Source organism: Telopea speciosissima, chromosome 3 (assembly GCF_018873765.1).
Source record: "Telopea speciosissima isolate NSW1024214 ecotype Mountain lineage chromosome 3, Tspe_v1, whole genome shotgun sequence".
Taxonomy (NCBI): Eukaryota; Viridiplantae; Streptophyta; class Magnoliopsida; order Proteales; family Proteaceae; genus Telopea; species Telopea speciosissima.
The window spans coordinates 69,240,546-69,355,922 of NC_057918.1; the positions used below are offsets into that span (position 1 = coordinate 69,240,546).

Sequence of the window (115,377 nt, forward strand, 5' to 3'; positions counted from 1 at the left end):
GATTCCATCTGGGTCAATTGGGTCTACTCCCATCTTCTCAAGTCAGACTCCATCTGAACTGTCTCTATTCCCTCCGACTCCTCCTGGATTTGGGGCAAGATCCCTCTCCTCCGCCCCCTTGCCCTCCGAGGTATCTCAACCTCTATTGTTGATGGTTCCCCCACCTCCCTTTGGCTTGATCCTTGGCTTCCTCTTGGGATTCTCTATAATGTCTTTGGGCCCAGGTCGATATACTCTTTTGGTCTTCCCAAAGCTACCCCTCTCTCCTCCCTCATTTCCTTAGGCTCTTGGACCCCGCCCCCTCTTTTAACCCCTCTATCGCCTCCCAGATTTGGCCGTCCCTCCCCCCCCCCCCTTTCACCCCTCCCCCCCTCCTCATGCGGACAAGGTTTTGTGGCTCCCTTTCCCTAATGGCCTTTTTAGCACTAGCTCAGCCTGGAATTTTGTTCTAGACCCTTGTCCCATCGTCCCCTGGCACAAATTTATCTAGTTCAAAGGTCATATCCCTCACCACAGCTTCATAGCCTGGAGAACCCTTAGACTTTGCCTCCCAACCCAAGCCTTCCTGCTAGGCTGCTCCACTACAACATCCCTGTCTCCCTAGCATGCGCCCTTTGTTGGAATGCCCTTGAGGACACAGCCCACCTTTTCTTTGCTTGCCCATTTACCTCCATCATTTAGAAAAAAGCCCTATCTTCGATATGGCCCCGCTGTAGGAGACCTCTGGCCTTTGAGCGGGAATGGCTATGGTTGGACATGACTTTTCAGGGACCTCTATCTGTAACACTATTGGAAAGCTGGTCTTTGACGCTGCTATCTATCATATTTGGATGGAGCGGAACCTTAGGAGATGGACTTCCAACTCTCGATCTTTTGATCTGATTTGGAAAGCCATCTTCTTCGACGTCTCTTCTAAGCTCAGTTTTACTCACTATCGTCGCCTTTTGGATTCCACAAGGAACAGGCATATTGTTGTATCCTGGGGTCTTGATTTCTCTTTTACTGCCTTCCACCTCTGCGTAGGTTGGGTTGCTTGTTCTAGTTCCCCCCCCCCTTTTTCTTTCACCCTTTCCTTGTATATCCCCCCCCCCTTTTTTCTCTCCCTGCCCCCTCCTGGGGTTTGGTAATATACTTATTCACCAAAAAAAAAAGACTAACTACTATCAATAGAACTCCATGAGGGTCGCACACGGTTGCTTCTTCCATCCAGAAAACATTTCCACAAATTTAGGCTCTCCTAGTTCAGGCTGGCTAACTTTTGGTTGGGCTTCTAAAATGGGCCTTAATTCTGGATTTGGGCTTGCAATAAGCACTCTTATGGGCCTCTTGTGTACTCTGCCTGCATGAAAAAGTTTATATCCAGGTTTTGAACAATTAGCCACTTCATGAAGCTTCAGGAAAAGACTGCAGTAATAAGAAAATGTGTTCCAGTGGCAAAGCTACAAGGTCTTAGTTCTCATGCCAACCACACAGCCTAAGGCTATATCCAGTACATAGCTGTATACAATAACCCAATTAAACATTTTCAACATCATAATTGAAAGTATATAAGGCCCTGTTTGTTCAAAGGGGAAGGGGCGGTGGGATTGTTGGGAAAATGGGACCCACATGTTGGTGGGGTTTTGTTGGGGTGGAAATGTTGAGGTAAAGTTACTTTTCCCATGAACAGTAACCAAAGTCCCACCAATTTGGTGCGACTTTGGATAGGAGAGGGGTGGGATTTTGAAGTGCCACATCAGCAGACAAAGCATTTGATGATGCTCCCTAAGCTTTTGTAAGTTCACCACCCCATGATAACAAAACAAGGTTGGGGTGGGATTTTGAAGTGCCACACCAGCATTTTCCCACCCCACTGAAGTCCCCTCTAAACAAAACGGGGCCCAAGTATACAGCCATAATCATGTAGATTCATCCTCAGTATCCCCAAGAGATGAGATTAAATAATTAAAAGCATAGAAAATTCAGGTGAGACTATCCATAATGGTATTTCTATGTTCATTGCTAAAATATATATTCAATTCCAAGTTAAAATTTCTGAAATTAATAAAAAAAAAAAGGCGTACCCATTGCACAAGGCTCCCACCACTGCGGGGTCTGGGGAGGGTCATAATTTATGCAGCCTTACCCTATGCTTTCGTAGAGATGTTGTGTCCAGACTCGAACCTGTGGCCTCTGAAATTAATATATAATGCAAAAGTTTGTTACTCCTAGCAACATTTTTCGTATTTTGTGATGGTACATATTCAGTCTAGGTCTTGTTCCAAGTATGACCTCGGATAGAGCCTAATGGAGGGCAAGGATCCATGTAGCAGACCCCATTTAGTGAGATTCTCCTAACTTGCTGGGCTGTGCCTTTTTCCTCTAATAGAGTGAATGATATTCCTTAGATTAATGAATCATCCCAAAGGGATATATATACAAGATACATAATGTGAGATCCTAGATCTCCAAGAATAGGAAACTCAATATTGGGTAATACAAAATATTCAGCCATAACCGATTGATATTGAGTTGCCATAGTTAGATGGATCCATATCACATGTATATCACATGTGATAATAAACCGAAATAGGAAGGTAATATCGTCAATGATCTTTCTCTCAATACACCCCCTCAAGGTGGAGAATCGGGCAACCGAATCTTCAGCTAGTCACGTAGTTTCTGAAAACGGGTATGGGCAAGCAGTTTTGTGAGAGTATCCGCAATTTGGTCTTGAGAGGAAATGAACTGGACTTGTAAATGCTTCTTGGCGACCCGATCACGGACGAAGTGAAAATCATCTTCAACATGCTTTGTACGAGCATGAAATACTGGATTTGCCGACAAGTATGTAGCACCAAGATTGTCACAGCACAGAATTGGAGGACCAGAAAGAGGATATCCAAGTTCGGCAAGTAGTGATTCTAGCCAAATTAATTCAGCCAATACATCTGCTAGAGCTTTGTACTCAGCCTCTGTAGAAAAACGAGCCACTGTACGTTGCTTGCGAGATACCCAAGAAACAAGATTGGGGCCAAGATCACTGTACGCTGCTTGAGAGAAAGATCACTGACGATATTACCTTCCTTTCTCGGTTTATTATCACATGTTATATACATGTGATATGGATCCATCTAACAATGGCAACTCAATATCAATCGGTTATGGCCATGTTCAAAGACATCAATCGGCGCTCCGAAGGAGAGGAGAAAGCTGTAGATAAGGTTTGCCAAATGTCTCGACTAGTTCGCTTGCCAACAATGAGGAGAAACACCTCGTCAAAGAGAGACGAGACAAGCATACAGCGGATTGAGGAGTCCTGGCGGCGCCAAGCAGCGGCGGCAACGGGGTCCTATGGGCATGGGATGGAGCCATCAACATGTCCAAACAAATTTTGACCATCTAGAAATGGTTCGACTTGAGTTTGCCAGAAAATAAAATTCTTTGAAGTGAGTTTTAGAGAAATATAGTGATGGGCACGACTTAAAGAAGGGGTAGAGGACGAAGAAGATGCTTGGTAGGTGGAGCTGAATGACTTCTTCGTCCCTGCTCCTCTCTCCCTGCCGGAGCTTCCGACAGGCCTGAAACCCTTTTCTCCTGCTTGTCTCTCTCCCCTTCCGTTGTGGTATGCTAGCTCCCTCTTCTGCTTCTCCTTCCACCCCTCTTCCCCCCTCTTCAGTCCCTCCATCATCTCCTTCTCTGTCAGCTTCTCGAGCTGCCCCCTGGACCTCTCTGTTTCCCTTAAATCCCACGGCTGGTTGCGATGGACTTCCCCTGCACTTTGTGGCCCCCTCTACCGTGGGTTCCTCGAAGGTGGCTATATGCCCTGCTGACCTTCTTGCTGATGAAGCTCTTCTCTGGGAGAATTGCCTGGTTGGGAATTATTGGGCTCTCGCCCTCCTTTCCTAGTTGTCAAGACCTCCCTCTCCATACAGTGGCGTCCACAGGGGTCTTTGGACACCTTCTTCATTTTCAGATTTTCCTCTCCTCTGGACAAGACTCGAGCCCTTGAAGGAGGTCCCTAGCTGGTGGGGAAGAAGACCATATTCCTGCACCAATGGCATCGTTGGTTGCAGCTCAGGAGCTTGGATCTCTCGACTACCCCTCTGTGGATCTCTATACCTGGCCTGCCCCTCCATTTCTGGTGCACTGATGGTCTCAATCATGTCGGCTTTGTTCTTGGCAAACCGTTGTTTTCTGATATGAGAACTAGGCGCAAGGATAGATTGGCCTATGCGAGAATCTGTGTAGAAGTCTCAGCGCACGAGTCCCTCCCTGCCTTCATCACTGTGCACGAAGGAGGCGACTATTCTTTCGAGCAAGAAATCCACTATGAGTGGAAACCCCCTCAATGCTTGGTCTGCAAGGTTTTTGGCCATGATTCTATTCACTGCTCCCCGGCAAGCAAGGATTCCACTGAAGCCGAGCCCTCTGCCACTGAAGTCCTAGGTCCTGGTTTGGAAGCCGTTGAGAACATTGCTAGGAAAAGCTCTTCAACTATCCCAAGTACTCTTGACGGTGCTGCTGTTGCCTCTGCGGAGCCTTCTCATCACCTTCCTGTGCATAGATCCTCTTCCAGAGGTAGGGCGAGAACCAGGCACCGGCGCCGGAACCTTCGTCCAGCAAAAAACACCCTCAATCTGAGCTCTATTGACACGTCGCTGTCGAAGCCCCTCTCTGTTCGAGACAGTCAGAATCGCTTCAGCCTTCTGGAGAGCTCTGACGACCAGGAGATCATCGTTTGTCCCGAAAAGCCCCTCTTTGGTGTTATTCCTCGAAGTAGGTCGAGGATGTCTGATCCTGCTTGGTCTGCACCCCTCTCTTTTAGCTCTGGAGAAGTCGTCGCTCCTTGCCCCCGTCAGAGTTCACTGCTCTTGGCTCTCTCGCTTTGGCTTCTAGCGCAACAGCTTTACCTTCTGCTGCTTTTGACGCTATTTTAACTGGCTCATCCCCTTTGTCTGCTGACGTTGCTTCGGTGGGACCATCCTCTTTGCTAGCTGGCTCTCCTACTTTGTCTGTTGACGTTGCTTCTGTGGGGCCCGCTTCTTTTCAAGCTGTCCCCCCTCTCAGTTCTACCAACCTGCCTGTGGGCCCCTCTCCCTTTTTGACGGGTACTCTAAACTCCACCCGTTTCACTCCCTCATCCTTAGTTGGGTCAAGGTCGGGTATTTCACCAAACCCGCATGCTTCCTCTTCTCCTTTACCCGACTGCCCCTGCACCTCGCCTTTCACAGCATCCAAAAAAAATTCAGCACCACCCCTACACCTCAGTTTCCCCTCTTGGCCGGTCCTATCGGCATCGTCACCACAGTGAAACAAGGTCACGCGCTGTCCTTTCTCGACTCCTTGAGTCTTCGATGCCCCTGCTCCCTCTTCCCTCATGATCCTTGGCACCATTTGGAATTCTTGAGGCCTGAATTCTGCCTCGAAACAAGCTGTTGTGCATTCCCGTATTCGTACCTCCAAATCTTGCTTCTGTTGTCTTCTGGAAACCCATATCAAGGAACCTAACTCCAAAAAAATTCTCTCATCCATTGCCCCTGGTTGGTCCTTGCTTACCAACTATTCCTCCCACCCCAACGGTAGAATTAGGCTCATTTGGGATCCTTCAAAAATTTCCATCTCACTTTCTTCCTCCTCTGACCAGGTTCTCCACACTTCCTTCTCGGACTGCCAAGGAAATTTCACTTTCTTCTTCACAGTGATCTATGCTCATAACTGTCCTGTTCTTAGATCCTCTCTTTGGACTGATCTCCATTCTATTGCTCTCCTTTCTGTGACCCATCCTTGGGGTTTGGGAGGTGACTTCAATGTCATCCGCTACTGCATTGAAAAGCAAGGTGGTGATCATGTTGATTCTGATGCTATGGACTCCTTCAATGAGTGTATTGAGGATATAGGAGCAAATGGTCTCAGCTGGACTGGTTTTCCTCTTACCTGGTCCAACAAAAGGGCAGGTTCCAATCGCATTGCTTGTAAATTGGATAGAGTCTTAGTCAATGAAGAGTGGCTGACCTCTTTTCCGTCTTCCCATGCTCACTTTGACAATCCGGGTATCTCTGATCATTCTCCTATCTCCCTAACCATCAAACCCTTCTCTTCTTTCGGCCCTAAACCTTTCAAGTACTTCGACATGTTGTCCTCTCACTCTACCTTTATGCCGCTGGTTCTTAAAGCTTGGAACATTCCTGTTTTTTCCTTCCCCAACCCCTTGCTTGCTTTCTCAAAAAGACTCAAGAATGTCAAGGCTGCTCTCAAGACTCGGAACCTCAACACCTTTGGGAACATTAATTTGCAGGTGGCAGATTGCAAAGACAGGTTGGCCTCCATTCAACTTCGGTTACAAACTGATTTACACAATGGTTCCCTAGCAGTAGAAGAGAAAGAGATCACCTTTGAGCTTACTTCTTTGCTTGCTAGGGAAGAGAGTTTTATGAAGCAAAAGTCTAGAATCAAGTGGCTGGATCTAGGTAACTCGAACACTGCTTACTTTCATCGCTCTGTGAAAGCTAGAGCCAATGCAAACTCTATCTCTCAGCTCTCCCACCTGGATGGCTCTCTTGTCACTTCAGTAAATGGCATCAAAGACCTGGCTGTCCAGCATTTTAAAGACCTGTTCTCTAGTCAGCAGGTGGATCACTCTCCCATCCCTGATAACTTACTCAACAAGTTTGTTGCCCCTGACCTGCATGCTTCCTTGTGCACTATTCCTAAAGAAGAGGAAATTGTTGTTGCTATCCACTCCCTCAAGGTGAATGGTGCCCCAAGCCCTGATGGTTTTAGCATGGGCTTCTTTATTGCTTGCTAGGATATCATCAAAGCGGACCTCATTGCCGCCATTGAGAGCTTCTTCTTCAATCCCAGTCAGATCAAGAGCATCAACCACACTTTCCTTTGTCTCATCCAAAAAAAGGAAGGTGCTACTGTCATGAATGACTTCAGGCCCATTGCTCTTTGCAACCGGCTCTACAAGTTTATAGCCAAGATCCTTGCCAGAAGACTAAGAGGGATTGTGGACCCGCTAGTTAGTGACAACCAATCTGCTTTTATCCCTGGGAGAAATATTGCGGACAACATTCTTCTGTGCAATGACATTGTCAAAGGCTTTGACAGGAAAAACCATGCTCCTTCCATCCTTATGAAGATTAATATCCACAAGGCCTTTGACTCTCTCAGGTGGGATTACATTGCTCAAGTTATGTACAAGATGGGATTTCCTATGGTCTTTGTCAATTGGATCACCTCTTGCATCTCGACTCCAATGTTCTTGGTCTTGGTGAATGGCAGCCCAGCAGGCTATTTTGGTGCTTCGGTGGGCATTCGTCAAGGCTGCCCCCTCTCCCCCTACTTATTTACTTTGGCTTTGGAAGTCCTCTCCAGAGAAATCCAAATTAGTACTGATCAGTTGCATATCTCTCCGATGGCCAAGTGCAAAACTCTCAAGCTTACCCATTTGGCTTTCGCCGATGACTTGATGTTCTTCTCAAAGGCATCCATTGCCTCTCTTGAGTCTATCTTGCTATGTCTTCAGCACTTCCATGAGCTATCTGGCCTGCGCATCAATCCGGCCAAGTCTTTGTTATTCTTTGCGGGGGTTTCTGATCTGGACAAATCAGCCTACCTGGAGAAATCAGGTTTTCTTGAAGGCCATTTGCCTATCAAATACTTGGGCCTCCCTTTGATCCCGGCTAGACTTTCCGCCCATCATTGCACCCCTATGCTAGACCTTATTAGGAAGAGGCTCCAGCTTTGGAAGGGCAAGCTCCTCTCCTACGCCGGCAGATTGGTTCTTATTAAATCAGTTCTGGAATCTTCTTACATTTACTAGTCAGGCATCTTTGGGCTTCCTCAAGCTGTTATTAAATCCATGGAGTCCCTCATGGCCTTTTTTCTTTGGAAGGGTAATGATGCAGCTAGATTTCTGCATCCTATCAGCTGGGCAGTAGTTTGCCTCCCCAAAAAAGAAGGCGGTCTAGGCATTCGTAGAATAAAAGAGGTAAACTTGGCGGGTACCATCAAGCTTATTTGGAGGATTGCCTCAAAGCAGAAAAGTATCTGGGGAGACTGGTTATATTCAGGCCTTCTTCGCCAGGACTCAATTTGGACTGCTTCAGCCTCCTCCGATGCCTCTTGGGTCTTGCGTAAGATTCTTGCTAGCAGGCCCTTGGCCATCCAAGCTATTCACTCTACTATTGGCGATGGGCTCTCCTCCTTCCTGAGGTTGGACAACTGGCATCCCAAAGGAATTCTCCTCCATTTGGTCTCTCCAAGAACCATCTATGCTTCTGGCTTCAACAGGCTTTCTTTAGTGGCTGATATCATTGATCAAGCTGGCTGGTCTCCTCCTCCTTCCCCCGCCCTTGATCTCTTCTGGAATGAGCTTCACACCATCTCCGGAAGGCCTGCTTCTAGGGGTGACTGTGTCACTTGGAAGACCAGCAACTCTTGTTCCTTTTCTTCCAAGGCTGCCTGGAACCTCATCTGTTTGAACAGGCCCTTTGGCGCCTTGGCGCAAGCTGCTTTGGTTTAAGTTCCACATACCCCGCCACTGCTTCACTGCTTAGAGAATCTTCACCAAATGCCTTCCAACTCAGGCTTTCTTCGCTCCAGACAGATCTCAGTCTCTCCTGCTTGCTGCCTTTGCTGGAACAATACTGAAGACTTGGATCACCTCTTCTTTGACTGCCCTACTGCTTCTGCCATCTGAAAAGGTATCTTGTCCAAGTGCTGGCCTTCTCGCAGAAGAATTCTCCCTTTCTCAAGGGAATGGATCTGGATTGACATGACCTTTGTGGGCCGTTCTATTTGTGACACAGAGGCAAATTAGCTTTTTGTGCAACTCTCAACCACATTTGGATGGAGCGCAATATCAGGAAATGGACCTCCAACTCTCACTCCTACCAGCAGATTTGGGATTCCATTTCCTTCGAAATCAAAGGAAAATTATTGCTAGCCCCTCCCTCTTGTTGTTTGGACACCCCAAGGAACAGGCCCATTGTTGATTCCTGGGGTTCATCTAATGTTTCTTTAGTTGCTACAACTGACCTTAGCTAAGCTTGGGCTGTGTTTTTATTTTTTCTTCTTCCCCTCGGGGCCCCTTGTGTTTTCTTCCTTTTGGTAATGAAATTTTTATTCACCCAAAAAAAAATAAAAAAGAAGGGGTAGAAGAGAAAGTGGGGATGGTAGTCTCGCCTATACCAATGGGGTTGGTGGGGGAAAGGCTGCCAAGGGCATCAACATTATCAGCTGTACTAGTCTCACCCGCCATGAAGGAGAATAGAAGAGAAAAAAAAAAAATTGGAAGTGCTCGGTGGAGCTATTTTGCCTCTGATACCATAATAGAGTGAATGATATTCCTTAGATTAATGAATGATCCCAAAGGGATATATATACAAGATACATAATGTGAGATTCTAGATCTCCAAGAATAGGAAACTCAATATTGGGTAATACAAAATATTCAGCCATAACCGATTGATATTGAGTTGCCGTAGTTAGATGGATCCATATCACATGTATATCACATGTGATAATAAACCGAGAAAGGAAGATACAATCATCAGTGATCTTTCTCTCAATATCCTCTTACTTTCATCTGTCATGTGGCATCTTTCTTTTGACATTTTCTTTTTTCATTTTTTACCTCTTTTCCCAATTCATCATCCCCCTTTTTGTTTAGACTCATGTTTTCCCGACCTTGTTTTGTTTGGATCCATGTAGCCGACCCCATTAAGTTGGGATAAGGCTGAGTTTGTTGTTTGTTGTTTGTTGTTTGTTGTTGTTGTGATGGTAAATGTTCAGCCAAAATTCCACCATGGTACAGCAAATATGAAGTCACCCTCTCCATTTTTTTAATTTCCTTTCACATTCTTTTTTTCCCTGGTGATTGACAACAGCAAAGTTGCATTCGGGGGAAAATCCATAAAGGAAAGAAGAGAGAGGGAAAAAAGGTATGTTTTGGTGGGCAAATGACCACAGTTGGTTCCATAACTTTAAGGGAAGCTTGTTTTAGGTTAATAAACATATTTATATCTTCAAATTGTAAAAGAAGCACACAATTTGGTGTTTTGGATTTGCACCATTGGTTGACAGTAAACATCGAACCCTTAATGTAATATTGCCTATTCTACACACTGTTTGAGTGCTATGAGACATAATTGGCAGTAAACGCCGACCTTTAATTTCGATACCGTGAGGTCGTAGATTGGCCTCCGGTGTCTAACATATAAAAACTGTACCCCATACAACAAGCATTGGTCATATTTTTTCAAAAAATAGTTATTGGGAATAGTAACTTTACCTGAAATAGTTGAAGGTAGCCAAATCTTCCACAGAAAGCAGCAATCGATCTCTTCGTAGTGATGTGGCAACCCCCAGTAGTATTGAGTGATGATGTGGTAAAAAAAATCAAGATCCAAGCTTTTTCCCCCTTATCTAGGACCAAAACCACGAAACTGATGTGTTTTCTTCAAAATTTCAAAGAATGGGTCGAGTTCCTGCCTATTTATAAGGTGGCTTGTACCATTTCAGCAAGATTTCGGAACTTTACCAAAATCTCACCGAAATTTCTGTTGAGTTTCTCGAAACAATGTCGATTTGAGATTTCGTAAGAGATCTCGTCTCGAGCAGCTCGAGATTCTCGAGTTATCTGAGAATCTCGGTGAGTTTTAGAACTATGACGCACAACTTGGATTTAGTATCATAAATGCAATATTTTAAGAATATAGAAAGAAGATATGGAGCGTTTATGTTACATCCCCAAGATAAACTACCAGTTGCCACTGGTTAGTGACCACAGATTCTCTTATTAATAAATTATTTTCATGCGCAGGCTACATTCAGCGGGCAAGATCCAACGTTTGCAAAAATACAGCCATTGCCTCTTACCATCAAACAGTTTCTATTTCTCTCTTTCCAAATATGATATACCCCAAGTGACTGTAAAAGGGACTTTCGACAAAGATTCTCTTGGATTCTTATATTGTTGACATTTGACAAGGAATATTATATCCCCCAAGTGACTGTAAAAATGATCACTTTCGACAGAGAATCTCTTGGATTCTTAAATTGTTGACAAAGATTCAGATATCCTTTTTAGCTATGGTGGTTACTATTCCATACCAAAAAAGTCCCAAGAAGCAATTCAACATAATATAGGACAGTTCAATCCACGAAATTAAAGTGATGAAGTTTCTTCTTCAGTTTGGCGTAAATAGATTGCTGACTGGCTTAAGCCCATCTTCCCTTTTTTTTTTTTCAAAAAATAATCAAACAGACCTCAAACGAAAACCCTTTTTTAAGGGCATTTCTTGCTCAATGTTAAAGCGAATGCTTTCCAACGCAACAGTACCTCTTATCACCTAAGGCATGAGGCACGTGCGAGGCAACATCTCATTATCTCATCACAAACCATAAAATGCCCACCTTGTGAAAAGATAATGGGGGATATCGTACAATTCCATTTCTCCTAGTTGACGAGGACAGAGCAGCTCTAGTTGGTTGCTCAATTTTTGCATGACAAGAACAGCTTCTGTTGGCTGATCTCAATTCAAAGTTGAAAAAAGAAAAAGAAACGGGGAAGTAGAAAAAGGAAGACCAATATCAGGAACAATGAGCTTGAATGAATCCATGTCTCCATGCAGTAGGTCCCTGTACTGGGTGCTTCCTTCCGGCTAAAAACTCTATATGATCAGACTTCATCGAGATAGAAGGCAATAGAGGAGCTACTTTAGTCTGACATCTTGGAAATCAAGGTTCAAAATTTCGGACAAAAAATCAAAATACCAAAATTTCGACGAAATGTTTCGGTTTCGAGCTGGCTCTAAACGAAACTACATACAAGTATACAACTCATAAATATTACCAAGTTGTGACCAAAATTTCAGTAGAAGTGACACAAATGTTTCGGCAAAAAGTTACAATCCTATGTATAAAAGTCACAAATTTGATCGAAATGGTCGAAAATTCAGACCAGATGAGGATAGCATGGATAAAAAAGTACATGCACCGCTAGAGAACTTGGTGTACATGCACCACAACATGAGATTGAAGATGCAACAAATATGCATGGCCATGGAAAATGAAAAAGACCCAATGAGCTCAGCAGCATCTTTTAGATAGAGTCAGATGAGGAAGATCCCCTATTCGAGTGGCTGAAGGATCGAGGTACTCCGGAATCGGATGAGCCTGGGAGTAGGCCCAACACCGAGATTGCTAGTCATATGGGTGCTAATGTCGACAAATTTATGGCTTCTCGAGAGGATCAAGTTCACTCACAGACACCTCAACCTTTTGAATTCCAACCTGGCGGGGGAGATGAAGAGGAAGACATTGACTGGTCACATTCCAGCGGCCACACTTGCACACAATCCCCATCTGCTAAGATGATGGTGATCCACCAAATAGAAGGTTAGAGGAACAGTATGAGCCCATCCAATTCACATGGGAGAGTCAGTTTAATCATGCCACCAAAGATCTTGACCACAGTGCATATGTCCCTCATAGAGGCTACATGAGAGGTCCACGCCATCAGTTCAGACCAGAAGAGGATAGCATGTATGTAGACATTATGAGCTTGCCTAGCACACTTGGAGGCCTGGGTCTAGAGGAGAGTAGTGGATATGGTGGGTGTTAGATGTCGTTATATGTGAGGGGGAGGGAATCGTGAATTTGACATTACCGCTAATTCACGATTTCCCCTTTAAGGGTGTTTTTATCCTTTCAGCTTGTACACTGTTTACCCTATTGGGTAACCTTATTGATATTAATGGAATTGGGGGCAGTCGACCAAAACGACTGCGACTCCGACTGTTGCAGCAATTCCATCTCTCTCCTCTCTTCTCTTCTCTTCTCTTCTCTTCTCTTCTTTCTCTTTATTAATATTACATGGCATCAGAGCAGGATCGTTAGGGACTGGTTCACGCTTCCAAGGATCGATTGTTCTCTTGTTTGAAGGTTTACATTGGCTGAGTTCTTCTTCTACAAACAGATTACGTTGTAGACTCTCCGACCTTTCGTTTGAAGGGGTGCAGCACCCTAATGCTGTGTTTGATCTTTGTTTAGACCAGTTCATGATTACATGAAGAACTAGGTCTGTTGTTGGTGATATTGATGAATTATTTTGGGGGAGAAGATGGATGAATTGAGATCAGTTTTATTATTTTATTTATTTTTTAATCAGAAGTCAGCTCTATTAAGAGTGTTTGGTGATTCACGATTTTTTTTTAATCGTGATTGTTTGGTGGAGAATTTCTGGGGCTGCTTCTGATTTTTGAGGATTATTTGACGGTTGAGCATGGTTGAGACAAAGGCTATGGTGACTGAAATTTCATCATCTTCTCATCGCATTACTGAAAGGAAGCTAGAAGGAATTTCTAACTTTCAGCAATGGAAGAAGGTAGTCAGGTTGGCTTTGACTGGTTGTGATCAACAGGATCACTTGACGAAGACGAAACCTGAAGATGATACGACATGGGACACTGTGGCTGCAAGGATATTGAGTCAGATGTTGAATTCGATGGATAATCAGATTGCAGAGTTGGTGACTCATTTTGACACGGTTAAGGACTTATGGGAATATTTGAATGTCTTGTACTCTGGGAAGGACAACTTGTCTTGCATTTATGATCTATCCCAGGCTTTTTATAAAGCAGATCAGAAGACCTTTAATGTTACCCAATATTTTTGAGAGTTCAAGAGGTTCTATGAGGAGCTGAATTCCATCCTTCCTGTTACTTCTGATGTACAAGACATGCAAAAACAGCGAGAACAGCTTGCTGTTATGGTATTTTTGGGTGGACTTCATAAGGAATTTGAGTTAATGCGATCTCAGATTCTTGGTGGTGATAAGGTCACCATACTTTCTGAAGCCTTTTCTCGGGTTTTACAAGTTTCTTGTGAGAGCAGTCAAGATTCCACCCCCTATTGAAAATTCGGCACTTGCATCTTTTACACCAAACTGTGGGCCCAATGGTGGGACAGGTAATGGTAGTGGTAGTGGTCGTGGTCGTGGTCGTGGGACTGGTACTGGTAAAGCTCCCACGTCTGGTTTTTCAGATACTTCTAGACAAGTGAGGACTTGTCACCATTGTGGTAAACCTGGTCACATTCAACGTTTTTGCTAGCAGCTTCATGGTAAACCATCTCAGTTTGCAAATTCAGCTAGTAGTGATCCGGTGGTTCTTTCTTCTTCCAAGTCTGAGGGTAAACAGTAACAATGTCTGATGAAGATTATGAGCGCCTTACTCAGTTTCAAAATTCCCAGTCATCTCAGTTCTCCACTGCTACCCTTGTTCAGCCAGGTAATGCAATTGCGTGTCTTTCATCTGCTTCTCGTCCCAGGATCATTGATTTAGGTGCTTCGGATCATATGACTGGGGTTTCAGGTATTTTTTTCTTTGTTTCGTGAGTCTTCTTCGAATGTTGTGTTAGCCGATGGGTCTTTAGCTAAAGTTCCAGGGTATAGGCATTGTGCATGCTACCCCTTCTTTGTCATTATCTTTTGTTTCCTATTTGCCCAAATTTTTGTCTGTTCGGAAATTCACCAAAACTTATAATTGTTCTGTCACTTTTTTCCCTGACCATTATGTGTTTCAAGATCTCAAGTTGAAGAAGACGATTGGTAGGGAGGCTGTGAATCTGGGGGATTGTATGTACTTGAAGACGCATCAGTTGTGGCATGTTCGAGTGTGGCGCTTCCCCCATCAAATTCATTAACGTTTGGGTCATCCTTCGCTGGAGAGTTTGAAGATTTTGGATAGTCAGTTTAGGTCATTGTCTAGTTTGAATTGTGAGTCTTGTCAGTTTGGGAAACTACACCGTGTCAATTACCCCCCTCGTGTCAATAAACGGGCTGCCCACCCTTTTTCTTTAGTTCATTCAGATGTGTGGGGTCCTTGTCCAATTATTTCTAAGTTGGGTTTTCGTTGCTTTGTTACCTTTGTAGATGACTATTCCAGAGTTACCTGGATTTATTTAATGAAAAATCGTTCTGCATTATTCTCCATTTTTTGTGCCTTTGTCCTTGAAATTCATAATCAATTTAATACTTCATAGAAAATTCTTCGTAGTGATAATGCTATAGAGTATTTTTCTGCTCCTTTCAATGACTTTATGATTCAGCATGGTATAATTCATCAGTCCTCTTGTGCGGATACACCTCAACAAAATGGTGTAGCCGAAAGAAAAACAGACATTTGATGGAAGTAACTCGATCTCTTTTGTTTGAGATGAAGGTGGCTAAAATTTTTTGGGCTGATGCCGTTCTGACTGCGTGTTATCTTATTAACCGTATGCCTTCTTCAGTTTTAAATGGTGGTATTCCATATTCTTTATTGTTTCCTTCTCACCCTTTGTTTGTGTTACCACCACGTGTTTTTCGGAGTGTTTGCATTATTCGGGATCATCGTCCTCATCGCTCTAAGTTGGATCCTAGAGCTCTTAAATGTCTTTTTGTTGGGTATTCTAAAACTCAAAAGAGATATCGTTGTTATTCTTTTGATCTAAATAAATACTTTGTTACAGCTGATGTTTCTTTCTTTCAGTCTACTCCTTTTGTTGAGTCTTCGTTGCCCGATTCAGCCTTAGATGATGATCTGCCCGTTTATGTTGTCGAGCATTCTTCTCCTTTGCAGGTTACATTGCCATCCGTGCCACCTCCTACAGAGCCACTTGTTGTGTTTAAACGCCGCTCACCACACGAGACGGCAACGCCCCGCATTACACCTTTTGAGATATATAGCACCTAGTTACCTGCTTCTACCTCGTCTTCTTTTCCTTCGGATCAACCAATAGGTACTTCCTCTTCTTCCAATACTCCTGTTATTTCTGATTTAGATGTACCTATTACGCATTGTAAGGGTGTTCGGCGTTGTACTGAGCATCCTATCTCTAACTTTGTGTCCTATTCTGGTTTGTCCTCTACTTTTGTTGCTTGCTTGTCTACTGTTGACCGTCATCCTATTCTTAAGTCTGTTACAAAGGCTTTGTCTAATCCCGGGTGGAGAGCTGCTATGACTGAGGAATTATCTGCGCTGGAGGAAAATCAGACATGGGACCTTGTTTCGTTACCCCCGGGTAAGTCTGCTATGGCTGTCGGTGGATATTTGTGGTGAAAGTCCACCCTGATGGTTCTGTGGCTCGTTTGAAGGCCTGTCATGTTGCTAAGGGATATGCCCAGGTATATGGGGTCGATTATCTGGATACTTTTTCTCCTGTTCGAAGCTTACATCTGTTCGCATTTTGATTTCTTTGGCTGCTACACATCATTGGCCTTTGTTTCAGTTAGATGTGAAAAATACATTTTTACATGGTGATCTCCATGAGGAGGTGTATATGGAGCAACCTCCTGGGTTTGTTGCTCAGGGGGGAGTCTAGGAAGGTATGTAGACTAAAGAAATCATTGTATGGATTGAAACAGTCGCCACGGGCATGGTTTGGTCGTTTTACTGATGTTGTATTGGAGTTTGGGCTGAAACGGTCTGAGAGTGATCATTCAATGTTTTTCCGGCATTCTGATGCAGGGAGGATGTTTTTGGTAGTTTATGTACATGATATTGTTATCACAATTGATGATTCTTCAGGTATTGAGAGTTCAAAGATACATTTGGGACAGCAGTTTCAGACTAAAGACTTGGGACAACTAAAATATTTTTTGGGTATTGAGGTAGCTCAATCACGGAAAGGGATGATTTCGCTCTCTCCGCGAAAGTATGTTCTTGACTTGTTGTCAGAGACAGGATTGCTGGGCTCTAAACCTCTGGACACTCCTATGGATCCTAATGTGAAACTTATGTCAGATGATGGTGATGTTCTTGATGATCTTGAGAAGTATTGGAAACTTGTGGGGAAACTCAACTATTTGACTGTAACTAGACCCGACATTCCTTTCCTGTCAGTGTGCTGAGTCAGTTTATGTCCGCTCCTCAGACATCTCATTGGGATGCAGTTATAAGGGTTTTACGTTTTATTAAGAAGGAACCGGGACGTGGTCTCCTATATTCTGATCCATGGTCATGGGAGGATTGATGGCTTTTCTGATGCTGACTGGGCAGGGTCTCCGATTGATCGAAGGTCTAATTCAGGTTATTGTGTGTTTGTTGAAGGAAACCTTGTGTCGTGGAAGAGCAAGAAACAGACCGTTGTAGCCCGGTCCAATGCAGAGTCAAAGTATCGGGCTATGGCACATGGCACTTGTGAGCTGATGTGGATTAAACAGTTGATGACGGAACTTGGGTTTGGAGATGATTCTCCAATGTTATTGTGGTGTGATAGTCAGGCTGCTATTCATATTTCTGAGAATCCTATGTTTCATGAGAGAACGAAACATATTGAGATCGACTGTCATTTTGTTCGTGAGAAGCTGCAACAAGGGGTTATTTCTCCTCGTCATGTTCGAACAGGGAAGCAACTTGCTGATTTGTTTACAAAATCTTTGGGAAGTGCGAGAATAAATTATATTTGTAGCAAGCTGGGCATGACTAACATCTATGCTCCAGCTTGAGGGGGAGTGTTAGATGTCGTTATATGTGAGGGGGAGGGAATCGTGAATTAGCAACTAGCGCTAATTCACGATTTCCCCTTTAAGGGTGTTTTTGTCCTTTCAGCTTGTACACTGTTTACCCTATTGAGTAAACTTATTAATATTAATGGAATTGGGGGAAGTCGACCAAAACGACTGCAACTCCAACTGTTGCAGCAATTTCGTCTCTCCTTCCTCTCTTCTCTTCTCTTCTTCCTTCTTTCTCTTTATTAATATTACAGTGGGTATGGACAGACAAGACAATGGCATGTACCCTCATTTGCCGCTGAGCCCCAATTTTGAATATGGTGGGTATGACCAGTATACCTCTTCATTCCCCACTGCATATGATGGTGGGTCATCTTTTGTAGAGAGCATCTTCTCATACCCCCTACCAAATCAACCCGGTCCACCAAGCAGCTATGGTGGGTCACATTTGCATCATCTTCCCAACCCAATGATCTATATCCTAGGTTGGGTTACCTAGAGTATGTTGACGCCTAAAGGGCTGATGGGTTGGACTTCGAGCGTTTCTTCAGGCATATCATGACCTGGCCAACATTTGTGATACAGTCAGGGGAACAGTTCCATTGGCGGCATCAATCTTCTAATGGTTTTGAGCCTCCCCAGAAGTATATGTGGTACCAACATAGGCGTAGGGTGTCAAAAGTTGTACTTATTAGATGTTCATGCTGATACTTTTTCACATTGGTATATTATTAAATGATTTTTCTTCATTCTTAATACACATTTCAATATCTTTTATTGAATGTTGTGTTTTCTAATACTAAATCATGTGTAAAATAGGTCATATAAGAGAAAGGATATAGTAGGCCACAGCGTATTGTAACAACCTAGAAGCCAAACTACCATTTTGTGTTTGTGTGTGCGTGTTTCCACTTTAATGGTTTAAAAATGCAAAATCATGCTTAAATAGGCTTGTCTTGAAGTTTCAGGGCAAAATTCAACTGTTTGACCACAAAAATGGGCATTTCATCTTTTTTTGCCAAAATGTGCAAAATTTTAACAGATTTCGAAATTCTGTGAAATATTTCAGTTTCAACCCTGGTCGAAACCGAAATTTTGAACCTTGTTGGAAATCTTCCAGAACTTGGAATCCCAACTCCTAAAGAAGCCTCATCATACATCAAGCTATTCAAATCCCCATGTCAGTGGGGCCACAGGAATGTAAAGTACTCTTCAACCCTTTTTAAGTTAAAATAGAGAGAATTTTATGCACTATTTATACATCATGGTGAGGACAATAGATGGTTTATCACCCAAACAAACCTAGTGAACCCATAAATGGCATGGTAACATTTTGGATCGCCACAGAAATTCCATCACAAGGGCAACCTCATAGTAAAGCATAATTTCGTTAAAAAATTATGTACGTTCCATTCACCTAACTCAAACAACAACTCAGCCTTATCCCAACTAAATAGGGCCGGCTACATGGATCCTTGCAAAGACAGAATAAAAATAATAATAAAAAAGAAAAGGGCACAACAACATCGATAACAACTTAGAAATATCCTATCTAAATGGGGTCTGCTACATGGATCCTTGTCATCCAATCAGCTCTATTCAATGTCATACTTGAGACAAGGCCTAAACTATGCACGTCTTTCCTCACTATTTCTCCTAGGGTCATTTTAGGCCTGCTCCTAGACTAAATCAAATCACACCTCCGTACTGGTGCATCCCAAGGCCTCCGTTGAACATGGCCATGCCACCTCAAATGACTTTCACGAAGCTTATCCTGTATTGGGGCAACTCCCAAATCATCTCTAATATGGTCACTCCTTACCATCTCAACATCCTCATCTCTGCGACACTTTTATCTATTTGATGCTTCTTAACTGCCCAACATTCTGCCCCATATATTACAGTCAGTCGTACGACTGTCCTATAGAATTTTCCTTTAAGCTTTAAAGGAATATGTCGATTACATAACACTCCGTACGCACCTCTCCACTTCATCCATCCCACTCTAATTCTCTGTGAAACATCATCCTCTGTGTCACCTTCTTTGTTTATGATTGACCCCAGATATCTAAAATAATCACTTAGAGGAATCTCCCTATCCTCAATATTGCCACCTCATTACCCGTTCCCGTGTGACTATAATTACACACCATAAACTCTGTCTTTGTTCTACTTATCTTAAAACCTTTTGATTCCAAGGTTGATCTCCACAGCTCCAATTTGGCGCTAATCCCTGCTTTTGTCTAATTACTTAACACTTTATTTATCCTTTTCATGTATGATAAAGCTTGACCATTTCATGAAATATACAATCCAAAAGAAGACACAACAAAATAAACTAAACCATAAGCTCATAAAAAGGAAAATACGTCCACACAACCTGCAAGTGTTTACCAATGGCAACAAATGGCTGCACGTCACCCCGCGTGCCAACAATAAGCATTACTATTTGAAGTGGTGGAACACACTGAAGGTCTGTTGGATCCAGAGATTCTTCGTCAACAGCTTCGTGATGAAAACTTTCAAGTACATCAGCATTCAGAGTTTCTACATCCACAGAAACTTCAAATTCTACAGTCCCATCATGGTTCACAGTAGCTACTCGGTTCAACAACTTGCGCTGCAAATTGTGACGGCATAGTAAGGAGCCAAATACATGGGAATCACAAGATAGTTTTAATGTTGAAGGACAGTGAGGTATCTAGATAACTGACAGAAAAATTTGAACAGAATGTAGAATCACCTAAGAAGAAATAACAACCACAAATAACAGAATCCTCAATTAATTAAACATTGACAAGAAACATAAGAAATAACTAATTAATAGATATGGAACATCATGAGCAATTCTGGTCAGCAAGTCTCTATAAGGGATTTGTCAAACAGAAAATACTGTTATAAGTTATAACAAGGAAATTAAATAGTCACATGCTGGATGGAGAATAGGCCCATTATAATTTATTTACATGGGTTAAAGCTAAACCAAACCAAAAGTTGTTATCTACCACCCAGCCGCCCACTAAGACATTCAGTAAGACAATCAAGGGGAAGGGGAGAAGATATAATAGAAAATAACCAACCCAAACCAACACAATTAAATAGGGAGAGAAAAGGAAAATGCAGACAGAAGAAAAGAAATAATACAAGAAAATTGGTAAATTGCTTGATAACCTAACTAACCAAACATGGAGCAAGTCAGGAACAACGGAACCTCAAATTTAAAAGCACCAAATGCTTGTGCCTCAGTGTGTGAATAAAAAAATAATACCATTTTTAAAGGGTATATAATCCTAGTTCATATTCTTCAGTTACTGTATTCGAATTTTCCCCAACAGATTAACAATCTGATCACGCCAGAACTGATTCGTTGCTGCCTGCAATTTCTGAGAAAAACTAACAGGTATGATAGACATAAATACCCAAACTGGGGTTTCCTAATGTAAAACTGTAATTGACTAATCAAAACAGTACCAAAATAGGACCTTTTCTCGGAGAATAAAATCCAGATTAGGAGAATAACTAGTAGCAACAAATCAGATGGTCAAATTAGAATAAAACTCAGGTGGAGTTCTGTTCTATGGGGGAAGAACCTTCGTTGAAAATCTCAGATCAATCTGATGGACAGATCTGAGATTACGAACCAGTCATTTCAGTCAAATCTCAAATAGGCTTATCAATCGGAAAACAGAATAGTGATCACCAATTGAATCTTATATATGATAGAATTATGCAGCAATAATCACCCAACAGAATAATCAAATTGAATCAGTACTAAGAATTGCAAAAATCCAGAATCTGCTACTAAAGGGCAGAATTGGAATAATAAAATTATCTCCAGATCAGTAGGTCTGATCGGCGAGAAAATTGAATCGAGTTCTTCCTTTAGGGTTTGGAATACCCAGTCAAAAGTTGGAAGGTAATCTAATGGTTGGATTGCTTAATCTCAAAAAACGTGTAGCATACGATCATCTAGTAGCAAGGATTTCTAATTGCAGGAAAATAGAAGAATACTTACTTGATAATTGATGAAGAAGATGATGGAATAATAAGAACAGCAGAAAATAATATCCAGGCTTCACACTACAAGGTGGTTCGATTGGATCAAACACCAACCTACCTTGATTGCACACAAGGGTTCCTTGATCAAACACAAGAGATCTTGATCAAACATGAAGAGGCAAGCAAAAGCTGCAATTTCTTTTCAAAATTCGTGTACAATGCTGACCTCCCCTACAAAATTATATAGAAGACTCAAAAACATACTCAAACACTAAAAAGGAAAGGCCTAACCCAACCCTTAACTAATAAGGGAACCTAAATTGATTAGGAAAGTGACTCAAAAGGGCTGGACTTATAGAATCCTAATCCAGCCTAACTAAAACACTTAATAACAAGAAACTAAGTCCTAATACAAGAAATCCCGTATGCACTCTTACTACCCATGTTTTAGGCCCATAAAAATGGCATGTTACATTAGAAACCCAGACCAAAGCACCAACATATATACAATCCAACCCTAGACTTATTCCTAAGCAAACAAGCCCCTTTTGGTGATGTATATGCATCATTTCCCATATGAACTTGACCTGAACTTCAATTCTAATCTCGCGACAGAGGACTTAAGAGCTGAGACTTGAGGGCTTGGGTCGCCTATACCAGAGGTATGCCCACCTCAAACCCTAGAAAGAAAAGGGAGACGATGAGGAAGATTGAACCTGATATAGAGGGGACTGTTGGTACATTAAGAAAAGGGTACCGTGGGTCATAGTTCGAAAACTCGTCCCGGTTGGCCATTTCGGCCAGACCAAAATTTCAGCGCCGAAACATTGTATTTTTTTATGAGTTTTGCTTGGCCATTTCGGGGTGCAAAAGGCCGAAATGAGCAAAATACCGGACCGAAATTTCGACAAAATAGTTCATTTTTTAAACCAAAATGAGCAAGATTCTGAAACAAAATGACCGAAACATTGTATTTTTGGGTTTCGACGTTTCATTTGATGTTTCGTCTCAGGGGGGGGTTCGAAATATCCGAAATTTTGCCATGTTTTTGAACTATGCTGTGGGTATGGGGTTAAAAAACTCACAGGGGGAACAGAAAGAATACAACTGTAAGATAATATAAAAGAAAGGAAACAAAAGAAACAGAAAAGGGAAAAAAGAAAGAAGAATAGTAGAATGGAATGTAAGAAAACAAAGAGAGGAAGAGAAAGAAAGCTGTAGCTGAGAAGGGATAAGAGGGAGGAGGAAGAGTTGACCAACCTGGTCACAAGCACAACTTCACCACCATGAAGAATCAACTCAAACTCAAATTTTCATTCCACTTCTCAATCATTGGTTTACAGTGTCTATAAAGAAATAAAAGACTCTTCTTGAACTAGGAAACTAACAACTCAAGCAAATCTCCTACATATATCCAACTCTATAATAAAGAATAAAATAAACTAAAAGTTAAATTACAGAATTAACCCCAAATAGTTAAATAAATCCCTACCAACACTTATTAGAGCAAAAGGTAGGTTTGGTTCTGGTCCGTTAGGTATGAGTTTCCAGAATTGGATATGCCAGTCCAGCCATGATATTGCTACTGCATCAAACCATCACTGCGATTCTGGTTTTCATGCTAAATTTCTAAACCGTAGCCTTTGGTGATTTGGATTCCCCGCCACCTACAAACCATGTGTAAAGGTTTCAAGTCTTTTGACAACCCATCCTACAGTGCCTTAATGTAGCTCTAGATAGGAGATGAATCCTACTAGAGGCCAAACAACAGGATCTAAAAAGGGGCTGCTGATTCGAATGGACAGAATTGGGTAATTTAGGGCAGAATTAGGGTTAGGTTTATGGGAATGGAGCTAAATCTTATATGGTTTTAATAGGCAGGTCTAGGAGAAGCTAATGGTATAGGTTTGATGAAGTTTTAATTAGAAAATTAAAATTCAGAATTTTAGGGTTAGGGTTTCGGGTTTTAGAATTTAGGTTGAAATTAGGGTTTAGAGTAAGAATCTGGACCAGACCTTTAGGTCGAGCTCTTCAAGGCTAGGGAAGAGCATTAGGCCAAGGTTGGGTGAAGTTTTGATGGTTGGATATGGCTGAATGGAAATTTTAGGGTTTTGGGTTAGGGTTTAATGGAACTCGAACAAAAATAAAGGGGATCGATTGGGGAAGGGATTAGAGGATTAGGAGAAGAAACTAGATATCCAATCTATAGCAGAATCCACTGGCAGCAGCTTGAATATAGAGAAGGATGGAACCACCTTCAATGGAGATCTTCCCAGCCGTCACGGTGTAAGGAGTCGTAGGAGATCCACCTACCCTTCTTCCTTGATGGAACCACAAGGCAAACACTCTCAAGGAGCAGCAGCAGCAACAAAGGCAACAAACGAAATTTTTAAACTCATAAGCGTGTGGGGTGGGGGGGGGGGGGGCCTCCCACGATTTGAACTTTATAATAAAAGGACATAGGCCAAAACCTATTACAAACTAATCTCATCCCTCACTTAAATAGTGGAGGGGAGGGACCTATTTAAAACACTTAAAATTTAAAAGGTCAAAAGACCTACCCCTAATAACTTAAAACACAAAACACTTAAATTGAACCAATTTGAACTAGTTCAATTAAAAAACATAAAAATAAACTAAGTATTGGGCTAATCCCGTATGCAACCTATGTACTCCTAGTTTAGGCCTATTAAAGTGACCTATTACCTAGAAAACCCTTGGGATCAAAGGTCCAACATATATATATCCCAACCCTAGACTTATTTCTAAAGAAATAAGCCCATTTCGATGATGAATCTGCATCAACTCTCCCCAGCTTGAAAAAAATTCGTCCTCGAATTTTGCAGTGAGGAGGGCGAAACAATATATGAGTAGCAACTTTAACCATTCCCAAACATTCTGGTGATGCAAGAACAATAGGGATAAAGTCTTCAAGGCATGGAGCTTTCTCTTCAAAGAACCATAGTGGCATAACAAACTCTATGTGTTCGACCGCTGAATCGACCGTGAATGCCCTACCCATAGAGTAGTCAGTGTTAATAACCTTCTTAGACACAAGCTCCACCTCTTCAAAGACAGCATTTTGAATGCCAATGTCTTCCTGTGGGATGTTATCAACCACCTCTTCATCTTCTACTGTATCAACCTTTTCTACGTTGGTTTCTTCGACATAGACCACCTCAGTAGGATCGTCTACATGTTGATTTTCCATCTTTGAAACTATAGGGGTGATCTCTTTCTTTTCATCACAATTCACTGTCACTTCAGCTTTATCTATTTCCTTTGGTAATGGAAATTTGTATTCAGCCGCTGATTTAACACTTGTGATATCAGATTTCCCCCACTCTTCAACTTGTAAATTGAATCCCATTGATGGAGGCTTCAAGTTGTCTTCAAATTTGAAGGCCTTTTGTCGAAGGGAATTTAAGTTACCTTGTTGTAGAGCTCGGGTTGCCCGTGGTAAATATTTTCTACTCAGGTCTTCCTTCATCTCTGCCCAATTAATAAGAGCTTTGCCTTCATACTAAAGATCCCTCTCAGTAGTTCTCCACCACTCAAGGGCTGGCCCCACTAGATTAGTACGGGCTAACCTCATCTTCCTAGGCTCAGATAGATCATACTAATCAAAATAGTCATCTAATGCAATTAACCAATCACAAAATACCTGGGGACCTGATCTGCCATCAAAGTCTCCCAACTCATACGCCTCTGGAGGTCTATGGCATTTCCTATAGTCTCTGTGATCTCTGGAGTGATCTCTATGATCTCTGGACTGATCTCTGTGATCTCTGGAGTGATGTTTGTGAACTCTGGATTGATCTCTGAGATCTCTGGAATGATCTCTGTGATCTCTGGAGTGATCTCTGTGAACTCTGAGTCCATCTCTGTGATCTCTGTAACCATCTCTATGATTCCCATCTCTGTCAGGGAGCCTCTGTACCACCGAATTGGGCTGGTACCTGTCTTCATCTATGGGTACGTTGCTGTCTCTGCCAAAGGTGACTCTCTGTTCTTCCAATTGTTGCAATCTAGCCATGATTGCATCAGTTGCAACCCTTTGGTCACCAACAAGTTTCTAAAACAATTCCAACATAGCAGCCATAGGATCTGCTGGTGGATTCAATACTTGATTACCATGCTGATCCATGGCTCTAATACCACTTAATGTAGCTCTAGATAGGAGATGGATCCTACTAGAGGCCAAACAACAGGATCTAAAACGGGCTGCTGATTCGAATGGACAAAATTGGGTAATTTAGGGCAGAATTAGGGTTAGGTTTATGAGAATGGAGCTAATGGTACAGGTTTGATAAAGTTTTAATTAGAAAATAAAAATTCTGAATTTTAGGGTTGGGGTTTCAGGTTTCTGGTTTTAGAATTTAGAATTTAGGTTGAAAATAGGGTTTAGAGTGAGAATCTGGACCAACGCTTTAGGTCGAGTTCTCAAAGGGTAGGGAAGAGCATTCGGTCAAAGTTGGGTGAAGTTTTGATGGTTGGATATGGCTGAATGGAAATTTTAGGGTTTTGGGGTTAGGGTTTAAAGGAACTCGAACAAAAATAAAGGGGATCGATTAGGGAAGGGATTAGAGGATTAGGAGAAGAAACTTGATATCCAATCTGTAGCAGAATCCACTGGCAGCAGCTTGAATATAGAGAAGGATGGAACCACCTTCAATGGAGATCCTCCCAGCTGTCACGACATAAGGAGTTGTAGGAGATCCACCTACCTTTCTTCCTTGATAGAACCACAAGGCAAACACTCTCAAGGAGCAGCAGCAGCAACAAAGGCAGCAAACGAAATTTTTAAACTCATAACTTTTTTTTTTTGGGGGGGGGGCCTCCCACAATTTGAACTTATAATAAAAGGCCATAGGCCAAAACCTAATATAAACTAAAATCTTCCCTCACTTAACTCGTGGAGGGGAAGGACCTAATTAAAACATTTAAAATTTAAAAGGTCAAAAGACCTATCTACCCCTAATAACTTAAACACAAGACAGTTAATTAATTCACTTAAATTGAACCAATTAGATGCAACCAATTTGAACCGGTTCAAATTAAAAAACATAAAAATAAACTAAGTATTAGGCTAATCCCGTATGCAACCTATGTACCCCTAGTTTTGGTCCAATAAAGTGGCCTATTACTTAGAAAACCCTTGGGATCAAAGGCCCAACATATATATATATATATATATCAATAAAGTGGCCTATTACTTAGAAAACCCTTGGGATCAAAGGCCCAACATATATATATATATATATATCCCAACCCTAGACTTATTTCTATATATATATATATATATATATATATATATATATATATATATATATATATATATCCCAACCCTAGACTTATTTCTATAGAAATAAGCCCATTTTAATGATGAATCTGCATCACGCCTTCTCTTAACCGTATGACCAGTCCATCACGCAACCACAACCAACAGCCAAACCACTCTCACCCTATATTTGCATACCATCCAAATGGTTCATTTTCTTGCAGTTTTCAGTAGACTTTTAGTGGTATCCAGCAACATAGGGAACCCTTTCTTAATAATACCATAGCTAGTTACCTACATCATTTATAACAGTTTTTGCTTCATATATGAGATAGACTAAAATTTACAAAAATCTAGTCCTCCTAATAGGTCTCTAACTATAAAACGATTATGGTTGAGACAATTAAGAAACCATAATTCAATCAATCAATCAATTACTAAATCCTTATCTAAATTGTCCGCATTTGGCTACACAAATCCTATTCCATAATTGCGTTGTACCTATGGCTCTACGGCCATAACTTCTGTTGAAGGCCTAAAGTTTCAGCAAATAACACCTCATTGACAGTCATATACAAACCCTAAACCATAATTGCCATCATTTATTGGACAGGAAAAATCCATCTAGAGTAACATTGAAAACATTCAGGATAGAACATACCTTCTTCTCGGCTGATATTTTGTCATCAAATATTCTTTTCACCTCTTCACCAAGGATATTAGGTTTTTTACGCCTCTCAGTTTTTGATCGTTCCAACTTGACATGACTTGGAATTATATCTAATTTGTCAGCATTAAATGTTTCCCCGGGCAAAGTGTTCGCTCTAGCCAAGCTCCTCTCAACAGTCCCTGGGAAAGACATTCAGAAACAGCATGGATCACGGACTCATATTGATAGTAAGTTATCTACAAGCTATTTATTCAACCATGCTCAAAAAGCAACTTTTCAGTGTCATATTACTTGTATTCATCCAACCATGAGTGATGAGTCTATGACCAATAAAATCACATGCAAAAAAGAAACCATCATTTCATACCTTGCAAAATATGCAGAAATATACTGGCAATACTGGAGCAGGAGGTTTTAAAACATTTTTTTTTTTTTGTTACAACAAAAAAAAAATGTCCGCGGACAGAAATAGCTTTGGTGTAATGCATAGGAACTTGTTTATGCCTTTTTTAGCAAAAAAACTGCCCAAAAAACAGAAAATTTTCAAAGTAAGCTGTTGCCATTGTTTTTTCATGTCATTTAACGCATTTAAGAGAAAAAGCCAAGGGAAAGAATCGTTAAACACTCAAAGTTTGGGAAGAGATAAGGATTAAAGTATCGGTATCGCGTATCATATCGGCGGGGTGATTTTAAGAAAAGTATCGTATTGTATTGGAGATCTGCTAAAGATACGCATGGAAATACACTTTTAGAGCAAAAAACAGTATCAATAAGCAATATATAACATGTATCATGCACAAACACTAAAATGGAGAACAAAGTATAACGAGACTAGTGCATAAAATTGAAATTGTTATAAAAGATGAGGTGTCCTACATGTAGTAATAGCCTATTGCCATGAAGAGTGTCAGGGTGGTTCAAACTCATATCTGGAAGAGTCTTCAGGAATGCGACTAGGATGATGTTGTGCACTTGTGCCCCATGATGAACAGTTTTCGTACCTAAATATTTGTACTTATAGCAAAAAAAGGGTTTACAAACCATGATTTAACCAAAAAAATTCAAATTCTATGAAAACCTACTTATCTGAGAACTTCTGCTTCAATCTCTGATTTCAGCCACTTGAATGATCGAAAGAAGTGTTTGTTTTGGTTGAAGCTGAGTCATATTTGATGCTTGAATGTAAACTTCAAGTTCAAAATTTTTTGGGAAAAAAAAAGCGGTTGAGAGCAAGGATTTGGAGTCCCGGATGGGTATTTCCGCCTTCAAAATTCATGAGTTCTGGAATGTGCACATGAGGGATTTAGTGGCTCGAGCCGTATCGCAAAGTACCGACCGTATTGCATCGTATCGAGCCGTATCGGCCAATACGTACCGCCGATAGTTTATTTTTTTTCCCAAACCCTTTAAATCAACGTATTGGTAAGTATCAATAGATATCACATTGTATCGAACCGTATTGGCTAATACAGTGCGATACTTATTGATACATAAAAAGGGCGTACCCAGTGCACGAGCACGAGGCTCCCACCACTGCAAAGTCTCGGGAAGGTCATATGTACGCAGCTTCCGCAGAGAGGCTGTTTCCAGACTCAAACCCGTGACCACTGGGTCACAATGTAGCAACCTTAACCGTTGCACCAAGGTCCACCCTCACTTATTGATACAAAATATTAACATATCGCACCGTATCATATCAATGCGGTGCGATACTTTAAACCACGGCAAGGTTGTGCTCAAGAGCTCACAAGAAGAACCGTAAAATGCTCGCACCGTATCTCTCAAGAGCTTGCAAGAAGAACCATAAAATCCTCTCTCTCTCTCTCTCGCAAGAAGAGCTCACAAACACTTCTTTTGAATTTCCTGCAAAAGCCTTTGCAGACCTCCCTTTCTTTAAGTCATTTTTGCAATTAATGTAGGGGAATTCAGCTCCAATTAACTGAGATAGTTCCAGCTTGATGTGCTTTCATTTGGCATTAAAAAAAAATTGGAACCAAGACACACCTACCAGTCCACCCCTATCCACCCCTTGAACTGTGTTTTCTTGGAGTTTCGCTTTTCGTTCCTCAATTTTTCATGTTAGCTATGCATATGTTCCCCTAGTGTGAGACATTTTTTTGTACGTTTGTAGTTGTAAACATGGTTCGAAATTTTGGCAAAATATTTAGTTTTTGATGGGCCTCAAAATGAAATGACATGAGAAATACAAAAAGCAAAATATCTTGTTAAAATGAGTGAAACAAAATTATCAAAATGTCACATTCCTTCATACAAAATCTTAAATTTTGAGTCGAAATTGTCAAAATGAGGGAAATGCATCAAAACTGCTTGAAAGCTTCAAATTTCTTCAAAAACTTACAAATCATTGAGGATTCAAACCTCTCCAAGCTCATCTAACTCTAATGTAGACCAGTCCACAAGAGGATTGCAAAATTCAGGTCCAGCAACAGTAAATACTTCGATCGATTCTCATATTTGCAATAAATTTTCGAACAATAAAATAAAAAACAAGAAATCGAAGGAGGGAAAAAGAAGATAGAGTAGTCTCTCTCAGACTCGAGTCTCTCACCCACGGCCTCTAACTGTATTTTGGACTCGCACCAATGGCATCTCACCATACTCTATCATAGAGCAAAGCACAAAGCTATGTTTTTATTCTCAATATAATAATTAATCAAATTCATGTACAAGGCTGTAGTCCCTTACAAACTTGTAGAAGACTCAAAAATAGACTCAAATACTAAAATGAAAAGGCCTAAGACAATCATTAACTAATAAAGATAAAATAAACTGACTAGGAAACTAAAATAATGAAATAAACTAACACAAACAGGACTCTAACTAAACTAATGAAGTAAATCCCATTTTTCTACTTTCTGCCCATATTTTAGGCCCATTAGAGTGGCTCATTACAAAGAAAACCCATGGGATCTGTTAGAAGTCGTTAAATAAGGGGGAGGGGAAAATGTGATTAGTGCCCGGTACTAATCTCGATTTCCCCACTTTAGGGGCTGTTTTGTCTTTTTCCTTTCTTCTTGCTGTTATGTACCTTAATTCTATTTATATTGAATGAAGTGGGCAGTCACAACCTTGGGACTCCCAAGTTACAGCTCTCTCTCTTCTCCTCTCTTCTCCTCTCTTCTCTTTTCTTCTTCTTCTTTTTCCTTTTATTATTTACATGGTATCAGAGATCGATCCTTAAACACCAAATCGAGTTTGATATCCTTACATCCAGCGCAACCTCTTTTCCTCTTTGGTTGCTACTGATTTACATCACAGGTCGTGGCTATGCTTAGAGGGGGATTTCACCCCCTGGTTTGCTGGTTTTTGGTTCAACTGCAATGAAGACCTGATTGATCAATTAAATTTGATGATCAAACAATTTTTTGGGGGGATCGATTCAAGGGGGATGTCCCATTGATCGATCGGTTCTGTTTTGGAGATTGAAGATCAATTTTTTGCTACAATCGATCACAGTTTTGCACCCTGTCAGGATTTTTTGGAATTGATTTTTTGGAGAGTACTGCTGGTGGTGCTGTATGGAAGGTAGCACTATTTTGTAAGGTATGCTTCTGTTTGGGTTCTCATCGGTTTCCCTTAGTTAGGGTTTTCAAGTCGATACTGTAAGGGTTTTGGGAGATCAATTTTTTTATTTTTTTTGAGACTTGATTGTTGATCAGCTTTGTGGATTGCTTGTTGATTTCTTTGTTTTCATGGCTGAGACAAAGAAAAAGGTGGCTGAGATTGTATCCTCATCCTCTCATCAGATCACAAAGAAGAAACATACGGGGCTGCCAATTTTCAACAATGGAAGAAAATCGTGCATTTAGTTTTTGACTGGTCGTGAACAAGAGGATCATCTCACCAAGATGAAGACTATTGATGATACTACATGGAACATTGCTGATGCCCGAATTCTCGGGCAGCTTCTGAATTTAATGGATAATTCTATTGTTGATCTTGTTACCCACATAGACACTGTGAAGGAGTTGTGGGAATATTTGAATGTTCTCAATTCTGGGCAGAACAATCTTTCTTGTATCTACGAGTTGTCACAGGAGTTCTATCGGGTTGATAACATAGTTCGAGAACTCGCGAGTTTCTTGGTTTCTCAACCGAGACTAGATGGAATACGATATTAAAAGTACAAGATCTCGGCGAGATCTCGGATCTCGGGTTGACCCATAAAATGACCCATCTACCAGTTTATTTACTTACCTAACTCGACATATCTCGGCGAGATCTCGGGTTGAGCCATAAAATGACCCATCTACCAGTTTATTTACTTACAATCACAGGCTCAGGATGATGACATGAGTATGAACACCATGCTTGCAAGTTTCGGAAGCATGAGTATAGATCCTACTAGTGAGCGACAGTCGTGGCATTCATCTCAGCCTCATCATGACTATGATTATGGCCAGGAGAGCACCGGTTCCGAATATAGTGGCTATGGTCAGTTTGGGCAGTCAACACATGAGTTTGACAATCAAAGCACTGGGTCTGGTTTTGGGCCCATATTCCCAGTCCCAAACTAGCCATACCCATAAATCCCTCAATATGACAGTAGCAGTGGATCTCACGCCTCAAACCAACCGCCTCCGCCTCTTCTATACCCTAGGATAGGGGAGTTGGAATATGTTGATGACAACACTTATATGAGTGTTGTGGCAAACTATGTGCAAAACTACAGCAACACTATGACATGGGAATTCTATGTGGATATGGTTGGAACTGAATACATTAACATATCACATTTTATGTAACATTTGTTTAATGATTGATGTATTGTACACTTTAACATTTCTAATGCTTATTTAAGTTGTTTTACATTAATTGAATGTTTTGATTGCTTTCTATTACTAAACTATGTGTAGAGTAGGATATTTTAGTACATCGTCGCCTACCAACCTATGGTCCGAAGTGAAACTCATATTTGGACTTTGTTTTTGCAAAATTTGATTGTGCCATTGTGTTTAAATGGCCTAAAATAAACTGAATACCAAGTTTTAGACCCAAACTAGGTCTAAAACCCACCGAGTTGAGGCTTCGAGTCAGGAAAAAAAAAATGCACCAACTCGGCAAGATCTCGACTCGACTCGGTTTTTCCAAGGGTCGAGTTGGTACCGAGTTCCGAGTTCTCGAACCATGGCTGATAGGAAGGGTCGCCCTCTGACTCAGTACTTTGCTGATTTTAAGAGGATGTACAAAGAATTAAATTCTCTACTTCCTATTAGTAGTGATGTGCAGAAGATGTAAAGCAGCGAGAATTCAAGGTTTTGGGAGATCCCATTTGAGACTTGCTTGTTCATCAGCTTTGTGGATTGCTTGCTGATTTCAATGTTTTCATGGTTGAGACAAAGAAAAAGGTGGCTGAGGTTGTATCCTCATCCTCTCATCAGATCACAGAGAAGAAACTTATCGGGGCTGCGCAATTTTCAACAATGGAAGAAAATTGTGTGATGCAGGTCCAAGCACTAGGAAGAAGAAGAAGCCATGATATGGCTGCTGTTTTGTTTCTTTCGTTGGAGCCTTTTTCTTTCCCACACTTAGTTTTATTTCAAGTACTTAGCTATTAAGGGCAAATATGTCTTTTGCCCTTTTAATTGTTTAAGTGGTGTTTTTTTAAACTTGTTAGTCTCCCCTCCACGATTTCTATTGATGGCTGGAGGATTTGCTTTGTATTAGGAATCAGTCTTAGGCTCTTTTTCCTAAGCTGAATTAGGAGTTTGATTTGTATTAGGAATCAGTTTAAGCTCTACTCCTAAACTGAATTGATGTAAGGCCTTTGGCCATATTATTATAAATAAAGCTCAATGTAGGAGGCTCCCCCACAGTTCAATATTCAAAATTTCTGCTTCTTAGCTTTGCTGCTATTGCTGCTCTCTAAGTGCTTGCATCCTTGTGGATCTCAAGGTGGATAGGGTAGGTGGACTTCTGGGACTCCTTGCATCGTGAAGATCAGGAGGTTTCTCTCAATTGTCAAGCTGCTGCCTTTGGAGTTTCTTCAAACCAGTAAGTTTGATTTTAAATTTCTGCATACACCTTCTTCCTCTCATCCTCCAACCCAAACCTCCATAATCTGCCCAGCCTTCCCCTCACTCGACCTAATCTATAACCCCATCTATCCACTAGACTTTAACTTCCATTACACCTGCAACTGCTACCTTCGCAGCCATCATCCCACCATCAGATCTGTCCCAAACTTCCAGCATACATCCCCCACACTCCCCCCTACACTCGATCCCACTTTCAGCCCAATCAGACCATCTTAAGCCCTAGAGTTAACCTCAAACCTGAAACCAAAACCTTAACTCTAACCCTAAAACTGCAGAACTTCTAAACCTATCCAAACCCTACTTTCTTTATACCATTTTAATCCCCTAAACCTGCATATTAAAACCCTATATAAACCATACCTGAATTCCTAAACCTAACCCTAATTTCACCCTAAACAGTCCACATCTGTAACAGTTACAGAACTCTGATTTCACTTGGTTCCTATTAGGCATTGTCTATATAGGACTACATTATTGTGCATTTGGTTTTGACTGGTCGTGAACAACAGGATCATCTCACCAAGATGAAGACAGCTAATGATACTACATGGGACACTGTTAATGCCCGAATTCTCGGGCAGCTTCTGAATTCAATGGATAATTCTATTGATCTTGTTTGAATGTTCTCTATTCTGGGCAGAACAATTTTTCTTGAATCTACGAGTTGTCACAGGAGTTCTATCGGGTTGATCGGAAGGGTCGCCCTCTGACTCAGTACTTTGCTGATTTTAAGAGGCTGTACGAAGAATTAAATTCTCTACGTCCTATTAGTAGTGATGTGCAGAAGATGCAGCAACAGCGAGAAGCTGAGAGCAGCTCCCAATTATGGGTTTCTTGGGTGGTCTTGGACTAATATGATTCTATTCGTTCACAAATTCTTGGCAGCAACAAGGTTGCCTCTCTTGCCGATACTTTTTCCCGAGTCCTCCGGGTATCTCGGGAGAGTTCTCATGATCCTACACCAGCGGACAGCTCAGCCCTTGTTTCTCAGAACAACAATCATGGTAATGCTACATTGTGGTAAACCAGGACAACCTACTGGTAACTCCACCTCTTCCGATAGTTCGGGACCCGTCCGCACATGCCAACATTGTGATAAACCAGGACATATCCAGCATTTTTGTTGGAAACCTCATGGCAAGCCTCCTCAGAAGCAGTTTGCTAATTCAGCAGCAAGTAATGAATCTTCCCCTCAAACTGTCCAACCTGAAAGTAAGATGGTTATGATGACTGATGAAGAATTTGCACGGCATAATCATTTTCATACTTCTTGGCCTACTCAGCCGTCCACTGCTACTTTTGTCCAGACACGTAATGTCACTGCATGGCTCTCCACTTCTCGTCCTTGGATCATTGATTCAAGTGCTTCGGATCACATGTTTGGTGTTTCAAGTATTTTTTCCTCTTTTGGGGAATCTTCTTCCAGTGTCACTTTGGCCAATGGCTCTTTCGCAAAGGTCAACGGCACTGGAACTTCATCCTACTTCTTTGTTGTTATCCTATGTCCTTCATTTACCACAATTTCCTTTTAACCTCTTATCTGTAAGCAAACTTACCCGTGCCTATAATTGTACCATAACCTTTTATCCGGGTTCTTGTGTTTTGCAAGACCTTACGACGAAGAAGATGATTGGTAGGGGTCGTGAATCAAGGGGTAATGTAAGACTAGAACCTGGGTAGGTCTAATCCCAGGCAGGATCTCATAGAAAACCCTCCAATAAATAAAAAATCAAATGAGGGAACCAAGAGAAGAATGGGAGCTAAAATCATATGAGGGAACCAAGAGAACAATGGGAACTAAAATCATATGAGGGAATTAAAAGAAAAGAACAATAGGAACTCAAATGAGAGAACAATTTCTTGGTTTAAATAACAAATAAAAACCCACAAATTTGTAACCTGTTGAAGCAGCAATCAAGAATAAATAATCTCCTGAATAAAAAGAAGCCGCAACAATCAAACCAGTGGTGTTGAATGACTCTTGGATCTCAAAACCTTGACGCAAAGTTGTGTTTTAGTTTTGGTTATAAATTAGAATTGTTTTAAGACTTTAAATACATGGTCGCAATCAACGTTTGAATGAGGAAAATTGGGCTTTGTTTAAGCAATGGTGTAAGATTATGGACCCAGATTATGTTGATGTGCATGCTTCAATATGCAACTTCCTACAAAATAAATCTCAAGTGGATGCAGACAAACGTGGCATTTAGTTTTTCAGTTTTCAAAACCAACTTTTCCTAGTAAACGTTTGCATACGTTTTCATTATCAAAGCGGGAAAAAAAAATTTGCCACCGATAAACATAATCTGGACACGTATCCAAATGCCCCCTCAGTCTTGAAAATTAAAAAAGAAATGAACAACAAACAACAAACTCAGCCTTACCCCAACTTAATGGGGCTGGCTACATGGATCCAAGCAAAACAAAGTAGGGAAAACTTGGGTCTAACCACAACATTTTGGTTGATCTTCCATTGTATCTTCACCCATAAGGGCCCTTCACAGGTTCTTTGAATGAATGAATGAACTGATTTTCACTTCCTAGTCTCTCTCATTAAATGTCCATTTCAACATCCTCAACTGAATGCTATTTATTCTATAAGCATGTTGTCCCTTGATTCCCAATATTTTGCTCCATTTTGCATGGCTGTACTATCTAAATTCAATAGCGTATAATAAATATGGCATAACTTGAGCTAGTGGGAGAATAGTTGGCCACATCAACCACTTGTCTGCCTCAACAGCATTAAAAAAGAATATTAAAGACTTCAAGAGCCTTAAACATGATTGCAAACGATAATATAACCAACCTGCTACCATGCAAATTTGGAATTCACCTCTTAGATATGATCTAGAAGGATGCAGCCCATTCAAGATCAGATATAGAGAATCTTAAGCTTAATTTATCCAATCCAAAAGGAAAAGGATGAAATCCCAAAAAAAAAAGTAATAGGGTTGTGCTGCTTGAAGAATTAGGAACAACCTTCAAAAGGAAGTGTATGAAATTAAAACTAGAATCACGACTAGTGTCCAAACAGAACAGATAAAAGTACATTCCGAATAATATTTTTTATGCTTTCTCTCGGATTGCCAATTAACAGAACCTGATCAATTTGACTGTGCTGTAACATTTCTGCACCACTGCATTGCACCAGACATCTAAGCTGTCTCTACAGAGTTGGCACAGAGTAGAAGTTACTTCTTCCCTTTCTCTACAGAAAAAATTCAGCCAAAAGAATACAACCAGGAATGACTACCTTCTTTAATCGAAGAAACCAGACATTATGGCACACAAAGAGCAAATGACAGCATCAAACCGGTTATTCTAAGCTTCATAATTGTAAGCATTTCCTCTGTTTGAATAAATTAGACACATCACCACAATTACAGACAGTTCGGACATAAATAAAAATACTAATCTATCTTTGCATAAGTTTGAGATTGACCATAAGAGAAGCGGATTCTACCAACCTGAGGAGTCGCCGACTCTATTAGTACTGGAACCCCCCGTCCCCTGGGCTTCCCTGCGTTCCAATTCACTATCACTACAACCTGCTCCTTCAACAACCACCTTGTCTCCCAGTGAAACAGAAACCTCATCGTCACTATCGGAAGAGCTTACCACGCTCTCCCGCGATTCCGCCATCGTCACCGTCACCAATCTCCCTGCTCCACCACTGCGCTATTACTATTTGCTACTGCCTTGGATCCAGATCTGTAGAACCTCCGAGATTGAAAGAAAGTTACAGATGCTCTTCTTGATGAAGAAAGTCCAAAGTTGAACGTTGAAACCCTAAACTAAAACTTACAAAATGTTGAAAAAGGAAAAGCTATATGTAATTTCGCATATGCTCACACATGGAGGGACTTCCTAGGAAGACAATTGAGGTCTGCCAGAGAAGCTAAAGGGAAAGATACTCGTTTTCTTTATTTATTGCTTGGTTGATTGAAAGATTGAAAAAAATAGAATAAAGAGTAGAGAGAGTAGGACCTCTGCAACTGCAGCCACTCGCCCACTCCACTACTCCACTAGAAACGACGGTTTCGGTGAGGATTCGATGGTTATTACAAGAGAAGGGTGAAATCGGGGACGTCGTGCGCCCCAGCGATGTCCAGAGTCTCCAGATTCTGAGTCTTACCATTATAACAAAGATTACACGCGTGCCGGCGGTTGGTTTCTGTTGATGGAAATGATGTGCTTGGGTACCCACATACCCCAAAACTGGAATTTTAATTTTTTTTTAGTGGATCATCAGCCACCTGCTCCTAAATCTGATGCCAAATGATTGGTCATGTGACCGACAAGGACTGCTTAGATCTTGACCGTCGCCCACGTTAGCTCTTTGACTATACGATGCCAACCTGATCGGACAAGTAATTCCTTGTCTATTTTTTTTTTCGTTTTTTGGGTTAAATACGCATATCCCTTAGAATGCACCAAATGTTCCTCATGCCCCTAACCCCTAAGGTTCTTTGTTTTTTTTCGTTTTTGGTAACTTAACCCCTAAGGTTCTGATCAGTCCACACGTACCTCTTGAAAATTCCACTTTTCACCCCTATTTTATCCCCCTAAATTCATGCCAGGCATTAAATGCTAAAAAAATTACTAAACTACACTTTTTTTCTATCATTTCTAAAATTTGAAATGACCTAATTGCTCTGACTTATTTGCTAAAATCTAAAAAGACCAAAATACCCTCATCTTCCTCAAATCATCATCTTCTTTTACAATGTAGATACCCACTGCCACCACCACCGCCATCCACCATTAACACCATCACCACCGTGAATCCCCACCTCCAACTCCTCCACCTTTACCGATTCCACCACCGAGTCCCCCTCCCTTGCCCATTTGCAAACTTTTTAGGGCTCTTTTCCTTTTTCCCCCCCTCCCCACACTATTTTTTGTAGAATAATCCTTTTATTTTCCACAAAAACCAACACAAAATGTTTTCATCTCCTATCTTTCTCTATGGTTAAAGCCTTTGGGAATGGTTAGACTTTTTGTGCAAAGACTCCTTTTTGGTGGTGTTGATTGTTATATGTTGGGAAAATAGTGATGAGTAGATGATGAGGTAAGTATAATCATTATTACATACACGTAGGTAACTTGCCGAAGCACGCATAGCTGTGTTGTAAAGGTGATCATTGTATGATGTGTATCAGATTGTTTGTCTACAGGATGAGTGTACACATCGGGTAGTCCTTGCTAGATGAATTGTATGATTGTAATCAGATACCATAGACATTGTTTCCTAATAGAGAAGGGTATCCCTATGAATTATTGGAATTAAAAATGAGGGCAATAGCCCCTACCCTTGTCCATCCCCCCAAAATGTTTTTTCTGAAATACAAAGAATCATCAATAACCACCTCATGTTGAAACTTGCAATGTGAAGAGGAGATATGGTAGCAGAACATGTTAACTCTTTTGACCCCAAAACTTAAGCTATCACATGTATGCTTTTTTATTTTAATAAAAAACATGTTGTGTTTATTATCGGAGAAAAAAAAAACTGTTGTGTTCTGTCTGCATTCTGCATAGGAAAGAATGTGTTTATTTTTTAGGTGTACAACTAGTGTATCTAAGTGTCATATCTGAATGTCATATGAATTAGGTCAAACCAATGTTGGACTTTATGTTTATCGATTTGTTAATATGTGATAGATAGATTTTGTGATGGTGATAGATTAGAAATGTTTTTCAATCTATGTTTTTTTTTTTTTTTTGTTGGTAGAAAAAAACTTCCATTAAGAAAGACTCGGAGACACCCCGCTCGAGGTCCCAAGTGGAACGGCAAAGCAAGGATCGGAAACAGGCCAAACAATCCTATCCGAGATGGATTGGACCCTCCTGGAATGTTTTTCAATCTATGTTTTAATGAACCCAAATTGGATAGCATCCATTTTCCTTATTGGACTGTCGTTATTTGTATTTTATATTAATTCTTCTGGTTAGAAAGTTGAAAAAAATTGGTTTAAACAATAAACAAGTGAAAATGGTATTACTGTAATTACCAGTAAATGAGTAAGAACAGGTTTTACCAAACACCATAGCTGTTCCAAAATTGTTCTAATAATGGATTTGCCAAATGGTCAATTACAGACTAAGAATATTATGCCAGGCCAAGAACATAAAAAAATGTTTTTGGGAAAATACACCCGTTCTTGATGAAGAACGTTACAAAAAACGCAGCCTTGGTGGCCTATCCTACCTCTTTTCTTTGAGTACTTTCTTTCCTTGGTGGTATAGGCCGTAGCCCGTAGGGGTTGATCCTTGACCTATTTTGTCCATATAAAATTCCTTGATTTTGAAGGGGGGAAAAAACACTAAAGGATACGAAACAACACCAGGATACAGTTCATTTTGCATGATGTACCTTAGTCAGTTAACTCGCGTATTATCTGTGTATCTGAACGTTTTATTGAAAAATTATATTTTTAGTTGTACACCACTTATATTTTTCAAAAAATACAAAATTAACAGTTCATTAACCAGAGCACGTTAAGTGATGACGTGGGTTTTAAAGTGGACATGAAATGACTGTTTACCCTTCCTCCTTTCCTTCTCCCCTAGTATTTTAAAATCCCTACATTGCTCTTGGTATCCTCCCCTCTTCTACTGTATTCCACTCCCAACAGCCCACCACCCCACCCTCTGCCGCAACGATCAACACCCCAAAACCTGGCCACCTCTGCAACACCCTCCCTCCGACTTGCACCACGCAAATCGGAGTAGGCTATCCATTAAACTATTCAATTCAGGGTAAGAAGAGAGAGAAAAAGTCTTCTTTTGATCTATATGTCTGCAAATTGGAGTAGAGTAGAGAAGGGCCATAAATGGGATACATGCAAACCCCTAAGAATGTGATTCTCTTGGGGTTTTATTTTAATGGAAACCCTAAGCTTCACCAACACAAGTGGACTTACCATAAATGGCGATTCTCCAATTCCCTGTTGACATTGCGATTTCACTCTCTCCTTTGTCAGATGTTGAGCAGGTCCGTGATTTGAGTCTCTGATTCACCTCCATCATCATCTACTACGTTTCCATTAAAGGGTTTTATTTTTCCACTTTTTGGGGGTTTGCGCGAAGATAGGTAGAGAGTGGCATCTTTTGTGCATGACGTAGAGAGAGAGAGATGGAGATTTCAGACGGTTTAGAGGTATCAGAAGGGGTTGATTGCAACGTTGGAAGTATTGTTTGGGTTGCTAGAGGAATGGGTCTTGGTGGCCAAGAAGGATACTCGGCCCAAATGAGCTCTCTCCTTCTCATCTCATGTAATCGAGATCAGGAACTCCGATCAAGCTTCTTGGAAGGGAAGATACTAGTGTGTAAGTTCATTAGACATGTTTTTTTTGGTTAAATAGGGGCAATGTAGGGATTTTAAAATATCAGGGGAGAAGAAAAGGAGGAAGGGTAAAATAATCATTTCAAGTCCACTTTAAAGTCTGCATCATCACTTAACCTGCTTTGGCTGATGGATTGTTAATTTTATATTTTCGAAAAACACAAAGGTATACAAGTGCAATTTTTGAAACTTCAAATTGATTAATACTTTAGGTAAAGTACAGGAGTATATGCATAATTTTCTCTAAAATCAATTGTGAGCTCTTCTCCCTTTTGACCCGAAAAGGAAAATATTTTATTTTGCAATTTTCCTCCCTTTTCTCATGACAGCTCCACTACTGAATCACTGGAAACCCTGGCTCTTGTACTTCAGGTCAAATACGGATAGTGTAATTGAGAGGATAAAAATTCGCCCTTGACTCGTGTACACGACTACGTAGCCCTTATAAATAGAACACACTTTCCTTTTATCACATATTCCTGTTAGTCTCTTGGTTGAGTTTTCTTCTTCTGTCAGCACTCCTGCCAGCCATTTTACACTTCAGTTTCTCGGCAACTGAACTCCAGAAGGCAGTGCAGGGCGGGCGAAGATGCAGTACAAGAACCTCGGCCGCTCTGGTCTAAGGGTGAGCCAGCTCTCTTACGGAGCCTGGGTGAGTTTCGGTAACCAACTCGATGTGAAGGAAGCCAAGTCGCTCCTCCAGTGCTGCCGTGACCATGGCGTCAATTTCTTCGACAACGCTGAGGTCTACGCCAACGGCCGTGCCGAGGAGATCATGGGTCAGGCCATCCGAGAGCTCGGATGGAAGCGATCCGATATTGTTGTGTCTACCAAGATCTTCTGGGGCGGTCCTGGCCCTAACGATAAGGGTTTGTCTCGGAAGCACATCATTGAGGGCACCAAGGCTTCTTTGAAGCGGCTTGACATGGAGTACGTGGATGTCATTTACTGCCACCGGCCTGATACTTCGACGCCCATCGAAGAGACTGTGAGGGCCATGAATTATGTGATCGATCATGGGTGGGCTTTCTACTGGGGGACTAGTGAGTGGACGGCGCAGCAGATCACTGAGGCCTGGTCGGTTGCTCAAAGGTTGGATCTTATCGGCCCTATTGTCGAGCAGCCGGAGTATAACCTCCTGTCTCGTCACAAGGTGAGTGAATCACTCAGAAAACAATCCTTTTCCCCACTGAAGAAAAAAGGGGTACTACTTCAGCGCTTCTTTCCAAAATTTGTGTAAGCTATCTATCCTCAGCTTACCCATTGGCGCATTTCCTATTGTAGATTTGTCAAACTAAGTGCATTTCTTGTGTTTTGATTTTATGATCGTTTGGAACATATACTAGGGCGCTGTGTCTGGATTTAATTTTTGGAGAATGAAATATTGATCGGGAAGGCTGCCTGTAGAGAACTGAATGGGTGCTTAGCTCCCGCAGATGGAGAAAATTTTATTTATCGTATTGGCGCCTAATTAAATTTCTAAGATATGGACAAAGAGTTCCCCAATCTTATATTAGGTAACTGGTAACCGAAGTACTAGTGTTCCCAGTGAGATTAGAAAGGTGTTAAGGCACACCCAATGCCTTCGGCATTTCCATCTGTTTGATGCTACAATCACATTTAGATTGTTCAATCTTTATTTTGTTCATGGAATATGAAATTTTATTAGGCCAAATGCCAAACATGATCTGTACATCCTTTTTGGTCCTTTATTTATGTGCATGGTTTGCTCTAGGGTTTGATATAAGCAGGACTTGGTGGTCTGCCAGAAGGGGTCCTTACCTAGCTTGCCATTTTTAATGTGCTTAGAACTTGCTTTTGGCTCAGTAGTTTGTTCTCTTGTTGGTGGTAAGACCTGCCAGTTCTTCATTGCGATAGCATTTCATAGTGATTATCCTTTTCATCTAACCTATATGTCTCCAAGGATGTGTGCTTTGATACCGCTAAGTTCCCTATATCTGATGCTTCCCTTACAATTTTGCATGATTCATACATACTTTGTCTGAGCTTTGGCAAAAGGTTAGGTTTAGCTAAGAGTGTTCTGATTGCTTCAAGATATTTTTGGCTTTTATAGAGCAAGTGTACACTGAAATTTTGGTGGGTAATCTTTTTCTCAAGGCATGAGCTTTGGAGAGAGTAACTATATTTATGTTGACTATACTCGATCACATTAAGATTGACCCTCCCTTCTCCCTAAAAAGTAAAACAATTATAAATGAATTTATCATCTCTTAGTTTGAGTGACTGCCTTGATTCTTTTTGTTAGAAGTTGTCGTAGTAAGGGGGAGGGAAGTCGTGAATTAGCGCTAGAGCTAATTCACGATTCCTTCCTCAGGGGTGTTTTGGTCCTTTGCTGTTTACCTTATTGTCTATTGTCTATCTTATTATTTATTGAATGAATTGGGGCAGTCACTGTTACGGCTGTGACTCCTAACAAGTTGCAGCAATTCTGTCCTCTTCCTCCTCTCTTCTTCTTTCTTCTTATTTTATTACATGGTATCAAAGCTGGATCGATAGGGACTGGTTTACACTTACAAGGATCAGTTGTTCTCTTTTGATCGAGGCTCTATATTGGCTGAAATCTTCTTCGACAATTTGATTGGTTTGTAGGTCTTTTCAGGCTCTCGTTAAAAGGGATGCAGCACCCTATACTGTTTTTGATGTTTGTCTAGAGTCTAGTTCGTGATTATATGAAGAACTAGGTCTGATTTTTTGTGGTTTTGATGAAGAATGTTGAGCAGTGATTTGATGGAAGTCAGCAATATTTAATCGTGATTTTCTATGGTGAGCTGGTTTCTGCTTTTGGAAGTGAATCACAATTTTTTATTTTAATTTGGTGACCTATTTGTTGGTTGTCTCTTGGTTTAACGGTTACCTTGGTTTGTGAGAATGGTTGAAACCAAGACTACCGTGGCTGAAATTTCATCTTCTCATCGTATTACTGATAAAAAATTAGAAGAAATATCAAATTTCCAGCAATGGAAGAGGGTTGTTCGATTAGCTTTGATTGGCTGTGATCAACAGGATCATTTAACTAAATCAAAACTTGATGGAGATACATCATGGGACACTGTTGATGCACGGATTTTGAGCCAGATGCTAAATTCAATGGAAAATCAGATTGCAGATTTGGTGGCTCATATTGATACAGTTAAGGAATTATGGGAATATTTGAATGTCCTGTACTCTGAAGAAGATAACTTGTCACAAGCCTTCTATAAAGTGGATCAAAAGAATCTCAATGTTACCCAATATTTTGCTGACTTCAAACATTTGTATGAGGAGCTGAATTTTGTCCTTCCTATCTCATCGGATGTGCAAGCAATGCAAAACCTGTGAGAACAACTTGCGGTTATGGTATTTTTGGGTGGACTTCGTAAGGAGTTTGAGTCAGTGAGGTCTCAGATTCTTGGTGGGGATAAAGTCATCACTCTTTCTGAAACTTTTTCTCGAGTTTTACGTGCTTCCCGTGAAAGCAGCCAAGAGCCCACCAATGCTGAAAATTTTGCTCTTGCTTCTTTTCCACCAAACCGTGGTCCTACAGGAGGGTCAGGTAATAGTAGTGGTGGTGGTCGGGGTCGTGGGACTGGCACTAGTAAAGTTCCCACGACTGGTGCTTTGGAGACTTCAGGACAGGTGAGGACCTGTCATCATTGTGGTAAGCCTGGCCACATTCAGCGCTTTTGTTGGAAACTACATGGTAAGCCACCTTAATTTGCCAACTCGGCCAGTAGCGATTCAGGTGTTTCTTCTTCTTCCAAGCCCGAGGGTAAGACTGTGACGATGTCTGATGAAGATTATGAGCGTTTTACTCAGTTTCAGAATTCCCAATCATCTCAGTTCTCCGCTGCTACTCTTGTTCAGACAGGTAATGTTACTGCGTGCCTCTCATCCACTTCTCGTCCCTGGATCATTGATTCAGGTGCTTCGGATTACATGACTAGGGTTCCAGGTATTTTTTCCTCATTTTGTGAGTCTTCTTCTAATGTAGTGTTAGCTGATGGGTCTTTAGCTCAGGTTCGGGGTACAGGCATTGTGTATGTTACCTCATCTTTGTCATTATCCTCTGTTTCTTATTTACCTAAGTTTTCATTTAATTTGTTATCTGTTTACAAGTTTACCAAAGCTCATAATTGTTTTGCCACTTTTTTCCCTAGCTATTGTGTATTTCAGGATCTCAAGTCGAAGAAGACGATTGGTGGAGGCCGTGAATCTGGGGGGCTGTACTGCTTGAAGACACATCAACTGTGGCATGTTCGAGTGTGGCGCTTCCTCATCAGATTCATTGTTGTTTGGGTCATCCTTCCTTAGAGAGTTTGAAAATTTTGGATAGTCGTTTTAAGTCTTGTCTAGTCTTGATTGTGAGTCATGTCAGTTTGGGAAATTTCACCGTGTAAGTTATTCCCCTAGAGTCAATAAACGGGCTGCCCACTTTTTGCTCTTGTTCATTCTGATGTTTGGGGCCCTTGTCCGGTTGTTTCTCAGTTAGGCTTTCGTTACTTTGTTACATTTGTTGATGATTATTCCAGAGTTACCTAGATTTATTTAATGAAAAATCGTTCGGAGTTATTCTCCATTTTTTGTGCTTTTGTTCTTGAAATTCAGAATCAGTTTCACAATTCATTAAAAGTTCTTTGTAGTGATAATGCTAAAGAATACTTTTTTGCTCCTTTTTGTACATTTATGTTTCAACATGGCATTATTCATCAGTCCTCTTGTGCGGACAACAAAATGGTGTGGCCGAAAGGAAAAATAGACATTTAATGGAGGTCACTCGCTCTCTTTTGTTTGAGATGAAAGTGGCTAAAAATTTTTGGGCTAACGCAGTTTTGACAGCATGTTATCTTAGTAATTGTCTACCCTCTTCAGTTTTGTGTGGGAGTATTCCATCTTCTTTATTGTTTCCTTTGCAACTTTTGTTTGCTTTACCCCCACGGGTTTTTGGGAGTGTTTGTTTTATTAGGGATCATCGTCCTAGTCACTCTAATTTGGATCCTAGGGCTCTTAAATGTCTCTTTGTGGGGTATTCTAAGACTCAAAAGGGTTATCGTTGTTACTCTTTTGATTTAAAGAAATACTTTGTTACTGCTGATGTCAAATTCTTTGAGTCCACTCCATTTGTTAAGTCTTTGCCGCCTTCTTCAGATTTGGACGATGATCTGCCCGGCTATGTTGTCGAGCAATCTTCTCCTTTGTAGGATCCTTTCCTAGCAGCGCCACCTCCGGCTCAGCGACCTGCTGTGTTTCACCGTCGCTCATCTGTCTAGTCGACACCTCGCATTTAAGCTTTTGACATATATAGCAAACGGTTCGCTACCTTTACCACGTCTTCTTTGCCTCTAGATCCGGATCCTCCAATAGGTACTTCCTCTTCGTCTCCCACTCCTGTTAGTTCTGTTTTAGATGTTCCTATTGCTTTTCGTAAGGGTGTTCAGAGTTGTACCCAATATCCTATCTCTGACTTTGTGTCCTATTCTGGTTTGTCCTTTAATTTTGTTGCTTGTTTATCCACTATTGAGAGTCATCCTATTCCTAAGCCTGTTGTCGAAGCCTTGTCTGACCCTGGGTGAAGGGCTGCTATGACTGAGGAATTATCTGCGCTCAAGGAAAAGCAGACATGGGGCCTTGTTTCTTTACCCTCTGGTAAGTTCGCAATTGGCTGCCGGTGGATATTTGTAGTGAAAGTTAATCCTGATGGGTTTGTGGCTCGGTTGAAGGCCCATCTTGTTGCTAAGGGCTATGCCCAGGCCTATGGTATAGACTTTCTGGATACTTTTTCTCCTGTTGCGCAACTTACTTCGGTTCGCATTTTTCTTTCTTTGGCTACTACACACCATTGGCCTTTGTTTCAGTCGAACGTCAAGAATGCTTTCTTGCATGGTGATCTCCATAAAGAGGTGTATATGGAGCAACCCCCTGATTTTGTTGCTCAGGGGGAGTCTGGTAAGGTGTGTTGGTTGAAGATATCGTTGTATGGGCTGAAACAGTGGCCACGGGCATGGTTTGGCCGGTTTACTGAAGTTGTGTTGAAGTTTGGACTGACTCGGTCTGAGAGTGATCATTCAGTGTTCTTCCAGTGTTCTGATGCAGGGAGGATATTTTTGGTAGTGTATGTAGATGACATTGTTATCACAGGAGATGATTATTTAGGTATTGAGAGCTTGAAGACACATTTGGGACAGAAATTTCAGACTAAGGACCTGGGACGTCTGAAATATTTCTTGGGTATTGAGGTAGCTCAATCATGGAAAGGAATTTCGCTCTCACAATGAAAGTATGTCCTTGACTTGCTTTCAGAGACAGGGTTACTGGGATTTAAACCTTTGGATACTCCTATGGATCCTGATTTGAAACTGGTGGCATATGGTGGTGATATCCTTGATGATCCAGAGAAGTATCGGAGGCTGGTAGGGAAACTCAACTATTTTACTGTGACCAGGCCTGACATCTCCTTTCCTGTCAGTGTACTGAGTTAGTTTATGTCCTCTCCTTGGACGTCTCAACGGGATGTCGTTATAAGGGTTTTGCGCTATATCAAGAAACCTCCGGGTCGTGGTCTTTTATATTCTGATCATGGTTATGGGAGAATAAAAGGCTTTACTGATGCTGACTGGGCAAGGCCTCCAGTTGATCGAAGATCCACTTTAGGTTACTGTGTGTTTGTTGGAGGAAATCTTGTTTCATGGAAGAGCAAGAAGCAGACCGTTGTAGCTCGGTCCAGTGTAAAGTCGGAGTATCGTGCTATGGCACGTGGCACTTGTGAACTGATGTGGATTAAACAGTTGATGGAAGAACTTGAGTTTGGTGATGATTCTCCTATGTTACTATGGTGTGATAATCAGGCTACCATTTATATCTCTACCAATCCTATGTTTCATGAGAGAACAAAACACATTGAGATTGACTGTCATGTTGTTCATGAAAAGCTGCAACAAGGGATTATCTCTCCTCGTCATGTTCAAACTGGGGAGCAACTTGCTGATTTATTTACAAAGTCTTTGGGGAGTATGAGAGTAGATTATATTTGTAACAAACTGGACATGATTAACATATATGCTCCAGCTTGAGGGGGAGTATTAGAAGTTGTTGCAGTAAGGGGGAGGGAAGTCGTGAATTAGCGCTAGAGCTAATTCACGATTCCTTCCTCAGGGGTGTTTTGGTCCTTTGCTGTTTACCCTATTGCCTATTGTTTATCTTATTATTTATTGAATGAATTGGGGCAGTCACTGTTACGGCTGTGACTCCCAACAAGTTTCAGCAATTCTCTCATCTTCCTCCTCTCTTCTTCTTTCTTCTTATTTGTTGGAATTTTTTCAATAATTGTGTGGACGGTTTTGGGTCATTCTTTGGTTCAATGTTGGCCTAGTTTTTTGGCTAAGGGACATGTATCTTCAAAGAGACATATCTAAAGGACATGTATTTTCAAAGAGACATATCCAAGGGACATGTATCTTCAAAGAGACATATCCATTTGTATTGGTGCATTCATAGCACTTGGATTAGAATATTTTAATCTAATCCATTGATCTAAGAGACACATCTACACTATGGGGTATCTCCAAGAGACACACCTATACCATGGGGTATCTGCAAGAGACACTTACATATGAGTGCTTGGATTAGAATCTTTTAATCCTATCCACTCATGTCAATGGACACACCCATTCCATGGGATGTCTTGAAGAGATACATCCACCACTATAAATAGAGGTGAAATGGACAGCCCAAATCATTCAATTTTTGTGGTACGATTTCAGTCAGTTAGGCATTAACAAATTCTCAATTCTCTGATAGTTTCAAGTGGTTACTGTCTCTGCAAATCAATAATTAGTCCAGCTTATTTTATCTTGGGAGGCAGATTTGCTGTAGCCCAGTGTAGTAATAGGGTGCAAATACTGTCTTAAGGACAGTGTGTTCTCTTTCGACTCAAGCTATCTCTCCATCCTCTCCTTCTTTTGATATCAGTTTTTTAACAATCTTAAGACAGAATTTGATCAATGGAGGAGACAACAATGATGAAGATACCTGGGAACGAGATCACCAAACTGGATATGTTTGATGGTTCGTTCTTCAAGCGTTGGAAAGGGAAGATGTATTTCTTCCTCATTGCTTTGAAGATTGCACATGTTCTGAATGAAGAGAAGCCAACAACATCGACAAACACCACTAGAGAAACTTTTAAGTGGAGAAACACCAGTGCAGAAACAACAACGCCAGAAGTGGGAACAAGACGACTTCATGTGCAAGGGTTACATTCTAAATGGGTTATCAAACACACTTTATGATGTGTATGAGCCCAAATTTGCAGACAGCACGACGAGAGAACTATGGGAGGATCTCGACAAAAAATACAAAATTGAGGATGCTGGTAACAAGAAGTTTCTTGTAAGTTAGTTATTTGATTACAGAATGGTAGGTGATAAGTCTATTATTTCACAAACTTATGAGTTGTAAGATCTCATGAATCAAATAATCTCTGAGGGTCATTCTCTTGATGAGTTTTTCCTAGTATTTACAATTATTTCTAAATTACCTCTTGTTTGGAAAGATTGTCGGAAAGAATTGAAACAAAAGAAAGATGCAATGACTATGCAAGAACTGATAAAGTATATCCAAGTTGAAGAGAATTCTCGCAAATTAGATAAACTTGAATTGGATGAAAAATCTCCAGAGGCTCATGTTATAGAAAATGCATCTTCTAACGGCAAAAAGAGAAAGTTTGATGGGAAAGGATCTGTTTTGGAAAAGATGAAGGGTAGTTTTACTAACCCTAAAGCGGCTTGTTGGAAATGCAGGAAAGTCGGTCATTTTAAGAAACAATGTCGAGTTTATCTCAAGGAGAAGCAACATAGTTGACAATGATGATTGGGCTACTGTGATATCTGAAGCATTCACAGTTGATGATGATGAGGAATGGTGGTTGGATTCCGGTGCAACCAAACATATTGCCAAGAACAAAAATCTGTTCAAAGTTTATGAACAGCAGATGGACAAGATCTCTTTATAGGAAATTCTTCAACTGCTAAGGTCATAGGTAAAGGCACAGTGGTTCTAAATCTCACATCCGGAAAGAATATTATTTTGAATGATGTACTTCATGTTCCTGATATTAGGAAGAAATTAATGTCTGTAAGCTTGCTTGACAAACATGGATTTAAAATCCTGTTTGAGTTAGGGAACATCATCGTGTCCAAAGGGGGAATTTATGTTGGGAAGGTTATGCATTGAATGGGATGTATAAGTTTAATATGATTAATGGAAATCCATCTTCTGCTTATATTGTTTCTACTTTTGATACATGGCATTCTAGACTTCGGCATGTTAATTATAAGTGCATGAGAAATATGGTTAAATTAGATTTATTACCGGAATGCACATCTTCTAGTCAAGACAAATGTTCTGTATGCATCAAGTCTAAAATTACTAGGAAGTCTTTTGAGAAAGTAGAAAAGAATACACAACTCTTAGAATTGGTACATTCTGATTTGTGTGAGGTAGAAGGTATTCTAACTAGAGGTGGTAAAAGATATTTCATCACTTTTATAGATGATTGTTCAAAATATACATATGTATACCTGTTAAGGACTAAAGATGAGGCTTTGGAGAAATTCAAAATCTACAAAGCCGAAGTGGAAAATCAATTAGATTGTAAGATTAAAATCTTACGAACTGATAGAGGAAGAGAATATTTCTCTACTAATGATTTTTGTGAAGTTTATGGAATTATCCATCAAACAACGGTTCCCTAATCCTCAACAAAATGGTGTAGCAGAAAGGAAAAATAAGACTCTAACAGAAATGGTGAATACACTTTTACTTACTTCTAACTTACTAAAGAATTTATGGGGGGAAGCATTGATGACTGCTTGTCATATACTTAATCGTATATCCCATAAAAAGACTAATATCACTCCTTATGAATATTGGATGAAGAGAAAATCTTCTCTTGGATATTTTGAAGTATGGGGATATAGAGCATTAGTAAGATTAACTGATCTTAAAAGATCTAAATTAGGTGAAAAAACAATTGAATATATTTTTATTGGTTATGCTCAATATAGCAAGACCTACAGATTTCTAATGACGGAATCTACAGAGACCGTTAGCCAAAATACAATTTTGAAATCTAGAGATGCTGAGTTCTTTGAGGATTCATTCTCTAGGAAACGGAAGAATGAGGATACAAACAAGAAGGATCAAGATACAGTTCAATCAAACTCTGAAAATAATGAGAGTGTTGAATTAAGAAGAAGTAAAAGAGTTAGAGTAGAAAAATCCTTTGGCCTAGATTTCTATCAATTCTTGGTAGAAGAAAATAGAAATGAAATTACAAATTCTTGTGTATATAATGTTGAACATGATCCATTGACTTTTCGAGAAGCAATGAATTCTCAAGATTCTACTTTTTGGCACGAAGCTATAAATGATGAAATGGATTCTGTCTTGGGAAATAACACATGAGTTTTAACAGATTTACCTCCTAGATTTAAATCTATTGGTTGTAAATGGATCTTTAAGCGAAAACTTAAAGTTGGTGGAACCATTGATAAGTTTAAAGCTAGGCTAGTAGCCAAGGGCTTTAAGCAAAAAGAAGGTATTGTGATCAAGCCTTCGCCGCTGTATAATTTCTTGGGGTCACCTGCCTGAGGTTCACTAGGGCCCAGAAGCTCCCGGTTCGTGCGTGGCGCAAGGGTCATGTACGAGCCCAGGGGGGATTTAGTCGGCCTAAAGTCGGATACCCCTCTTGTCTCCCAAAAAAAAAAAAAAAAAAAAAAAAAAAAAGAAGAAGAGAAAAAAGAAGGTATTGATTATTTCGATACATATGCTCCAGTTGCTAGAATTAGTACAATTAGATTGTTAATTGCTTTAGCATCAATTAATAAACTTATTATATACCAAATGGATGTTAATTGCTTTTCTAAGATTTAGAAGAAGAAGTTTACATGGAACAACCTGAAAGGTTTGTTTTGAAAGGCCAGGAAAGTAAGGTTTGTAAACTAGTCAAATCTTTATATGGTCTAAAACAAGCTCCTAAGCAATGGCATGAAAAATTTGACTAAAAAGTTGTAGTAAGTGGGTTTAGAATAAATGAATCTGATAAATGTGTTTATTCTAAATTCAAAAATGGACATGATGTTATAATATATTTATATGTTGATGATATGTTAATCTTTGGTACCAACTCAAGCATTGTTTTGGAGACAAAAGCTTTCCTATGTTCGTGTTTTGATATTAAAGATATGGGTGAAGCAAATGTAATTTTGGGAATCAAAATTGTTAGATCCTCTGATTTTATTTCTTTAACACAGTCTCATTACATAAAGAAAATCTTAAAGAAATTCAATCACAAGGATTGTAAACCGGTTGCTACCCTATATGATCATTCTATTAGATTAATTTCTAATGAAAAGAATTGTAAATCTCAATTGGAATACTCTAGTATCATTGGCAGCTTAATGTATGCCATGCAGTGCACTCGTCCTGATATAGCTTTTGCAGTTGGTGTTTTGAGTAGGTTTACTAATAATCCTGGACAAATTCATTGGAATGTGGTTTCTAGAGTACTTAAGTACTTAAAGGGCATAATGAATTATGCATCAAGTTATAAGGATTTTCCCACAGTACTAGAAGGATACACAAATGCAAATTGGATTACAGTATCCGATGAATCAAAGTCCATCAGTGGTTGGATATTTACCTTGGGTGAAGGATCAATATCTTGGGAATCCAAGAAACAGACTGTGGTTTCACACTCCACTATGGAGTCTGAGTTTATTGCTTTAGCAATGGCAATAAAGGAAGCAGAATAGCTTAGGGACCTATTAACAGAGATTCCTCTGTGGCCTAAGCCAATGCCTGCTATTTCAATATCTTGTGATCATGAAGCAACATTATCAAGAGCTTATAATAAAGTTTACAATGGAAAGTCAAGGTATATCAGTTTAAGACATAGCTATGTAAGGGAACAACTCGTCAAGGGAGTTGTGACTATTAGTTATGTAAAGTCAAAGGAAAATTTGGCTGATCCCTTTGCAAAAGGCCTAGGTAGGGATGTGGTATGGAAGACTTCTAGGGAGATGGGTTTAGAGCTTTTAAATGAGAGGTAACTTGCAAATGGAAGCCAACTAGACACTAGACCAACATCTAGTCATTTAGTTTAATGGAAAAACACCTGTAGTAATACCCGGTTATGCACTTAATTAGTAGAGATAGTATCTCTTGTCATCTCAAGGTAGTGCATGTTTGTATGGAGAAACTGACAGAGGATAGGATCAATCCTTTAATGAATCTATGTCCTATAGGAATTGTAAGTCATACATTTGCATTTTATTAGATTCACTTATATAAGTGCAGGAAGTGGGGCCGTTTCTGCGAGATTCAAAGCGTGTTTCTAAGGCGCTTATGAAAACCTAAGATGAAAGCACAAGGCCATAAATGTGCGGGTATTTTTGAAACTATGTCAAGTAAATCATATGTCTAGTATATTAGATTTGTTGCTATAAATTCAAAGTTCAAGGCCTCGGCTACTTTGATTTTGACAAGTCCTAATGTATTTTTGACAACATGAAGGTTCAAGTCGAAAGACACCTTTATGTAAGTATGATTTAAAGGTACAGAGAGGTTATTAACTGAGATTCAATTATTTTAAAAATTGGGGGAAATTGTTGAAATTTTTTCAATAATTGTGTGGACGGTTTTGGGTCATTCTTTGGTTCAATGTTGGCTTGATTTTTTGGCTAAGGGACATGTATCTTCAAAGAGACATATCTAAGGGACATGTATCTCAAAGAGACATATCCATTTGTATAGGTGCATTCATAGCACTTGGATTAGAATATTTTAATATAATCCATTGATCCAAGAGACACATCTACACTATGGGGTATCTCCAAAAGACACACCTATACCATGGGGTATCTTCAAGAGACACTTACATATGAGTACTTGGATTAGAATCTTTTAATCCTATCCACTCATGTCAATGGACACACCCATTCCATGAGGTGTCTTGAAGAGATATGTTCACCACTATAAATAGAGGTGAAATGGACAGCCCAAATCATTCAATTTTTGTGGTACGATTTCAGTCAGTTAGGCATTAACAAATTCTCAATTCTCTGATAGTTTCAAGTGATTACTGTCTCTGCAAATCAATAATCAGTCCAGCTTGTTTTTTCTTGGGAGACAGATTTGCTGCAACCCAGTGCAGTAATAGGGTGCAAATACTGTCTTAAGGACAAAGCGTTCTCGTTCGACTCAGGCTATCTCTCCATCCTCTCCTTCTTTTGATATCAGTTTTCTAACATTATTTTATTACACTTTTTATTATTTATTTTTCATTTTTTGGTGTTTATGCCGTTTATATGTGGTTGAAGAAGCCTTTGAGATCTGCTATTTAATGCTGTGTTCTATTTATAAATTCTGCGTGTTGAGGCTGTTTTATATTTACGAGTTCTGCGAAAGATATATGGTTTCTCCCAGCTTCACTTGCTTGTGTTGTTTTATCCACTGGTAACTATCAGCAATTTTATTTTGAGTAATCAACTTTTATTCCGACCCCTCAATAATACTAGGCCTGAGCCACCCTAGCAACAAAGTGAAAACAAAAGAAATTGAAGAGTGCATATATGTGCACAGAGCCATTATACATTATATCGGACTTTTATCTCCAAGATGTTGCTTTGATGTCCCAATCCTTCTATTAATATGTGCAAACTTTCCATCTCTGGCTTATACTTGCATTATCATTGTTTAATTGTAAACTACATTTTCATTATTCTTGTCAGGGTGAAAAATCTGTGGCTTGTCACATGTTAGGCCACAGTGATTTACTCCTGCATTCATACCCCTGCCCCCTAACTTAACCATAAAAAAAAGTAGTCATTATTTGGCAAATATTTTCTGCCTGTCAATTTTGGGCCAAACTTTCCTTCCTGTCAAGACATTAGCTTCGGGAATGCTTTCACTTCCATTTGTACTCTCAACTATGATCATGGCATCATGCCAACATTATTTTAATGTAAGTCACATCAGATTAAATGTTGTTTGGTAAACTTATTTACATTAGATGTGACCTCAAGATTTTTTATTTTTCTTTAATTGATGTAGGTTGAATCTGAGTACCTACCTCTTTACACCAACTATGGTATAGGTCTCACTACATGGAGTCCCCTAGCATCAGGAGTGCTTACTGGAAAATATAACAAAGGAGTAATTCCACCAGAGAGTCGGTTTGCCTTAGATAATTACAAGGTATCAGCATTTTACTGCTTGGATTTTGGTGCTAATTTTTTTGTGTGGTTTTGAATTAGCTGAGTTTTGCTTTTTTAATCCTGTAGTAATCACTATCTTTAGATATCAATTATCAATTGTTGTAGATGTGTTTCTTTTCAATCTGAAAGTCATAAAGTACATAAATATTGGGCTCATTAATCTCAACATGGCTGTGCTGTTAATTTCATGTATTGTGAATTGTGAAATAACGACAAGATTGATGCTTGAGAGTTTCATTTCTTCTTTATAATGTTGCACTGGTTTGTTATCATCTCAATAACATTTGTTTTTCATATATATGAAGGTTTTTTTCTTATAATTGTTAGCTTTGTCTTCTTGTGTTTTTGGACCTCTGCCCTAAACTTGGATTGATGAAAAGTTCTACCCCCCCCAAAAAAGAGAGGGATTGGATTAGTGAAGAGAGTTCTGAAACAACCTAGGAGGGGGGGGGGTGAATAGATTGTATCTAATGGATCATGTCTTTTTTATAAAATAAAATCGCACAATTAAAATTAACTCAATAAAACAACCACAAGAGGCAAGCGATTGATAGTGGTTTGACTCCAAGAGTTTACGTCTACTCCTCTCAACACTTGAGAGAATTTCACTAGATGTTTCCTTTCAGTACAATAGGTGGGAAACAACACCTTTACAAAAATCTTGTTGCTGGACAAGAGGATCCTTTACAAAAAATTCTATAAAGGATAAGAGAATCCGTGCACAATCTTTTAAGGATAAGAGTATCCGTGCAATCACCTAAGTGCAGTCTAGGTTGATGCACACTTAGTTTGATCAAGAGTTCTACCAACTCTTAGATCAACATTAAGATTGAATGTAAATACAAAAGGAATGATGTTACCTTTGTGGAGAATACTCCCTGTGCAAAATGATGAGATTGTGTGTATGCACATGACGAAGGCTAACTCATGAATTTTTTGATGAGTAAATTCAATCGCTACGATGCAAGCCTTCAATGGTTTGAGTTGACTCAACTGGATCTTATAATGATGATGCTCAACTTAAATGAATAAACAAAGGACAAAAAGGCTTCAATAAATGCTCTCAAATGAATAGTGTTCGATGCCTCAAAAGGTGTATTAAGTTTGTCCTTTAGTGGCCTATTTATAGCCAAAAAGTATAAGCAAAGAGAATCTTCAACGTTCAAATAGGGGTCGTATTTTTCAAACTGATGGTCGACCTTCACCTCTGACGGTCGACCGACACATATAGTCAATAGAGGAAAAAAATAGCCTTTGGAAGTAGGGATGTAAATGGATAACCAAAATCCGAATCCGAACCTGCATTAGTATCCGTTTCGGGACATCTGTATTCGTTTAGAGATACCCGAAAAATAATCCGAATACTCCGATAAAAATCCGTCCGAAAAAAAATCCGAATACTTAATAATAAAAAATAAGTAAATAATGATTTTGAGGGTTTTTGAAGATTCAATAGGTTCTAGAATATGATGAAAAGAGATTCATGATCTAAGAGATATGGATTGAGAGTGAATTGTATCCTCTAGGGGACAAAAGGTCCGGGTTACACAAGGCAGAGATGTAAACGGATGGTCGAAAATCCGAATCCGATCTGTTTACATCCGTATTTGGAAGTAACTGGGTCTGACGGTCGTTGTCTGGTCGACCAACATGATCCGGTTGACCGTCTGAGTTTGACGGTAGCAACCGTCAAGATTCTGTGACTAACGGTCGTATGACTGTTTTTCATGGTCGACCATCAGGTTCAATCGATAGACTCTTAAGTCTGTTTTTGACCATATGACTTTGGGGATTTCATTACCAACATATTTCCACTCTGTTTAGGCTATTTAAGGGATTGTTAGCTATCACCTAAAGTCTATCTAAGTCATGATATGAATGCACATGAGATGCAGTTACATTATGCAAGGTGTGTGTGTGTGCTATCTTAGTCTGAGGCTATTTTCCTTTGTACGACATGGGTTCAAACTATGGGTTCAAACTTGAAAAATTTTGTGATAATACTTTACTGTCTCCTGTGTATCAGTGCCAGAGGTTCAGGTTTCTAGAAAGCATTTGAGACCAGAGGTTCTCTAATATCTGGAAAGCATTTGAGATCTCTGGAATTACCACAATTTGTAATCTGGGGATTGCATCAACATCTTACAGTCTTACAAGTGGAAGGGTAGTTTATAGTATTTTTCTACAAAAAATGAGATCTTAAATGACCAAATACTCAGAAGGAAAGTGTTGAGAGATTAAGAATTAGAGAATAATGCTTGGATGATTATGATCACCCTAAGCTCGTCTATTTATAATATTGCAAACATAGGACAGAATTACAATTGGCGATGTGGGACTAAAACCCACATACAAAAGCAACATAATAAAAGAAGAAAATGTCCAGAATACCCCCACGGTATTCTGGCCCATACAATCCAACACTCCCCCTCAAGTTGGAGCATATATTTCATGCATGCCCAACTTGACTAAGATAGGAAGAAACACTTTGCCACTTAGTCCCTTAGTGAACACATCAGCTAACTGATCAGCAGACTTCACAAAGGGAACACAGATATGTCCAGCTTTGAGCTTCTCCTTTATGAAATGTCGGTTAACCTCCACATGCTTAGTACGATCATGCTGGAAAGGGTTATGAGCAATGCTAATGGCTGCTTTATTGTGACAATAAAGCATCATGGGAAGGTGGACAACAACACCGATATCCTGCAACAATCCTCTAAGCCATAGGAGTTCACAAATTCCTTGGGCCATCGCACGAAATTCTGCTTCAGCATTAGATCTTTCCACAACATTCTGCTTCTTGCTGCGCCATGTGACAAGGTTCCCACCCACAAAGGAACAATACCCACAAATTGAATTTCTGTCAGTGGAGCCAGCCCAATCGGCATCAGTATAAGCTTCAATCTTCAAGTGACCATTGGGAGAGAGAAGGATTCCTTTTCCTGGAGCAGACTTCAAATACCGCAAAATACGACGATCTGCCTCCATGTGAGAGGAATAGGGATCATGCATAAACTGGCTCACCAAACTTACATCAATGGCTATGTCAGGTCGTGTGTGAGAGAGATAGATTAGTTTGCCAACTAGTCGCTGATAACAGCCTTTGTCAACAGGTTCACCCTCTTTATCCTTAAGTCTTGTAGTAGCTTCCATAGGAGTATCGGAAGGATGACAACCTAGCAGCCCAGTGTCAGATTATAGATCAAGGATATATTTTCTTTGAGAAAGAAAGATGCCCTTCGAAGATCGAGCAACTTCTATCCCTAGAAAGTATTTTAGAGGTCCAAGATCCTTTACCTCAAATTCACGGTCAAGGAAGAGCTTCAAATTCTTGATAGCATCACCATCATTGCCAGTGACCACAATATCATCCACATAGATTATAAGAAGGGTTACCTTGTCACCAACTCGTCTGATAAACAAAGTGTGATCAGCATTGCTTTGCTTGTAGCCTGCTGAAATCATAGCCTTGTGAAATTTGCCAAACCAGGCTCTAGGTGACAGCTTCAACCCATACAGGGCACACTTTAATTTACAGACCTTGTCCTTGGTCCTGTCATCGGAGAAGCCTGGTGGAATGTCCATATATACCTCCTCCTTAAGCTCCCCATGGAGGAAGGCATTCTTTACATCCAACTACTGAAGATCCCAGCCAAGATTTGCAGCACAAGATAATAACACCCTGATACTCTGATAGTGTTGAGCTTTGCCACTGATGCAAAGGTCTCCTGATAGTCAACTCCATAAGTTTGAGTGAACCCCTTTGCAAGTAGACGTGCCTTATGTTGATCCACTGAACCATCAGCCTTCTGTTTGACCACAAAGACCCATTTACATCCAACTAGTTTTTCCCCTGGAGGAAGAGCCACAAGATCCCACGTATTATTTTTGTGTAGTGTTCTCATTTCTTCCAACATTGCTGCCTTCCACTTTCCATCTATAGATGCTTCCTGCCAATTTTTAGGAATTGAAGCAGAAGAAAGAGAAGATACAAATGCACGAAAAGAAAGAGAAAGAGAATTATAAGAAACAAAACGAGATATGGGATGTTGTCTTCAAGTCCTAGTACCTTTGCGATGAGCAATAGGTAGGTCGGAAGAAGAGGGCTCACCAAGAGAGGATGGGTATTGGTGCTGTAGTGGATTGAAGCTGCTCTCTGTTGGTCCTACTCCTTTTATAGGTGAGTCTATTGGAGTTGTTGATCCTCTTCTGAAAGGCACCAATAGTTCTCTGGACTAGAGTAAACTCCCCCTGAATAGGAACATTAACAACACTCTTTTCTATGGTCTCCCCCTATAAAGGATTCCCTTCAAATGAGGGAGGAACAACCAGAGGAGGTTGGGCATCAATTAAAGAAGGTTGGGCAGCATTCAAAGGAGGCTGGACAGCAGCCATGGGGGGTTGGGTAGCAACCGTAGGTAGCTGGGCAGCAGCCAGAGGAACCTCAAGAGGAGGAATCTCAAAAGGCAGCTCATCTTCACTAGAACTCTCCCCCTGAAGAGCCCCTGAAGAGGTGGTGAAGAATAATAGGAAAGTGTCTCATGAAAGACAACATCCATACTAACCAAAGTACGGCGGGAAGGGGGATGGTAACACTTATAACCTTTTTGGGTTGGAGAATAACCTAGGAAAATGCAACGTAACCCCCTGGGTGCAAGTTTGCCTGGATACCTTGTATCTCTAGCATAACTCACACAACCAAACACCTTGGGAGGTACAGTAAAAGAGGAGTTTCCCAGTAAAACATCAGATGAGCTATGGGAGTCAAGAACCCGAGAAGGTAATCTATTGATGAGATAGGCAGCAGTGAGAACGGCATCTCCCCAATATTGAGTTGGGACATGCCTAGCAAACATCAAAGCCCTGGCCATCTCTAACAAGTGGCGGTTTTTCCGTTCTGCCACACCATTCTGGGCAGGGGTATCAACACAACTAGTCTGGTGAATAATGCCATGATCAACCAAATATTTTTGAAATTGAGATTCTTTATACTCGTTTCCATTATCACGTCTCAATATTTTGAGAGTAGCTTGGAACTGAGTTTGGACCGTTTTATGAAAGTGCTGAAAACATGAAAAAATCTAATTTTTTATGTGCAAGAGATACACCCATGTATTCCTAGAATGACAATCAATGAAAGAGACAAACCAACGATGACCATAAATAGATGTTTTACGACTAGGGCCCCAAACATCAAAATGCACCAATTGAAAACAAGAAGAACTCCTTTTATTTGAAAACGAATAATTTGAATGTGTCTGTTTGGCCAGAACACAAGCCTCGCAAAAAAAGTCATCCTTAGTATGTTGGGTGACCAAACTAGGAAACAAATGTGCTAAAATTCCTAATGGGGGGTGACCTAATGTAGAGTGTCATTGGTAAAGTTCAGAAGATGCCAAGGAGTGTAGGTAGAACGGAGAAGGTAATGGTGGTGGAGTGAAATGACCATCATCAAGCAGGTACAATCCTCCATGTACTTTACCCAATCCAATTGTCTTCCCAGAGCCCAGATCCTGAAAGACACAATGAGAAGGAAAATATGTTACTTTGCAATTAAGATCACGAGTAATACTACTAATAGAAAGAAGGGTAGTAGTGAAATTAGGAATATGTAACACAGAGGACAACGGAAAAGAGGAAGTGCACTTGATGATTCATTTTTCCGATATAGAAGAAAGGGAACCATCAGCGACTTTGACCTTATCTTTTCCAGAAGTGGGAGAATAACGATGAAACAAGCTAGAGGAACCGGTCATGTGGTCTGTAGCTCTAGAATCTATGATCCAAGGATGGGAAGCTACAAAAGCACAGTGACCACCAAATGGAATGCATGACTGGGCAAAGTGTGAACCTGAAGGAGCGAAGAGTTGGAAGGAGCAGCGGAAGTCCTTAGCACACGGAGGAATGCCTGTAAATCGTCTGATAGACCGATGTCGATGCGAGGGCGTGTGCAGATTGATATGGTTTGCTTTGTTCTTTGGTTTTTTCTTGACAACCCTCTTAGCTTCAAAGTCAGCAGGCTTCCCATGAAGTTTCCAGCACTTTTCTTTGGTGTGGTAAGGTTTGTGACAGTGCTCACAAACAATAGTACCAGTAGTAGAATCAGTAGAAGTAGTGCCTGTACGTGCAAGAGCAGCCGGGGCAGCAATCTGGAGGGCTGACCTGTCAGTAATAAGAGGGTGCAAAATGGCAGCCCTACGGTTTTCTTCAGAGGAGACCAATGCATAGGACTGTTCAAGTGTGGGAAAAGGTTTGTGACCCAACACCTGAATCCGAATCTGATCATACTCCACATTCAACCCAGCCAAAAAATCGTAAACCCTGATCTTGTCCACATGTTTCTTGTATGAAGTAATGTCAGCAGCTGTACTTGGGTGAAAAATCAGAAAAATGGTCCAATTGCTGCTAAAGGCTGCGCAAAGTAGCATAGTATTTGGAGACTATCAATTCTCCCCGAGTAGTATGAAGGACCTTCTTCCTGATTTCATATACCTAGGCATCATTGCCAAGCTGCCGTAGGTTTCCTTGCAAGCAGCCCAAATTTCAGAGGCGGTGTCAAGGAGAAGAAAATTATGTTGCAGATCCGTAGTCATAGAACCAATCAGATAGGACATGAGAACCCTATTGTTGGCAAGCCACTTGTCTTGAGCAACTCCAATCTCAGTTGGCATAACACTGGTGCCATTAACATGGCCAGTAAGGCCACGACCAGCAATGGCAAAGGAGGCAGACCTAGACCAAAGCAAGTAATTAGTGCCATCCAACTTGATTGGATTAGGAGGAAAGGTATGATAATCTAATTTGCCTTGTCCATCACCAACAGAAGTAGCAGTCGAATCCACTGAGTCAGCCATGAAGACAGTAGAGAAGCCCAAATCGCAGAGAGGGGCTGTTGTGATGAGAAAACCAAGAAATCCTTCAAGTTAAGGGCTGAAAATTGGAGGAGAATCACCTTTTAATGTGAGAGGATACTTCTCCAAAAATCAGCAGCATCAGACAAGTATAACCCTGAGATCGATATTTGCAGGGTTTTGAAAAAAACTCTGTTTGGCTGAAATCGATGCACGGTATAAGAGGCCTAAAAACTGAAGTGTTGCAGCTCCAACCAAGTTCGAGTGTGCCTTTATAAGTAGAGAATCAGCCGTCAAAAAATCAGAACCAATAGAAGTCACCAGCCCCTAGATCGATAGTTGTCAGGGTTTTGAAAAAAACCCAGTTTTTGTGAAAAATCGATCTCAGGGGGTCTTGAACAGATCTGAAGATAGGAACAGATGTAAAGGAGATGGCCTGCTACAGTTCTTGGTCTTCAAAGAGGAGGAGTGATCCCTTGTAGCAGAGATGGAAGCAGTCCCCAAAAAACTGAAGATCCAAATATCGCAGACAGGTAGTGGTGTCCCTATCGAGCAGAAAATTGCTCCATGGAAAGAGGTAATTGAGGGCAGCAACTGGATCTGTAGATCACCTCATCAGTGCTGCCCTAGTGGGAGAATGAAAGCAAGGGGATGAAGATAGAAGAAGAAGAAAGAAGGAAGAAAGAAAAAAAATCGAAGGGAAGGGGAGGAAAAAATCGAGAATGGAGGGGGAGAAGAGGGTCCCTAATTCATAACCTGCTTTGATACCATGTTGAGAGATTAAGAATTAGAGAATAATGCTTGGGTGATTATGATCACCCCAAGCTCATCTGTTTATAATATTGCAAACATAGGACAGAATTACAATTGGCGATGTGGGACTAAAACCTACATACAAAAGCAACATAATAAAAGAAGAAAATGTCCAGAATACCCCCACGGTATTCTGGCCCATACAATCCAACAGAAAGTTCTTTTTATCAAGTATAATTGCTAGCTTGATTTTTGGTGCTTACATTATAGTTATAGCGATCGTTACTGTCAGAGCTATTTTCTCATTATTTAAAGATAAAAGTGCATTACTGAAAAGGGGTATTTCCCCCCCCCCCCCCCAACCCCTCGCCTTCATCGGTTAGTAGCTTGGTGAATATTGTAAGTATCGTATCGGCCGAGACGTATCAGTATCGATGGGTATCGATACGATACTTGTTTTTCAAAAAAAAAAAAAGTATCGATTGATACAGGTCGATATATCATATAGGACCGAAATAGTCTAATACAATCCGATATAGGGAAGATATGGCATATCACTCATTGCTACAGGGAAGGTAACGCCCCTGCGGACTCTCTAGCAAATCATGCAGCAAGATCAAAATCTAGTCAGGTTTGGAATGCAACTCCAACCTTCATAGTAGATGCAGTAAACTGGGAAGCTCTGGGCAGGCCTCTTTATAGGTTCTGTTGAGCTCTAGATACGTTTCACAGGGCTGGTTGTTTCACAGCCATTTATGCTGTTGCTCTTTGTAACTCATACTTTTTTCCTTCATTAATACATACATTGCTGACCATTAGCAAAAAAAAAAAAAAGGGGAAGATATGCTTGATATGCCGAAGGATTTAAGTATCGGTATCGAGTATCATATCGGAAGGGTGATTTTTAGAGACGTATCGTATCAAGAGGGTGATTTTAAGAGACATATCATATCGGAGAGACGCAAGATACACTAAAGATACGCATGGATATGGTCAACATACACATGGAAATATACTTTTGGAGAAGAAAGGGTATAAATGAGCAATATATAGCATGTATCATGTATAAACATTAAAAAGGAGAACAACGTATCGCGAAACAAGTGCATTCAATTGAAATTGTTATGAAGGATGAGGTTTCTTACATGTACTAATATTCTAATACCATAAAGAGTTTCAGGCTGGTTCAAACTCAGATGTGGAAGTGTTTTCAGGCATAGGAGCAACCAGGATGATATTGTGCACAGGCCGAACATATGCACAATGCTGACACCAGTTGAAATAGTGATAGTAATGCATCTCCCACTCATAGTAGAATCGCATGTACTGCTCTGACTGGCCAATGCCAGTACAGTACTGAGTTGTGGTTGTGCACTTGTGCCTGACCGTATCCATAACATCCAGACATCTATGCATTTCTTGACCATTTTTATGTGTATCTTTCGTCTATCCAATACAATACGATATGATACGCCTCTTAAAATCACCCCTCTAGTACTATACCTGGAACTGATACTTAAATCCTTGGGTATAACCCTGGTCAATTTCCTTGTATGGAATGCATATCACTAGTCATGTTGTGCTACCTTACCAGTTCAAAGTTCAAACAAGCCGCTTGATCTTCATGTTCTATTTCATAAGATTGCTTTTTGACGGTTTTACATAACATGCCTCTTTTGTGTTTTAGAGACACTACTGTTTGTGTCATAGAAGAGTACATTATCAGCAAGGATGAATGTGATTTTAAGTTTTAATCTGCAATTATTTTTTTTGTAGAATCTTGCCAGCAGATCACTGGTTGACGATGTGCTGAAAAGGGTTAATGGATTGAAACCCATTGCGGATGAGCTGGGCGTTCCTTTGGCTCAATTGGCAATTGCTTGGTGTGCAGCAAATCCTAATGTCTCTTCTGTTATTACTGGTGCTACAAAGGAGTATCAAGTAAGTTTAATCTGTTGTATTAGTTCCTAGGGCTTACTGTGATCCTATGATATGTATGCATTTGTTTGTTGTACCCATTTTCTTTAGCTTCTTGCATTGAGATGCTTTTTTTTGCATGGAGTTTAATGTGTTTGTTTCTTGTGTTTACATTATATTTGATATTGTGATCAGGGTCTTTAAAAAAATTATAGTGTGTTTTTTCTCTCCACACTAAACAGTTTGGAGGTTAATGTGGCTTTATCATTTGAAAAGTCACGGTGGTTGAAGTTAGGTGCTCATCAAGTTGTTAGTCATATATAATTGGTAAGGTGTCATTAGCAGTAAATCTTAATGTCTCTTCTGTTATTACTGGTGCTACAAAGGAGTATCAAGTAAGTTTAATCTGGTGTATTAGTTCCTTGGGCTTACTGTGATCCTATGATATGTATGCATTTGTTTGTTGTACCCATTTTCTTTAGCTTCTTGCATTGAGATGAATTTTTTTTTGCATGGAGTTTAATGTGTTTGTTTCTTGTGTTTACATTATATTTGATATTGTGATCAGGGTCTTTAAAAAAATTATAGTGTATTTTTTTTCTCCACACTAAACAGTTTGGGTCTTTATCATTTGAAAAGTCACGGTGGTTGAAGTTAGGTGCTCATCAAGTTGTTAGTCATATATAATTGGTAAGGTGTCATTAGCAGAAAAATTCTTATGGTCTTTTAATTAATGAAAGCACTGTTGTGCTTAAGAATTGAAGAGGGTAACTGGGTAAGTGACTTTAGAATGTAGAGCCATGGAAAATGCCCAAGGGCTAGTAGTTGCCTTAACTGTGTTACCGGATATAACCTTCTGCTTTTCTTTTTGTTATGTTTTTTTTTATCATATTATCTAGTCCATTTTATAAGTGAAGCTTCTGATTCCTGCTTTTCTAGAGGGCTGTTTTGCTGTGAAAACAAAACAGGAAATAATGGTTCTTGGGAATAAAAACTTCTTTCAGCTGAGTTTGGATGCCAGAGAAAGGACCACATGTCCCTCAAGTCATCTACTTTACACGACTAGTTTCAGCCCAATAATCCTCTGTGGCTCTGCCACATGGCAGAAAGAGTCATCACTATCAACAGTACAGAAAAGTGCAATACGAAATGGGTTGTGGGACTAATTTAGACAAGGGGATGTCATGTGACATAGAAGAGCTTCCATAAAGATTACTAGTATGTGGATTTTATCGGATCTATTGAGGGGATTTTTCAAATCCTATTGTCTCTCAACTTTTAGGATTCTTGGGAAAAGGGTGTTAGAGTTTATGTAATAAGGGTACTTTAGGAACTAGTCTTTTGGCTAGTTACTTTATATTGTATGTAATTTCTTTCTTGTTATCAATGGATTAATATAGGTGTGGTGGAGAAAACACTCCAACACAACACATTATCACCGAAATCTTCTCCCTCTACTCTCTTGTCTCCTTCTTCTCTCTTCGTCCTCCATCATCCTCTCGCTCTCTTACTTGCATTTACTACCTAAAATCCAACTTGGTATTAGAGCTCTCAGGTTTGAGAGTCGTATTTCCCTTCTTGCTCCTTTTTTCCCTCTCTTTGGAATCCTAGGGCAAAAAGGATTCCAAGGAGGAGGCTGCTATGTGAAACACTTGAAGAAGTATGAAATAGGTTTCATATTCACCCTATTTGGAGATTTCAAGTTGATATTTGAGCTACCTTGCAGCCCACATGAAGGTTTGAAGCATCTAAAGTTACTGCCATCTTCTCCTAGGGTTACCGCCAGCTCCCTGTTGCAGGCTCTCTCGGCAAGTGTTTGGGCTTTGGAATGGACCACTAGAATTGCCCAAGAGTCCTTGTTATGCTTCATATATCCTTATTTAGTGATTGAAGAAGCTGTTTGAGCATAACCTCTTCTTGTGGGATCTGCCAGGTAAAACTGCTACGGCTTTTTTTCCCTTTTTCTTGCATTTAGAATGCAATGTATGACTTTCTTGGTTGAGAAATGGTTATGCAATGCCATATGTGGACTCTTTGAGTTGGTATGAGTTGATGCTACCCTTTGAAGGGCTTGTGTAAGTGGGGATTTATCAAAGTTGGTGTTTGTTTTTTCTTGGCTGGGATTCTTTTCTTGTATTGGATTGCATATTTGGGTTGAGTGTGTACTCCCCACTTGGTTTGGCTACCTTTGTTTATGGTTAAGTGCCTCTTTTTCCTACACCATGCCTGATTCAGATGTCTCCGTGAGTGGTTCGGCTGATCCACAGTCCACTCCGATAGCCCCCGTCAGTTAGTTTTTGAGAATCCACATACACAAATATCCATTGTAAAGCTTGATAACACCAACTACTTGGACTGGGCTCACTCTGTGAAGCTTTCCCTTGGGAGCAAAGGGAAACTTGGATATATTACTGGTGCTATTACAGTCCCAGAGCTTGGCGATCATACCTATTAGATATAGGAAACCGAAAATTACACAGTCATGACTTGGCTGGTTTTCTCGATGAAGCCCGGGATTGGGAGAAGATTTATGTGAAAGGAAACTGCTAAGGACATTTGGGATAGTGTCTCCAAGACCTTTGACAGGGTGGGTGACTCTGCCAAGGTCTACTAGCTTCTTCAAAAAATTATTAGAATGCGGCAAGGTGATCGGACCATTTTTGAGTATTATAACACCTATGTTGGTCTCTGGGAGGAGTATGACCACTACAGGGATCTTCAACTGACCAACCCAGAGGTTGAAGCAAAGGTGTACCGCACTCTTGAGATGGAACGTGTGCTCATTTTACTTGGTGGCCTTAATCCTGATTATGAACCAATCTGGATCCAGATCTCTTGATGAGGTCTGTAGATACTTACAAAGTGAGGAAACTCGATGTGTGGCCAAGGAACCAGCATCATCACTTAAGCGGCGGTCTACTCTTACTTCTAGTTCTCATAGAGACTTCTGTAGTAGTGGTAAAGGCCCAGGGCCTACCTGTGGGGAAGACAGAGAGAAATTCCGATGTGATCATTGTGGGAGATCTTGGCATACTAAAGAGAGGTGCTGGACTCTTCATGGCCATCCTCCTGGTTCACGTGGTGGTTCTACTGGTATACGTGGTAGCCGTAGAGGGGGAGCTAGAGCTCACTCTGTGATGATTGAGGCAAACGCTAGGGAGTATCCACCTAGCACACATGTTGATTCCACTTTGGTAGATGCAGTGTTTCGTAGGGTCATGTCACAGCTAGGCACTTCACCTTCTTCGCCGTGGCAACTTCCTCATCATCCTCAGCTTTGTAGGTCTGCACATACGCTTCTACTGCAGCCCAGTCTTGGGTCATTGACTCTGGTACCACTGACCACATGACCGGTGCGTCTCACTATTATGATTCCTACACCATTTGCTGATGACTCCCTTTCCTCCCTTTCTGGTAAGGGTAGCATTCTTGTTACATTGTCCATTTCTCTTGATTCCGTTCTTCACGTCCCCAACCTTGCCGCTAATCTTTTATCTGTGTGTTACTTAACTAAATCCTTGAATTGTTGTGTTACCTTTTTTCCTTCTCACTTTCTTTTTCAGGATTTGGTGACGAAGAGGATTATTGGCAGTGGACGTGAGGAAAAAGACCTCTACCTTTTTGAACAATTTTTACCCATAACTCAGTCCTATGTGTGTGGACGTAATGATAGTAGCTCTGTGGATTTTGTTATGTTATGGCAATGTCGTTTTGGCCATCCATCTTTTGTTGTACTGAGGAAAGAATTACCTTATTTAGTTTCTTCTTTTGCTTCTTCTCATGTTTTTCAATTTGGACTATGTATGTTTCCCAAACGTTGTCATTCATCTTATCCATTTCAGAATATAGTTATGTGGATTTCCTTTATTGCTAGAATATCAAAATCATATCTCTTTCACACTTTATCGCACTTCTACCACGTGATTCTGTCTGAAAATGAGGTCCTAGGTCCTATTTATAGGCTACCAGTTCATATTGTGCATATGATGTTTGGGGACCCTCTCCTACTACCTCTTTATTTGGCTATCATTACTTTGTTTCATTTGTTGATGACTTTTCTCGCACTACTTGGACTGTTCTGATGAAACATAAAAATGATGTCTGTGATGCATTTAAGAATTTTTATCAGATGGTTCTTACTCAGTTTGATACTCAAATCAAAATTTTCATTTTGATAAAAGGGGGGGGGGGGATACATGTTTAGTAGCCTCTAAACCTTCTTTGCTAATAATTGCATTATCCATCAGCTAGCATGTGTTGACACACCCCAACAAAATGGGGTCGTTGAGAGGAAAAATTGCCATTTATTGGAGGTCACCCATAGTCTTTTATTTGGCATGCATGTTCCTAAAACCTTCTGGTCTGATGCCCTTCTAATTGCTTCCTTTTTCATTAACCACATGCCTACCAAACTCCTTGGTTCCAAATCTCCCTTGGAAACCTTGTCTCCGTATGTTTGTTATGTTTATGTTAACAAATCCTCTCGAACTAAACTTGACCCGAAGGCTCTCAAATGCCTCTTTCTCGGGTATTCTTCTACTACCAAAGGCTACAAGTGTTATCACCCTTCCTTTCCTCACTGTCTCCTCTCTAAAGATGTCATCTTCCTTGAATCTGTACTCTTTGCCCCTCCTCAACATCCTCTTTAGGGGGGAGAATTTGGTTGATATTATGATCAGTCAGGAGGTGATGCTAGCAATGAAAAAGAGGTAATTGTGTACAAAAGAGGTTAATGCTTGAAGGGAAAGAAGACCTCTCAAGAGTCCTCTTTGGATCCACATCCTGAGCTCCATCCTTCTTAGTCAGGTGACATCCCTTCTCTTCATTCTGATTTAGACTTTCCTATTACTGTTAGAAAGGGAAAAAGAGCTTGTAGTAATCCTATAGCCTAGTTTGTTTCCTATGATGCTCTCTCTCCTATAAGTCTTGCTGTTACTGTTTCTCTCTCTTCTGTTTTTATTCCCAAGAATGTTATTGAGGTTATGTCTGACCTAGTGGAAGCAAGCTATGTCTGAGGAGATGGTGGCTCTTAAGAAGAATGATACTTGGAAATTGGTAGATTTTCCCAAGGGAAAGTCCCAGTTGGATGCAGGTGGGTCTACACAATCAAGTATCGATCTGATGGTGCTGTTCAAAGGTACATGGCAAGGTTGGTGGCCAAGGGGTACAGTCAAGTATATGGAATTGACTATCAAGAGACATTTGCTCCTGTAACTGAGCATAACTCTATAAGAGTTTTCTTATCATTGGCTGCCAATAAAGATTGGCCATTATATCAGTTAGATATGAAGAATGCTTCCTCCATGGTAATTTGGGAGAGGAAGTGTACTGTAAACCCCACCAGGCTTCAAACTTCCTTCAGTTGAAGGGAAAGTGTGTCTTCTCAGCACTATATGGTCTCAAGCAGTCACCCAAGGCATAGTTTGTGCGATTCCGGCATGCTATTCTGAAGAAGGGATATTCCTAGAGTCGAGCTGACCACACTCTCTTTACCAGACGAGGTAATGGTACCATCACAAATTTCATTGTCTATGTTGATGATATTATAGTAACTGGAGATGACAAAGTTGAGATAAATAGGCTGAAAGCTTACTTGGCTCAACAGTTTGAAATCAAAGATCTGGGTCCCTTGAAGTATTTTTTGGGAATTGAAGTATCAAGGTTCAAGAGAGGAATCAACATATGTCAAAGGAATTGTGTTCTTGATTTGTTGAAAGAAACAGGCATGTTGGGCTGCAAACCGACAAATTCTCCTATTAAGCAGAATCACAAGTTAGGAGAAGATTGTGGTCCCTGTCTTATTGATGCGGGAAAGTACCAGAGGCTAGTGGGGAAGTTTATATATATCTGTTTATGACTTGTCCAGATATTTCTTATGCAGTGGGAGTGGTGAGCCAATTTATGCATGCTTCAAGAGTGGCCACTTGGATGTTGTATATTGCATTCTCAGATACTTGGAGTCCTCTCTAGGGAAAAGACTATTGTATGCTAGGCACAATCACTTGAGAGTAGAAGGCTTCACTGATGCCGATTGGGTTGGATCCATCTCAGACAGAAGATCTACATCTAGGTATTGCACATTTGTGGGAGGTAACTTAGTCACATGGAAAAGCAAATAACAACCTGTTGTAGCCAAATCCAGTGCAGAGGCAGAATTTAGGGCTATGGCTCATGGAGTGTGCGAACTCATATGGTTGAGATGATTAGTCCAGGAATTGGGGTTTGACACTAAAGGTCCTATGTGGCTCTACTGTTATAAAAAGCAACTATCAGCATCGCTCATAGCCTGGTGCAACATGACAGAACAAAGCACGTCGAAGTGGTTGACACTTCATCAAGGAGAAGATAGACTCTGGCTGCATTTGTACCCCTTTTGTGAAGACTGATGATTAACTGGCAGACATTCACCAAAGGGCTTACTTCTCTCCAGTTTTGTACCCTATTATGCAAGTTGGGAATGCATGACATTTATTCTCGAACTTGAGGGGGATTGTTAGAGTTTATGTAATAAGGGTACTTTAGGAACTAGTCTTTTGTCTAGTTATTTTATATTGTATTTTTTCCTTTTTCACTCTTTACCTCCCTAGGGAGATGTATGTAATTTCTTTCTTGTTAGCAATGGATTAATATAGGTGTGGTGGAGACAACACTCCAACACAACACATTACCACCGAACTTTTCTCTTCTCTACTCTCTTGTCTCCTCCTCCATCTTCCTTTCCCTCTCTTTCTTGCATTTACTACCTAAAATCCAACTAAGGGATCCTTCCAATAGTGGGTTTTTGGTTTGGACATATCTTTTAACTCCTTGCTGACCATTGAACAGCTGAAAAAGGAGAGGAGGCATGATGTAGACAGGTTTATGGGCCAGAATTATAGCCGCTGGAACCTTAGGAACCTGGCCCTTCTCACTCAATGAGGATCTTGGTTCGATGGGTCTTTGGGCCAACCACCCTTGGGCTGGGCCGGCCCATGCGGCTGGGTGTTTTTCTGGTTCTCAAAACCAGATCGTTGGGACAGTTTAGTTATTTTATTCTGTAATCTTTGTTTACTACTTGCTTTCTTTTTCGAGTTAAAGGCTTGGATTCTAAGTTTTTTTTTTTATGAAAGCAGAAAAAAAACTTGAATTAAGAGGAAACCATGTACATAGACTTAGTTCGGCAAGCTGACTTAGCCAGATTACTTGCTACAGTCCCACAAAAAGGGTCTCCCCTAGTAGTATAGTATGTATCAGAAAATAGGTCATGTATATACATAAGATCTTTTAACGAAGACCATGGCCAAGGATTAGAAGTTGGAGATGGAAGAAGATCAGCGATCTGTTGTTTTGAGCACCATACTTCTTTGATCTTCAACCCCAGGTTCCTTGAAAGGTCCAAGCCCGTTCTAATACTAAGTAGTTCAGGATCTAAGCCACTGCAATTCTTAATATAGCCGGCCGCTACAGTAAATCTACCAGCTAACAAAACCATAGTCGACCATCCTGCCGAAATCACGCCAATTTCCTGGAATCCTGAACAGATTAAAATAGGGTAACTAAAGAGAGGCAAAGACGAGAAATGAGTAATACCTACCTCATCAACCGTATCTGGACTTACAAATTGGGAATTTAAAGGGGGGGGGGTAGATCTCCATATCGGAGAGTCAACGTTCAGTCTGTTTTAAAATCCAAATGGGATCAGGTTTCTCATGACCAATAACAGCTTTATTTCTAGCAGTCCAAATAAAATAGCACTGAATAACAAACACCTTAAAAAACCATTCTATAGAAATCTTATCTAATTTACAATTAAGCAAAGTCTCTATGCAGAAATTCTCCAGAGATGAATGCGATAAGCATTCCGTTCTTAGCCCCAACGGCCCTGCCGCCCAGATATGTTTGGTCCAATCACACGAAAGGAATAAGTGCCAGTAGGACTCGGCACAACATCCACAGAAAGCACAAGTAGGATCGATCTGGAGCCACTTGGAAATGACCGCCTTAACCGGAAGACCTGCATTTAACAGACGCCAGAAAAGGATTTTGAATTTAGGGTGAATATTTAATTTTCAGAAAAATTTCCACCAAGATGATTGTAAAGAGTTATTAGTGGAAACACAAGAAACCAGCAATTTAGCAGCTAGTTTAGTGTTAAATTTGCCATTTCTGACAAGCGTACACCAACAGCTGTCAGTAGTTGAAGATAAATTCAGCCTGTGAATAATGGAAGATAGATGCAAGGGAATCGAAGCAGAAATGCAATCTAAATCCCATCTAGCATCTATAGTATAATCTGCGACCTTTTCATTTCTTTTACTAGAATCCTGCAGATAGGGTAATAAACAGCCATAAGAAGAGGGAATCCAAGGGTCAGTCCAGAAAAAAGTTGATTTGCCATTCCCAATTTTCATGATGGAACATTGTTGAAGATCAGGGATGATGTGGGAAATGCTATTCCAAGTTCATGAGCCCCTTTTCTTTCTCACATGAGGATCAAAAAGGGAAGATTTAGGGAAATACTTGGCCTTAATCAAACGTGTCCATGGAGATGATGTATCCGTAAGCAGTCTCCACCCTAACTTTAAAAGCAAAGTTTTGTTGTGGACCACAGCCTTACGAAAGCCCAATCCTCCCTGCGATAAGGGAGTGCACATCCTTTCCCAAGAAATGAGAGTGGATTTTTTCTTTTTCTCTGAATTCCTTGGATTCTAAGTTGTTATTCAGCTTTCTTGCTGTGCAAGTCCCAATATTGACTTGTAAGAGACTTTCTATTTTGTTTGTTTCCTCTTTAGTTGCTGGGCAACCCAGCCTATATGTATTGAAACCTTAGTGTCTCGTCCCCACTATTTAATGAAGTTTTTTTTACCAAATTCTATGAGAAGCAGTGAGGTGTGATACCTTGTGGAAGTGAGAGACTGACCAAGGCCATAGGTGGGAGGCCTTGGTCATAGTCCCCCCCTCCCAATTCTTCTTCCTCTTGTCTCTCACTCGATATCGCTTGTTTCTATTTTACTGTTCTGTGATATACCCAACATGTGAGAGACTTAGAAGCTCTGTTGTTGCTGCTGGAATTGCTGTTGGGTCTTAGAAGACTGCTCTGTTGCTGATACATCAAGTGCTGGCTGGAGAAATCAAGAACATACCCTGTGGCATCTGTTATTCGGAGTTCTATTGCTGTGATATCATCTAGTCCAAGGAATTGCAGATCCGCCCATGTTTTAGTTTTGTAATACCCTACCATTGACCTTCCTTCGAAGGTAACTTCAGCCTCATCCAGTGGTTGGTTATTGCTGAAGTAGTGAGTTGCCTTTTTAATACCCTACCATTGACCTTCCTTCGATGGTAACTTCAGCCTCATCCAGTGGTTGGTTATTGCTGAAGTAGTGAGTTGTTTTTTTTAACTTTAGTTTCTAATTTGAGGAATCCTTTGTATCTCAACATCCAGCCATCAGAATTGGCTGAGATTTTGAGAAGTTATTCCTTTCTAGAAGGTCTATCCTCAACTGGAGTGTAATTCCCATCTATGTGATAGTTGCTAATTCTGGAACTTGGGCTATTTAGGCTGTTAATCCAATTTTCTGTCCAGCTGATAGACCAGATTTGGTAGAGTTTGTTTCTTCTGAGATTAACCACCAACTTAAGGTACTGTTAGGTATTGATAAGAGTTAAAAGACTTGAGTTCCTTGCTGTTCACCTGCTGATAGGTGTTACTGTTAATTCCCTGTTGCTAGAAACTAGTGTATAAGGTACTGTTGTTGGCTGTGAAAGGTCCTATTGTGAGTTAGGTTCAAAGTTGCTTATTTGAAACCTAGCTTTACATTAAGGCAGAATAGGTAATTGATGCTATAAGTGGTTGAAGTTATCTCCTTATTTTGACGTGATTAGATTGATATGCCAATTCTTTGTGGTTCTTGGTATGGAGGGGGTGTCATACCAATGTTGAAGATTATCTTTACTTCTTGGGTTACTAATCAGTGGGGCCAAGAAATGATTTCTTTCATCAGCTGTTTTCTTTTGTTAAATATGGAGGGTTTTTTCTGGTAATGTGTGCATACGATGAAGAACGATTCTGAAGAAATTGAGAGATCTGACTTTTGGGATAAATAGTTGCATGCATGAATTTTATCTGTGTTCACATTTTCCCATTTGTTGTAAACTACACTTGTATTTTATTACCGAAAAAAACACTACACTTGTATTTGTATATTATTTGAAATTTGAAAGTGGACCTCTCCTTTGTTGACAAGAAAGAAAATAAAAACTAAAAATATGATCGGGCTAGGATTGAGTAACCAATTGTTTAAAGTGAATATACCGATCTGCTTGCATTTATGAATTTGTTACAGGATGACAACAGTGTGGCCTTCCAAATAGATGATTAGGTAGGGCATTTCCAAAGTTAGTTAAGAGGAAAGGGGGTCCATGTATCTGCCACGGGTAACTGGGGTAAGACTCTGTTAGGTTGTGTTTCTCTTGTAGATGGTTAATAACTTCCAAAACTAAGAATTTAGAACTCGAGCTTAGCCAGATAACATTCCTACAACAGTTGAAACATAAGACGTATCCTTTCTCTCGTTGATGGGATCAATAAGTAGACTCCGATAGCACCCTCTCCTGGCCCACACCAGATGCAGTTTGCTATTTTATGGAGTAGCTTTGTAACTTGTCGTTCTCACTTTCTATGCTTATTGCCTGGACTCGTATCTGTAGCCTAAGTTCCAGCATTCTACTTATTTATCAGCGTGAAGGCAACTGAATTGTATGGTTGGTTGATATAGTGGACCATCTTTTGTTTCTTCGCTGTGTGTTCTGCTGAGAGATAAGTTAATGCCACCTCTAAATGCAGATTCAAGAGAATATGAAAGCTATTGATGTCATTCCAAAGCTTACTCCAGAAGTGATGGAGAAGATTGAGGCAGTTGTCCAAAGCAAGCCAAAGCGACTGGAGTCGTACAGGTAATACAGGGGAAGACGCCAGTGCTGTAGTATGTTTAGGCATGCATGGCTGTTCTATTTTACTTACGGTTCTGATTATGTTGTGTCTGAACATTGCCCAATTGGCCATCATTGGTTGTCTAGTTTTTTGTTAAGTTTATGTGAAGAAAAGCCTATTGATATTTCTCATGGAGATTGGTAAATTGGATTTGATTTAATGCTACAAACATGAAGGTTAGATTATCTTATGTACTTTGTTGAATTGGGTTTGTGTTGGTTGATTTTTAAATTAGATTGTAGAGGATCTCATTTTCATCCCTACTCCCCTAGCACCTTTCCTCATGCACTTCCCTTCTGATTGTGTTCGTGCGGCATGCATGTTCTAACTTCTAACAAAATTCATAGATGCAACTATTTTGGGCTGGTTGCTTTGTCTAGGCTTACACTTTGAAAAAGGCATGGAGTGCAGCTTCTGCATTTGTGACTGACCATGGACTACAGTCTATGACTAATATGAAATAGGGTGATAACTGATGAAATAATTGGTCAACCAGAGCCAGATGGGTCACTAGAGACGTGGATTAGTAACTTGTTTAAGCCTAGTCGAACATTACAGAGGGCAACAACATATTGAGATACAAACTGAGTTGGTGATGATACGATTGATACCGATAACAGATGAGTAGGGAATGTCAATTTTCAATTCTTGTTTTATTATTTCCATGCTCAATTATTTGCAGATAAGTCTTGATGCAGTGATAACTAGAAATAGAAACCTGAGCTTAAAACCAGCAACAGTAGGAGATGAAATAGCCACTCTGAAGTTGGAATACAAGTCACAAATTGAGTTTTCGGGTGATTATTACCCCTTCCCCCCCCCCCCCGTGCAAAAAAAATAAAATAAAATTATAACATCAATTCCCACTTTTTTAGTCTGTTGTTTAACTCATTAAAAATATCTAATCATGGAGATTTAGGTAAATTCTCCATTTAATTTCAATTTTACTTTTAGCAAGTGCACTGATTTGTTTTTAAAAAGAAGAAAATCTCTTACCCACTTGTGCCAAGAAAGATGTAAAAGAATGAGGAAATGAAAAAAAGGAGGGGGTTTGCGACTGGCATTTGTTAATTCTAAAATATGGTCAATTAAGCATTCTTTGGTTTAACCTCTCTTTCTTCCATTAACTTTATAATCAATTCTATATAAAGAAAAAGAAGCTCTTCATATAGCCGATTAGAACAACAATGAGAGTACACATAATTTACTGACGACACCGTATAACTTGCCTGTTGACGAGTCTATCGTCATCAAGTTCACCGAGTCCGCCTTCATGGTGTGCTTGTGAGCATCGTATCCGATGGAGATCTTCGATTCACATCGAGATTTTGAGAGAGTCTACAACAGATCTTGGGGACTCAACTAAATCTTAGCACGACCTTCCATCTCTGATAATTTTCCCTCTGTAACAAATTTGAGGCTCAAACACTGTCGGAATAGGATGAAACTTTTTAGATAGCATATTTTCATGATATTAAAGCATGTGCTAATGTTACTCTTCATTTCCTTTGTGTTATTCATATGTAAATGAGTCTCTTTTAATCTATATCAAGTTTCTGGTTCATTCAAATCGAGCAACTTTCAAGATATATAATGAAGAAAAAAGGGATAATATATACATAAACCTAAGGATTGATCGATGATGAACAGAATTTGCATTATTGAATATAATTTAAAAGAAGAAGAATGAGTGATCTGATGCCAAGATAATGTGTGTTTTAATAACACAATAACAAAGAATAATGTATGTTAGCATTTTAATTTACTTGTAAAAACCAAAATCAAGGTTATATTTCATATAAATGAATAACCAATACAGTGGGTAATTGTAAAATATAAGTTAGTAGGTATTGAAAATTGAATGTTGTGAGCCTAAACTTGGTATTTAGAAGCTTGTTAGCTTATGTCATGTAGCCATGTAGGGATAAGCATGCCATTTTTATTATTTTGCTATTGTTAGATCACTAGAAGGGAGTGGCTGAAGGTGAAAGGGAATCCCTTGAATTCATTGCAATCAGGAATTTTTTGATAAATCTAAAAATACAACAAGGGTTTAGGTCGGATTGGCGGGTTGATTATAGATCACCTAGAGCTAATATATTCACAAATCCTAACAAGGGTTTTATCGGGCTTGGAACTGTTTAGGAATCGATATCATCCCATTTCGTTAATAATCGGGATTGAAACCTAGATTTGGTCCTGTTTATTAAATGAGACGGTATTGAGATTGACACCTTTTGTACCGATACTGGTATAGACCTATCCTAAGTATCAAGAACCGTCCCAATTGACACCCTTACTCGGAGGGCCATCCAACTCATTATTCAAAAGATCAATGCAACAAAGCCTTCACCCACCCACTATGAGGACATGAACCTAACAATCAAATCAAGGACTTTACCCGGAAATAAAAAACAATCAAATTAAGGATTTTAATTCAGTGTGCGACCCACTCATGGACTCGTGTGAGGTCGAAAGTTGATCCTTGTGTAAGATCGTAGTAAGTTGACACCAATATCCCTCCCAACTTTCTCAAGACACTGTTCGTAATCTCGGTCTCGGATTGGGTAGATCGCCCAGATTGGATTGGTATCGGCCAAAACTGATCCCAATATCGATCCCATACACCTGTATGGACAAGGGTAAAATGATAATAAAATCAGCATTTTATGAAAAACCAGAAATAAATGCATCTTAGGCCGATCCAATATCGGTACCGAAATAAGAAAGCCCACAATGCCAAACCTTTTTATCTGTTCAATGAATTAAGGGAAGCAGTTTTCTGTATGGGAGTGTGGCCTACGCCAGCACTCCCAGGTGTATATCTCTCTCTTCCTTAAAACAAGGGGATAGAGATGTCTTTTCACATTAAATTAATTAATTATTTTTTAATAAGAATTAATTAGTTAATTAAGGCCACGTAGGAGGAAGGAGGGAGGGGAGAGAGAAAATTTCATAAAATTGTTATCAGTTAGGTCCCTCCTGTCTTGATGCCGCCTTCTGCTCAGCGATGTCGCTCTCCGACGTCTGAGATTGAAATTCGAGGCGTAAGCAACGGACTGGCTCTTCTTCCCACTCTCTCCCATCCAATCCAATCAACCACCCTAAGCCTCACAAACATTTGCAACAAAACCCAGAACCATTGTCCATTTACCCCTTTTGGCTTTGGGTCCCTCTGATTCGATCTGCCAAAAATTCGAATTTTAGGAAGGGAGAGAGACCGGGAAAGCTGACAGAACGGTTCTGAGTTCTGAATTCTGAACGAAGAGATATACTTAACGGTTTAACGGACAGGTACCCTTTTCTACGATTGAACAATTCTTTTGTTGGTTTTTGTAATCCAACAATCCAGTTTCCCTGCTTTTGCTGCAATTCGATCATTTCCTTTTCTGCTGGATTACATGTAATATGGGTCTAACTTGTCTTTATTTTGATTTGTCCGATACCCCCATTCTATTTTCTTCTCAATCTCTCAAATTATTTTTTGATATATTGTTCTCATTTCGTTTTTTTTTTTTTTAAATTGTAAAATGCTGATGTGTGTTTAGGCAAATATTGGATTTAATTGATGCATTGATTCTGTGCAGGTGTTATCTATTGAATTGGTATTCTTTTCCATCTTAATGCTGAGGAATTTCTCCTGATGGGTGAATCCTCGAGGGAGAAGTGATGGATTGACCCTCATTGTTTCATTTTTTTTCATCTACCTGGGCCTTCATAGCTACAGTCTTTTGCAGTTAATCCGGGAAATTTTCCCTTGGTGTAACTATCTGGATTCAGGAGCACCTAGAGTTTGTATGCATATGTGATAGAATAATAGTTAATGAGCACCCTTTGTTCTTCAATTATTGCGGGCAGAGAAAAACACTTACTGACATTGCTAATGACTGTGCAGATAGAAGAGTTATGTACATAGATCCATTGCATTAACCTTGACTCCTCAAGAAATTCCTCCATTTTACACAATTTGAGATGTTATTTGGTTGCGCTGAAAATGGGAAGATGAATTATAAACTATGAGGAATTGAACTGAAACTGAATCAGGTCTGAATCTACACTGAAGAAGGAAGTTATGAGAGTTATTTTTTTCATTTGGAGAACTGTCAGCACATTATTTGGGAAGTCAAGGCGCAGAGAATGAATAAACGCTCAAAAAAAAAACATAGAATGCTTGTATTTGCTAAATAAATCCCGGTTCATCTGAAACCATGACTAGTGAGGCACCTCACCCTTCAGGCAAGAGGATCCAGCAAGAATCATCTTCTGTTGTAACAGGTGATGGATTACCTACAGGAAAACGTGTACATAATATCTCTGTACAGACGGGTGAAGAATTTTCTCTGGAGTTTCTTCAGGATCGTGGTGCTCCACGGAGAGTACCCATCGTGCATGATAGCGGTGAAGACAATACAAACAGAGGGGGGCTTAATTTTAATCAGAATTATCAGCTGAGATATGAAGATCTAACTGGCATTATTGGGCTAAGGAGATTTGATTCTGGATGTGGATCTGAGGCCTCAGATTACAATTCGGGAAAAGGGCAAGCTGCAGAGATTGAAAATAAGGTTTATTTTGATAAAGTAAGTAGATACCACAAGGAGGCCAATGGTAGTGGACAACGATCAGCAAAGTCTTATGATGAAATGGATTTTGACCGAATTTCTCAAGGGCCAATTCATCCACCTTTTCCTATTTCTGAGTCCTCGCAGGTATATCCCCTTAATGCATCAGGGGTTTTGGATGGCTCTCAATATGGCAAGATGAAGTTTCTCTGCAGCTTTGGTGGAAAGATCTTGCCCCGACCAAGTGATGGGAAGCTTCGATATGTGGGTGGAGAAACACGGATAATTTCCATCAGGAAGAATCTTTCCTGGGAGGATCTAATGAAGAAGACTTTGGCAATTTGCAACCAACCTCATACAATCAAGTACCAGCTCCCAGGTGAGGACCTTGATGCCCTTATATCAGTATCGACAGATGAGGATCTTTCGAATATGATTGAGGAATACCATGGGCTTCAAAGAGTCGAAGGTTCTCAAAGACTGCGGATATTCCTTATCTCTTCAAGTGAATCTGATAGCCCATGTTCACAGCACAGTAATTCTGAATACCAGTATGTTGTTGCTGTTAATGGCATATTGGATCCCAGTCCTCGAAAAAGTTCTAGCGGCCAGAGCTTTGTAGGCCACTCGGGACATAATATGGATGGTTCCCCAAGCTTTCTCAGGGATTCTCCTACTGCGCTGCATCCTTTGGAGGTCAAGGATGGCATTGGTTCCCCCAATATGGTGGGAGTATTTTCACGTCCTGCTGCTCAGTTTTTTATAGTCTCCCAGAACCCAACAAGGTCCCCAAATCAGTCCCCTCCATTTTCACCGTTGACAGTTCAGAAACGAGAGTCTAAGACGATTCAGATGCAATTGCATGATGATCAGTTGGGTCATGGTAGTAATGAAAGCAATGGTCCCTTTGCCACTGACCAACCACCTGACAGCTACTGCATTGATGCCACTGGCTACTTTCATCCAGCCCATGGACATGGACCACTAATGAATTATCATCATCCTAGCAAACATATGGTGGATGTAGAGCAAACAAACAGAACCCGTGGAGTGCATTTCCACAACCGCAGACTCAGCAGAGATTTTGCTCCACCAGTATTTGTTCGAAATGCCAGTGACTTGGATGGTTACTACTGTGAGAGGCCCATGCTCAAGGAAAGATCATTTCACTCTGAAAAATTTCTCTTGCATCCTGAAGATCATATGGGAGTGTTTCCGGGATCTAATGATTCAGTTGGTTCTCATCATGGGATGCCACATGCACGATCGGATTCACAGCTGCAGGAGCATGGAGAAAGTTCTATTTACTGTTTGCAGGAAGGAGTAACCCCATCATCCCCGCTCGACTTTGAAACCATGCAATCATCTCCATTGGTGAAGTCGGCAGCCCTTCAAGGGAACAGTGAGTTTGCTAATGAATTTCAGATGATGTTACAGGGTACAGACTCTACTGGCTCCCAGAGGAGAGTGGATTCTCCTAGTTCTTCTTGTTGTCCGGAATTCTCCAGCAGGAATCAACTACCTCACTGTGTGGCCCATGGTTCTTCTGATAAATACCAAATGTTTGCAGACGATATGAATGATCCCAAGTTCATGTCACAGGAAGGTTACAAGGACAATCCTGGATTGAGTCATGAAATGTTAAACTTGATAGATCAGAATGATGCTTTTCTGCATCATAGAAAGCATTACCAAAGCAACATCAGCAATACACCACTTGCTACTGGTGTGGACTATAGGAACAAGATGACCAATGTTGATGACCATCCAAGTTCTGTATTTGGTGTTCATGATTCTCCACAAGGATTACAAGTCCCTGGAGGCAACATTGCTACATCATCAGGTATTGCTCGAGAACCTTCTATGGATATTATGGTAGACCAGACCCAAGGCTACCAATTGGAAAAAAGTACAGCTGAGCTTCTTTTGAAGAGCCAGAGAATTTCCAACGATCATCTGTGTACACCTAATGAGCCAATATATGGTGAACCCGGATATGAGGTGAATACTGTCTTAACAGCATCTTCTGTTCCATGGTCCAGGAATACTGAAGTTGAAACCTTAGAAAATGCTCGCCGTGAAAGTACCATCCAGCAGTCCAATGATGAGAATTCTTTAACTGATATACTTTGTGATTCCTCATTTCTACCTTTTGAGTCTCAAACAGAAATGGGTGACCAAGAGCGTATGGTGACAACCTCTGCAAATTTATGTCCATTTTCCATTGGAGGATGTGCTGGTTTGAGCTTAAACTTGCAAACAGATGACCCAAATCTCATTTTGTCATCTAAGCTTCTTGTGAAGAGCCAAAGAATTCCCAACGATCATGTGTGTACACCAAGTGGGCCAATAAATGGTGAACCCGGATATGAGGAGAATAATGTCTTAATAGCATCTTCTGTTCCATGGTCCAGGAATACTGAAGTTGAAACCTTAGAAAATGCTCGCCGTGAAAGTCCCAACCAACAGTCCAATGATGATAATTCTTTAACTGATCTACTTTGTGATTCGTTGTTACTACCTTTTGAGTCTCAAACAGAAATGGGTGACCAAGAGCGTATGGTGACAACCTCTGTTAGTTTAGCTCCATTTGCCACTGGAGAATGTGCTGATTCGAGCTTAAACTTGCAGACAAATGACCCAAATGTCACTTGGTCTTCATATCAGAATCCAACTAATGATGATGCTTTGAAGAGAGAAGTTCCTCTCCTTGATGAGGACCCTGTGAATTTTCCTGGTGAGAAGGTTGACCATGGGGTAAACTCGTATGTACCGTTAAGAACTGAAGATGCTATCTTTGCCCACTTAGAACGCTCAAATAATCTTGATAAGAAAGTTCAGCTGGAATCAGTAGTTATTGTTGAAGATGTAACAGATAGTATGCCTCCTGATCATGAGTCCTCAAAAATTGTCCCTTGTGTACTGTATAGTAGTGAGGAAATCTCATCACCTAGGATAACTGAATCTGAAAGCATTACTCCAGAATCCGAGGTATGTTTCTTTTGTTAATAGCTTTGGGGTATTTAATTCTGTAATCTGTGTGTCTACTGCAAATGTTGATTTACTGTTCTTTTATGATCCAGGATACTAAACCTGACAGAGATATGGATGATTCTATTAGTGATTCTGTGATAGCTGAAATAGAAGCTGGCATCTATGGCTTGCAGGTTTGAGATTTATATTTTGTGTGATTACTGCCAGATTTTCATATTTTCTCTCATTTAATACGTTTTGCTTGCAGAACTAGCTTCATTGATTTGGCATGCCAATTTGGCTTATATATGGTTGACATCCCAGTGATTTATGATTTGACTTTATTGTCAACTGACTTGATCTGTCTATTATTTTGTGGCTTATATGCACTGTACAGTCACAAATCATTTGAAAGAAAAATGTATAAAAAGGCTTTTCATTTTAGTAAATTGCTGTGTTGTTGTGGTTGAGCATTTAAACTTCACGATTTAAGATGATTGGTTGAAATATTTAACCTAAAAACCTACTAGTAGAATCTTTATTTTGAATTAGTATCTTCTACTTGCCCTTTGAGAATGTGGCACTAATCTTACTTTCTTCTAGGTACTATGGTTATGGTAGAAGTTTCACTTACTGTAGCTCCAGTCTTGAATCTGAAGAATCCTCAACACCTTAGAGTAAAGGGGATATATCAATAGAGCTGTGTTTGGAAGGCAAGAAAAGAAAAGAAAAATATAATAGGACAAACATCATGATGACATCAATGATAATGATGAGTTAATGTGTCTACCTCTCTCCTTTTTTTCAGAAAATTTCACATTTTTCTTTTCTTTTCTTGCCTTCCAAACATAGCCCTAGCCCTAGCTCTATAGAGAGAGATAGTGAGAGAGAGAGAGAGAGAGAGAGAGAGAGAGAGAGAGAGAGAGTGATTTTAATTATCCAAATTTGAAAGTCCATTTCTAATTATCCAAATTTAGAAGTCCAAAAATCTGGAGCATACGAGCTATAAGTAGAGCAGGGAGAAACAAATGTATAATGGTCTGACTTAGAGACGTCCAAAGATCTGGAGCATATGATAGACATATAGAGCAGAATCCTTGCTGTTTTAATTCGCTCTACAGACCAATTCACGTAGATATGCTGACAGTAGTTAGAGTTGGGATAAGCGTAGTTGGGTTGAATTGAGTTGTTTGAGTTAGATTTTAGGTTAGGAAAGTGGGTAAGAAGAGGAGAAGAAGTTGGAGGAGGAAGAGGAAGAGAAGAGAGGAAGAAGGAGACAAGGAGAAGGAAGAGAAACTATTTCGGTTGTCAATATTGTGTTAGAGATTATTCTCTCTACACCTATATTACTCAAATAACAACTCTTAACATATTACATCCAACCTCCCTAGGGAGGTAAAAGATAAAAAAAAGAAAAAAGAAGAAATTACATAATAAGGGAACTAGATAAGGTCCAGTTCCTAAAGTACCCCTAGGACATAAATTCTAATAACTCTAACACTCCCCCTCAAGCTGGAGAATAAATGTCATGCATTCCCAGCTTGCATAGGAGAGTACCAAACTGAAGAGAGGCAAGTGCCTTGGTGAAGATGTCTGCCAGTTGATCACCAGTCTTTACAAAAGGAGTACAAATGCAGCCAGAGTCTGTCTTCTCCTTGATGAAGTGTCGATCAACTTCAATGTGCTTCGTTCTGTCATGTTGTACTGGATTATGGGCAATACTGATGGCAACCTTGTTGTTACAGTAGAGTCTCATAGGGCCTTCAGTGTCAAACCCCAATTCCTGAACTAGTCTTTTCAACCATATGAGTTCACACACTCCATGAGCCATAGCTCTAAATTCTGCCTCAGCATTGGATCTAGCTACAACCGGCTGTTTTTTGCTTCTCCATGTAACCAAGTTACCTCCCACAAAGGTACAATAGCTGGAGGTAGACCTCCTGTCTGTGATGGATCCAGCCCAATTAGCATTAGTAAAACCTTCCACTCTCAGGTGGTTGTGCCTAGCATACAACAATCCTTTCCCTGGGCACGACTTCAAATATCTAAGAATACGATACATACCATCTAAATGGCCACTCTTGGGGGCATGAATAAATTGGCTCACTACTCCCACAGTATAGGAAATATCTGGGCGTGTCATAGAAAGGTAAATAAGCTTCCCAACTAGCCTCTGGTACTTTCCCGCATCAACAAGAGAAGGACCACAATCTTCTCCTAGTTTGTGATTCTGCTCAATAGGCGAACTTGCTGGTTTGCAGCCTAACATCCCTGTCTCTGTCATCAAATCAAGCACAAACTTTCGTTGACATATGTTGATTCCTCCCTTGGTCCTTGATACTTCAATGCCTAAGAAATACTTCAAGGGACCCAGATCTTTGATTTCAAACTGTTTAGCCAAGTAGATTTTCAGTTTATCTATCTCAACCATATCATCTCTAGTGACTACAATATCATAAACATAGACAATGAGGGTTGTGATGGTACCATTGCCCTGCTTGGTAAAGAGAGTGTGGTCAGCTTGACTCTGGGAATATCTGTTGGATTGTATGAGCCAGAATACCGTGGGGGTATTCTGGACTTTTTACTGCTTTTATGATATGTACAGCCATGTCGACTTAGTTAGGGACAATTCTGTCCATGTATTGTTTTTTATTCATTATAAATATATGGCTTGGGGTCTGCCTTAGACTATCCAAGCATTCTGCTCTAATTTTATTCCTGTTAACATGGCATCAGAGCAAGTTTCGAATTAGGGCCTCTCCTCTCTCCTTTTTTTCAGCCTTCTCTTTCCCTTCTCTCTCTCTCTCTCCCTCTTCCTCCCTTTCTTCCCTTGTTTCTCTTATCCCAATAGGGCAGCACTGATGAGGTGATCAATAGATCAAGTTGCTGCCCTTTCTCACCTCATTCAATGCAAGAAAAATTCTGATCCACCTCTTCTAGCCCCTACGGTTGCTGTCCAGCCCCCTATGGATGCTGCCCAGCCTCCTTTGACTGCTGTCCAGCCCCGTATGGCTGCTGCCCAGCACCCTATGGCTGCTGCCCAGCACCCTATGGCTGCTGCCCAGCACCCTTTGACTGCTGCCCAGCCTCCTTTGGCTGCTGCCCAGCCTCCTCTGGCTGTTCCCCCCTCATCCGAAAGGAATCCTTTACAGGGGGAGACCATGGAAAAGAGTGTTGTTGATGTTCCTATTCAGGGGGAGCTGACTCATGATAGGTGTCGCTTCATTTGACTTAAGGTTGCAAGAGGATGATTCTTTGTAGATATACTTAAGAGTTATATTTAAGAAGAATTTTTTTTTCTCGATGAAGTCTAGGCAGAATATTTGTTTCCCTTTTTGAGTTCAATAAGAAGGTTATGAAAAAGAGGAGATGGTTATTATCACATTTGAGCTTAGGATTTATTTCCCTTCAGTTGCATTATTTGGGTTCACACACTTGAAACATTCCCACCATAACACTGAAGAAACTCATACAAGCCCACCCCACTTAGGCAATTGAAAATCTCAAAGTTTCACCAGACAATGACATCTTTTGTTTGTCTGAAGTGCTGTCTAAAATCATGGATATTCATAACAAAGATGACTGGAAACTGAAGCTTATTAACTAGGTTTTGTTTGATTTGAACCTCATCTGTTTCAGACCAAATATCTTATTTGCTAGCTTACGATTACTGGGTTGCTTGATAGGGCCTAATAACTTAAAAATGTTTTATTTTCATTACTTCCTACCTCCTGTGGTTATTATCACTTTGGTCCTTTGTGATTTATTTCCTTTCAGTTGCATTATAGTATGGGCTCACACACTAGAAAGTAGATAGGTCAATGACCCTTGGAATTGAAAATCTCAGATACTTGAACAGCTGATGTCATGTTCTGTCTAAGTACCTATCTAAAAAAATCATATTCATGATGGATAACACAGATGTTGGAACTGAAACTTGTTAATTTATAATTGATCTAAACACCATAACTTTCACTCTAAAATATGTTAGTTTCTAGCTTACAAGCAATGAAATTACTGGGTTGCTTGACAGTACCCAATACTTTGAAGTCAAATATATATAGTTTCATTATTGCTTCCGAGCATGTGTGGTGATTTTATGGAGGAGGCTTACAGTTGCTCGATAATTGAATGCAGTTACATCATCAAAGATGGTTGCTAAGAGGAATAGTTCCCAATGACATTAATCGTTAACTATGAGATTACATGGTTTACATTATTGTTGAAGATGTGTCTATCGAGCTCCTAGGGTATCTCGATTAGAGTACTCCTAGTTCTAATCGAGATACCTAGCTCCTAGGTGTCTCACAGTATGGTTGTAATTGTGTAATAAGTTAGTCCTAGTCCTAGTTCTATTTTGATTCCTAGTATTTTCTATTTCTTGTAATTCCTAGTAGGATTAGGAGTGATTCCTAGTTAGATTAGGAGTGTTAAGTTGTAATCTGATTTCACATATAAATAAAGGGTTGTGAGAGGGGACTGGACAGTTCGATCTCTTCTATCTCCAGTCCCCTTCTCTCTTTTCCTCCCTCTCGGTCTTGGTTTTCTCTGTGCTTATACTGTTACATGGTATCAGAGCACAACCGATAGATTGGTTGTTGAATTAGATCCTGCTTTGAAGGTCTTCTCAAGCTTCTCTTAAAGGGTGCAACACTCTATGCTGCATACTGTTGCAGATTAAACCCTAGATGTAGTTTTCAATTGAAAACTAGGGTTTTAATTCTTACCAAGTTCGATTGTAGATTATTCCTTCCTGCAGTCGATTCATATCAGTGAATCCTCATTGAAGATTGCATATTCAGTGGTTTTTCTCAGCTTTTCTAGCTGTTTTATACCTGCGGTACCTGTTAAAGGCTTTCTACATCAAAATTTTCTTCTCCAGTCAATCTCTTGTCTACTATAGGACCTTGCGGTTGATATTTCTGCTTCTTCTACAACCCTCGGTCCATCTTCTCTGCTGATATTTGAGGTTGGTAAACCCTAATTCTTCATTCTATTGGAATTGGGTTAGTAAACTCAAATTTACCCCCTGCTGCCACTGATTTTGGGTTGTTTTTAAACCCTAAACTGGTTCTGTTTAAGAACCAATTACTACTGCTGCTGCTTTTTGTTGAGAGTTGGAATCTCAAGCATTCAATCGATACCTGCTGATTTTGGGTTATTTAAAACCCTAATCTGGTTCTGTTCCAGATCCAGTTATTACTTCTGTTTTGTTGATCCGAGACTCTTGACAGTGGGTTTCACAACCCTAGATACATTACTACTGCTGCTGCTACTTGTGATTAATTACAGCCTTCATTATGGCTGATCCTAAACCACCTACGGACAATGTCCAAGTTCAGATTACTACTATTAAGCTCTCCGGGGTTTCAAATTATCTCTTATGGGCCCAGCCAGTGCAAGCTTACATTCATGCTAAAGGTAAACTCAAATACCTTACTGATGATCCTCCTGATCGTGATCCAAAGTATCCTACCACAACTACAGCCTATGATGAGTGGATGCGTGAAAATTCTATTATCAAGATGTGGTTATGGAATAGTGTTGAACCTGCTATTGCATCAAATGTGATGTTTCAATCACTTGCTAAAGATGTCCATAATGATCTCTATGAGAAACTTTTTAATTTCCGAGGAAATAAAACCTTGAATGAATATTTCTCCAATTACAAGGGCATAGTTGAAGGACTTCAAATACATCAGGCCCTAACTACAAATCTGGATAAATTAAAACAACAATGAGCTGAGTTCCATGTTGCAAAATTTCTAGCCGGACTACATCCTGACTACCAATCTGTGAAGAGTCAGTTGCTCACTGGAGAGAAGGTTCCTTCTCGCAATGAAGTTTTTTCGCGTATTAATCGTTTGGCTACTCCTTTCAAAAATGATACTTCTTCCAAGGACAACTCAGCCTTTGTTGCTAATCATGGGCGAGGACGTGGCTGTGGCACTGGTGGACGAGGTATAGGGTTTCAGTCTATTGACCAGTCTTCCTGCCAGTATTCATATTGTGGCAAATCTAGTCATACAGTGGACACCTATTGGGCCAAGCATGGAAAACCTGTGTGGGAAAATAAACTAGTCAATGCTGCTATGACCATAGTTATCAAGGCGTCGCCAAGGCGATGCCATAGCGTCCAGGCTCCTTGGTCGCCTTGGACGCCTTGGGTGCCTTGCCGCCATGGCGGTGTCGCCTTGCTTTTTGACATTCTAAAACGCCATGATCGCCTTCCCGCCTTGATAACTATGGCCATGACTGATACTATTCCTGAGAAACCTACTGGTGATGTGAAATAGAGTTCGAGTACTTCATCCTCTGTATCTCGTGATGACTACAACCAGCTAGTCAAATGCTTACAACAACTTGAAGCTATCTCTGCCTCTGCCTCCTCTACTACTGCTACCTTAACATATAAAGGTAACTATGCATTTTATCCTTCCTCTACTTCATGGCTTATCGATTCAGGTGCTTCAGGTCACATCACTAGTAAGTCCAGTTTATTTTCTTCCATAACTAATGATCACACCTCTTCCAATTTTTCCAATGTTATCCTTGCTGATGGGTCCTCTACTCAGGTAGCTAGTCATGGAACTGTTTCTCCTACATCTTCCCTGACCTTCTCTCCTATTCTTCATGTTCCTAAAGTACCTCTTAGCCTCTTATCTGTTAGTCAACTAACTAAGTCACTTAACTGTTCTGTAACCTTCTATCCTTCTTATTGTGTTTTTAGGACCTTCAGACAAGGAAGATAATTGGTGGAGGGCCTGAGCGCGATGGGCTGTATTACCTGGATGGCACAAGACCTTTTATTGCTACCACATCTACTACCACACCATCTACTATGTAGTGGCATCTACGTCTTGGTCACCCGTCACTATCTAAACTCCAGTTAATAGGTCCTAGCTGCAAGTCTACCTCACATCTTGAATGTGAAGCTTGTGAACTGGGCAAACATCACCGTGCCTCTTTTCCTGCCCGTACTACACCTAGAAGTTCTTCATTGTTCTCTTTAGTCCATTCTGACATTTGGGGTCCATGTCGAGTTTGTAATAGGTTAGGATTTTATTATTTTGTTAGTTTTGTGGACGATTGTTCCCATTCCACTTGGGTTTATTTGTTAAAGGACCGGACTCAATTTCTTATTGCATTCAAAAATTTTTATCAAGAAATAAAAACTCAATTTGATACCTCCAAAAAAAAAAATCCCGTCTTGATAATGCTCTTGAAAACCACTCAAACTGAGATTTCTGATTTTTGTCTCACTCATGGCATTATTCACCAAACTAGTTGCTTGTACACTCCACAACAAAATGGCAACGCCGAACACAAAAATCGGCACTTACTGGAAGTTGCCTAGTCCATTATGCTCCACATGAATGTCCCCAAACGTTTTTAGTGTGATGCTGTCCTTACTGCCTATTATCTTATTAATCATATGCCATCCTCTGTTTTAAATAATAAGGTCCCTTTTTCTATCCTTTACCTGGATAGTTCATTATTTATTTTCCCATATCCATATGTAGCAGCAGATGTATCATAACCACTCCCATATCCAAATGAACCGGTGCTCTCGAAGGATGGTCCACCAGTATATCCACCATACGGTCCATACCCAACATATGATGCTGATCCGACGCTCTCGAAGCCACCATACGGCCGTACCCAGCAAACGAAGAAACAATGCGAAGAAATCCACACTTTTGAGCCAAAATGTCACTCCCTGTTTCCAAACCACCGAGACAGAATGAATTTCGATTGAAACTTGTCACTTTATATAAGCCGGTTTGGTTGGTTCAGCTGGTTTCGACCAGTTTTGACCGAAACCGAGATATCTCAGTTGAAACTGGTCGAAACCAGGAACTTTAAACTCCCTACTTAACTCGTTGCGAAACCGAGACATCTCGGTCGAAACTAGTGGTTTCGACCGAGAACTCTTTCCATGCCTGGGACCCTAGAAATTGGAATCAGGAAGAAGCAAATATTTCCACAAATGTGTTTTTTTGGATTTTTAAAAGTCTTGGTAGATCTAGCTACAATAGGTAAGTTTCATTAATTTTCTGCTATTTTACTGACTTAAAAAAAAGGGGGAAAAAATGAAGATCAAAGAGAAATCATTGCAGATTGCCACCCCGATTCCGATTCGAAACTGTTTTTCCAATTCCGATTCTTGAAACCATGATATCAGCTGAATACTCAATATTGGCCTCTTTTCTGCAGACATTTTTTTAACTTGAAATTATTGCACATTTTGTAGTTTTCTAAGACAAACAATAGTCATCTGGTTCCTTTACTTCTTCCTTTGAATGAGATTCGGTGTTTTTGATGATGTAAGCATATTTTTGGTATAAAACATCATATTTTATTTGATAATTTATGAGCGATATTCCTTTGTAGATCTAGCTACAATAGGTAAGTTTCATTAATTTTCTGCTATTTTACCGACTTAAAAAAGAGGGAAAAATGAAGATCAAAGAGAAATCATTGCAGATTCCCACCCCGATTCCGATTCGAAGCTGTTTTTCCAATTCCGATTCTTGAAACCATGATATCAACTGAATACTCAATATTGGCCTCTTTTCTACAGACATTTTTTTTAACTTGAAATTATTGCATATTTTGTAGTTTTCTAAGACAAACAATAGTCATCTGGTTCCTTTACTTCTTCCTTTGAATGAGATTCGGTGTTTTGGATGATGTAAGCATATTTTTGGTATAAAACTTCATATTTTATTTGATAATTTATGAGCGACATTCCTTTGTATCTTTTTTTTTTTTGTCAACTTTGTTGGAAAATGTCCAGATTCTGTATGCAATAAAATGTTTCAAATGATGGGCAGATCATAAGAAATGCTGATCTTGAAGAACTAAGTGAATTAGGATCGGGTACATTTGGAACAGTTTATCATGGGAAGTGGCGGGGATCAGATGTTGCTATTAAGAGGATCAAGAAAAGCTGTTTTGCAGGAAGATCATCTGAGCAAGAGCGGTTGGTGCGTCTCCATCATAATTTCTTCTATTCACTTTCCTTTCTTAGATTCATATTTTTTTTATTATGTTAGTTATTCTTTTGCTCTGCAGACTAAAGACTTTTGGAGAGAAGCGCAGATTCTATCAAAACTTCACCATCCGAATGTTGTAGCATTTTACGGGGTGGTCCCAGATGCGGTTGAGGGAACATTGGCAACTGTAACTGAGTTCATGGTGAATGGATCACTTCGACATGTCCTAATTAGGAAGGATAGGTGTGCCATTATTGATTTTTTTTTTGGGGGGGGGGTGGGGCATGGGGATACTCATCAATATTAATTTCTTTCCTTGTACTTCCCCCCCCCCCCGCCCCGTCTAATTCTCTGCGAATTTATGGGCTCTGAAATGTGTTATATAGGACAATTGATCGGCGTAAGAGACTTATAATTGCAATGGATGCAGCTTTTGGCATGGAATACTTGCATTCAAAGAATATTGTACACTTTGATCTAAAATGTGACAATTTGCTGGTCAATATGAGGGATTCTCAGCGACCCGTATGCAAGGTAAAAAAGTGGTAGATATTAGCTTTGTACAAAGAACTGTCTGATTAGCCTATATAAGCATCTAAGTTAACATGCTTACCAAAGATATCTTGAACTTTTCACATGAAGTTAGCAGTTCCTTTATTTGTGATGTGCACCTGGCTTAATCTGCTTATTATACCTTTTCTGTCAATGAAGTTGTGGAAATTTGTGTTTCTAAGTCACAGTTCACGTTCTAAACAGAGCAGAATGCTCTGTTCAAGAATCTTTGGTTGATAATTACATAGATAATTGGATATATTGAAAATTTTTAAGTATCCAGCTACATATTTTCTCGAACCTGATCACCAGAGTCCTTGCATTATAGGGTAAAAGTACATAATTTGAGTACATTTGAAGTTAGCTTTTATCTGCACCGAGTTACTGCTGATAGCCCTCATTTCTGTTTATGGTTATGTGAAAATGGCCTTTCCAGGTTGGAGACTTTGGATTGTCAAGAATTAAACGTAATACTCTGGTATCAGGTGGTGTTAGAGGAACCCTTCCATGGATGGCACCTGAATTGTTGAATGGTAGCAGCAGTCGAGTTTCTGAGAAGGTTAGTGGGAAACTTTACTGTTATCCGTTGTGAAATTTTTGTTATAGTGGGAGATTAAATTACAGTGCTACCTAGAAAATAATAATAGAATTGACCCTTGACAGGTTGATGTTTTCTCATTTGGCATTGCAATGTGGGAAATCCTGACTGGTGAGGAGCCATATGCCAATATGCATTGTGGGGCAATAATTGGTGAGTTATCTTTGACTAATGATTAATGTTATCATCGTCAATTGGGAATTTTGAGTATGACCTCTGATCCACCAGTTGCATATCATGGTCAATACTGGTTGACATGTCAGCAACAAGATGGTTGTTATAAAGATGATCCTTCATTCCTAAAAAATTACTGCAGTGTACATAACCCATGCACTTACTGTATTTGTTTTATTAAATTGCACCTCAAGCACGAGTTGGGTGTAACGCAAAGTGAGACACACATTCGTATTTACAGTGAGCCCCAGAGACGAGTGAGGAGGTGTCGAGGAACAGCTGCCTTGATAAAATTTCTCTTGGAAGTTGTATACAAATGACATATATTGTGTTTTTTTCTCTTTTATCTCTTGGATTTTTTCCTTTTATATATATATATATATCTGGGAAGGGTTCCTTCCCGGGTATGAAGCTGAAGAACCTTGCCCTTACCTGTAATGCAATTATATTTTGCAAATTGATTCTGGGAATTTCATCTTTACCCTGATGAGATATAATTGAGCTTTGAGAACCCTAAATAAAATAATTGGGATTTTGTATAATAATTGGGCATTTCATATGGTTGAATGATTGGTTTTTGAACTCTTGATCATTTCCATCTATAAATTTACATACACTTTACAAAAGGAAGAACTTAATGTGTGAAATGCATCTTTCATTTTGTCACTGGGCATATCATCTTTGAGGTTAATCACCTTGGCTCATCAGTCACTGTGTAATTGAACTTTTTGTTCTGTCATTGTTATGTTCAATACCAACCAGATCCATCCTGTAAATTAGACTCTGTTGATAATCTTAACAACAATGTACCTTCTTGTGAATTATGCTTTTGAAGGAGGAATTGTCAACAACACTCTCAGGCCACTAATTCCAGAACGTTGTGATCCTGAGTGGAGAAAACTAATGGAACAGTGCTGGTCCCCTGACCCTGCAGCTCGGCCATCTTTCACAGAGATAGCTAACAGGCTACGTCACATGTCGTTGGGACTTCAAACCAAGGGACATAATCATGCACAGAGATGAAGTCTAAGTTTTCCTTGTAAGTTTACTAAAATATAAGTACACTTAATTCTTTCTTTGATGGTCAAGATAATTGATTAGCCTCAATACAGACCTGATTTCTGTAGAAGATTTAATTTTTGGAGGTAGAGAGCAGGAATTATATCTGTAATATTCTTTCACTTTTGGTAATAAATCAATTTATTAGCTTCTTGGGAAACACTTCAGATAAAATGAGATATTGATCTCAAATTAGTTTCTTCCCCCTCCCCTCTCTCTCTTTTTTTTTTTTTTTTTTTGGGGGGGGGGGGGTGGTGGGGAGGGGGAAACTATTGCTGGCTCATGCAAATGAATTATAGATATTTTGAAATTCAGTTCCTTTTATGCAAAATCCTTGGTCAATAACCTGGTGACGATTGGTCCGACTTAAATAAATAGCAAAGTTCATATAGTAATACTCTATTCATATCATGTAACCGTCTGATGCCAATTCCGCCTTCCTCCTTAGGTTTGTAAACACTCTCCCAATTTACAGTGATCCTTTGAGGTTGACAGGGATCTCCTAACCAAATAGAGTTCCTCATTCCGACTTCCATCTGCTTAATTTGAGAAGCATGCCACCAATATATGGAAAAATTATGAACAAAGATGCTAGATATGATAGACCTCCTCAGCTCAATTCTTCCCGCAAGAGATATTAGTTTTACCCGTCCATCTTGATTGCTTTGACTTGAGTTTATCCATCAAAGGAAGGAAGGAATATGTAGTTTTTTAACACTCTTCTTAAAAATATTGACTCCAAGATAACGGTAAAGAACCGACATTCTGAGAAACCCAGTGTGTCAATCAATTGTGCTTTCCTGCCTTCGTGCACATTTCCTAGAAAGATTTTGCTCTTCTCCAAGTAGATCTTTTGACCTGAAAACAATTGAAATTTCTCCAGGAAAAGTTGTAGATTACTAACACTCTTCAGGCAAGCATTCATAAAGCTAAACCATCAGGAGGAAAGAAAAAGTAAAATATAGATGCCTCCAGCTACAGAAATCCAGGGAACACTGGTGGAAGAGTGACTTGCAATGACAAAGATGATCTGGGCAGGTCAAGGAGATCAGTTTGCCTTGTATATGTTAACAGTTTTATATAAAACAATGCTTAAATTTATTTTTTGAAAAAAAATAATTGATTGATTTTTTTCTTTATTTTTTTTTTTTACGGTGAGCCAAACGATGAGCCTTTTATATTAGGGATTGTCTTAACGACACTTCTATATATAGGTGTACTTTGAACATGTAACCTTCTTTTGATTGTCTTTTATCTTATTCCCCAAAGTTGTTTAAATCAGGGGTAATAGAGGGTTTTCAAAATTCTTTGAAAATGACTTACGATATGGAATTTTCACAAGTTATTAGTTTCGCACATGTGAAATGATAACTTAAAACCTATCCTTAATTCCTTGATAAGCCCCTTCCAAAGAGCTTGAAATTGGATAGCTAGAAGAGACGCTTGTTGTCCATTGCAGGGAAGAAAATTCTGGTTAAATCAAGAGCAACAAGCATCCCTTCCAATGCCATGTCAATGTTCTCTTTACCTTCATTTGTTTGTTAGGCTTTAGCCCGTATGGTTAGGATTTTTTTGTCAAAAAACGATTCTCACAAAGGTGTTTATTGGCTTAGTTGGAACTCCCTCTGTAAGAATAAATGGGAGGGTGACATTGGTTTTCACAATTTTGAGAGTTTCAATTTGGACCTTCTTGCCAAATAAGGGTGGCGTTTATTTGAGTTTGAAATGCATGGGAAAATATTCTTTGGCGCAGGATGCGCTTAGACACATGGGGAATGGGTGAAATGATTGGTCCACTCCTTTGAATGATTGAAATGACACATCTGTCCTGTCCCATGTGTTTGGGCGCAGTCTACAATCCCATGCGTTCCCAAGAAGAGAACATTGTCCCATTATACATTTCTACTTCTATGGACTATGTATATATGGACTAAGTTTCCCTCCACCGATGGAGAACGATTCACCCACCATCCTAGGGTTCACAGAATCCTATCCCGGGTTTTGGTATGTTCCAAAATACCCTCTCAATATTCTTTCCTATCTTCTCCCACCGTACAGTGAATGAAATCTCATTCACCATGGGTGAAAGGAAACTCGGTCCTATTTATATAATGCATTATCCATGCCCTAAATTTTAGTGAGGCAAACAGTGACACCTATCACAATCACAAGTGACGTCCTTACCTCAACCCAGTGACCAACGATAGGGATATTAGATTCAAAAACTCTTTTAACCTAATAAATCTCACGTCTTTCACCTTTTTTACTCTTTCCTAAATAATATTAAGAAGGGTAAAAAAAAATTTTATCAAAAAAAAAAAGGTCAGAAAAATATTTTGAAAAAACAAAAAAGGTTAAGGCTTTTTGCCACTTGGCGAGCTAAAAGACACTAGTGTACGTAAGTTGTCATCACCTTGGTGACATAAATGACGCAACCTCTTGTGTGAAACGAGAAAGTGTGGGGTGGGGATGGATGGGCCCCACGCTTTTCAAAAGAAAGAGATGACGTGTATCAGCATTACCCAATGAAAGCAAAATCTTCAAGACGCAGAGTGCTGAGACGTGGCTTGCACCGTTGTGGACCCCACTCTGGGTGTGGGACCCACCAAAAGTGCAAAATCCTTCCTAAGCATCCAAAGCCATGTCCTAACGCGTTGCATCATCTTTTTCCTGTCCGTTTCTGTGAGCTGATGCCAACCCACGGCCCCCACCCAGGAAACGATGAAGGACGAGGATGTCATGTCCTCCTCCTTTCCCAACTCCCTCACATGACTATATATATGGGATAAAAGATCTTTGTCCGGGAGTGTAGCCTACGCCAGCACTCCTATGGGTCTACCTCTCTCCTTTCCATGTGAAAAAACATCTCTGCCCCTTTATTTAAGGAAGAGAAAAATAGACACATGGGAGTACTAGCGTAGGCCACACTCCTGTACAAAAAATTGCTTCTCACATATATAATAGGGGAAAGTTTTCATACACAACCATGTAAACATGCACGGTCGTGTTCCCTCTTCCAAAGAGTTGAAAAAGTCATAAACTACTCCCACTCATTAATTAATGTCTTAAAATTTTCACCCTCTCACAGTGCATGCTTACACAACGTGTATGAAAACTTTTCTATATATATATATATGATCACATTTTTAAGCACATGAGATCTTTGTTGGAAAATTAGGCACTGTTTTTTTTAATTTACTCTTTATGATCTGATCCTATTTTACATTATTATAGTGGAGTTCATAGTTGAAAAATTAAGTTTTTTTAAGAAAAGTTTTCCGCTACTCATGGATGAGGGTTACCCATTGTACTAGGTTTCAAGTGCTCTCTCATATAATGTGGTAAAAAAATACCCAATAGTGTAGGAACTCATCGGTGATGGAATTCTTCTTTTCTTTTTTTACCAACTCATTGATGAAATACCAATGAGAGTTGATGTAGAAATTCCCTCTTCACCGTGGGTGCAAAAAATCTGAGCGAGTTAAATCTAATCAGGACGAGACCGCATGTAATTGTTATCTAATCAATGAGAAAGACAACTATTACAATACATACAAGGTGATTGTAAACCATAATTATTTGTGTAGTAATAAAAAATGAAGCAAAAGAGAAATTACGAAATTCGGCAAGATGTGGTCAACCTTGGACCAGGTTTTATAACCTTTTAACACTATAGATGACTCGTCAAGATTACTTTTGGTTTTTTATATTTTGGGAGGGGGATTACTTGTTAGGTTGCATGGGTTCGCATAGGGAAAATGAGGGTGTGAATACATGCATCTAACATGGATAAGATTTTTTATTTCACAGGGGGTGGGATAGTCATTTTGCCATTCTTGTATCTGGGTGTAGGTAGGGGACTGTTGAATCCACACGTAATGTTTTCTATTAATTACAGGTTTTGTGATTATTACAAAAACTAAGGTACACTTGTGTGAAATTAACTTAAGTAGTTGATTGAGTGTGACTCAGTATATGCTATCCTAGTATACGATCATATAGGATTGCACAACTTGTCACTAGCAATCTTAATCAGTAAAGGAATTATATGGTTTTAGAGTTTTCCCAAAATCCAATCTGGAGTACGTTCTCTCTCTCTCTCTCTCTCTCTCTCTCTCTTCTTCTTCTTCTTCTTCTTCCCTATCTTTCTAATTTCTAAGAGTTGATGATTGTCATTTTTAGAGGAAGGATCCCGCTGAGTTCGTCTCTATCAAAACATTGAGTGAAAATCGATTCTTACCGTTACGAGTTCGGTGTTTAAGTGTTGCAAACTATTGGAGATGTTTCAATTAAAATACTCAACTTATATTATATTTTTTGTTTCGAATACTTTATATTGCGTGAAAATTGATTCTTTGTATGAATCGAAAAAGTTTCGATTTGATTTTTTTCCCTCTTAAGGGGCAATCTTCCTTTTCCATATTGGGGTTAGACCCAATGATGTAGTTGTTTGTTAATAATGACGGAGCAATATGATAGTTAAACAGAGTTTAAACAGTCAACAAGGACTTGACATGAGACAAAAGAATGGGTGATCTACCGGAGCATGAAGGGTCACTTGGTTAGGAACTTAGGATAACAAATGGTAGTGTTGAATGACCAAAAAGGATAAGGGATAAGAGATTAAGAGAGATTCTCCAATCAAATTTGAATAAAATCAAGGTGATAATCCCAAACCCAAATTGACAGGTTGATGGTACTGATCCAGTGGTGGGGAAGGTCCCATCATAATCATATGTTGACACCCTTGTACCATATTCCATTGGTCGTACGTGATGAATAGACATTGACGAGGGTGTGTTTGGCTTGTCTGACCTCGCAGAATGTGCTTTTTTTCCTTTTACTAAAAAAAAAATTAAAATGAAAAAGCATGTGCTTTTGCTTTTCCTCTTGGTAAGGATGTCGATTTCTAATCCAAATTCCAAACCGGTTGGATCGATCAAAATAATAGTAATAAAAAAAAACATAATAATTAGATGACAAAAATTGATATAAAGTTAATTTCTTTCCCATTGGATTTTGCGTGAAACTGTTAAAACGGTATACATTGATCTCATGACAGTATTTTCCAATTGAGCAAACTTACACACTTGTTAGATACGTATTGAGACTCTTGTTTTATCTCACAACTTCAATTCATATAAACCAATTAATTAAACTCGCTTCATTCCTTTTGGACATGACAAACCCTACATTTGTTCATCAGGTGACAACATCTATAGACATAGAGAGAGGATGTGGCTGATGCAAGACTTCAAAAAGACCTTTTATATTGACCATATGAAGAATTCCGTCCTCTTTCTTTAAGCATAAATTATGTCTCACACTCTCACCTTGTATTAAATAATTTTCCTTGTAATTTAAGTACTAATATTTTAAAAAAATTTCTATAATAAAAGAAGATATATATATTTTTTATTGATACATTTAAAGTGTTAAATAATTTATAATCTTACATTTTTACTTTCTTGTATAGAATTTTTTTTTCTTTAATGAGGAGGAAACTCCTGTCATTTTACATTTACACGTGAAAAAAGCGTGGAAAAACAATACCCACTCTTAAGAATGACATAATGTAATTACATTTGAACTATTTTGAAATCTTGTTTTTTTATCTCAAATTTAAAGAACTTTCGAGAATAAAACAAGAGGTAGATAGAGGCATCATTCAACAACTCTTTTAAAGAATGAATGATAGATTATATATAGCCTTTGCTCCACAAAGTACTACTATGCATTGAGGATTAAAATCCTCTGCAATTCCTAGATCAGAATCGTCTCCAATGAGGCATGCGCCCAGGGTGCTGTCAATTAAGGGACATCCAGCGGTTGAACTGTGCTACACACATCTCGGTGCATGCCTAAGGATGTGTGCGGCACAGTCCAACGGCTGGCAACACCCTAAGCGTGTTGGGCTTCCTAGAGATGAGCTAAATTTATAATTCCTTCATCTTGCAGCGCCTTGCAATTCTGACCTAAGAACTTGACACACACGGAAGATGCTTCATCCAATGGTGCAAACTCGATTGATGACCCAATTTTTTTTTCTTCTTTTTTCTCAAGCTCAGCACTATTGGATATCGCATCTTCCATACGTCGAGCTCTAAGGCCTGAACTGCAAGTCACCGCGAGATCAAGGCACTGCTGAGGATTTTTTCCCCATGTTTTGAACTAAAATTTAAGTGGTCCAAACTGGTAAAAAAAAAAAAAAAAAAACCATCTTATGTGCCAACCAAGTCTGTGATTATATTATTATATACAAATTCTAAATATATACACATATATATATCCTCTACTAAGTATTTACAATTTTACAACTCTCTCAACATTTTTACAAATTCCCCTTTCTGTTCTGTACCCACCAAGGAAAAACTTGATCTTGGCCCTTATACTATGAACCAAGATCTTGCCCAATCAGATCCTCCGAAGTAACAAAAGTACCATGAAACCCATAAGGAACCCTTGCAGGCAATCTCAAAGAGGCCTCTTGTTTCATGGTCGAAGCATTCACCATCACTAGCTCTGACCTCTCTTTCTTCTCATCCCTAACGTAACTCATCAGGTAACCTTCATCTTCATTTTCATCTTCACCAACATCCAACCGGGTAGGGTTCTTACCCGGAACGAAACATGGCTCCCCCCCGAACCTTCCCTCGCCGTATACAAATTTCGTCACTTCTCCGGTAACCAAGTCAACCTTCGCAACACCTGAACATTTCGGCCATGGTTCCGCAATAGCCAGGTAAGCATACTTGGTTTTCCGCCCAAGAAACTTCTTGTTTACTTGCCCGGCTTCTAGGTTCAACCCGGGTACAATCTCCCTGCGGTTCGACTCGCCGGTTTTTAGGTTCAACCGGATTTCCGACAACACACTACATAGCGGTTCATCGCTTTCTGAAAAAATTGAGTCTGCAGGTGTCATGGATGACCCGACAACGCAAATTATCTTGTCACCGTTGCCGGAATTCTCTTCCCATGCGTTCCATAGGTGGAAGCAGAAGCAATCGGGTACGTCTATCCATCGAATTCTTGATTCGTCGATGTCGTATTTGGGCAGAACCCCAAACCGGGCGGTTTTGTTTCGGTCGTAAACGACAGGGGATCTGCCACGAATCATCTCGCTGAGCTTGAAAACCATTTGGTGATCGGGGATGATTATGGAGTTCTCTGTGATGGCGAAGTCGTGGATCATGGTGGGTTGGTTCAGCGAGATGAGAACGTCAGGTGATTTCCTTCCATTCTTATCGAATTTGAAGCATTTCAGGTAAGGCTTCCTAACGACATCGTAGCTGAGAGCGAAGAGCTCTCCGGTTGTGGGGTCCACCTTAGGGTGGGCGGTAATGGGGGAATTCAGCTGACCGGAGAAATCGAAACGGCCGACGGTTTCAAGTTCACCGTCGGTGGTGATTCTGACGTGGTAAGGGAGGTCGTCCTCTGACATGGCAAGGAGGTGGCCATCGAAGTAGACGAGACCGGCATTAGCGACGCCGATACCTTGGCTGGCATTAACGATGCCCATCATGGAACGAGCATGGAAGAGCATAAGCCTTGCGATGCCGGAATGGCCATGAAGCTCACCGATCGGTTTAGGAAAGAGTGACCTACCCAAGACCGATTCTTGTACGAGTCGACTCGTTCGTGTGAAGCGACAACTGTAGCTAGCTTTGTTCGTTTCACTATTTAACGATACGGCATGGATCATGCCGTCGCCGTCAAAAAGGTGGTGGCCCCCCTTTGGCGCGATCATGGGGTTGGCCCCGTTACGGACGTAAACCCCATTAAGTGCAGCTGGGATTCGACCAGTAGTTACATTGAGCTCATGTTCCACTGGGGTTTCCGTCACCGGAGCGAAATTACCTGCGATTTGAACTGTAGGGTCCACTGTCCTGGGAAGATGGTGCTTCTTCTCGGATTCCACAATCAGGGAAGTTTCTACGGCGTCTAGTACAGAAGCAGCTAGTCTCTGAAATGGGTTCAGATCGTTAGTGTGGTTGGGCTTCGGTGGAACAAATTGCGGTGAAGAGATCGAGGGTTTGGGTTTGGGTTCGGGTTCAGGCAGAATCACCGGTGTCACTGGCCTCACAATTTTTGCAGGGGCGACTGCTTTCTTCGATGGTGGCTTTACAAGGATTGGAGAGATCTCCTTTATGGTTTTGGTTTGAGCTTCACAGCTTGGGAAGGGTGGGGTAGCGGAGAAGCGCATAGAGGCCTGCAACTGCATGGCTGGTCTAGGAGGGATAGAAAGAAGAAAGAGAGTGGGAGAGAGAGTCGAAGAATCAGGAGACCAGAAAAATTGGTTTTATAGAGGAAAAGTGCACGAAAAAGTACGTGGGCCGTGGGGTATCCAGCTTGCAAGGCCAGAGGTTGACACTTGTAATGCCATCCATGTGTGTATTAGGAGAAAAATAAAATGAAAAAAATAAAAAGATATGAACACGTACACACGTGGGAGAGCGATGGGCCTTAGCTTAGCGTAGATGGCCTCCTCATGCAACGCTAGAATCACAGCCACAATCCCGCACCGTCCGGTGGTGGTGGTGGTGGAGTGATGTTTTAAATGGTGTTATAGAAGAGAAAGCAAAACGGAGAGAACGACGAATGACTCGCTACTACGACCGATAAACCCGGGATTCCACGTGAAAAGCACAAGGCACCCACCTGATCTGATCTGATCGAAGGGTTTGACCGGTTGTGGCTTGTGGGGTCATCCTACGGCATCATCGCTCCTAGGAATCCACTTCTCCTCACCTGTCCTCGTCGCTTCCGTCTGTCAGTTATTTTTGTGTTGTCACACGTGTCACCGTCGACCATCTCCCAACACGCGTCCCTTCCTTCTCTTTACTCCTACATGCAAACCCCTCTCTCTCTTTCTGCTCTCTCGCACAGAGTTAGGGCAGGATGAGGCCATGCATTAACACATGAATCGGGAAGAGCTTGGGAAGCAGAAGGTTGCTGGTGACAAGTGGATTCTGTCACGTGACTGTCACATGCTTACAGTGACTTGTGGTTTATCATGGTCCTCACGGATAGGCAAACCGACAATGAAACTTTTTTTTGATAAAGACCGAAAATGAAACTTATATACCCTTCAGTCACATAGGTATCACAAGTTATTAAGTGCGTAATGAGACTTACTTTAGTGTATGGATATTAGATTGGATAAATTTAGTATGAGATAGGTTAAAGGATTTGATTTAATGTGTTTCATTAGCTCTAAAGCTTTTGGTGTATAAGTCAAATACTTAATACAAATATGATTTAAGAAATCGATATCAAATTAGTTGGATCAGTCAATTCATATCCATATCGATAGGGATTAATCGATCGATCGATCGAAAATCATTACAGATCTGAGTTGATTTGGATCGAGATCAATTCCTAAATCCCTGATTACAAGTCTAATTACACTCTCATTAATCATGCCAACTGATTGGAAAGGGGGAAAACATCTTTCTTAATTAAACATAGGAAAACTGATCACCACTATTTAATTACTGTGCTCCCACTAACAAAATATCAGTTGTCTTTCTACACAAATTGCCATATGCCTAATAAACAAACAAGAAATGGCATAAACCCAATGGTTAAAGAGACACATCTCGTGTATGTCTAAAGTATCTATTCTACCATGCGAAAATGTGATATATCTATTTAAATGTTGGATATAGAGGATTTGATCTAGATTAGTCGCATGATGTCAAATTTTATAGTCTAATTTAATCAATTAAACACCTTTTTTTTTATTGACACACATTTCGTGTATGTCCATGCGTGATTACTAGTACTCTAGACATTAGTGGGCACTCACCCAATTCTTAGTGGAAAGAGACGGCAGTTTAGATTTAAAAACCATAAAATGGATGGCTCAGATGTATTTTTTGATTTTCGAAAACATCGTCTTCCATTGTTACATTAATAACTACCCTGATTGAAATATAAAAGAAGAAAAATGTAAAAATATGGGATTCCTAGAAATGAAGACAAATCCATGTCTCATTCAAAGCTGTTAACACATATGTCCACAAACCAAGAGGGCCCATTTGATGTTAAAACTACAACACTCTTTAATGATTTTAAATGATTTTTTAAGTTTGTGCCTGTTTCGCTAGAATCAGGAATTGAAATATGGAAAACCTTGGGATATTCCTGCTTCATTTTATATTCTCTTACGGAAAAGAAGAAAGGATCGAGTTTTCCTTCACCCATAATGAAAGAGAATTCATTTATTGCGAACTTATCAAAAGGTGCAAGTGGGTATCATCAATGGGTGCAAGTGGGTACGTATCAAGAAGGTATATATTTTGAGAATATACTAAAACCCTATTCTATGAAGGAAACTTTTATCAAAAGAAAAATATTTATATCATAATAGATGAGAAAAATGTTGCCACAAAAGATAGTAAAACTCATTAGAATAATAAGAAAAATAATTTATAATTTAAATAGCTTATGAGTCCCATATTTTTTTTTGCTAATTGTTATAAACAAACATTTTGTTTCACTTTATTAGAGAAAGTATGGAAAAATGGCTTCTACACACCCTAGGAGCTTTTCTTATAGATCCATTTTAATAGGGAAAATTTTATTGATCTACGTGATAAAAAAAATTAATTACAAAACAAGTAGGTTTACAAAACTAGTAGGCATAAAACAAAGTCAAACCTATTTATTTTGTAATTAATTTTCTTATCTCGTAGATGAATAGATGATCTAGTCATTTTGATAATTAGACAGAGAGAACATAATTTGTTTGTATTAGTTTCAAAATTTTAGATTCTATTTCAACCAAATACCCTCTTGTGTATATATTTCCATGTATATTCATGCACAACAATTGTACTTTGACCACTACTGTGCATTTTCCATAGCCTTGAATTTTCAAATCTCTATTTTACCAAATGATAAACTCTATAAAGATGAAATTAGACACGTGAGAAGTATACTTAAAAGTCGCCTTGTTCAAAGTTTGAGCCCAATCTAATCTACCACATGGCAATTGTGAGTATTTAGTGCTCTTGTAAAAAGTCCCTACCATAGGTTTGTAAAAATTAAGCTCTTCGAGAGGATTTTTTTTTCTTTTAAAGGGGTAATATTTTCTTGAAATATAAAGTTGTTGTTTCATCCTTGATAGGAAAACCATGTTATTAGTGTGTATGACAGTTTGACCAAATTCTACTCCTAACTTCATGAATTGTGTGTAAATAAAGCCATAACTATTACGCACTCGTGTCATTAATAGATTTTCTCATCCCATCTAAAATATTTATCTATATATATATTTGTTGCTTCATATCCTAAGAAACAAGGACCATATAGTAATCTTCATTCGCTTTACCATTGTCAGTTCCTATTGGGTTAATGGGCTAAACTTTTTTATTTTTAGGGTAAAGGGATAATGGGCTAATAGGTAGATGGGCTCCTTCGACCGACAAGTAACCTGTTTGATAATCACGTGTCTTGTTTTTTCCAGGGCATGCGTAACGGAATAGGTACTGGGTCATCGATCCTTCATTTTCATTCATTTGTCGTATCTGGATTTGCTGATTTATTATAGGACATTTCCTGGCGATAAAACATCCATAAATTAAGGGCGTCAAAACCTAGTCCAAACCAGTAAAATCGATCGATAAAATTTGGATCGAATCCAATCGATTTTTATCGGATTTGTTTTCGACTGAGGTATGATGGGATTGGTTGAAAATCGGACACCCCATCGAATTGCCTCATATCCAAATAAAAAACTGAATCAACTGAAACCAAAAAAAGAAATCATTGAGTATGAGATTATGAATCTATGAATTGACTATCCATTGATTTCAATATTAACGAAAATTTCTTGTTTATAACAGGATTTTTTTTTGGGGGGGGAGGGGTGTAAAGATAAGGATAAGGAGAGTTATTATAAATCAATGAGTATGAGATTAAGAATAGGAAAATTGATATGTAACAATGCTTTCATTGTTCTCCTTGTTCACTGTACAAAATTAGTTTGGACATTTAAATGAATGATTTGATAATATGTTTCATTTTGTGATTTCAATATTAGTTATCTTCTCATCCATAGATTATTAATATTAATTATCTTCCTCTTATAATGATAAACAACGATTTCGCTTCAAACTCTATTAATCTATTGAGATTTCAATATCAGTTATCTTCTCCTTACAATTCATTTCTCTTGTTCTGATTACAACATGAATACATCAAATAATTTTCCTATTCTTGGTTGTTTACTTGTTTGACTTGGAAAAATGATTTAAAATATTTTTACCGAATCTCTCTTCACTATAGATATTGAAATGGTATAAACTCGAAAACAAATCAATCTAAACTGATAGTAATCTGATACTAAATAACCAAAACGAATCAAAACCTTGCCGGATCAAACCAACCGTTTGATACCCCTACCATAAATAGTGGTGAAAATATATTACGTCCGTCAAAGATAACTCATTAGTAACGGTAATAAACTGCCGCTAATTAAGTTTGTCATTGTGTATTCTGACTCGTGACTGAGATCTCTTCTGAAATTTAGTGAGCTGCATCACTTATGTTATGCACAAGAGTGTGGCACTCGTCTTTAGTATATGTAGCCTTAAATTATATGTGCCAGAGTTGTTTCAATTTTCAAGTGCTAATCATAGGATCTCTTTGGTATGATTTGGAGAATTATTTTAGGGATGATTTTAATTTCGAAAGTTGTTTAGTATAATTTTTGCAATTTTTTTGTGCGAATTAAAATCAATTTCAATAGACATTCAGAAATAACTATTTCACCTATTTCAGAAGAAATTTCAACTAGTTCACATTAAATATTTTAATTTTTTTTTTTGGTACGAACATTAAATATTTTAATGAATGCTTATAACGAGGGTAAATATATCATTTGTAATAAGGATCAAACTAAAACTAGCCACTCTCTCTCTCTCTCCTGAAATCCACTCCCTTTCCCCAACCTCTACCCCACCCTGAAATAATAATAATAGTAATAAATATAATTATTACATATATGAATAAAATATATTATGAGTTCTCTTTAAAATCATACCCAAGAGAGCCCTTATAATAATAATAATAATAATAAAGAAGGTAAATTGCATGTCACCCCATGGTTTTCAAACAAAACTCAGATCACGTCTGGTTTTTGAAAAAACTCAAATCACCTCTTGGTTTTGACCCCAATATGACAAATTAGTCCCTACTATTAGTTTTATGTTGTTAAGTGATGATGTCAGCCAGTTAAATAAATTTAAATCCCTAAACTACCCTTGACCAATGTTGAAGATGAAGGAAGGATAGTATTGTAAATTTAATTCTAATGTTTTATTACAAGGGTTTAAAATAGTCCTTTCACACTAATAACTAATATTAGACTAACACCGTTACTATAGAGGGGGTGATTTGAATTTTTTCAAAAACCAGGGGGTGATCTGAGTTTCATTTGAAAACCAGTGGGTGACATGTAATTTATCCTAATAATAATAATAATATTATTATTATTAATTATTTTAATAATATTATTATTATTAGGAAAGGGGTTTGTTGTGTGGCCCTTGCACCAGCATGCCAAACTCAAGAAGAAAGAAAGAAAAGAAAAGAAAAAAAAAACTACCTTGCATCAAGCTCGCACCATTGGATGGAACTTCTTCTATATGTCAAGCTCTCAAGCCCGCATTGCAGTGTACCTCAAGATTGGGGCATTGTAGAGGATTTTTTTTTTCCTTCATAAAAAGAGACTCAAGGACGACTTGGGGACTAGGAGCTAGATATAAGCTTTAAAGCATCTTGGAAGTTCAAGAAGTTTTTCCTTTTCTCAAATATGAACTATGAATATGAGGGAGGTAAAGTGAGAGGTGAAGCCCTTGTTTATTTAGCTTTGTTTGGTTGTAATAATGCATTCCAACAGATTTTAACATGCCCCGAGTCTAATACCCTCATTGGTGGAAGTTAATACAAAATTTTATTATTATCCATTATTATTATGGTTGTTGTTATTATTATTATCATAAATAAAGAGAATATATTTTTAAAATTGAATATCAAATGAATTTTTTAGTTTTGAAATATTTTCAATTGATGAAACCAAATAATAATTTTAGGGAAAATTACGTGTACACCCCTATACTTTGCCTTAAGTGCAAATCGACCCAAGGTTTCAAAAAATGAACGTGTACACCCCCCCTGAACTTTTAAAACCATGCAAAATGAACAGTCCGTTAGTCATATCACGTTAAGTGATGACGTGGTGTTTATAGTGGACATGAAAAAACATTTTTACCCTTTCAAAACAAAATAAAAGAACTTCACCTAAATTTTGTTCTTGTAATATGACTCCGTTAGGCAAGCTTCTGGGCTGTGCAACTTTCGGCTACAACTGCATCCATTTCAAGATTTTTTTTTTCCCTTTCTTTTCTCACAGCTGAGCTAGAACTCCTTCACCACTTATGGGAGAATCTGTAATATAGCTCTCACTTGTTCATGTCCTACCATCTTGATCAAACAAATCTTAAACCCATGCATTTCGGTGAAGTGATCCTATCTACAGCCTTGGAGAGTAGGAAGTAATGGAACTGTGCATATTTGCACAGCCCTTCCATCCCTATAATCCACACCAAGCATTTTTAAGTTATGGGCTTTTGATTTTGGGCTTGGATTTAAGCCTAAATCCGAAAGACACACACTTGTGAATGTTTTGCTTTCACCTTTACATATGGAAAGACACAACCAAATGTTGGAGAAGCGGCTTAATTTGAGGCATTGATTTAGAATCTTCATTGGAGATTGAATCATAGCCACACGTTATTGGGATACGGTCTTTCTTAGAGAAACTTTGAAAGGACATTTCACCTCTATAAATATAAAGTCAATTGGTAATTCATTCAAATTCAATCTTAAACGATTTCAAGCATTTTTCTCTCCCTTTATTTTCTCTGCTTTGTAGAGTGTTAACTACAAACTCTTGATATCCTTAGTTGGCGGCCTGGAGTGATCAGTGCATCACTACTAGATAGCTTCGCATTGAAGTCGTTTTATCTTGAGGTTTGATTGACATGTAAACTTGTTTGCACCATAGGGGGCATTTATATTCTTTTGGAACAACTCCGCCATTTCTATCGAAGTTTGATCTTTACTACGTAAATATTAAGAACATGAGCAAATGCTACTAACCATTACATCAGTTAGATTAGGATCTCAAGGGCATTTATGTCAAATAAAGTGGTGGATGAATCAAAGTTAGAGTGTGAACCTAACAACTTAGACCTAGCTCATCTCATTCTATTGGGAGCCAAATACAAATATACCATTAGTTCTTGGATCGGGATCGTCTCTAGGAAGCAGGGAACGCCCAAGGTGCTGCCAGCTGTTGGGCTGTGCTGCACACATCCTTAAGCATGCGCCGAGATGTGTGTGGCACAACTCAACCGCTGGATGCCCCCTAGCAACATCCTGGGCGCACGCCTCCCTGGAGACGAGTTAAACTCTTAGTTCTTATACACTATTCCCTTTAGTTAATTTTCTTTTACTTTTATCTACCTTCTCTTTTTCTTTGGGAATGTTCAAATTTTGTATTCACAAAAAAAAGGGGGAAGATTATAATGAATGTACTATGTAGTCTTACCTAGCTAGGATTATTTTCCGGGCTCGAACCCGTGACCATTAAATCGCAATGGAGCAACCTAACCATTGCGCAAGGAGACCGAAATGAATCTCTTCTCCTACCTTACATAGAAAATTACAAAAGAATAAGTTGGTAGTACAAGTCCACTAGGTATTCTTACCCTGGACTTGATAGGTTCTCATTTGAGACCTGTCTTAATCTACTACCCACCAATCTTTGGTCCAATTTGATATAAAAAAAATCTACAAATATAAAATGGAAAAAAATAATAATAAAAAATCACATTGAGATTCTGTGTCACCAACCTCCTCTCTCACGTACACCATTTAACATCTTATGGTCACTTACTTTTCATGTCCATATTTCACCAACCTTCATGGGTTCATGACCTAGAGATGATCTTTTTGGTCTCTTTAATTTTTAAATAAGAAACTACTGGCCATGCATGCCTCATGTAGTCATGTGTTCCAACAATATTGAGAAGTGGTGTACCAAAAGTTTTAAGGGTAAGGTACACGTACCTCTTTATAATGCATCCAATATTCCTCGCACCACTCAATATTCCATGTATAACCCCTGTTTTACCCCTCAAATGCCAGATAGGTTCAATCCGTTAAATACCACCGTTAGATGCCAAAATTTTGATCATTTTACCCTTTACTTCATTTGCTTAAATTTGAAAAGATTTAATTACCCTCACTTATTTGTTGTCCTAAACTAATTGAAAATGACCATATTACCTTTTGTTTTATTTTTATAAATGAAAAGACTTAATTGCCCTCACTTATGTATTACCCTAACCTAATTTGAAAAGACTATTAATTACTTTTTTTACCCTTGAATCTAAAAACCCCAAAATCAATCCTCTTCCTCACATGACCTGCAATCCCACGCCCGTCCCCTCTTGTGCTGTTCTTCTTCTTCGTCTCCGGCCGGCCAGTGAGTGACTCTCCATCCAGTCAATAGATTCAATAACCCCTTGCTGACTTCCTCTTCTCCGTTTCATCTTCTAGGTCATCATCAACTAATCTTTAACAAAACCCAAGGGAGTTTACCAAAATAACAATACACAAGGGAAAAAAGAAATTTTCTTGCGCTGTAGTTTAGACATAAAAGGTGCTTTCTTTGAAACCAGAGATTCAGTCTTACAAGGTTGTCAGAGTTGTAACTTCAACCAATAAATTTCTGTTAAATTTAAACCATGGAAGACAAATACAGAAACTATGCTTCCACTGCTTTGTTTGAACGATTTTTCTGTTTTAGGGTTTGTGGTACAAAGTGATGGGAAGGTAACAAATGGTAAAACTTCTATGGATGGATGAAGATGAGCAAAATTGAACAACATAAGCTACTCTACGATTTTAAGCCACCGTAACAAAGGGTAAACGATCTTCTACTCAATGTCGTATCGGAGATAAATCAAATGTGAATGAAATAACCACTGAAAGAACAATTTAAATTGAGGAAGGAAGAAGAAACAGTCTCCATAGAGGTGGTTAGGGAAATGACTGCAAGAAGGAGAAGGGAAAGCAGGGTTTAAAAGTCTGGAATCGGAATTTTTGAAGAAGAATTCCAGTCCTGGTCGCTTGAAGGAAAGAAGGGTTGCAACGGCTTGTCCCTTGAAAGGAAGAAGCATTGCAACGGCTTGTCCCTTGAAAGAAGAATTCCTCACATGGGTTTCTTGCTTTGGGCATAGGTAATTCGCCATTAATTTGTGTTTGAAGCTTCTTGATCAGAAGAAGTCGAAGATGATGATTTGGGAAAGATGAGGGCATTTTGGGGTTTTTAGGAACAAATATTTAAGGGTAAAATAGTCTTTTCAAATTAGATTAGGATAATATACAAATGAAAACAATTAGGTCTTTTCATTTATAAAAATAAAACAAAGGGTAAAATGGTCATTTTCAATTAATTTAGGACAACAAATAAGTAAAGGTAATTAAGTCTTTTCAGATTTAAGAAAATGGAGCAAAGAGTAAAATGGTCAAAATCTTGGAATCTATCAGTGGTATTTAATGGATTGGACCTATCTGGCATTTGGGGTGTAAAACAAGCGTGGTACGTAGAATATTGAAGGGTGGTACGTGGAATATTGAACCGCTTAGGGGGGTACGAGGAATATTGGGTGCATTATAGGGGGGTACATGTACTTTACCCAAGTTTTAAAGGTCAAGAAGGATATGATTCTGGTCAAACCAGAGAAGCAGAACAGAGATCGAAATGAAGTCCCAAGTTAAATGAAGATAAAGGACCCATGGGCCTTCAGATGAGACTTGAGGAAGAATCATTATCCCCTCCAATTCGTTGCTCCCTCCCATTCCTCCAATTTCTTATATGGGGGTGGAAATGGCCATCCTACCCCGTACCCCTTACCCCCGAAAACATTGCCCAAGGTAGGATCCACTCCCGCCTATTAGAGGAATTGGAGGAATTGAAGGTGCCCGCCAATTGGAGGTGATAATTATTCCCTGAGGAGTACTGCTTTTCTTTGCCACAATTATATTCCACCAACCCCCCAACATGATCCCCATGTGGTTTTGTCTTGATTTTGGATTTTTTGATATTCCATCTGAAGAGCATGACTCACGCGTTCAACTAAAAATAAAAATGTCTTTTTATACTCTTTACATCTTAAATAGTATTCACACATGCAATCATGGTTTGAGGTATAGGTATCGGATCATCGTTCGATCATCAGCCATTGATTTCGATTTTGTGTTGATATCGAATTGGTGAAACAGTATGGATCAAGGGTAAAATAGTCAAAAATTCAATTTTTTAGAAAAACCAAGGGTAAACTTATTCCACATAGACTGATCCATGTCCATCTTTATCAATATTATATTGGTTTTGAAGGTGATTGATACCCGAGCCGATGTTGTGCACAGTAAAACCATGCATGCAGTTTAGGTAATAGTGAAATGGATATAAAAAAAAAAACGTGGGTTGGAATTTAGGGCCTTTAAGGTATTATTTGTTATTTTTTGATAATTTTTTATTTTTATCATGTGTTTGGTATTACTTTTGAAACTTGTTCTTATTTAAAATAAATGAAAATACTTCAAAATACCTCCAAAATGATAATAGACTCAAGAATCTATCATGGATTATGACGAAAATCTGTTTTTGTCTTATTTTTTCTCTCTTTAGTAGTCTTTCCTGTTTTTTTATCTTGTTTTCTTTAGTCAGTCAAGAGTCAAGACGTTCCCATTTTCATATCCCATACTGTTCAACACAATCAGGTTGAGGGGCATTTTTTGAGAATAAAAAGGCCCGAATTCTTCCATTGACCAAAGCTGACCCACATGACTTTGACTGAAAGTCTGAAACCTATTTTTCGTTAAATGGAGAATGTTATTAGGAAGTAAAGTGGAAAAAAAAACATTGAAAGTTCACAGCGGTCCGTATGTAACAAAACCATTTAATGTCCGTATCACCTTCCAAACAAAACTAACAACCAGCGGTCAACTTGGTCTGATTTTGGTCGGATTTTCTTAATGGCTTAAATCAGTCTGTTCTTTTGTTTAAGTTGGTACTGGTTCAATTTTGATTTCTTTAATTTTTTTGTATGTATGAAAAATGGGAGAAAGAACGCTACCTTGCTACATGCGGTGTGTTGCCCTTGCACCCAGATACATGGAGAGCAAAATGACCACCGTGTCCCTATAAAAAGGAAGAAATTTTTAGGGGTACGGCAATCATTTTGCTCGCACCTGTGTTTGGGCACAAGGGCAGCACACCGCATGCGCCCAGGTTGCATTCTCTTTCCCAAACAAAATAATACATATAAAAACGTATTTTTACGGAGAATTTGGAAATGGGGAATATATATTTTGGGAAAACATTTTGTACAACGCTAGCTCAAAAATGAAATTATACACTCTCTCACATATCATTGTTCATGTGAAGGGGTGATATGTCATAAATGCCCCCACGCCTATTGTCAAATTTCAAAGGGGATTCCCTTATTCGTCCAAAATTACACTTAGGTAGTGTAGGGGACCCTCTCCCATATATTTTACTTCCTCCCTATCTTTTTTTTTTTTAAGAAAAATGGAAATTTGATTAAGTTCCATGTGATAAAGGAACGAGCTCCTCTCTAGGGAGCCCAGCACCTAGGGAGTGCCCAGTGACAATCTGATGGTTGGGCTGTGCCGCACACATCTCGACAGATGCTTGACGTGCACCAAGATGTGTGTGGTACAACCCAGCTGTCAGATGGCTCTTGGGACCTCGCTAGGCGTTGGGCTCCCTGGAAAAGAGCTGGATCCTATGATAAAGGATATCACCTGCATCTGATTATTTTTCATTTGGGTAATCATACAAACCACAAGTCAATCCCAAAAAATTAACCAACTTTTGGAACTGCAGAATGGTGGATATAAACAACACACCCCACTCACACATGATGTGCACCTCCATTTGATTGGTTTAATCTCAGTTTGGAATTTTTTTTTTCCCGGTTGTAGAAACATGAAATAAGTTTGGAAAGTGGTAAAAAGATGAGGTGAAAGTTTTACAATTCACATGAATGACAATTATTATAGAGGGAAAGAGATCATTGTGGGGGCCTCTAGAGACTTCATGTGTGCACTGCATGCAAACATCACTCTAGATGGGATTTTTGCCTTTCCATGGGGGTAGCACGGTATTTTCATGCACTTCTGTGTCTAAGCGCATGAGCCACATGAGTCACACGACCAGGTAGCATTCTTTTCCCTTATAATAGAATGGAGAAATGTTCTTTGTGTGAGAGTGTACCCCCTGCACCCAGACATATTGGGGCGAAATGATTACCCCACCCCATGAAAGATGGTAATGACTACCCTGTTGATGCCGCTGCATGCATTCTCGTGCACAAAGGCCATGCTCTCTCACATAGAACTCTTACCCTAATAGAATATAGTGATAACATACATTATTAAATTTAAGGTCAAATGTTCCCTATACCGAGGGTGTAAGCTATGCACAAACACATAGGAAGTGGGGGAAATGATCGTCCCACCCCCTAAATGACAGAAATATCATCCTCATGTGTCTAGGTGCAGCCTGCGCTAAATTTAAATATACCTAAACCTTAAAAAAATTAAATGTGGTAGTCATGGGGCAAGTTGCGTCGAAAATTCATTGGAAGGAACCTAATATTGGGTTGGCCATACATTCAGCTCAACTGAGGCACTGAATTTATTTTGGCATGTATCCACAGTTTCAAGGATTGGGAATC

General features: G+C 39.6%; 4 protein-coding genes across 4 annotated transcripts; 2 read left to right on the forward strand and 2 right to left on the reverse strand.

Annotated features, from left to right (window-relative positions):
* Window positions 1–5,028: 5,028 nt before the first annotated feature.
* LOC122655473 (sterol 3-beta-glucosyltransferase UGT80A2-like) lies at window positions 5,029–37,349 on the reverse strand. Its single transcript, XM_043849666.1, has 4 exons — window positions 36,965–37,349; window positions 27,427–27,614; window positions 19,866–20,105; window positions 5,029–5,403 (listed from the first exon to the last, which is right to left on the reverse strand). The coding sequence occupies exons 1-4, from the start codon at window positions 37,137–37,139 to the stop codon at window positions 5,029–5,031; spliced, it is 978 nt and encodes a 325-aa protein (XP_043705601.1). The 5' UTR covers window positions 37,140–37,349.
* A 4,041-nt stretch (window positions 37,350–41,390) lies between these two features.
* Window positions 41,391–75,587, forward strand: LOC122656014 (probable voltage-gated potassium channel subunit beta). The gene is made up of 4 exons (XM_043850429.1): window positions 41,391–41,998; window positions 54,955–55,098; window positions 64,502–64,666; window positions 75,468–75,587. Exons 1-4 carry the CDS (start codon window positions 41,435–41,437, stop codon window positions 75,579–75,581), a joined length of 987 nt encoding a protein of 328 aa, XP_043706364.1. The 5' UTR covers window positions 41,391–41,434; the 3' UTR covers window positions 75,582–75,587.
* Window positions 75,588–79,572: 3,985 nt separating this feature from the next.
* On the forward strand, window positions 79,573–94,519 carry LOC122653512. The gene is made up of 8 exons (XM_043847364.1): window positions 79,573–83,167; window positions 83,260–83,343; window positions 91,990–92,142; window positions 92,231–92,394; window positions 92,538–92,685; window positions 93,140–93,262; window positions 93,367–93,454; window positions 94,311–94,519. The coding sequence occupies exons 1-8, from the start codon at window positions 79,823–79,825 to the stop codon at window positions 94,496–94,498; spliced, it is 4,293 nt and encodes a 1,430-aa protein (XP_043703299.1). The 5' UTR covers window positions 79,573–79,822; the 3' UTR covers window positions 94,499–94,519.
* Window positions 94,520–100,925: 6,406 nt separating this feature from the next.
* On the reverse strand, window positions 100,926–102,755 carry LOC122655474 (9-cis-epoxycarotenoid dioxygenase NCED6, chloroplastic-like). Its single transcript, XM_043849667.1, has one exon. The coding sequence runs from the start codon at window positions 102,753–102,755 to the stop codon at window positions 100,926–100,928; it is 1,830 nt and encodes a 609-aa protein (XP_043705602.1).
* Between the last annotated feature and the right edge of the window lie 12,622 nt (window positions 102,756–115,377).

Coding starts and splice junctions, on each gene's coding strand:
- LOC122655473 (XM_043849666.1), bottom strand. CDS start 37,139: ATGGCGGAATCGCGGGAGAGCGTGGTAAGCTCTTCCGATAGTGACGAT. Junction 27,615..36,964: donor TAGAGTCGGCGACTCCTCAG/GTTGGTAGAATC, acceptor TGTCTTTCCCAG/GGACTGTTGAGAGGAGCTTG. Junction 5,404..19,865: donor CCATTGGTAAACACTTGCAG/GTTGTGTGGACG, acceptor GCTTGTTTCGAG/GCAGAATTCAGGCCTCAAGA.
- LOC122656014 (XM_043850429.1), top strand. CDS start 41,435: ATGCAGTACAAGAACCTCGGCCGCTCTGGTCTAAGGGTGAGCCAGCTC. Junction 41,999..54,954: donor ACCTCCTGTCTCGTCACAAG/GTGAGTGAATCA, acceptor TAATTGATGTAG/GTTGAATCTGAGTACCTACC. Junction 64,667..75,467: donor GTGCTACAAAGGAGTATCAA/GTAAGTTTAATC, acceptor CTCTAAATGCAG/ATTCAAGAGAATATGAAAGC.
- LOC122653512 (XM_043847364.1), top strand. CDS start 79,823: ATGACTAGTGAGGCACCTCACCCTTCAGGCAAGAGGATCCAGCAAGAA. Junction 83,168..83,259: donor GCATTACTCCAGAATCCGAG/GTATGTTTCTTT, acceptor TTTATGATCCAG/GATACTAAACCTGACAGAGA. Junction 92,686..93,139: donor CTCAGCGACCCGTATGCAAG/GTAAAAAAGTGG, acceptor TGGCCTTTCCAG/GTTGGAGACTTTGGATTGTC.
- LOC122655474 (XM_043849667.1), bottom strand. CDS start 102,755: ATGCAGTTGCAGGCCTCTATGCGCTTCTCCGCTACCCCACCCTTCCCA.